General features: G+C 40.3%; 2 protein-coding genes, 2 non-coding genes and 4 pseudogenes across 4 annotated transcripts; 4 read left to right on the top strand and 4 right to left on the bottom strand.

Annotated features, from left to right (window-relative positions):
- Positions 1–13,151: 13,151 nt before the first annotated feature.
- Positions 13,152–13,573, top strand: LOC127689616 (bcl-2-related protein A1-like; annotated as a pseudogene).
- A 19,039-nt stretch (positions 13,574–32,612) lies between these two features.
- LOC127689676 (zinc finger protein ZFP2-like) lies at positions 32,613–72,090 on the bottom strand. Its single transcript, XM_052189331.1, is given in 6 exon segments — positions 32,613–33,539; positions 33,541–33,767; positions 33,770–34,177; positions 36,490–36,582; positions 36,774–36,900; positions 71,944–72,090. Coding segments are annotated over 6 exon segments (1,929 nt in total).
- A 1,382-nt stretch (positions 72,091–73,472) lies between these two features.
- On the top strand, positions 73,473–73,544 carry LOC127690288 (small nucleolar RNA SNORD50). Its single transcript, XR_007979017.1, has one exon. It is a non-coding gene; the product is annotated as a small nucleolar RNA SNORD50 (small nucleolar RNA).
- Positions 73,545–82,878: 9,334 nt separating this feature from the next.
- Positions 82,879–88,870, bottom strand: LOC127688313 (tripartite motif-containing protein 43C-like). The gene is made up of 6 exons (XM_052186821.1): positions 88,463–88,870; positions 87,799–87,894; positions 86,825–87,058; positions 85,769–85,791; positions 84,990–85,081; positions 82,879–83,366 (listed from the first exon to the last, which is right to left on the bottom strand). The coding sequence occupies exons 1-6, from the start codon at positions 88,868–88,870 to the stop codon at positions 82,879–82,881; spliced, it is 1,341 nt and encodes a 446-aa protein (XP_052042781.1).
- A 2,456-nt stretch (positions 88,871–91,326) lies between these two features.
- Positions 91,327–103,107, bottom strand: LOC127689675 (protein LLP homolog; annotated as a pseudogene).
- LOC127690324 (small nucleolar RNA SNORD50) lies at positions 97,660–97,731 on the top strand. The gene has a single exon (XR_007979051.1). It is a non-coding gene; the product is annotated as a small nucleolar RNA SNORD50 (small nucleolar RNA).
- Positions 103,108–127,779: 24,672 nt separating the features above from the next.
- LOC127689674 (protein LLP homolog) lies at positions 127,780–130,462 on the top strand (annotated as a pseudogene).
- A 7,308-nt stretch (positions 130,463–137,770) lies between these two features.
- On the bottom strand, positions 137,771–137,834 carry LOC127690332 (uncharacterized; annotated as a pseudogene).
- Positions 137,835–144,179: the final 6,345 nt, after the last annotated feature.

The raw sequence follows: 144,179 nt of genomic DNA, 5'->3' as shown, positions 1-144,179 counted from the left end.
GATATGACAAAGGAAGGGGATTTCCTTTGGATGTTATCCTTCGCTAGATAGATAAATGTCTCCCAATGGCTTTATGTGTAACTGTAATGGCAAGAGCAGAAATATTCTAAATAAAACAACTTATTTCTTTCCCTTTGCTTATCAGATCACTAAAATAATGGTTCCCTAAAAATTGGAATTTTCGTTGGAATATCATGGCAGGAAAAAGCAAATATCTAAGGTCCTTAATCTAGCCAGAGGCAAACTCTATTTTGTGAGATTTACTCTCCATCTCACCCTGTCTCAAAAAAACAAAACAAAAAAAGGTAAAGAAAAGAAAAGAAAAAAAGAAAATTCTTGGGACAAGTATTAGAATGTGGTGAAGTTACAGGACGGTATAAATCAAGGGGGAATTCATTCTTTTTTAAACATGAGATGAGTGCTAAACTATTTTGCTAATCAAAATATCTCAGTAGAGAGGATAAAAAAGTAAGGATTTGTTGTCTTTTGTTGTGAGCATAGGAATAAGAAGGGAATTCTAAGGAAACTCCTACACAGCCATACAGAATTCCAATTCCAGGTGCAGTTCAGTTCTATCCACCAATAGAAGAGAGTAGGGGGCTTGGACGGAGAAAACACTGTCAACTTACTTGCCCAGCACATTGCATCTCTCATCTTGATGTTCTACAGTGAGCAGTGTTTTTTTCACGGTTGTTCTATCTCTCAAGATTTTTCTCAGTAGAGGCAAAGCTTATTCCTCCAATAGCACTGAATTTGAATCTTTTGTATTTGATTTGATCTGGTTACTCAGCAATGACAAAAGAATGTACTGGAAGCACTCTGAGATGTTTCGTCACCTAAATATGAGATGGAGCACTGAATCTAGGACAAGTAGACCTCTAGGAATCTCGCCAGCAATCTCTTCTCCTTTATGCACATGGACTTCATTTAATTTTGAATACTTATTTATTATTTTTGTTTTCTGCATATGAATGGTTTTGCTGTATATATGTATGTGTACTATGTGTGTTCCATATGCCTGTGGAGGCAAAAAAGGGGGGTGCCAGATCTCTGGAACTGATTTTTAGGGATTCCTATAAGGCACCACACTGATACTGGGAACTAAACTAGGGTCTTCTGTAAGAAGAGCAAATGCTCTTAACCATGGAGCCCTCTCCCTAGCCCAGACTTTATTCAGTTTTACCAGCTTCACAGACAGAAACACAGGCACTAACAGCTCTTGATCATTATTCTGGTACTTCCAAGATGGAGAAGACTGATTATTTCTGTTTTATTTCTTAGTATACTTTATGTTGGGACAATATAGAAAGAAAAATGTTATTTCACTCATGATTCTAATAGCTAGAATGTCTACATAGCATTGTGCTGGCTAATATCCTAGGAAGAGTGCTCTTCTAACACATTCACAGAAAATCAGAAAAGGTACCAAGCATGTGGAAAAGGCGTACAAGTCCAGGGCAGGTATGTCCATTTCTAATTACACAATCCAACAGGAGTTAACTTACTCCTGCCATATCATGCCTACTCCTTTTCTATAGTATTAATCCATTTCGGAGGTAGAATCTCTCATGTTTTAACTACTTGCCATAGGCTCTCAATACTGCCGTACTGGAGACCGAGCTTCCATCCCATAGATCCTGAGAACAACTCATATACAAATATTGAACAGAGATTCTCATAGGGTCATATCCACCATATATGGCCTGGCTACTTATAAACACATAATTGTGGAGGTTTTGTGGCATACCTGGATTTTCCAGGATACAGCTGACAGGAGGTTAGCTTATGCTACTATCCTCTTCAACAGACATTGACTGAGGTAGTATCTGTCTTTGTGCCTGAAGTGGGTTTCCTGCATGCAGCAAAGTGTTGGGTCCTGCTTATGTATCCAGTCTGTTAGTCTATGTCTTTTTTATTGGAAAGTTGAGTCCATTGATATTTAGAGAAATTAAGGAGAAGTGATTGTTGCTTCCTATTACTTTTGTTATTAGAAGTGGAGTTATGTTTGTGTGTCTCTCTTTTTATTTTGTTAAAATATGATTAATTTCTTGGTTTTTCTAGTGTGCAGCTTCCCTCCTTTTGTTGATGTTTTCCATTCATTATCCTTTGGAGGGCTGGATTTGTGGAAAGATATTGTGCAAATTATTTATTGTGGAATACCTTGGTATCTCCATCTATGGTAATTGAGAGTTTTGCTGGGTATAGTAGCCTGGGTTGGCATTTGTGTTCCCTTAGGGCCTATATGATACCTGCCCACAATCTTCTGACTTTCATAGTCTCTGGCCAGAAGTCTGGTGTAATTCTGATAAGTCTTCCTTTATATGTTACTTGACATTTTCCCATACTGCTTTTAATATTCTTTCCTTTTTTATAGCACATTTGGTGTTTTAATTATTATGTGACAGGAGGAATGTCTTTTCTGGTCCAAACTATTTGGAGTTCTGTAGGCTTCTTTTATGTTCACGAGCATCTCTTTCTTTAGGTTAGGAAAGTTTTCTTCTATAATTTTGTTGAAAACATTTACTGGCACTTTAAGTTGGAAATCTTCACTCTCTTCTATACCTATAATCCTTAGGTTTGGTCTTCTTATTTTGTCCTGGATTTCCTGGATGTTCTGTTAGGTGCTTTTTGCACTTTTCATATTCTCTGACTGTTGTTTCAGTGTTGTTCGTGGTATCTTCTGCATCTGAGATTCTCTCTTCTATCTCTTGTATTCTGTTGTTAATACTTATATCCATGACTCCTGACCTCTTTTCTAGGTTGTCTATGTCCAGAGTTGTTTCCCTGTGTGATTTCTTTATTGTTTCTATCTCCATTTTTAGATCCTGGATGGTTTTTTTCAGTTCCTTCACCTATTTTGCTGTGCTTTCCTGTACTTTTTAAGGGCTTCTCCCTGTTACTTGTGATCTCCTATATTCCATTAAGTGAGTTAGTTATGTCCTTTTTGAAGCCCTCTATCAGCATCATGAGCTGTGATTTTAAATCCAAATATAGCTACAGAGCAATAGTGATAAAAATCTCTACATGGTATTAGTACAGGGAGAGGCAGGTAGAGCAATGGAATAGAATTGAAGACCCAGAAATGAACCCTCACACCTTTGGTCACTTGATCTTTGACAAAGAATCTAACAGCATTCAGTGGAAAAAAGACTGCATTTTTAACAAGTGGTCAACTGGCAGTCAACATGTAGAAGGATGCATATTGACCCATTCTTATCTCCCTGTATAAAGCACAAGTCCAAGTGGATTTAGGACCTCCACATAAAACCAGATACATTGAAACTAAAGAAAAGAAACTGGGGGAAGAGCCTTGAACACATGGGCACAGGGGAAATTTTCCTCAACAGAACACCAATATAGCTTATGCTCTAAGATGAAGAATTGACAAATGGGACCTCATAAAATTACAAAGTTTCTGTAAGGGAAAGGACGCTGTCAATAGGACAAAACAGCAACCAACAAATTGGGAGAAGATCTTTAACAACACTATATCTGAAAGAGGTCTAATATACAATATATACAAAGAACTCAATAACTCCAGAGAGCCAAATAACGCTACTTTAAATATGGGGTACAGAGCTAAACCAAGAATTTTCACCTGAGGAATATCGAATGGATGAGAAGCACCTTAAGAAATGCTCAACATCATTAATCTTTAGGGAAATGCAAGTCTAAACAACCCTGAGATTTTGCCTCCCACCAGTCAGAATGGCTAAGATCAAAAACTCAGGAGACAGCAGGTGCTTGCGAACATGTGGACAAAGAGGAACAATCCTCCACTGCTGGTGGGATTGCAACCTGGTACAACCACTCGGGAAATCAGTCTGGCGGTTTCTCAGAAAACTGGGCATGATCTACCAGAAGACCCCATTATACCCCTCCAGGGCATATACCCAGAGGATTCCTCAGCATGTAATAAGGACACATGCTCCACTGTGTTCATAGCAACCTTATTTATAATAGCCAGAAGCTAGAAAGAATCCAGATGTCCCTCAGTGGAGGAGTGGATACAAAAAATGTGGTATAGTTACACTATGGAATGCTACTCAGCTATTAAAAACAATGACTTCATGAAATTCTTAGGCAAATGAGTGAAACTGGAAAATATCATCCTGAGTCAGGTAACCCAATCACAAAAGACCACACATGGTATGCCCTCACTGATAAGTGGATATTAGTCCAGAATCTCCAAATACCCAAAACACAATGCACATATCAAACGATGCCCAAGAAGAAGGAAGGAGAGGCCCCAGGTCCTAGAAAGTCATGATGCAGCAATGTAGGGGAATACCAGGACAGAGAAGTGGGAGGGATTGATTGGAGAACAGGGGGAGGGAAGAAGGCTTATGGGACTTTTGGGAAAGGGGGAACCAGGAAAGGGGAAATCATTTGAAATGTAAATAATGAATATATCTAATTTTTTTTAATTTATTGATATATTTATTTACATTTCAAATGATTTCCCCTTTTCTGGACCCCCACTCCCCGAAAGTCCCATCAGTCCCCTTTCCTCCCCCTGTTTTCCCACCCAACCCTTCCCACTTCCCCCTTCTGATTTTGTTCTATATGGCTTCACTGAGTCTTTCCAGAACGAGGGGCCACTCCTCCATTCTTCTTGTACCTCATTTGATGTGTAGATTATGTTTTGGGTATTCCAGTTTTCTAGGTTAATATCCACTTATTAGTGAGTGCATACCATGATTCATCTTTTGAGTCTGGGTTACCTCACTTAGTATGATGTTCTCTAGCTCCATCCATTTGCCTAAGAATTTCATGAATTCATTGTTTCTAATGGCTGAATAGTACTCCATTGTGTATATATACCACATTTTTTGCATCCACTCTTCTGTTGAGGGATACCTGGATTCTTTCCAACTTCTGGCAATTATAAATAGGGCTGCTATAAACATAGTAGAACATGTATCCTTATTACATGCTGGGGAATCGTTTGGGTATATGCCCAGGAGTGGTATAGCAGGATCTTCTGGAAGTGAGGTGCCCAGTTTTCGGAGGAACCGCCAGACTGATTTCCAGAGTGGTTGTACCAATTTGCAACCCCACCAGCAGTGGAGGAGTGTTCCTCTTTCTCCACATCCTCGCCAACACCTGCTGTCTCCTGAATTTTTTTTTATTCGATATATTTTTTATTTACATTTCAAATCATTTCCCCTTTTCTAGCCCCCCCCTCCCTGAAAGTCCCGCAAGCCCCCTTCTCTCCCCCTGTCCTCCCACCAACCCCTTCCCACTTCCATGTTCTGGTTTTGCCAAATAGTGTTTCACTGAGTCTTTCCAGAACAAGGGGCCACTCCTCCTTTCTTCTTGTACCTCATTTGATGTGCGGATTATGTTTTGGGTATTCCAGTTTTCTAGGTTAATATCCACTTATTAGTTAATGCATACCATGATTCACCTTTTGAGTCAGGGTTACCTCATTTAGTATGATGTTCTCTAGCTCCATCCATTTGCCTAAGAATTTCATGAATTCATTGTTTCTAATGGCTGAATAGTACTCCATTGTGTAGATATACCACATTTTTTGCATCCACTCTTCTGTTGAGGGATACCTGGGCTCTTTCCAGCATCTGGCAATTATAAATAGGGCTGCTATGAACATAGTAGAGCATGTATCCTTATTACATGGTGGGGAATCCTCTGGGTATATGCCGAGGAGTGGTATAGCAGGATCTTCTGGAAGTGAGGTGCCCAGTTTTCAGAGGAACCAACAGACTGAATTCCAGAGTGGTTGTGCAACCCCACCAGCAGTGGAGGAGTGTTCCTCTTTCTCCACACCCTCTCCAAAACCTGCTGTCTCCTGAATTTTTAATCTTAGCCATTCTGACTGGTATAAGGTGAAATCTCAGGGTTGTTTTGATTTGCATTTCCCTAATGACTAATGAAGTTGGGCACTTTTTAAGATGTTTCTCCGCCATCCGAAGTTCTTCAGGTGAGAATTCTTTGTTTAATTCTGTACCCCATTTTTTAATAGGGTTGTTTGGTTTTCTGGAGTCTAACTTCTTGAGTTCTTTATATATATTGGATATTAGCCCTCTATCTGATGTAGGATTTGTGAAGATCTTTTCCCAATTTTTTGGTTGCCGATTTGTCGTTTTGATGGTGTCCTTTGCCTTACAGAAACTTTGAAATTTTATGAGGTCCCATTTGTCAATTATTGATCTTAGAGCATATGCTATTGGTGTTCTGCTCAGAAACTTTCTCCCTGTACCGATGTCCTCAAGGGTCTTCCCGAGTTTCTTTTCTATTAGCTTCAGAGTATCTGGCTTTATGTAGAGGTCCTTGATCCATTTGGATTTGAGCTTAGTACAAGGAGACAAGGATGGATCAATTCGCATTCTTCTGCATGCTGACCTCCAATTGAACCAACACCATTTGTTGAAAAGGCTATCTTTTTTCCATTGGATGTTTTCAGCCCCTTTGTCGAGGTTCAAGTGCTCATAGGTGTGTGGATTCATTTCTGGATCTTCAATCCTATTCCATTGATCTGCCTGCCTGTCACTGTACCAATACCATGCAGTTTTTAACACTATTGCTCTGTAGTATTGCTTGAGGTAAGGGATACTGATTCCCCCAGAATTTCTTTTGTTGCTGAGAATAGTTTTAGCTATCCTGGTTTTTTTGTTATTCCAGATGTATTTGAGAATTTCTCTTTCTAACTCTGTGAAGAATTGAGTTGGGATTTTGATGGCTTTTGCATTGAATCTGTATATTGCTTTTGGCAAAATGGCCATTTTAACTATATTGATCCTGCCGATCCATGAGCATGGGAGGTTTTCCCATTTTTTGAGGTCTTCTTCCATTTCCTTCTTCAGGGTCTTGAAGTTCTTGTCATACAGATCTTTCACATGTTTGGTAAGAGTCACCCCAAGATACTTTATACTGTTTGTGGCTATTGTGAAGGGGGTATTTCCCTAATTTCTTTCTCAGCCTGCTTACCCTTTGAGTATAGGAAGGACACTGATTTGCTTGAGTTGATTTTATAACCTGCCACTTTGCTGAAGTTGTTTATCAGCTGTAGGAGTTCTCTAGTGGAGATTTTTGGGTCACTTAGGTAGACTAACATGTCATCTGAAAATAATGATAGTTTGACTTCTTCCTTTCCAATTTGTATCCCTTTGACCTCCTTATGTTGTCGAATTGCCCGAGCTAGTACCTCAAGTACAATGTTGAAAAGATAAGGAGAAAGGGGGCAGCCCTCTCTAGTCCCTGATTTTAGTGGGATTGCTTCAAGTTTCTCTCCATTTAGTTTGATGCTGGCTACCGGTTTGCTGTATATTGCTTTTACTATGTTATGTATTGGCCTTGAATTCCTGTTCTTTCCAAGACTTGAAGCATGAAAGGATGCTGAATTTTGTCAAATGCTTTTTTTAGCATCCAATGAAATGACCATGTGGTTTTTTTCTTTGAGTTTGTTTATGTAGTGGATTGCATTGATGGATTTCCGTATATTGGAACAACCCTGCATCCCTGGGATAAAGCCTACTTGATCATGATGGATGATCATTTTGATGTGTTCTTGGATTCGGTTGGCAAGAATTTTATTGAGTATTTTTGCATCGATGTTCATAAGGGAGATTGGTCTGAAGTTTTCTTTCTTTGTTGAATCTTTGTGTGGTTTTGTTATCAGCATAATTGTGACTTCGTAGAAGGAATTGGGTAGGGTTCCTTCTGTTTCTATTTTGTGGAATAGTTTGAAGAGTACTGGTGTTAGGTCTTCTTTGAAGGTCTGATAGAATTCTGCACTGAAACCATCTGGTCCTGTGCTTTTTTTGGTTGGAAGGCTTTCTATGATTCCTTCTATTTCTTTAGGGGTTATGGGACTGTTTAGATGATCTATTTGGTCCTGATTTAATTTTGGTACTTGGTATCTGTCTAGAAAATTGTCCATTTCCTCCAGATTCTCCAGTTGTGTTGAGTATAGGCTTTTGTAGTAGGATCTGATGATTTTTTGGATTTCCTCAGTTTCTGTTGTAATATCTCCCTTTTCATTTCTAATTTTGTTAATTTGGATACTTTCTCTGTGCCCTTTGGTCAGTCTGGCTAAGGGTTTATCTATCTTGCTGATTTTCTCAAAGAACCAGCTCCTGGACTCGTTGAATCTTTGTATGATTCTCTTTGTTTCCACTTGATTGATTTCACCCCTGAGTTTGATGATTTCCTGTCTTCTACTCCTCCTGGGTAAAATAGCTTCTTTTTGTTCCAGGGCTTTCAGGTGTGTCATTAAGCTGCTAGTATATGCTCTCTCCATTTTCTTTTTGGAGGCACTCAGGGCTATGAGTTTTCCTCTTAGCACTGCTTTCATTGTGTCCCAAAGATTTGGATATTTTGTGCCTTCATTTTCATTAAATTCTAAAAAGTCTCTGATTTCTTTCTTTATTTCTTCTTTGACCAAGGTTTCATTGAGTAGAGTATTCTTCAGCCTCCATGTATATGTGGGCATTCTGTTGTTTTTGTTGCTATTGAAAACCACTCTTACACCATAGTGATCTGATAAAAGGCATGGGATTAGTTCGATCTTCTTGTATTTGTTGAGGTCTTTCTTGTGAACAATTATATGGTCGATTTTGGAGAAGGTACCATGAGGTGCTGAGAAAAAGTTATATTCTTTTGCTTTGGGGTGAAATGTTCTATAAATATCAGTCAAATCCAATTGGTCCAAAGCTTCAATTACTTTTACTATGTCCCTGTTTAGTTTCTGTTTTCCTGATCGGTCCATTGAAGAGAGTGGAGTGTTGAAGTCCCCCACAATTATTGTGTTAGGTGCAATGTGTGCTTTGAGCTTTAGTAAAATTTCTTTTACGAATGAGGGTGCCCTTGTATTTGGAGCATAGATGTTCAGAATTGAAAGTTCTTCTTGGTGGATTTTTCCTTTGACCAGCAAGAAGTGTCCCTCAGTGTCTCTTTTGATGACCTTAGGTTGAAAGTCAATTTTATCTGATATTAGAATGGATATGCCAGCTCGTTTCCGGAGACCATTGGCTTGTAAAATTGTCTTCCAGCCTTTTACTCTAAGGTAGTTTTTGTCTTTGACATTTAGGTGTGTTTCTTGTATGCAGCAAAACGTAGGGTCCTGTTTCCTTATCCAGTCTGTTATTCTATGTCTTTTTATTGGGGAATTGAGTCCATTGATGTTAAGAGATATTAAGGAATAGAGATTATTACTTCCTGTCATTTTTGATGTTATTTTTATATTTGAGTGATTATCTTCTTTTGGGTTTGATGAAGGAAGGTTACTATCTTACTTTTTCCAGGGTGTAGTTTCCCTCCTTGTATTGGAGTTTTCCTCCTATTATTCTTTGTAGAGCTGGGTTTGTGGAAAGATATTGTGTAAATTTGGTTTTGTCATGGCATGTCTTGTTTTCTCCATCTATTGTGATTGAGAATTTTGCTGGGTATAGTAGTCTTGGCTGACATTTGTGTTCTCTTAGAGTCTGCATGAGATCTGCTCAGGATCTTCTAGCTTTCATGGTCTCTGGTGAGAAGTCTGGTGTGATTCTGATAGGTCTTCCTTTATATGGTACTTGGCCTTTTTCTCTTACTGCCTTTAATATTCTTTCTTTGTTTAGTGCATTTGGGGTTTTAATTATTATGTGGCGAGAGGTATTTCTGCTCAGATCCAGTCTTTTTGGAGTTCTGTAGGCTCCTTGTATATTCACAGGCATCTCTCTCTTTAAGTTGGGAAAGTTTTCTTCTATAATTTTGTTAAAGATATTTGCTGGCCCTTCAGTTGTAAATCTTCACTCTCATCTATACCTATAATCCTTAGGTTTGGTCTTCTCATTGTATCCTGGATTTCCTGGATGTTCTGGGATACAAGCTTTTAGCATTTTGCATTTTCTTTGACTGTTGAGTCAATGGTTTCTATGGTATCTTCGGCTTCTGAAATTCTTTCTTCCATCTCTTGTATTCTATTGTTTATATTTGCATCTATGGCCCCTGATTTCTTCTCAAGGTTTTCTATCTCCAAAGTTGTCTCTATTTGTGATTTCTTAGTTGTTTCTACTTCTGTTTTTAGATCCAGGATGGTTTTACTCAGCTCCATCATTTGTTTGTTTGTGTTTTCCTGTAATTTTTTAAGAGATTTTTGTGTTTCCTCTTTCATGACGTCTGCCTGTTGACTCAAGTTCTCCTGCATTTCTTTTTTTTTTTTTTTATTTCTTCTTTATTGGCTTCTATCTCCTGCATTTCTTTAAGTGATTTTTCTGTTTCCATTATATGGGTTTCTAGCTTATTCATGTTCCCCTGTATTTCTTTAAGAGGTTCGTTTATGTCCTTTTTGTGTTCTTCTAGCAGCATCATGATCAGTGATTTTTAAATCCAAATCTTGTTTCTCTAGTGTGTTGGCATAACCAGGACTTGCTGATGTTGGAGAGTTTGGTTCAGATGCTGCCATATTGCCTAGATTTCTGTTAGTAGTGTTCCTGCGTTTGCCCTTTGCCATCTTGTTCTCTGGAGTTAGTTGGTCTTGTCCCTGGCTGGTGTTTGGGCCTCCTGAGGGGCTCTGGGGCTATTACTGCAACACTATATGGCTGGGTTTCCCCTGTAGCTGATTGCTGATGTGCTGTCTTCCTCTTGGGTGCCCTTGCAGCTCTAGTGTGCTTTGCCCCAGATTGTTTCTGTGAACCAGATGGAGCCTGTTTGCACATTCAGGGAGTGCTGATGGTGTATGCTGCCAGAACATTTTCTGCCTGCTGATCACTCTGCTGGGCAGCTGATCTCCCAACAGGATTGGTGCACACAAGGCTAGACTGGCTGCTCAGGCCCTGGGTCCAGGTAAAAGCCTGGGAGGCCAAGGTCTGAGCAAAGGTCCCCTCGGGCTATGACTATTAATTGGGTCTGTCAGGTGGCCAGGTTGGCGGGTGTGCACTTGCGATCCCTGAAAGTGCTGGGAGAGTCTTCTGGGCTAACAACCTCCTAGGCGGGTTGACACACAGATGGCCCATCAAGCTGCCCAGTTCTTGGGGTCAGTCCAGGGCCTGTTGGGGCCTAGACCACCGCCTTGTTAGCCTCAGACTATGCCTGTTACACGCTTTGCCTGCTAGAGCTCTCTGGCAACCTATAGGCAAAATGGCAGCGTACACTGGCACGGGCAAAAAAACCTCCTGGCTGGGTTGGCACCCTGATGGCCCCCCGAACATCCCAGGGCCTGGGTGCAGGCAAACGCCCATCGGGCTTAGACCCCCGAGATGTTGGCCTCGGGTTATGTTTGTGTACCTCAGTCTGTTCGATCTCTCTGGAGTCCGAAACGAAGATGGAGGCGAGTCTCTCGTGACTGGTGGGAGGCAGAGTTCTGATGTGGCTTCTGTGCGGTGAAAGGCACCGTAATTCCGCAGGTGCTTGCAGCCTGGCTGGCCAGCGATGGTCAGTGGTCATGGGCCCTGTGTCGCCTTGGTTCCACTGCTAATGGCCCTTCGGCTGGACCAGCCACTGCTGCACTGCCGCCACCGCCTCCTAATTTTTTAAAAAAGAAAGAAAGTTACTTACCTTGTGCTGAAGTTTGCATCACTCTGGATACAGGATGCAGTTCAGTCTTGGAGTTCTTTCTGTTCTTTTGTGTTCTACTTCTGTTGCCTCCTCTTGTTCAGAATACAAAAGAGACCAAACTGTTTAGAGTCCCTTCAGCCAAATCCTAGACATGAAGAAACAAATAGCAGTTAGCACTATTGAATCCTGTCAAAATATCAGGGCCATGAGAAACACACACACACACACACACACACACACACACACAATATTTTAAACCTTGAGTATTGCGAGGGTGGCTTACTATAGGCATAGATAACTGAACATAGGAGTATATTTACAAGTGCAAAGAAATACACAAGGATTTATACATTAATAAAAGCTTGATAGCAAAAAATATTAATTCATTATTGAGGCAGCACAAATTGTTCTTGTTCTCATGGTGGTCACAAGCAGTTCCTTCAGTCTTGGTTGGGCTCTCATGCTTCTTTAATAAAAGCCTCTGGATAAAATAACCACAAAGAAAGGCTTGGCCAGGCCACAGTTGTTTTCATTCTGTATTTGTGCTGCTGACATTGACCCCAGGCAAGTATGCTACGAGAAATTCCAGACCCTAGGCAAAAGGACTTCTAAAATATGGAAACATTGGCAATTCTTCCTCCATCACCTCTATCTCTTCAGTCAGCGTGTCCCACTTAATTCACAGTGGACACAACTCAGAGCTTCAGAACTATTGTGTGGCCTCAGTCTCGGACCATCATAGTTTGTTCAGGAAGTATCCAACCTATTCTAATTATTTCACACAGTAAAACCTTGGACTATGTATAATATATTATAGTTTTTTTCTGGACTGAAATCTATTTGTAAGTTTTTATGTGTTGGTGGTGGTGGTATAGATATCTCTCTGTCTCTCTATCTCTCTACCTCTGTATCTATCATCTATCTATCTATCTATCTATCTATCTATCTATCTATCTATCTGTCTACCTATTTACCTACCTACCTACCTACCTATCTAGTATACAACACAGTCCTGATACATTATTTTTTTAGTGTGCAATTATAGACTGATATAATAAACATATTGTTTTCAGTTTCTACATATTATAATGGACCTGCTCAGAGTGTATTGATGTAGGGTCTATTTTATACAAATTTCTACATATCAACTTAGGCAAGAATAAGTAGTCATAGTGGGTGATATTTTCCATGTCTTCAGACATGTTTCTTGGTCAACTACTTGCTTCCTATCCACATTGCTGCCCTAGAACTTTTGCACTTTATTGATACATAATCATCCTTTTTTAATGGTACCATGTATGTGGGATTTTTCTTTTTCTCTTTCATCTAGCCTAAAAATATAATTATTTGGAAACTCTACAAAATATAATATGTAAAGCCACAATATTTTTAAAGTTTACACTATAGGAAATGTTATCATCTAAAACCTAACCTCTCTCTTCTTCAAAACTCTCTTAATCTCTGTTATAAGTTATGATGTGTATCTTAGTTAACATTTATATTGTGACAAAAGTCTATGACCAAAAATCAGGTTGTCGAGGAGAGGAAAGGATTTATTTGGATTATACTGATATATTTCTCTGTCCTCCCCTGACAGGTCATATCTTTGCAGTCCTCCTCGGCCTCTAGGTGGACAGCTTCAGTTAGCTCTGCCAGGGAAGATGACAGCCTATGAGTTCATGTATATCCACTCCCTGGCTGAGAACTATCTTCAGTATGTCCTGCAGGCACCTGCCTTTGAATCGGTTCCAAGCAAAACATCCAGAGTGCTACAGAGTTGCTTTCTCCATTCAGAAGGAAGTTGAAAAGAAGCTGAAGCCATTCTTGGATAACTTTCACGTGGAATCCATAGATACTGCCAGAATAATATTCAACCAAGTGATGGAAAAAGAATTTGAAGATGGCATCATTAACTGGGGAAGGATTTTAAGTATATTTGCCTTTGGGGGTGTTCTCCTCAAAAAACTTCCACAATAACAGATGTCCCTGGATATAGGTGCTTACAAACAAGTTTCCAGTTTTGTGGCAGAATTCATAATGAATAACACAGGAGAATGGATATGGCAGAATGGAGGCTGGGTATGTGTGATGACATATATATTATTTATATATATAAAATGAAGAATAGGAATGTAAAGTTTCCTTATTAATTAAAACAACAAAATAACAATCAAAGGATTCCAGTCTGTATGCCTTATTTTGAGATGCTCTTAATTAAAATTAAACAAAACAAAAATCCCCTGGGTCATTTCCAGTGGCCCCTACTGGAAATGTTTTCTTAAAGATTTTAAAATTAAGATTTATACATTTATTTTATGTATGTGAGCACACAGTAGCTGACTTCAGACACACCAGAAAAGGGTATCAGACTCTATTACAGATTGTTGTGAGCCAGCATGTGGTTGCTGAGATTTTAACTTAGGACCCCTGGAAGAGCAGTCAGTGCTCTTAACTTCTGACCTATTTCTCTAGCCTGTTCCCCCTTTTTTTTTTATAGTCAGAGAACATTTGTTTCTCCAACTTTAATTCTTGCTGTGAGGTCTGGGCTTGAGAACAGTATCATTTTTTTAAACAATATCTTCAGTATCAGCAGTGTGGATCCCCATATGCCTGCCTTTTCTAGGGTTATTTTTATGACAATCGAGAAATACTACAGAAAGAGCTGGTATTAAATATTGTCATATGTACTTTATCACGTTGTAATAGTCAACCATTTTACATTCATTACTTAAACGCCAACTTTTTCCATTTTCTTAGAACGCTATCAAGTGTGGCTAACCAGACTCCCTCACAGTCCTTTGTTACTAGGGATCAAATCTAGAGCCTAATGTGGTCTGAGCATATATGTTCGATCAGTGCATTGTACCCTTAGGTTAGTCTTTCTGGGAAATACTTTACAAATTGGTATCTGGGCTATATATGGAAGTGCTTGTTCTAGAACATAAAAAGGAAGATAAGAGGACCAAAACTTCAAGGCCATCTTCAACTACATAGTAAGTGAGCAGAAAGCCACCTCTGGGCACATGAAGGACTCTTTCATCTCCCCTACTCAGATAACACATATATTTATGCTATAACTGCTTTTATCAACCCAGGGCACTTAAAATAACATTTTAAATAATATTTTATGGCCCGAAGAAGTACATCAATTGTGGAGTCCCTGTATTGTGTGAGCAAGATCTCTAATTCAACCTCTAACACCATAAATACAAATTAAAAGAGTTCTGACTCTGTTTTGTTGTATGTACATGCTGTTGAAGAGCTTGTCTCTTCCAGCTGTAGTATATTTATTTGAGTTACTTCCTGACCTTTCCCTGAGTGTAGGCATGTTTTCTAGAGTGGATATTTGTAGAGTTATTTGCTCATGGTGTATATCCATTTTGAAATTACTGGAGTTTTCTCTTCCATGGTTGTTTTACTAAACTATAAACCTGCTATAAACATGGTAAGAGTGCCCAGCATTCCCCTGGTGCAAGGAGATAAACATGAGTCCTAGTAATCTATCACATTTCTCCACTTTGTTACACTACATACATGTACTTAGATAGTTTGTGTTAATTCATTTCCCCTTGGTTACTAGTACAGCTTCTCTTCATGTTGAGCATATATTCATATTTATTAATTCTTAGAATTGCCTGTTTATATTTTTTGCCCAGTTTTCAATGGCTTTATTAACTTATAAGAAGTCTGAAAATTTTAATATGTGACAGATTTTTTTAGTTCATTTCTTATCTTCTAAAATTGTTTATGCCTTCATTAATTACAAGTATTTAAAAGTTCTGTGCAATCAACTGTATTGAACACTGGCTGTTCCATTTCTGTTTTGTTATAAGTCTGCTTGCTTAGTGCTGTCTTACTGTATGTAATTTAGTCCTTCTTTTCAATGACTCTTCTTTCTAACTTGGCCTGATTTGAGTCTAGCTAAAACATGTCAGATACTATGTTTCTCCTGGTTGACTCTAGGAGGGGCTCAGAAAAGTTTCTGCTGCACTATGTACGACTTACATGAAGACAAATGTCTTCTAGCCCAGAGGCCATAAATGAGCCTATGGCAAAGACCCTCACAAGCTCTATAGTTTTACACTATGTTCCCATTGTATAGCCCAACATGAGAAAGACACAGAATATTTGCTACTCAAAAATCTAACTCCTAACTAACATATTGTGTGAATTATCTGGGAGTCACAGAGATATTAGCATATATATAGTAGGTAAACTCTACTTAATAGGGGTATATAAGAATCTCTCTCTCTCTCTCTCTCTCTCTCTCTCTCTCTCTCTCTCTCACACACACACACACACACACACACACACACACACACCATTCAAGAATCTCCTATGCAGGTTCTCAGATCTCTTCTTTTACAGCTGGGAGTTTATGTTGTCATGAGAGAAGAGGTGTTTGGAAGTGGAATTGTAAACATTTCTGATAAACTTGAAGATTTACATGGAAAATATTTCTGATAAAATTGAAGAAATATATAGAAAAACGTGTTAAAATTAAAGATTATCATGAAAATTATACAGATAAAATGATAGGCATGAAGATAATTCTAAGTTGATTGAAGTTGGAATTATAAACATTTTCAGATAAAATTGAAGATTTACCAGAAAATATTTCTGGTAAAATTCAAGAAATATATAGACAAACATGTTAAAATTGACTATTTCATGGAAAATTGTACATACTAAATGTTAGATATAAAAAGTCTTTCTGCACAGTACCCCATCTCCAGGCAGTGCAGGAGGCCAGCTGTGCACCCAGAGGCTAGCTGGGAGGAGGCAGCTTGCACTGGTGAGTCCCACCCTGCAGAGCAGAGGATCCAGTCCTGAGGCCTCTGGCAGGAGCCTTATTTTTTTATGATTGAAAATAAAATTTTCTTGTCATCTGCAAATAGTGATAATTTGACTTCTTCCATTCCAATTTGTATCCCCTTGACATCCTTATGTTGTCTAATTCCTCTAGTTAGAACTTCAAGTACTATATTGAAAAGATATGGAGAGAGAGGACATCCTTGTCTAGTCCCTGATTTTAGTGGGATTGCTTCAAGTTTCTCTCCATTTAGTTTGATGTTTGATACCGGTTTGGTGTATATTGCTTTAATGATGTTTAGGTATGGGCTTTGAATTCCTGTTCTTTCTGAGACTTTTAGCATGAAAGGATGATGAATTTTGTCAAGTGCTTTTTCTGCATCTAATGAGATGATCATATGGTTTTTTTCTTTGAGTTTGTTTATGTAGTGGATAGCTGTAGGGAGCTGCTTGCCCGTTAACTGTCGTTAACTGTCGTTAACTATTAACAAGTCCTTATTTGGGTGGAGCCTGTTGAGTCTTGCGCCTTCCACATGGATACAACCTATCAGCAATGCCCACATGGCTAAGCCTGATTGGCTGGCTATTAGTATTTAAGGGCTGGGCTGATTCTCTCGGGGTCAGAAGGAGAAGAAGGAGAAGAAGTACAAGGGTCCTGAGTAAACTGCTTGAAGAAGATCTTCCTGTGTTGCATCATTCCTTGCCGGCGAGGGTGGACGCAACAACTGGTGCCGAAACCCAGGACAAGAAACTCTCCTCGTTCGTGGGGTTTGAAGATCAGAACTTCTCGCAGTCAGGGTAGCGCGATGGTAAGTTCCCGGTTAAATGGGACAATAAAGTTCTCGGTGAGAGACAATAAAGTTCCCAGGCAAGGTGGGACAAAAGGGACCGTTAAAAACGGACAGCTTGTTCCTTTCTGTAAACAAAGAGGGAGGGAAAAGTTTGCGGAAGGCAAACCGAAAGTGAAAGTAAAGTCCGTGGAGGTTTAAGTTCGCAGATTAGCAAACTAGTGAAAAGTAAAGAGTTACAATTTATGGACCCTGCTCTGATAACAGTGTCCTACATTTTTTTCTGCTTTCTTTTTGTAAAAGGACTTAGAGCCTTAATTTTGAAAATGGGGACCTCACAGTCTCATCCAATTTTTCTGGCTCTTCAGGAGCTGCTTTTATCAAAGAATTTAAAGATCAAGAAATCGACCTTAGAGAGATTTCTTAATGAATGTAATACCGTGGCACCCTGGTTCGCTGTTTATGGCAGCCTAACAGTCACCTGCTGGGATAGGTTAGGGAAGGATCTGGACTTAGCCTGGGATCAGGGCACACTCAAAGGAGGAGTAAAACCTATTTGGAAGCTTGTTAGGGGCTGTTTAGAAGATAAAAAATGCTGTAAGGCCATAAAGGATGGACAAACTGCTTTAGAAATCTTACAAGAGGAATGGATGAAAGCGTGCAGAGAGTTACGAGGGCCGCTGACTAATGCAGGTCTTGCTGCGGCTGTGGTGCAATTAACACAGAATAGGAAGCCACAGTCAGGGGCTTGCTTCAGGTGTGGAAAGCTGGGCCATCTTAAAAAACAATGTCTGGAAAGAGGACGCACAGGCACAGGTGAAATTCATTGGCATTATTTACTTTAAATTTTTTGAATCTGGATAATGATGGTTTGGCTGCAGCTGATTGGCACCAATGCCCTAATAATACCTTGAAGGGTTATGTTAAATGGAAGGATGTGCTTACTGGATTATGGCATGGCCCTGATCCAGTGTTGGCGTGGGAGAGAGGTTCTGTTTGTGTGTTTCCTCAGACTCAACAAGATCCACTGTGGGTGCCTGAGCGGCTGACCAGACGCTGCAATAAAAATGAAGATCCTCCTGCTGTTACTGATTCTCGGCAAGACATTGATGCTGGTATAGATGGAGCCAAGATGGGCGATCTTGTCGGTGTTCCCGAGACCCATGCCGATACGCCATGATACTAAGCTGTTTCCTTGTCTTTTAGTTCTAACAAGTCTCTTGATATACCTTATTCACCTTTAAAGAGGAGGGAGTGTAAATGAAAACTATGCCCTTGCCATTCTTTTGATAGTACTTTCAATTGTTTGCCTGTGGTGCATCTGCAGGATGAGGTGTATCCAACAAAGACAGGTTGCAATGATGGTACAGGCATTCACAGCCATTGAAGCTGGACAGTCCTCCTAGGCCTGGCTGGCAGCTATGAAGGCCTAATAAGATGCTTTCCACGCTCAGGATGCGAGGCTAAGCACTGCACTCAGGGGCCCATGATTGGAGAGCCCTTGAGGGGAGCATGTTTGACTGCACACGGGTTGGTACCCCAGAACCCGTCTCTGAGCAAAAGGTACCGGATGGGTTTGATGAAATCCACTGGGCTGATGGCTCAGAGGGGCGTCGAAACAAGGTCCATGAGTCCACCCGATGGGCAAATGGTATATCAGAGGTCAAACCTCTACTCTCGCCTGAATGCGTGTTTAAAAAGAAAAAGGAGGAACTGTAGGGAGCTGCTTGCCCATTAACTGTCCTTAACTGTCGTTAACTGTCGTTAACTGTTAACAAGTCCTTATTTGGGTGGAGCCTGTTGAGTTGCGCCTTCCACGTGGATACAACCTATCAGCAATGCCCACATGGCTAAGCCTGATTGGCTGGCTATTAGTATTTAAGGGCTGGGCTGATTCTCTTGGGGTCAGAAGGAGAAGAAGTACAAGGGTCCTGAGTAAACTGCTTGAAGAAGATCTTCCTGTGTTGCGTCATTCCTTGCCGGCGAGGGTGGACGCGACAGATAGCATTGATGCATTTCCTTATATTGAACAGATGACATGATAGTCTACTTAAGTGACCCGATAATCTCCACCAGAGAACTCCTACAGTTGATAAACGACTTCAACAAAGTGGCTGGTTATAAAATCAACTCAAGCAAATCAGTTGCCTTCCTATACTCAAAGGATAAGCAGGTTGAGAAAGAAGTTAGGGAAATGACACCCTTCACAATAGCCACAAACAATATAAAGTATCTTGGTGTGACTCTAACCAAACAAGTGAAAGATCTATACGACAAGAACTTCAGGTCTCTGAAGAAGGAAATCAACGACCTCAGAAAATAGAAAAATCTGCCATGCTCATGGATCGACAGGATTAATATAGTTAAAATGGCCATCTTGCCAAAAGCGATCTACAGATTCAATGCAATCCCCATCAAAATCCCAACTCAATTCTTCACAGAGTTAGAAAAAGCAATTCTCAAATTCATTTAGAATAACAAAAAACCCAGGATAGCTAAAACTATATTCACAACAAAAGAAATTCTGGGGGAATCAGTTTCCCTGACTTCAAGCAATACTACAAAGCAATAGTGTTAAAAACTGCATGGTGGTGGCACAGTGACAGAGAAGTAGACCAGTGGAATAGAATTGAAGATCCAGAAATGAATCCACACACCTAATGGTTACTTGATTTTCGACAAAGGTGCCAAAAACATCCACTGGAAAAAAGATAGCCTTTTCAACAAATGGTGCTGGTTCAATAGGATGTCAGCATACAGAAGAATGTGAATTGATCCATTCTTATCTCCAAGTACTAAACTTCACTCCAAGTGGATCAAGGACCTCCATGTAAAACCAGACACACTGAACCTAATAGAAAAAAAACTGGGGAAGACCACTGAGGACACGGGCACAGGGGAAAAGTTCCTGAACAGATCAACAATAGCTTATGCTCTAAGATCAAGAATTGACAAATGGGACCTCATAAAATTACAAAGTTTCTGTAAGGCAAAGGACGCTGTTAAAAGAATAAAATGGCAACCATCAAAGTGGGAAAGGAAATTCACCAACCCTACATCTGATAGAGGGATAATATCCAATATATACAAAGAACTCAAGAAGTTAGACCCCAGGGAACCAAATAACACTATTAAAAATGGGGTACAGATCTAAATAAAGAATTTTCACCTGTAGAAATTCAGATGGCTGAGAGGCACCTTAGGAAGTGCTCAACTTCATTAGTCATTAGGGAAATGCAAATCAAAACAACCCTGAGATTTCACCTTACACCAGTCAGAATGGCTAAGGTCAAAAACTCAGGAGACAGCAGGTGTTGGTAAGGATGTGGAGAAAGAGGAACACTCCTCCACTGCTGGTGGGGCTGTAAGATGGTACAACCACTTTGGAAATCAGTCTGGTGGTTCCTCAGAAAACTGGACATGACACTTCCGGAAGACCCTGCTATACCTCTCCTGGGCATATACCCAAAGGATTCCCTGGCATGCAATAAAGACACATGCTCCATTATGTTCATAGCAGCCCTATTTGTAGTAGCCAGAAGCTGGAAAGAACCCAGATGCCCCTCAAAGGAGGAATGGATACAGAAAATGTGGTATATTTACACAATGGAACATTGCTCAGAAATTAGAAACAATGAATTCACAAAATTTTTAGGCAAATGGTTTGATCAGGAAAATATCATCCTAAGTGAAGTAACCCAATCACAAAAGAGTACACATGGAATGCAATCTTTGATAAGTGGATATTAATTAGCCCAGAAGCTCTGAATACCCACGGCACAAATCGCATAACAAATGACTCCCATGAAGAAGTATGGAGAGGGTCCTGATCCTGGAAAAGACTGATCTAGCATTGGAGGGGAATATAAGGATAGAGAAAAAGGAGGGGGGTGATTGGAGAATGGATGGAGAGACGAAGGATTATGGGACATATGGGGAGGAGGATCTGGGTAAGGAGAAATCATTTGGAATGTAAACAAAGAATATAGAAAATAAAAATATTAAAAAAAAGAAAAAATTTTCTCATAAAGTGGGGTTTAACATTAACAGCTCTGCATTGTTGGGTTAGATGCGCTGCAGACAATAAATTCCTTTAATATATAGACACAATCCATTATTTCTCTGACTCTAGAGAACCTTGACCAATACAGAAGTTGGTACTGGGGAGTAGGGCATTATTGCGATAGGCTTTTTCAATTTTTTATTTGGAGAAATGTTGACCTGGTGATTTTGGATGTGGAAAGCAGTGAAGTGCTTTAAGTTGGGCTTAGTGAACCATTCTAGTAGGAATATGGAAGACATTGCTGCTGAGGTTGATTTGAACTCTGGGAGAAGGATTTCAGTATGAGGCCTAGAAGCTGCTCTTGTGATATTTAGCGAATAAGTGTGGCTGCCTTTTGCCCTAGTCTTAAGAATCTGCCTGAGGGTAGGTTGAAGAGATTCATATTAATTGCTTTGACAAAGGAAGTATCAAAAATACCCAGCATAGACTTTGTTCCCTGGTTAAGTCTCATGAAGAACATTTTGAACAAGCACAGCAAGCATAGAAAGGAAAAATATAAAATGAATTATTCAAGTTTTAAAGGGGCACCAGCTGGCCAGTGGTGGTGCACACCTTTAATCCCAGCACTTGGGAGGCAGAGGTAGGTACATTTCTGAGTTAGAGGCCAGCCTGGTTTACAGAGTGAGTTCTAAGATAACCAAAGCTGTACAGAGAAACTCTGTCTCAAAGAAAAAAGGGGGTGGTGTGGTGAAATGGAGCTTGATTGTGAGTTCAAGGGTATTACATTGTGATATTCAAGGGTGATCTTGGGGCAAGATCCCTCCCCACTAAGTTTAGATCCAGGCATGGTGATATATGCCTTTAATCCCCACATTAAGAAGACAGAGCCACATAGTTCTCAGAGATCAATCTACAGTGCAATTTCCAGTACAGGGAAGTTTAGGCAGGGAAGAAGGTAGAAAACAGAAAGCTCGTGATAATGAAATAGAACAAGGGGGCCATGCCCCATCTCCTGCAAGCAGAAGAACTCGGCAGCTTCTGCCCCTTAGATCTGGCTTTAGAGTCAGATATAGAAGGGACTACTGGGATAATAGATGTTGGTTAGCTGGAGTTAAGAAATTAGCAGTAATTAAGAAAAGACCAGCATCACTGTGGTGAAATCTTCTGGAAAGTGTTTTCTGAGAGCAGAAAGAAGTTGTGTTCCAGAGATAGCCAAGGCTGTACCTGGTACTGCAGCTGGACTTGGTAGTGTGCAATAACCCAGGTATTACAGAATTTGAAGGTATGAAGGAGGTGTGGAGAGAAGCTGAGGCTTGGTACTGTTAGAGGCCAGAAAAGGCCATTGGTGACGGTGCAGGCTCAGTAGCAATTGATGGCCCAGGATTGAAGGGATAATGCAAAGAAGTTGAGGCTGGGCTCCATGAAGGGAGCCTCTGAAAGGCTATTGGTGAAGCCTAATTGTGGTGGAAGACCCATCCTATTGGAGATACCAGTACCATGGGATGACCCCACCAAGGACAGCAGCAGCAATGGAGTGGAGTGGAGTCAACCTACAGTGCTACATAGGGCAGAGCTGGAGATGGGACCCAAGCCCTTTGGAGGAGCCCCGAAGATCATGTGTAGATCTCAGACATTGAAACAAGAATCTGTGAAGTTGCCTTGGATACACCAAGATGTATCCAAGATGTCAGAACCTTGAGGTACCTGCCAAGGAAAGTGGTTAACACAGAGTAGAACCAGCTCAAGACAATGAAGTTTGTTGCTGCTGATTATCAGATCTGCCAAGAGCAGTCAACAACGATGAAAGGAATTGGAGATGTGAAGAGTGCTTTGATATGAAACATGGAGATGTGAAGTTTTGAGGGTGTTCAGCTGGTTTTCTGTCTTGCTTTGGCCCAGTATTTGTAACTTTATATGGGATTATATAGTTAAGAGACTGCATAAATCTCAGAAGAGACTTTGAACTTTTTAAGATTGTCACAACTGTTACAGACTGGAGACTTTTGAAGTAGGATTAAATGTATTTTGCATTATACTATGGCTTGGTATGGGCTCTATAGACTCATGTGTTTGAACAAGCCTATGTGATGGTTTGAATATGACTAACCCAGGGGGTAGCACTATTGGGATCTGCTGTTTTGTTAGAATAGATGTGGCCTTATTGGAGGAAGTGTGTCCCTGTTGGGTTGGGCTTTGAGACCCTCCTTCTAGCCATGTGGGAGCCAGTGTGCTCTTGGCTTCCTTTGGATGAAGATGTGTAGAACCCTCAGCTCCTCCAGAGATATGTCTGCCTGGAAGCTATCTGCTTGATAATGGACTGAACCTTTAACTTGTAATCCAGCCCCAATTAAATGTTGTACCTATAAGAGTTGTCTTAAGTCATGGTGTCTCTTCACAGCAATGGAAACCCTAACCAAGGCACTAAGCATATGGTTTTTTGTTTTAGTTTGTTTGTTTTGCTTTTTGTTTTGTATTTTTTTTTTAAGATAGGGTCTCACCATGTAGCCTTGGCTGGGCTGAAACTCACCTCGTATATAGATGTCTCAGGCCTCAAAATCATAGAAATAAGCCTTCTGTTGTCTCTCTGTGTTGTCTTCACATCCAGCTTAATTATATCTTTTTGAAGGACACAATGTGTGACAACTACTACATCAATTCTGGGTGTTTTTTTTTTGTTGTTGTTGTTGTTTGTTTGTTTTTTGAGACAGGGTTTCTCTGTGTAGCCCTGGCTGTCCTAGAACTCACTCTGTAGACCAGGCTGGCCTTAAATGCAGAAATCCACCTGCCCCTGCCTCCCAAGTGCTGGGATTAAAGGTTTGTGCAACCACCGCCCGACAAAGATTTATTTATTTTATTATATGTAAGTATACTGTGGCTGTCCTCAAACACTCCAGAAGAAGGTGTCAGATCCCATTACAAATCATTATGAGCCATCATGTGGATGCTGGGATTTGAACTCAGGACCTTTGGAAGAGCAGTCGGTGCTCTTAACCACTGAACCACCTCAACAGCCCAATTCTGGTCTTATTAATCAAGTATATGAGTAATGTCCCCCATGTTAAAACCATCATTAGTTATGTTTTCTGTTACTAACACCAAACATACCCCAAGTGATGTCATGAGGGTGGAGCTGGAGTCCCAAAAGTGAGCACTCTTAAAGCTAGGTCCAGTGCATCACAAGAATTATTGTCAGGCTTAGAAGAACGTCCAGTCCTGTGGTTGTCAGAACCATGGAGGTGAGGGAACAAAGGATTAATAAGTGACTGAAGCCCAGAAAGTCCCATTTAAGACTGATCTTAAAGCAGGATCCTCTTTTTGTCTCAGTAGTTCACCCCACATCGATATATGGGCACTATACTGATTAAACTCACTGGATTTGAATATATAAATAATTTAGGAAGGATGACAAGAATTTGGGAGGGAGGCTGGAGGAGATGTGATGTTAGGGTGGGCCTTCTAAGAAATGAGCAAGGAAAAGTTGGGGGAAGGAAATACGGAACTGGAAGAGATAGAGATTTCAAAGACTAACAGTGTCAAGTAACCTGGACCCTTGGGGGTTCCCAGAGACTGAACCATCAACCAAATAACATACATGGGCTCTACCAAGCCCCCACCCCACCCCCTGCCCACATATATTGTAAATGTTCAGCTTGGTCTTAATGTGGGTCCCCAAACACCTGTAGCAGGGCCTGTCCCTGAATCTGTTACCTAACTGAGGATTCTGTTCCTCTAACTGGTCTGCCTTCTCTGGCTTCATTGGGTGAGGATGTGCCTAGCCCTGTAGTGACTTGATGTGCCAGGGCAGGAGATAGCCAAGGGAAGGCCTCCACCTCTTAGAAGATAAGCTGAAGGGGTATGGAAGGAGGGAATGTTTGAGGGAGACTGGAAGGAGGGGGAATTGATTTGGATGTAAAGTGAAGAAAATATTTTAAAAGGAAATGAAAGAAAACAAGTCTTCCATAAACAAAGCTAGGTACATGCCCACCGAGAGTACATATATTGACCATTCTGAAGACTTCTTCACGATTTGAGAACCTCAGTAGAAATGTCAGGCTTACACATCCCAGAACTGTAACATGAAGTGTTTTGCTGTTTCCTTCCTGGCAAGTGTTTCTGGCTCTAGTGCTTTCAAAGGTTCTAACAAAATATAGTTTGCTTATTTGTTTGTTTGTTCCCCGTGAGACAATTCTTAAAATTGCATTCTCCTAAAATCATACATTTTTTTAAATCTACATTTCAAACACTGCCCCTCCTCCCAGTCCCCTACACAAAGTCCCACCCTATCCCATCCTCCTTCCCCTTCTCCTCTGAGATGGTGAGACCATCCTGGGTATTCCCCAATACTGGAATATCAAATCTCTGCAGGGTTAGATGAATCCTCTCCTACTGCAGCCAGAAAAGGCAGTCCTGTTAGGGACCAGATTCTACTGACAGTCTTCAGGGACAACCAACCCTCCCATCTCCAGTTGTTAGGGGACCCACATGGAGACTGTGCTACACATCTGTTACCCATGTGACAGGGCCTCAAAGCAGTCTGTGTATGCTCTTTGATTGGTGTCTCAGTTTATGAGAACTTCCAGGGGTCCAGGTTTGTTGTCTCTGTTGGTCTCTGTGAAGTTCCTATCCTATTTAGTGCCTTTAGTCCTTCAGCTAGCTATTCCATAAGATTCCCAACCTCCTTCCATTTTTTCTCCTCTCTGTATCTATATGTTTCAGTCAGCTGCTGGGTATAGCATCTCAGAGGACAGTTATGCTAGGCTTCTATCTGCAAGCATAATAGTGTATCATTAATAGTGTCAGTAAATGTTGCTTGTCTATGGGATGGGTTTCAAGTTGAGCAGGTTGTTGGTTGGCCATTCCTTCAGTCTCTGATCCACCTTTGTCCCTGCATTTTTTTTAGATAGGACAAACTGATGGGTCAAAAGTTTTGTGTATGTGGTGGTGTTGGGTGGCGTGTGTGTGTGTGTGTGTGTGTGTGTGTGTTGTTGTCCTCATCCCTCTACTGAGGATCCTGCATGGCTCCTCGAGGTGGCCTCTTCTGGTTTAATGACCCCACTGATAGACATCTAGGCCAAGGTCACCTGCATTGACTCCTGGGAGCCCTCCCCATCCCAAATCTCTGGCACTTCCTAAAGATTTCCCCACCACCTTACCACCCTTTTTCATTTTGATTTTGATAATTTGGGTGTTTTCTCTGTGTCTGTCAGCTAATCTGAATAAGAGTTTGCAATCTCACTGATTTTCTCAAAGAACTAAAGAATTGCTCCCTTTGTTTCTATTTTATTGATTTCAGTCTTCAGTTTATTTCATACCATGTACTACCTTTTAAGTGTGATTTCTTCTTTTCATTCTAGAGCTTTTAGGTGTGCTATTAAGTTGCTACTATAAGATTTTTCTCTAGGGTTTCTCTGTATAGCCTTGACTGTCCTGGAATTGGATCTGCAGACCAGGCTTGCCCTTGAGCTCAGAGACCCACCTGCCTCCCAAGTGATGGAATTAAAGGTGTGAGACTACACCACTGGGCTTCTCTCTAGTTGTTTTTTTTTTTTTTTTTTTTTTTTTTTTTTTTTTTTTGTGGACACTTGGTGCTGTGACCATGCCCTTTAGAACTTCCCCCTTTATCAAGTCCCATAATCTTGGGTATGATGTATATTCATTTCTAGTCAATTCTATGGAGTATTTAATTTCTTTACTTCTGTCTTCATGCAGTAGTAAATTGTACAGTTTCCATGTGTTTGTGAGATTTCTGTTGTTACTTTTGTTGTTGATATGAAGCTTTATTCTGTGATGGCCTCATAGCATACACTGAGTTATTTCAATTTTCCTGTATCTGTTGAAACTGACTTTGTGTCCAAGAATGTGGTCAATTTTTGAGCAGGTTCCATGAGGTTCAGAGAATGTGTATTTGTTTGTGTTTGGGAAAAAATGTTTAAATGAACACTAGCACACAATGGGCCAAGTTTTACTTAGTACACGGGCCTTTGAAAGAAATTTTCACATTAAATGCCACTGGATGTCAATATTATTTAAGTACGAAACACAAAACCTAGGGAAAATTATAGTTTATAAAAGCACATGTAAAATTTTGGTTTTATTTATCTTTAAGTAGTTTCATATGGTGTTTGATTGGTTGCTTGTTGTGTTCTGTGTTTTTTTTTTTTTTTTTTTTTTAGGGTTTGTTTGTTTGTTTTTGAAAACAGTCTCTCTTTTATGTAGCTCCTGCTGTCCAGGAATCAGTTATGTAAAGTGGGCTTAAATTAACACATTTACTTGCCTCTGGCTCCAAAGTCCTGGGATAAAAGGTGTGTACTACAATGCTCAACCAATATTTGTTTTTATTACCAAAATCTTAAGTAAAACACCCCTCCTAAGGTTTTAAATGCACATAGTGACAACCATGTAATGAAAATAAAGCAGCTTTAGAGAAATTGGAAGGCAGAGGCATGTAGAGCTCTCAGTTGTAGTACAGCCTGGTTGACAAAGTGAATTAAAGATCAGCCAGGGCTACACAGAGAAACCCTATCTCAGAGAGAGAGAGAGAGAGAGAGAGAGAGAGAGAGAGAGAGAGAGAGAGAGAGAGAGAGAGAGAGAGAGAGAGAGAGAGAGAGGTTAGAAAGGAAGTAAAAGAAAGGAGAGATAGAAAGGAAGAAAGGAAACAAAGAATCAAAGAAACAAAGACACAAAGAAACATACAGGAAGGAAGGAAGGAAAAGAAAGAAAAGAAGAATGTGCTTTCATGGAAATGTACAACTCTGGCTCATTACTTGGAAGAGATTTGTGAATTAATTCGAACAGCTGGCCACTGTCATTTCTAGATGGCTTCTCAGAGAGGATGGTCTAGATGAATTTTTGAAGATCAGGTCTTCATTGTTCTAGATCAGTTGCTTTCTTTACCTAGGTGTAATGGGTCCACAGATGACACCCACAACTGAGTGTGCGCCAATAATTCAGCCTGCTAAGCTGACTGACCTGGTAATACCCCTTTGTCTTTATATTATATATAAACTTATTATTTATATTTATATTTATATTATATATAAAATTATAATTTATATTATATATAAATTTAATATATATATATATTAAATATATATATCAGATATTGAACTCTGGGCATTGGATTCAGTTTTGGTAAGAGCAAAAGGGAGAAGAAAATGTACATTTTTGACAATATCCTGAGTTGTTTAGGGGTTCCTATAGAACCCCCTTGGACAACAACTGAATTAGAAGAAAGCCATTCTCAGTGCTGGAAGCTTCAGCTGGTGACAAGAGATGTCCAGTTGAGGCTGCCTCCCCATTATTTAGGAGTCCATTCATTTAGATCACTTCATATATGTATATACAAAAGGAAGCTTTTCCTGTATTAGGTTCCCATGCTATGATTCAAATAGCCCTTAATTTTAGCTGTCTCTCCCGATATTCTCAGTTTTCCCTGTCCTCCTGTCCCTTCTCTACTTGATCTTCTCATTCAAGCCCTATCATGCATTCATCTATAACTACCTATTACAAGTTCCTTTTCCTTGAAGTGACTAAGTATCTGTCCCCTTACTCTATATGTAACTGCTGAGTTCATACAGATTATACCTCATGTTTACAAGGGGCTTATAACCACTTATAAATTAGCAGCTAAAATCCACCTCCAAATGGAAAAAAATGCTATGTGTGCCTTTCTGTGTCTGGATTACCTCAATTTAACTTTATAGTTCATTGTATTTGCCTGCAAGTACTTTTTCCATTAATTAATGTATTCACTTTACATCCCTATCATGGTCCCTAGTCCTGATCCTCCTCTCAGAGAGTCCCTCTCCCTCTCCCTCCCCCTCCCCCCATCTCTCTCTCTCTCTCTCTCTCTCTCTCTCTCTCTCTCTCTCTCTCTCTCTCTCTCTGTCTCTCTCTCTCTCACTCTTTCTCTTTCTGAGGCCAGGCAAAGCACCCAGTTGGAGAAATGGATTCCACAGACAGGCTAGAGATTTAGGAACAGCCCCAGCTCCAGTTGTTGGAGGCCCCAAATGGAGACTGAGCTGCATATATGCTGGGGGCCTCTGTCCAGCCTGTGTAAGCCCTTTGCTTGGTGGCTCATTTCTGAGAGCACCTCAATGGTCCAGGTTAGATGACTCTTGGTTTTCCTGTGGAGTTCCTATCCCAGTCAGGGCCTTCCATCCTTCCCCTCCCGCAACTCTTCAATAAGAGTCCCCAAGCTCTGTCCAGTGTTTGGCTCTGTGTCCCTGCATCTCTTTAAGTCAGCTACTGTGTGGAGCCTCTCAGAGGACAGTTATGCTAGGCTCCTGTCTGTAGGCATAATAGAGTGTAATTGGTAGTGTTTGCCCATAGGATGGGTCTCAAGTTGGGCTGGTTACTGGTAGACCATGCCCTCAATTTCTGCTCCATCTTTGGCCCTCTTTTTTTAGGCCAAACTTTGGGTCAAAAGTATGTAGGTGAATTGGTGTCCTTATCCCTCTACTGGAGGTCTTATTTTGGTACAGGAGGCAGCCTCTTCAGTCTCTCTCCTATATATTCCCAATGCTATGAATCTCAGCTAAGGTTACCCACAGTGATTCCTGAGAGCCTCCCCCATCCCAGGTCTCTGGCATGTCCTAGAGATGCTCCCACCCCCATCCTAGCCAGCTGCAGATTTCTATTCAAGATCCTGAATCTCTCTCTCTTGTCTCTCCCATACCTGATCCTGAACCATTTCCTTCACTGTCCCCTCTCTCAGCCAGTTCTCCTGTCCCTCTGCCTCCTATGACTATTTTATCTTCCCCTTCTAAATGGAATTCAAGCATCTTTGCTTGGGCCTTCCTTCTTGTTTTGCTTTTTTGTGTCTATGGAGTATATCATATGTTTATTGTGAAAATTCCTTTCAAAAGGTTCATAGGCTAAGTTAAACTTCGCCAATTGTGTGGTAAAAGTTGAAAGTGAGTGAATTACTATATCATGGTGGGGAAACCAAGGTTGTAAGAAGAACAAAAGAAAATGCCACAGAAGAGAGTACTGCTAATCTTGGGGTTACTCCCAAAATTTTGTATTTTTTTAAAATTTATGTATTTTAAATGAGTACACTATAGCTGTCTTTAGACACACCAGAAGAGGGCATCCAATCTCATTACAGATGATTGTGAGCTACCATGTGGTTGCTGTGGAACTCAGGACCTCTGGAAGAGCAGTCAGTGCTCTTAAGCACTAAGCCATCTCTCCAGCCCTTGTATTATTTTTAATGCAGCATAGAGCATGTTTTTGTCTTTCTGCACTTAGCTTGGTCCACTTATGACCCTCTAATGTGTTGTAAAACAGCCAAGAAGACCCACAGAAGAAGCTAAAATGATGAAACTACTTGATCTTGGATTTTCAACCTAAAAAAGAAAATGCCATCACAGATCCTCACAGACTACTATCAGCCCATGGGTTTATGTCTAATAAATACTCAAATATTTGTTGTTAAAGTTATATTTAACATTGCCTGTATCTATATATATATAATGCATGAGTTGGTATGTCTCTATATATTATAATTTTGTATAAAACTGGAAATACTATAAAAACATTTAACATCTATTTTTTTCAATGAGATACATTCACATGATAAAAAGCATTCCCCAAAATGATTCCTTGTGGTTTTTCCCACATTTGATTTTTCTACAATTAACTGGGGAATCAAGGGAGGCTTCTCTTCTGTAGGAATGTGCTGATAAAGGGCTAATCACTCAAATCTGAAAGATTCTCTGTATTCATAAAATGAATTACCAATAATGACCTCTTGGTAATATAATGAAAACAGATCACATTTGGGAAGACTAAACATTACACATTTATTTCTCACTAACAGACCAGATACATGGCACAGAGATAAAGGTTAAAGACCTGTTTTCATCAAACAATTCTTAGCTGGGCAGTGATGGTGCACATCTGTAATCCCAGCACTCTGGGAGGCAAAGGCAGGTGTATTTCTGAGTTCGAGCCCAGCCTGGTGTACAGAGTGAGCTTCAGGACAGCCAGGGCTATACAGAGAAACCTGTAAAAAACAAAACAAAAAAACAAAAAACAAAACAAACAAACAAACAAACAAAACCCAAACAATTGTTAACTTACAGTAACTTTCTCCTACCAAATTTTACAAAGATGTCCTTAGGGTCATGACATAACAAAGAAACTGAAAACCACTACCTGCTATCTTTCAGGCTGCGGAGTCTAGTACTACTCACCACTTGCGTTCAGAGTCTCCCAGCAGAGAGCATTTAATTTGTGATGGCCACAACCAAAAGCTGAAAGTTGCAACCTATTTCCAGAGATAAGAAAATAGTCTCTGGAGCACATGTAATTATTCTGCTACCCAGTATTATTTCTTTGTATACATTTTGTGATGTGTGTTAATGATTGGTTTCTTTTGTTGGTGTTGGTTTTTAATATTTTTAGCTTATACACTTTACATCTCACTCACCACCCCCCTCCAGGTCACCTCCTCCTACAATCCTTCCTCCATCACCTCATCCTGTTCTCCTCTGGGAGTGGGTGGGAGACCCCTGGGTATACCTCCCCAAACCCTGGCACTTCAAGTCTCTGCACAGCTAGGCACTTCCCTTCCCACTGAGGCCAGACAAGGCAGTCCAGTTAGGAGAACATATCCCGAGTATAGGCAACAGGTTTGGGATAGCCCCTGCTCCAGGTATTCAGGACCCACATGAAGACCAAGCTGCTCATCTGCTACATATGGCGGGGAGGCCTAGGTCCAGCCTGTGTATGTTCTTTGGTTGATGGTTCAGACTCTGAGGACCACAAGGGTACAGGTTAGTTGACTCTGTTAGTCTTCCTGTGGAGTTCCTATCCCCTTCTGCCCCATAATCATCCCTCCTCTTCTTCTATAAGAGTCCCCAAGCTCCATCCACTGTTTGACTATGGGTGTCTGTCTCTGTCTGAGTCAGTTGCTCAGTGGAACCTCTCAGAGGACAACTTGCTCCTGTCTGCAAACATAAGAGTATCATCAATAATGTTAGGGATTAGTGCTTGCCATGTAGCATAGCATCTGGACCGCCTATCCATACTAATGAGGTATCTCAATAACCTTAACTTTCAGCCAATGACCTTCCCTTCCTGGATATTCTTACATTGTTCCCAAACATTACATAATCCTTTCTTCACCCAGAATAAAACCTATGTGCTCACATCTACCCCCAACAAAGCAATACAAACAAGCTAAGATCATCTCAGAGAGCTTCTTCGTTAATGATCACCTCAGGGAAGGTCTTCACCTAAAAGGAGACATAACACTAAAACTCCTGAAGAAGACCTCTCTCCTTCTGTCCCTCTATCACTAGCTCCAAACCAGACTAAGTTCCTTCCTCTCCTGTACTATTTTCACTCTTCCAGCCTGACAAGCAACAGTGTCTGACACCCCAAGAGGAACCCAGACTGCAAATCCCTGTCCTTGACTTCACCTTGTCTTCTACAAGCCAGTGTACTGGCTGCTGTGCACCTCCACATGAGAGGCAGAACATGGACCACATCCATATCCATTCCTAACATAGCTTCCCATGTCGGTGAGTTCTCTGATGCCTGCTTAGGTTTGATTTCTGTGAAAAGGTTTTTCTACACACATTACATCCATAAGGTTTCTCCCCAGAATGAATCAACTCATGTACAATGAGGGATGATTTGTAGCCAAACATTTTTCCACACTGAATGCATTCATAGGGCTTTTCACCTGTGTGGATTCTGTGATGCTTACGGAGGACTAACTTCCACTGAAACGTTTTCCCACATTTATTATATTCATAGGGCTTTTCACCTGTTTGAATTATCTGGTGCTTGTTGAGATATGACTTGTTTTGAAATGCTTTCCCACACTCTTTACACTCATATGGTTTCTCACCTGTGTGAACCTTCTGGTGAGTTTTGAGGTATGACTTATTTTGAAAGGCTTTTCCACATTCTTTACATTCATGTAATTTCTCACTGTTGTGGATCCTCTGATGCCTTCTGAGGTCTGACTTCTGGTAAAAGGCTTTTCCACACTCACTGCACATATAGGGCTTCTCGCCATTGTGAGTTCTATGATGCACGTTGAAGTATAACCTGTTATGGAAGGTTTTCCCACATTTCTCATACTCATATGGTTTATCACTCTTGTGAGTTCCCTGGTGCATTCTGAGGTATGACTTCTTTAGAAAGGCTCTTCCACATTCTTTATACTCATATGGTTTCTCCCCAGTATGAGTTCTCTGGTACCACTTATGTTGGAAGGCTTTACCACACTCACAACATTCAAAGTGTTTCTCTCCAGTGTGAGTTCTCTCATGTACAATGAGAGCTGACTTTTGTCTGAAGGTTTTATCACATTCACTACATCCATAGGGCTTTTCTCCTGTGTGAATTCTCTGATGAATAGTAAGGGAAGATTTAGTGCTAAAAGGTTTCTCACACTGGATACATACATGGTCTTTCTTTCTGGTTATGTGTCCTCTGATATACTATAAGGTCTAATTCACTAGTAAAGGTTTTCCTACTTTCAAGGTATTTACAAGATTTTCTCACTGAGTTTGTTGCTTGGTGTTTAGTGAGGTTACACTTCTTACTGAAAGTTGCCTTCCCTATCTTAGTCATGGCATCTGACTGAACAGAAACTTGCTCACACTCATTATGCTTGCAAGAAGTCAGTCCCATTTGAAGTCTCTTGGAGTAACTTTTTTCAATAATTTTCCATCCTTTGTATCTTTCCCTTCTCCGATATATTCAAATTCCTGCTGTCTAGTTAGAATCTTGGAATACTGACCCAACTGCACAGGACATCTGATGGATTTCCCTGCTACATAACAGCCATTATATTGCTCTCCAGCACACAATCCATGAGGCTCCAAAGAGAGATGTGTATTCAGATATCCACTCAACTCCTCAGGCTTCACTCCTGAACAGTTTCTATTACTTACAACAAAACTTGAAATATTCATGGAGTATAAATAAAAAGTGTTTTCTAATCCCTCTGCTTCCTCAGTTGCTTTATTTTGGCCGTTGGAGGTAACTTGCCACAAATGTCTTTCTCGACTCTTCTGGTTAGTCTCAATTATGCCACCCACACTGCAGAAGACTAAAAATACAAACAAACAAACAAACAAACAAAAGAACTTTCTATAAATTATTTTTAAGAATTTCTAATGGAATTTTCATGTTTATGAAAAAAACAATTTCTAGCCTACTAGTACATACTGTTATTAAAATCAGAGTAAGTATTAGCTTATAAACTTTAGCTTACTCCTCTAATTTAACATACTGAAATACACTGGTAAGTTTCCTAGTATTAATGTATTAGTAAAGTATTGTTTCATTTTATTTTTTTGAAGAAGTATTTTGTTAAAATATCCATCAATTGCTGGGTATAGTTTTCTACTCAGAGAATGGTTACATTTTTTACAGGTTCTAGTCACATATATACTTTAATATATGATAGTGATGACCTTTTCTTTCTGTCATTTTCTTTATTCTGGTCTAAAAGAGGCAATAATTTCTAGGACATCCTCTTTGCAGATTCTGAGCAAACTCTGATAGGCTACTTCCTAGCCTGAAGCTTCCATTATGGCCACGAATTTGCATCTTGTATGCTTAGAGTTATTACAAATGACAACAGACTGTGAATATTTCAAACCTGAAATTTCTTCCTTTCTACTTCCACCCAAAACATTCCAGTTTGAGGGCTCAATTGAACAACATGTCCTGCTCTTTTCTGAACCAAAATAAATACAAGGAAACTCCTGTTTACCATTCTGGAAAAACATGTATGCTGTACATCTTCTCTAAAATATGTGGCTACTTGTGATAATGATGAGCCCTAACATTTGCCTCCAAAGTGGTGATGCATGCACCAGCATCTAGTTATTCATCAATTCTAAAGGATGTTGGCACGTTTCAGAGACTTGACTTCTCTAAGTTTCATAAAAATTGGCTTCTACAATTCCTCATTATCTTTGTTGCTTTAGAATGATAGAAGAAAAATTAAACAAGTGCTACATTGAAATTTCAACCCTCATCCAAAAAAAAAGAAAGAAAGAAAGAAAGAAAGAAAGAAAGAAAGAAAGAAAGAAAGAAAGAAAGAAAGAAAAAAAGAAGAAGCTTGAGTTCTTCAACTTGAAAACTTATCTTTTGGGCTGGAGAGATAGCTCAGTACTTACGAGCACTGACTGCTTTTCTGAAGGTCCTGAGTGCAAATCCCAGAAACCACAAGGTGGCTCACAACTATCTGTAATGAGATCCGATGCCCTCTTCTAGGCTGTCTGAAGACAGTTACAGTGTACTTACATATAATAAATAAATAAAATTTTAAAAGGAAAAAAAAACTGGGAAGCAGAAGCAGGTGAATTTCTGAGTTCAATGCCAGCCTGATCTACAGAGTGAATTCTAGGATAGCCAAGGCTATACAAAGAAACCCTGCCTCCAAAAAAAAAAAAAAAAAAAGAAAGAAAGAAAGAAAGAAAGAAAGAAAGAAAGAAAGAAAAGAAGAAAAGAAAGAAAAAAGAATGAAAGAAAGAGAAATAAAGAAAGAAAAAAGAAAAAACTAGTCTCACTTCTCTTTGCAACAAAAAAGCTCTTGATTCTTTCTCAACTGGAAATGCCCCATCCTATGGGTTCTTCTTATGATTTCTTACATCATAGCTCACAGCCTAACTTCTAAATCTGTTTCTGTATTATCTCATCAACTTCATAAGTGAAATACTCTATGACTTTAAACACCATCTGTTACTCACTATACTCTGGTTCAACATTACATATACTTGTTTGTGATTCCTCAGTACAAATAAACTTATTTGTCTTTGTTGAAATTAATTCCATGAAGTAAGGACATTAATTTTATATTTTTTTTGTTTGTTTTGTTTTTTGAGACAGGGTTTCTCTGTGTAGCGCTGGCTGTCCTGGAACTCACTTTGTACACCACGCTGGACTCGAACTCAGAAATCCACCTGCCTCTGCCTCCTGAGTACTGGGATTAAAGGTGTGTGCCACTACCGCCTAGCTATTTTTACATTTTTATTTTATATAAAATATATATAAGAACTAGCACTTGAAATCTGCCTCATTAGACTGTGCTAAAACAAAAACAAGCACATGAAATATGTCTGAAAACAAAATCCCCATGAGCCTGGAGTGCAAGAGGCAAGTGAAGCTATGAAAAAGAAAAAGTACCAGAAAAAAACATCAAATTACAGAAGTTAAGAGAGATGGGGGGCTGGGGGAGGGTCTAAAATATTTCATTAAATTGAAGTGCACGAATATATGCAAGAGAACTCTCCTTGCAGACTATATAACAAACATGTTTCAGCCCTCAGATACAGAACTGGGGGATAAACTGATGATATGGCCAACCTTTGTTATACACAGTCTCCCACTTCACATGGACCAACAACCAACCTGGCAGACTCTTGTTTGCAGGTTCTTCTGCTGTCCTTGGCCCCTCTCCCTGTTCCAATTTGAAGATCAACTCAGGTTTAGGGATGCATTGCCCTGTTAATAGGAAATAATGTAGGACTTGGAAAAATTCTGATAATAAGAAAGAGAAAACCAGGTTTTAAGATCTAGGCAACAAAAGTGCAAATGTGGACCTTTCACTAGAGAACAGTGAATAATCATACAAGGCCTTGAACCTTAGCCCTCAACCTTACAAATGCAGGGAAGGTGCTTGCTCTGAGACTTACCCAGTGACAGCCGGCTACTATACATCTCCAGCATCACACTCCTGTACAGCATCTTCTGAGCATTGTTGAGATTTTGCCACTTCTCCCAGGTGAACTTCACAGTGACATCCTCAAATGACACCAACTCCTGTAACAGCACATTTCTCCTCAATCAATTTACTCTAAGCTTGTAAAAAGGAACATGAAGACTAGCTTCTCTTAAGGGGTAGAAGGCTCTCATGTGTATTTTTCATTATAATATACCTTGTTTATATAGTATAAGAAAGTAAAAAAAAAAACCTGATGTTATTGATTAATGTACTACCTCATAATATTAAAATTAAAACTTTTACTGGTGGTGTAAGAGAACCCAGACTACTCAGGTAACCAGGCCTTAATCAAATAGGACTGCAGGTGAACATAAACATACCCATGCCTCACGCTACCTCCTAGGAGTTGGAAGGAGCCTGACTAATGTCCTGATGTATGCGTTGTGCTATATAATTCCCATTCTCTTGCATAAATGAATTGTCTTTAATGTAAATATCATCTGTGAATTAATACAGTGGCTGTATTTCTTTACTTCATGCTATTTCTCAATAATCACTCAGAAAAATAAGTATTTCTTTAAATCTGCACCTTAATAGCTGATGTCTCACTATTCTCTATTCTGTCCAGCCATTGGGTGATCATCATTTATTGTCGGGCAGAGAATAAATGGTAAGAATTGTTTACAGAAACTTAATACAGGACATCCTTAGTATAAGCATTTTTATGCTGTGTCATGATTGAAACAAGGGCAAAGAAATTTGCATTTGAAGGGAAACTTTACACAGTGTAAGTCTACATTTCCCCCTTTTGTCTAATAGAAGACTCTTTTCTTATAATAATAAACAACACACAGCAGTAACAATTATGAAACAATTATAAAAAATATTAGGTAAGAGTTACATTGAAAAAGTCTGGTCTATTTGCATTCAGAAACTCATAAAGTATGTTATTTCATACCTTACATGGTGATAAAGACTTAAATAGCCCAAGAAATTATCAGCTGAGGATGAAAAAGAGTTGGTTTTGACACAGAAGAAACTATAGAATACACAGCTAGATCATTACCCAAAGATCACCTGCATCCCAGCTATTGTCCCTTCTACTCATTCTCCCACAGGAATTCTTACGCAAAGGGAAGATTTTAACCTTAGAATAGATATTTTTAACACAAACAGAGTAAAAAAATTAAAAACCTATACAGAAAAGGTTTCTGAATTGATTCTAAAGGGAAAAGTGTGACTTTGTCAACTCTCTGGAATGGATCCACCTGAGATTGTGGCACCTTTTACCAATGCTGAGATTGCCTCACAATGGGCACAAGATGAACTTTGGCAAAGAGTCTGAAGTAATTTTTAGAAGAAATTAACAACAAATACCCAAAAGGCAAGTGGCTTCAATTTGTAAAAAGAACTAATTGGATTTTCCCTTGTATAATAAAAAGAATTCCAATTTCTGGAGCACTTACATTTTACGCTGATGCAAATAAATCAGGAAAGGCAGGATATAAGTCAGAAGATATAAGTAAGGTGGTTAAAAATCCTTATGAATCAGGATAAAATCAGGATCATATGAAATACTTATGGCATAATTAGATTTTTCAAGAATCTCTTAATATAGTAACTAACTCTAAATATGCATAAAGTGTTTTTTTCCATATAGAAACTGCTGAACTTATTCAGGATGATTCCAAATTGACTTCTTGTTTATTCAACAAGTGGACTGATTCTGCCATTATGTGTTTATTAGAAGTTATGACAATTATGGGAATACCTATACAAATTAAAACTGACAATGCTCCAGCGTATGTCACTAGTAAAAATTTTAAAACTTTACATATTAATAAATAAAGCATATTACAGGTATACCAACAATCCTACAGAACAAATAGTCATTGAAAGTTCCAACTGTACTTTAAAAGAAATGCTTAATAAACAGGACTATCAAAGAACCCAAAGATAGATTACAAAATGCTTTATTAGCTTAAAATTTCTTAAATGCTAATAAACAAAAAACAATAGCCATGGAAGCCACCAGATTATATAAAAAAACTGAATTATATCAGCCTGTTTATTTCAAAGATATATTAACTTCAAAATAGAGAGCATGAAATGTGTTACTCTGGGGAAGGAACTTTGCATATGTTCATACAGGAAAAGAAAAATTATGGATTTCATCCAAACCGATAAAATAATCAGATTTGATAGAGGAAGACACCATGGAGATCTTGACTACAGATAGGAAAAAGGAAATCAAAAAGACCAAACAGAATCTGTAACATGATTTCCTGATCCCTCTACATGGATCAGCCTTGACACTGGGAAGACAAAAAAATGTCTCTAACAAGAACTTCACCTAGTCATACCAATGGATCTTACTGACTACAGAGTCTTCAAGATCTATCATTCTATCCTTTCATATAGCATGAATGAAGATTTATATTGCAGTTTGGATATATGATCAAACTAGCTCATAAACCTGCTCAAACAAGAAATAAAAAATCATCTTTAACTGATCTGTGCATGTTGGACATTCCACATATTATATTAATATAGAAATATATATTACCTCTAAAAGTTTTATGTTCACAGAAAAAAAACAACCCAGAACACAGTCCTGACAAGATTCACCCTCAAGGATGCTGAGATGCTGAGACTTGCTATTCCACCTCCCTGCCTGATCCTACCTCAACTACATAGAAGCTGGTTTCCTCTAAAGACTTGCATCTGGGACAGCTTCATAACAGCTATCTCACTTGGTCCAGCCTTTCAGACGATTCCACCTGGGACTTCATTTAAGCCTGCACTTTCTCAGCATACAGAGACTGGACAACAACTGCTACAGCTAGCTTCTTTAAGACTAACCACTTTTTTAAATTGTCTCAGGCCCCCAAAACAAAATCTATATCTAAAATCAACTGGAAACAATTATAAGCAAACTTCACCCCATTCCCAAAAGTGGGGTAAAGGAACTTTCATCATTCAATAGCTGTCAGAGGTTTGTTGTCTTTTAAAGGGGGATGGTTACAAATAATTGTGGTCTTGGATAGGGAGGGAACAAAATAGGAAGGTTAGATTCAGGGATTTCTTTTTCCTTTCCTTTTCACTTTCTTTCTTTCTTGGGTAAGGGAAAGGGGGTTGAAAAAAAGGGGGGGTAGAGAAGCATTATAAGAAGTTAGGTATAGCCGGGCAGTGGTGGCATATGCCTTTAATCTCAGCACTTGGGAGGCAGAGGCAGGTGGATTTCTGAGTTCTAGGACAGCCTGGTCTACAGAGTGAGTTCCAGGACAGCCAGGGCTATACAGAAAAACCCTGTCTTAAAAAGAAAAGAAGAAGAAGAAGGAGGAGGAGGAGGAGGAGGAGGAGGAGGAGGAGGAGGTTGCGGTGGGGGTAGTAGTAATAGTAGTTATTGTTGTTAGATATATAAGGGTAGATTATTGAATCTACTCTTAAGCCAAACAACATTTATAGTCATAATCTGACATTGGTACAGGATTGTGTATATTGATACAAAAATAAGTTTATTTTTGATACATTGGCATGGGTTATTTTATTCTGATATAAATTTAAGGATACTTTGATACCCACATTGTATATATGTTCTTAATGTTTATTTGAGGTATTGTACTTATATAATTCTTAAAGATGCAGTGCAAAAGTTCTAGTCCTTTTGAAAGGACTGCTATTACAAACTGTTAGGGATGATTAAAAACTGCAAGTTACAAACTTTTAGGGATGGTTACGATAGTCAGACTCATGGTCATATTAAATACTAGTCTTGTTAATACAATAAAGTGTTTTCAAGGTATTTTCAGATAGTAAATAGCTAAGAATAAACAGTGTTAGACAATTCAGATATATTATAAGTGGATAGCTGGTCTTCAAAAACCTCAGAGATCTATAGCATATGCCATATAAAATTATTGCATTATTAAAAGATCTCTGGACTATAAGGCAAGTCAGCTCCTGAAAGTCCCCCATTTGACGTCACGTATGATGATGAGCGTCTATAAGCTCCATGTGGAGGTCACTCAATTGTGTCAAGCTACCCACTGGGCAAAGAAAATGCCCACACTTCAACTACAGGCAAATGCTGTCCAGAAAGGACAAAGGGACACAGAAAAGCCAACTGTCAAGCTCTACCAAGACCGAGTAAGCCAAGTCCTTCATAATTTCTGCTTCACATAAGTCTGTTAGATTCTCTGGGCCAAAGGCTGAAGATGGATGCTCCAAAGTTATAGAAACATTACTGGGGAGTGTTCAGGCATCCAACTGTCTCTGTCATTTCTCTAATTTTGGGGAAGCTATGTCCTTGCCCTTCCTGTATACTCAGTTAAATTTTTATTCCTTCTCAGGTCTCTGATGGGGTGAAAACTACAGAGTCTCACATTTAAGCTTGAGATATTTAGGATTTGAGAAGATGTAGGTCTAAAAGGATGTTTTTGGTTGGTAATGCAAATTAGGATAAAATTTGAGTTAGGCACAAAACTCTGAATACACCAAGATAGGACAGATAATTCCTAGGATGAAAATTTTTTTTTCCTTAATTGCCAAATACTGTGGACTGAACATTATGAAAGCAAATCCTACCAAACAGTTTCCAAAATTGTCTCATAATTGTTATAATTGTATTCAGTTTATATTTTAAAGGAAAAGATCCTCTTATTGGACTAAAATGGGGAATTGTAGAGAGAATATCTTGTGTATTGTATGGATGTATCGCCTGTCAATTAAAAAGCTTACAGTCAGTCGGGCGGTGGTGGCGCATGCCTGTAATCCCAGCACTCTGGGAGGCAGAGGCAGGCGGATTTCTGAGTTCGAGACCAGCCTGGTCCACAGAGTGAGTTCCAGGACAGCCAGGACTGCACAGAGAAACCCTGTTTTGGAAAAAAGAAAGAAAGAAAAAAAGAAAGAAAGAAAAGTTTACGGTCTATGGCTTAGGCAGAAAATAGGAAGTTGGACACCGAGGAGGCAGAAGGAATTCTGGGATAGAGACAGATGATAAGATTGGCCTGAGAAGATGTGAGGAGATGGATGCATGGTACCTGAGCACAGGTAACCAGCCAGGTGGCAGAATGTATGTTAAAAAATTGGGTTATCTAAATTATGATCTAGTCAGAGTTGACCCTAGCTATATGGCCAAGGTATTTTGAGTCTGAGTCTTATTTCTGGGAGCATAGGGGCTGGGAAGAACCCAGATAAAACATCTACACTCTTTCCCAAAGGAAGAGTGACCCTTAACAGAGGCCTGAATGAAGGGAAACAAAGTGGGGAGGAAGAGAGAGTGTGTTGGGTGGAGAGGCATATATGTAGAGGCAGGGGGAAGGAAGAGGGGGATGGTTTGGGGTTCTTAGAGGAGGGGGATATCAAGAAAGGTTTTACCATTGGCAATGTAAATGAAGACGATATTCAATTTAAAAAAAAGATGAAAAAAAAAAAGAAAGAGTGACCCTTGTCATTAAGTCATATATGCCCCACTCTTGTACCTCAGTTATGCAAATTAGGATGAATGTTTACCAAACCTGCTTCCTACATGAATTCCCCTTCCCTCAGAAGCCTTTGAAAGAATAACCTTTGCTTAATCTGGCATAGTGCAACTCTCTTTCAAAATCCTGCCTCAGCCACACAAACAACCACACACCAGAGTTATAGTCCTATACACTGCAGAGAGAAGCTCTGTGTACTGTATGGACACACCACCTCTCAATAAAAAAAAGCTGTCTGGTCAATGAGCTGAGGCAGAAAATAGGTGGGAGTTCCAGTAGGGAGACAGAACTCTGAGATAGAATCTGGCAGGGATGAGATATGACCCAGACTCTGAAGAGACAGACACACAACACTGAGAAGAGGTAACCAGCCATGAGGCTCTCATAGAATAGAATAAATGGGTTAATTAAGTGTACTGGCTGGAGCTAAGAAATTATCAGTGATTAAGAAGAGACCAACATCACTGAAGTGAAATCTTTTCTGAGAGCACAGAGAGTGTGTTCCAGAGAGAGCCACAGTTGTATTTTGTGCTGTGGCTGTACTTGGTACTGTGTAAGAGTCACCCAGGTGGTACTGGTTTTGAAGGCATGAAGGGGTCCTGAAGAGCAGCTGAGGCTTGGCACTGTGAGAGGCTGCAGAAGGCCATTGGTGAAGGTGCAACCTCAGTTGCAATTGATGGCCCAGAACTGAAAGGGGTCATGCATAGGAGTTGAGGCTTGGCACCATGAAGAGAGGAGAGGCTATTGGTGAAGCCTAGCTATAGCGGAAGACAGAGTTACATTGGAGTTGCCAGTGCCATGTGATGACCAAGAACAGCAGCAGCAGTGGAGTACAGATAGCTGGAGCCTAGAAGACAAGATGTGTGCTACAAAGGGCAGAGATGGAGAAGTGACCCAAGCCCTTGGAGGAGCCCGGAAGATTGTATTGAACCACTGGAGTTTGAGGTACGGGGCCCACTAGTGCTTCCCCACTTGTTGTTCTATTGCAGTACACTCAATAAAGCATTCTAAAGGGCAAATGCATTCATTCAGAGCCCAGCAGACCTTCCCTGTGCTGGCCACCAACACAGAGTCAGCACTAAAGTAATGGGAAAGGAACCCAATCATCCAGATTGGCCCCTGTACTGTTTTAGCATATGATAATGCATCGGTAGGTAGTGTGCAATAATGCAATCTCTGTCATGAAAATGTCAGCAGATCCGGTTAATCACAGCACAGGTTTAATCAAAGGGGCCTGTATCACCAGGCCCTGCGGTTCTATGGAATTCAGTGAATTAGTCTAAGGCTTGGACCAGGTGTCAATTCCCTAGCAGGACCCAATGCCTCCTGGTCTCTTAATTAATGGTCTTCCTCCACGTGAGTGGGATGGAATTCCTACTGTTGCACACCCTCTTCAGAACATGAAACCTCCCTACTTTATTCCAGGAAAATGTTCCTAGAACAATACAAGGATCTTCTGCGATAACCTCTTATCTCTGGTAACCAGACAGTTTCGAAAACTAAACAAAACCTAAGACAGTGGTTTTCAACCTTCCTACTGCTGCAACTCTAATACAGTTCCTCATGCTGTGGTGACCCTCAACCATAAAACTATTTTCGTTGCTGTTTCATTAGTAATGTTGCTAAATTATGAATCCTAATGTAACTTCTGATATGCAGGATATCTATCTGATATTCGAACCCTGTGAAAGGGTCATTTGACAGTACTGACCCTCCCCCAACCCTTTCAGGTTGAGAACCCACAGGATGAGAACCACTGTTCTAATTGTTCAAACCTTAAGTGCCAAAAACATCATTTAATAAAGAGACAGAAAAAATTGACAAATACAATTCCCAATACACATAAGGGTACAGTCACTACGTGAGAATTTCTCTAGGAATTTCAGGCCAATTCATTAGGATAACAAACACCCTCTTTCTTACAGATGTGTGGGTCACAGCCCTCCCCCACAGGCTCCAGCATTGTGGTATCAACTTAACAATATTCCCAGGCTCGATGTTTGGGATTTCTGGGTCATGCTAGTGAAAATTCCCAGTTTTGTAGTTCGGTCTCAGATTTATGGACTTTCTCCACCCCAACTCCCCCCCCCCCAAAATCGGATGCTAAGCAGGTAACAAGATTCTTCACTAGTAAGAGCTGGAGTGTGAGCTCACATTGGAGGCTTCCCGGTCCTGACAATCCACAGACACGAACCGCCCTCACCCCCAAGTCACCATCTTGGACTCTCACCTCCTTGGCAGAGCTTGTAATGGCCCGTTTGGACAGTTGGGATCACAGATCCAAAAACTCCTAGGGCAGTCTTCGGATAAAGCGACCATCAAAGCCCTGTTCAGGCCGACTGTTTCAACTGGGAACGATGGATCTCATAGTCACCTTCCTTCCCTTGAGCCGCTGCAGCCTGCCTGCAGTCTGAACTGCGACTCAGTCCCTCCTAAAAGACCCACCTGTTTCTGATTCCACTGAGGTAGAGGGCAAGGTCCCACTTCCAAAGATTCCACGACCACTCTCCTCTTTTCGTTTTTCCCACCCGCCTTCAGAAACCTTGCACGAAACTCTTAGTCTGGGCAAAGGCGTCAGCATAGAGCCAGGATGCGACTTTCTATGCAGAAGTTGCCAAGAGAGCTCAGGACAGAGATGCCCAACAGCCAAATGTCAAAGCTGTTTATGTGAACCTGTGGGGGAGGGCCTTGTACGTTAGGGACTACATTACCCATGAGTCTCTGGGAAACTATGGTAAGAAGAAAAGGACATTTTCCCCCAGATCCATTATCAGGAATTATCAGGAATAATGGACTTCAGGGTTCAGAACAGATGCCTATGTAATAACCGCGTGGTGAAATTCCTTCACCTTTCTCTCATGTGAACCACCAAGTGTCCCAAAGTAGTATAGAACCTGAGAAGGAGCTCCAGTGTGCTCATACTAGAATCAGACCAAATATCTATCTCTGTGGGAGACATGGAGCCATAGAAAATCGATGTGATATCTGTTGCAGGGAAGTCACCAGAGAAGACTACTCAGACATGAGTTTAAGCTAATAAAAATCCTTATTATCCAGACTGCAACTACCTTTGGTGTTCAGGATCCCAGAGAAACCCCACAAAATCAGGTCCTGACTGATAAACTTCAGATAAGAACAATTAGCTAGAAGGCAGAACCACAGAAGCCAAAAGGAAAGGTTAGTACATTTAGATACTTTCTGGTGTAACTATGGACTTTGACAGATTAGGCTTTTGTTATATGCTTGACAGATGGTGCTGTCTACATGCTGAGTTTTACAGCCTGAATAGTATTTCTGTCCAGGAGTCTGTTATGCTAAGGTCTCAGAGCACACTAAGGTCTGGGGCTCTCTTCTGGCTGTACAGAGCACCGCTGTAAGCTGAATGCTACCTGTTTCCCAAAGCCTGTGAACCATTTACATCACCAGTGTATCGTCAAATTGAGCATTCTGGTTACAGCACACATTAATTTTCAAGTTCATTTTGAAATAGAACCAACCAATTTGGACCTCCATTGTAATAGGAGAAGACCACCAAAAACTCTGTGGATTGGCAAGAGGCAAAAGTTATGTTGCACGTTGCCAATAATGCTAAAAATTTTTGAAAAATTTTTGGAATAATTGGAATTTCAAATGAAAACAAATTACTTACTAAAATTGAAATCATTTTTTAAATCTTCAAAAATAAACAAATACAAACAATGTGGTGGCACATGCCTTTAATTCTGACACTCCAGAGGCAGAAACAGGTGTTTGAGGCCAGCCTGGTGAACAGAGTGAATGCCAGGGCACCCAGAAATAAACAGAAAAACCCCTGCCTCAAAAGGTGGGGGGGGGGGAGTGCAGTAGGGAGGGGTGGGAGACATAGGAGTAAAAAAAAATCTAAATAAATTTAAACAGTCCCTGACCAGAGTTGATGATACATTACACATTACTAAGATGAATTTTTCAACATAAACTAAATATTCACTATAATCTCAATGAAAATGTTTCTGTTCATAGAGCGAAAGAAATAAGGGCCTCACACAGGGATCTGCTTGTCTTCAACCTCCCAAGTACTGGTATTCATCTTAATAATGTGTAATGTATCATCAACTCTGGTCAGGGACTGTTTAAATTTATTTAGATTTTGTTTGACTCTGATGTCTCCCACCCCCTCCCTACTGCACCACAAGGCCTCGTTCTTAGTAACTTACTCCTAACAAATAAAGTAATGAAGTGTCATTTTGAGGACTGTCTTATAAAGAAACTGTACCTTTGGCTCATATTTGTGCATTCTTTCTTCCTCTTCTTTTATCATTTGGCTTGAAGGAAACCAGATGCCATTTGCAGGTTGGGCTGTAGAGGGAGCCATGGAAAGGATCTTGGAAACCAAGATACAGCTCAAGTGGAGCGTGAGATGACTGTAGCCTTGAATATGATGTTAATAAAAAGCCAATTAAGTTTTATTTTTATCTGTTTGCTTGAGACAGGGTCTCTCTACATAGCCCTGTCTATCCTAGAACTCACTGTATGCATCAAACAGGTTTTACCTCACAGAGATCTGCCAACCTCTGCCTCCTGAATGTTGGATTAAAGGTGTGTACCACCATGCTCTGCAGGTAACTGAACTGTAAGTTAAAGAAGCTCTCGAATTAATGGCATAAAAAATAATAATTTGAATTTTGTATAATATTTTAAAAGTCCTTTTATAGCCAGGCATGACTAGCAGACCTCTGAGTTCAAGGCCAGCCTGATATACACAGTGAGTTCTAGGACCACTCAGAGCTGCACAGAGAAATCCTATTCCGAAAAAACTAATAAATGAATATCCTCTTATGATACTAATAAATTTTCATGAACAGAACTCCCCTGCTGTCAGATAATTGTCTATTGAACTCCAAGTTCAGCCGAGCATTGGTGGTACACGCCTGTATTCTCAGCCCTTGGGGACGCAAAGGCAGGCAGATTTCTGAGTTCAAGGCCAGCTTGGTCTACAGAGTGAGTTCCAGGACAGCTGGGGGCTATACAGAGAAACACTGTCTCAAAAAAACCAAATCCAAAAAACAAAAACAAACAAAACAAAACAAAACAAAAAAAGAACTCCAAGTTCATTCTGTGGGTCCAAACTGCATTTCTATGATCATTCCTCTGGAATTCACTTTAGAGAATGAGGCAGGGGTGCCCTCTTGTGACAAACTCATTGTACATATTTGTCTCCATATAGTTTTCAGTAGCATGTGAAAACATCTGATCTCAAATCACTTCACAAAGATGAAATTTCCTGCATTAGTAAACCAATCTGTATCAGAACTTTTAAGTAAAGAAAGGGTCAAAGTCCCAGAGGGCTTGCTAGCATTAACGAATGGTATGAATAATTCACACTAATAGGTTTCTCCTTAATTATGCTGATAGCTCTAACAACATCTGAGTGAATACAGCTTGATCACCACTTAAATGGGTAGTAAAGATGCTCCTTTCCTACTCTGAATACAGACAGATTCCCAGGACAAGAAACCTTCCACCAAGGAAGTCCCCTGAGCTGTGTGTGCTTCTCTGTGTTTCTACCCTGATGGTCTCACTGGAGGAGGTGTTTGAGTTTCAAAGGTCAGTGAGTTACACTCTGAAGTATTATGTCAATTACACATATGTTAAACAATTAGTAACTGAGGCAAGAGAGCAGGCTTAGTGGTTAAGAACACTGGCTTCCCTCACCAAAGACCTGGGGCTCAGTTGTCATAATGCACATGGCACAACCAGCCATCCTCAACTCCAGTCCCAGGGGACCCAAGGTCATCTTCTGACGTCTGCAGGCAAAACGCTCATATTGTACACAAATATGCATACATGCAAAACAATTACACACATTAAATTAATGAGATGAACTTGTCTAAAGTTTTAAAATAAAGCCACTTGGTAGTAATACATAGCACTCAGAAAACAGGGATAGGCTGATCTCTGAATTTAATGCCAACCTGGTTTATAGAGCAAATTCCAGGATACCCAGGCTACACAGAGAAACCTAGTCTCAAAAAAAAAATAATAATAAAAGATAAAGAAATTTGCATCTAGGTAAAAGAAGAATAGGTTGTATATATTGAAATGACTTCAGAAAAGATAACTGGAAGGAAAAAACACTTTTTTGAAACTGAACATAAACAAGGAATATATGAAAAACAGAAATGTCCAGTCGTGGCATACCAGGGACCAGCCTCTGCATGGGAAGGGGTTCTAAGGGAAGGGGTGTGTCTGGGAGCGTCTCAACGAACAACTCCAAGTCAAATTGTGGATCCAAGCTGACTTCCTATGTTCTGCTGAGATGGCTTTCTATACTGCTCTCTCTCTCTCTCTCTCTCTCTCTCTCTCTCTCTCTCTCTCTCTCTCTCTCTCTCTCTCATTTTTCAAGACAGGGTTTCTCTGTGTTGCCCTGGCTGTACTGGAACTCACTCCAGGCTGGCCTCGAACTCAGAAATCCGCCTGCTTCTGCCTCCCAAGTGCTGGGATTAAAGGAGTGCACCACCACTGCCTGTCGCTTCTCCCCCTTCCTGTACATTCCCTTTGTTCATTTTTTTAACTGTAGTTTTAATGTTATTTTTAGTGTATTGGCTTTTTAAAGCTTTCATTATGTTGTTTGTTTGTGTTTTTTTTTATTCACCTTTTCTTTTGGTTACCTGTGTCTGGTTCCCCTCCACCCCCATTTTTTAAAGAGAAAGGAGGCTTACTTTGACTGATAATTTGATGACACAGCCCATTTGTAATAGCAAAACATAGAGATGAGCAATTTTGAATATTCCAGTCGGCGTATGAGACTTCTTGCTAACATCTGTGCAGATCAGAAAGTATACAAAAAGAAATGCCAATGCTAGTGGAGTTCTTTGGGTCACTTAGGTAGACGATCATGTCGTCTGCAAATAATGATAGTTTGACTTCTTCCTTTCCAATTTGTATCCCTTTGACCTCCTTATGTTGTCGAATTGGCCGAGATAGTACCTCAAGTACAATATTGAAAAGATAAGGAGAAAGGGGGCAGCCTTGTCTGGTCCCTGATTTCAGTGGGATTGCTTCAAGTTTCTCTCCATTTAGTTTGATGCTGGCTACCGGTTTGCTGTATATTGCTTTTACTATGTTTAGGTTATAAAATCAACTCAAGCAAATCAGTGGCCTTCCTATACTCAAAGGATAAGCAGGCTGAGAAAGAAATTAGGGAAATGACCCCCTTCACAATAGCCACAAACAGTATAAAGTATCTTGGGGTGACTCTTACCAAACATGTGAAAGATCTGTATGACAAGAACTTCAAGACTCTGAAGAAGGAAATGGAAGAAGACCTCAAAAAATGGGAAAACCTCCCATGCTCATGGATCGGTAGAATCAATATAGTTAAAATGGCCATTTTGCCTAAAGCACTATACAGATTCAATGCAATACCCATCAAAATCCCAACGCAATTCTTCACAGAGTTAGAAAGAGCAATTATCAAATTCATCTGGAACAACAAAAAACCCAGGATAGCTAAAACTATTCTCAGCAACAAAAGAAAATCTGGGGGAATCAGTATCCCTGACCTCAAGCAATACTACAGAGCAATAGTGTTAAAAACTGCATGGTATTGGTACAGTGACAGGCAGGAGGATCAATGGAACAGGATTGAAGATCCAGAAATGAACCCACACACCTATGGCCACTTGATCCTCGACAAAGAGGCTGAAAACATCCAATGGAAAAAAGATAGCCTTTTCAACAAATGGTGCTGGTTCAACTGGAGGTCAGCATGCAGAAGAATGATAATTGATCCATCCTTGTCTCCTTGTACTAAGCTCAAATCCAAATGGATCAAGGACCTCCACATAAAGCCAGATAATCTGAAGCTAATAGAAAAGAAACTGGGAAAGACCCTTGAGGACATCGGTACAGGGAGAAAGTTTCTGAACAGAACACCAATAGCGTATGCTCTAAGAGCAAGAATTGACAAATGGGACCTCATAAAATTACAAAGTTTCTGTAAGGCAAAGGACACCATCAAGAGGACAAATCGGCAACCAACAAATTGGGAAAAGATCTTCACCAATCCTACATCAGATAGAGGGCTAATATCCAATATATATAAAGAACTCAAGAAGTTAGACTCCAGAAAACCAAACAACCCTATTAAAAAATGGGGTACAGAGTTAAACAAAGAATTCTCACCTGAAGAACTTCGGATGGCGGAGAAGCATCTTAAAAAATGCTCAACTTCATTAGTCATTAGGGAAATGCAAATCAAAACAACCCTAAGATTTCATCTTACACCAGTCAGAATGGCTAAGATTAAAAATTCAGGAGACAGCAGGTGTTGGAGAGGGTGTGGAGAAAGAGGAACACTCCTCCACTGCTGGTGGGGTTGCAAATTGATACAACCACTCTGGAAATCAGTCTGGCGGTTCCTCCGAAAACTGGGCACCTCACTTCCAGAAGATCCTGCTATACCACTCCTCGGCATATACCCAGAAGACTCCCCACCATGTAATAAGGATACATGTTCTACTATGTTCATAGCAGCCCTATTTGTAATTGCCAGATGCTGGAAAGAACCCAGGTATCCCTCAACAGAAGAGTGGATGCAAAAAATGTGGTATATCTACACAATGGAGTACTATTCAGCCATTAGAAACAATGAATTCATGAAATTCTAAGGCAAATGGATGGAGCTAGAGAATATCATACTAAGTGAGGTAACCCAGACTCAAAAGGTGAATCATGGTATGCACTCACTAATAAGTGGATATTAACCTAGAAAACTGGAATACCCAAAACATAATCCACACATCAAATGAGGTACAAGAAGAAAGGAGGAGTGGCCCCTGGTTCTGGAAAGACTCATTGAAACAGTATTCAGCAAAACCAGAACGGGGAAGTGGGAAGGGGTGTGTGGGAGGACAGGGGAAGAGAAGGGGGCTTGCGGGACTTTCTGGGAGTGGGGGGGCTAGAAAAGGGGAAATCATTTGAAATGTAAATAAATTATATCGAATAATAAAAAAAATTCACTTTGCTTTTAATATAATATTTCTATTAAAAAAAAAAGAAAAGCCAATGCTTTTCTGGCTTTCTCTTTACACCATCTTACTCAGTGTGGATCCTCTGACCATAAAGAGTTGCCACACACAGTCATCTCCTGTCTTCACACCTCAGTGAAAACCCTTTCAGACATGTCCTGAAGTGTATCTACCAGAAGACTCAAAATCCATTTGAAATGACAGTACAGATTAACCATCACAGGCCTACCCCTTGTCTGCCCCACACCCAAATCCATCACTTTTAAATCAAGCATCGCTTGGATGGAGGTGCCCTGCATGAATGCACAATGCTGCTACCTGAAGACACATGGAAACGTCTCTGGGGTTAGAGAGATGGGTGCAGTTATGAACGCTGAATCCTCTTCCAAAGGAACCCTCAATTCCAATCACTTATGTGGTGGTTTATAACAGTTTGTAATCCCAGTTCAAGGGGCATCCAACACCCTCTTCTGACCTCCACAGACACTGGCATATGTGTGCTGTATAGACATAAAAACAGGAAAAACACTCATTTATATAAATAAAAATGAAATAATCTTTAAAAATAACTTTACAATTTTTCATATATATGTAAAATATGAAAGTACAAAGTCAACTGTGATAGGGGAAGAAGTTTTAACAAAGGGAAGGGAGTGAATCTAAAGAGAATGGAGAACATATGACATGAAAGCTGAATGGGAGACTTTATTTGGGGGGGGTTCGGTGGGTGGGTGCACACTCATGCATGTGCAGACATACATGTTCTGTGGTACATCTATGGAGACCAGAGGGTGATTTTTGGATTTTATTTTTGCCTTCCACCTTGTTAAGGTAACGTGTCTTGTTTCTGATGTGGCTAGCTCCAGGCTAGCTAGCCTCTTTCCTGTCATCACTTCCAAGATCTCAGCAGGAGTGCAGGGGATATATGAATTTTTTGCAAGAGTTCAGAGACAGATCCAAAACCTCCGCCTGATAAGCACTTTGATCTGCTAAGATATTTCCCTAGCCCCAGAATTGTAGACCATTTGGGAAATAGAAAGTCCAATGAAAGAAGAAAGGCCGCAGCAGTGTGAGGAAGGACAGTGGGAGATGCAAAAGAAAACAAAACAAAAACATAAAAACAAAATCACAGTGAAAGACATTTCTTTGTATGTCAACAGAAAGCACAATTTAAAATAATAGCAAAAGAGTATCCAAAACCAAAATTAAACCTGGAAATTATCTCTACTACCTGTGCAATAAGATTAAGATTATACTAAAGAAGTTTGTTGTATGGTCAGTGCCCCAGGCTGTCTAGTACATAGACGCACAGCTCTGGTCACATAAGTGTTGTCACTCTGCTCCTAAGTGAGCCCACTTCCTGATTCATTATTATTGAGCTTGCCAAAACTTCTCTTCTTAAATGAGGCCAAAAACACACTAAAGATTGTACATGAAGTAAATTACTACACAGGTTTTGTTGTTTTGATCAATACTTTGAACTTTTTTTTTTTTTTTGAGATGTGATCTTGCAAAGCATTTGGGGTTGATCTGGAATCTGGAATTCACCACGCAGATGCCCTTGAACGAGCTCTCTGAATGCCCTGTTCCACTCCCCACCCTCACCCCAGGACTGAGATTACAAGTGGGAGCCAGCACACATTGCTGACTGTGCTGACTTTCTGAAGACTGCCTACGATGGAAGTTTGTCAGGAACGACCATTGTAAAAATATCGCTTATGATATAAATATGAGGTGGGTTTCCATTGGAGACCTTCCTATTCCTCGCTTTTACTTAATAAATCTATGTTTGCTCTGCTCAAAGAGGTAGGAAGGAGAGAAGAAAGATGGGGAAATGCTGAGCCGGTAAATACAAACGAGAAAACACAGAGCAATGGGGGGAGGGGATAAAATTAGTTACACTAGGGCTATAACTAAAGCAAAATTTTGAAATAGTGGAAATTTCACCACTTTATGTTGAAAGAGAGAGATTCGGTCTTTGCCACATTTGGTTCAGCTTCACAAATAGCTTCAGGACTATAAATCATTCATCGCTACAAGTTTGATTTCAGAATCCAGATCCTGGTACGTTTCAGAATTGTGAAAGCAAGATCACAATGTTATCCCTCAGAATTTTTCTAGGTTAGAAAAGCACAAATCTGCTTATAACTTCTTCCTCAGATGAATATGGATAAAATGAAATGAGATTAAGGTAATTGGTTGATTGGTTTGTTTAAGTAGAGCTTCACTGTGCAGCCGAGGTGGCCTTGAACTCAATCCTCCTGCATCAGCTTTCCTAGAGCTGAGATTTGACACTCAAACATCTTTCAGGTTCTAGGAATCAGAATACCAGGAATTCTGCTGTAAGACTGCCTCTCCTAGAAATGACTGCATAAACAAGACTGGTACAATGGCAATACCAGTAGACATTATGATGGTTTGAAGGAGACTGACCCCTATAAGATCATGTTTGGTCCCCAAATTAATGAACTATAAAGGAAGGGTTAGGAGGTGTGGCCTTGTCATAGGAGGCATGTCACTAGGGGTGGGCTTTGACCTCTTGTAGCTGCCAGCAGCCACATGTAAACCGGGTTACCTGTTGAGAGAATTTTGAGGTTACAGGGACAGGGGAGACGACAAGTGATTTGAGTCAAGGCGGGGATTCCGGTCAAGACTGGTTTTAATAATTTTAAGACAGGTTAAATAGTCTTTTGGGGGATCGACCAACCCCCCACCAGTCTGTGGCTTCAGAGGCGGTCCTGTGAATTCTCTGGCTCCAGGTCTCAGCGGGTCGTCTGCCTTCGGGCTGGCGACTCAGGTAAACACCGGCTTGGGGGCGGTGTCAATAGCCGTGGTGCGGAGCCTATTGTTCACAGAACAAAGGCCGGAGGTAGCTATCGGAAGAGTTGGGTGACTTGCCAGCCAGTTTAGTTGCGGGGGGGGGGGGGGGGGGAGGAGACAATTCCCCCTTAATTATTAATTTTAAACAACTCAGTGGAAATAATTAAGTTCATCCAATGGATGACGGGCATTTATCAGTGAGTGAAAGCAGAGACCCTAGCCCCCTTAAGCGTTACGGACATCTTTTTCAGGGGGGGGGGGGGGTTAGACCGCCTTTTATTTTTCCAGGACAGTCTTTCGATGTCAAACCCTCATGCAGCTGGGTGTGCTTTTCAGGGAAACTCGGAGCCAGGAATTTTTTCCCTTTCCCTTGCAGTGCCTCGCCTCGCACCTCAACTGATGCCCATGTTTGTTGTAATAACAAACACGCATGATTCCGAGTACCATGCAGCCTCATCTCCGAGGAATTCCACTGGCAGAGTAAATTCTCTGCGGCTAAGCGCTGGCTGGCAGTAAAGGCTACCCATCCTCAACCTAGGGCCATCGCTGAAGGAATTTCGTCTTCTGAGTGTTATCTGCTTGAAATATAAAAGGAGATTAAGAGAACACCTGTCTGGTTAGTCTTGGGAGCTCAAACCGGTTTTTGTTTAAGTGAAATTCAGTGGCCTCAGGCAAGAGGCCTGGCTTGCAACTTAATTTGCAAGAACACAAAGGAACTATACCTCCCCAAGTAACTGGGAGGTGGCTTGAAAACAGCCTTTGAATTAATTATACTTACCAACAGTTTTGGGGGTGGAATCCACTTGTCTTACCAATCTCTCTGGCAACCAACGCGCTCCGTCTTCCTCCTGTGAGAAAATGCAAACCGCACCTCTTCCCCATATTAAAACGGGGTCTGGGCCTTTCCATGAATTATTTAAAGGATCCCGCCACTTAACCATGGCGTAGGAATTGGAAGTAGCTGGATGCCAGTGTCTGTCTGCAGAGGACTGACCTTTAGCATCCGTTTGGAGAAAATTTAAAACGAATAAAACAAAGGCAAGATGTGATTTTGGAGACCGAGGAGGATATAAATTTCCCTTCTTAGTTTTAATAAGCCAATTTTTAAGTGTGCGATGGGCACGCTCCACGATTCCTTGTCCCATTGGATTTTAAGGAATTCCAGTTTTAAGTTTTATATTAAATTCCTTACAGAATGAGATAAAGTTCTTACCAGTGTAGGCTGGTCCATTGTCTGTCTTAATGACCTTAGGTACCCCCATGGTATTAAAGGCTTGTAAACAATGATCAATTACATTTCTAGAGGCTTCTCCCGTATGCAGGGAAGCAAAAATAAATCCTGAGCACGTATCAATGCAAACATGTATAAATTTTAATTTCCCAAATTCTGCATAGTGAGTTACATCCATTTGCCAAATTTGATTGGGCACAAGGCCACGTGGGTTAACCCCTAAATGGGGCACTGGTGCTAAAGTGAGCAATTAGGGCATTGCTTTACGATCATTCTAGCTTGCTCTTTTGTGATCTTATGGCGGAGTCTCAACGTATGACTCGAAAGATGAAATTTATCATGATCACGTTTTGCCAATTCTATGGGTGTAAGTGCCAAGGCTTGGCCAATTAGCGCCTTGTCAATGCACTCATTACCCTGAGCCAGAGGTCCAGGGAGACCCGAGTGAGATCTGATGTGTCCTATATAAAAAGGATTTTTTCTAGCAAGAATGATACCTTGCAATTGTGAAAACAAGGATCCAGCTGGCGTATTAAAATTAAACGTGCCACAGGTTTCTAATTGCGGTATAGAAAATGCAACATAAGCACTGTCAGTAAAGAGATTAAACATACTATTTACAGTTTGAAAAACACACAGCACTGCTGTAAGCTCTGATAACTGAGTGGATAACCCAGGCGTTTCTACGACCACCTGCTGATTGTTAACATGATATCCGGCTTTTCCTTTTGACGAACCATCTGTGAAAACTAGGAGTGCATTCTGCAACGGCCGTAGAGATGTCATTTTAGGAAATACAACCTCATGCATATTTAAAAACTTTATTAACTTGTCTTGAGGATAATGATTGTCTATACACCCTTTAAAACCAATCTGCGCTAGCAGCCAATCTGTGCTATGCTGTTTTAGCCATTCATCCTGATTTACACTGTAAGGTTGTATAATAAAGTCCGGCTCCTTACCAAAATAAGTCAGTGCCTGCTTTCTACCAAGCATAATTACTTGGGCCACTGCCTCAAAATATGGCAAAATATTATGCCTAGAAGACACCCTCAAATGAATCCACATCAGAGGAGCCTTTTGCCATAATAAACCTGTAGGCGAATGAGTCGTATTAAAAATTAGCAGATGCAGAGGTAAGGAATAATCTATATAGGTAACAAATTGATTTTCAATAGCTTTCTCCACTGTCTGTAAAGCCAAAAGTCCTTCTGAAGTTAATACCCTAGGAGATGTCGGATCAGCATCCCCTTTAAGAATATCAAATAAAGGTTGCAATTCTCCTGTTGTAAGTTTTAAATACGGCCGAAGCCAATTAATGTCACCCAATAACTTCTGAAAATCATTTAAAGTTTTCAAATTGTCCCTGCGGATAATTATCTTCTGGGAAAAAATTGACTGGTCTGTAAGTTTAAAACCCAGATAATTATATGGCTTCTGGATCTGAACCTTTTCTGAAGCTATCTGCAGCCCTTTAGCGACCAAGGCTTGCTGCAAATCTCTAAAACATAAAAGCAAGGTCTGAGGATTTTTTCCTGCAATTAGAAAATCATCTGTGACATGGATAAAGTAAATATCTGGCCATTTCTGTCTCACAGGTTGAATGGCCTGTGCTACGAATTTCTGGCATAAGGCCGGGCTGTTAGCCATACCCTGGGGAAGCACTGTCCACTCATACCTGTGCATAGGCTCTGTAAAGTTAATAGAAGGAACACTGAAAGCGAACCTTTTGCAATCTTCAGGGTGCAAAGGAATGGTAAAGAAACAATCTTTTAAATCTATGACTATTTTATGAAACCCTTTTGGGATAGCCACGGGGGATGGAAGACCCGCTTGTAAGGTTCCCATGGGCAACATTGTTTCATTTACCTTTCTTAAATCCTGTAACAATCTCCATTTGCCGGACTTCTTTTTAATTACGAATATTGGCGTGTTCCATGGAGACAATGACTCTATTAAATGTCCCGCCTCTAACTGTTCCTGCACCAGCAGAGAGGCGGCCTCCAATTTCTCCTTAGATAAAGGCCACTGAACAACCCACACAGGATTGTCACTAAGCCATTGAATTTTATCAGCGTGGGGTGCAGGAAAGATAGTGGCCATTACCGAAAATGCCCCAGACTTCTAGAGTTAGGGTTTCCCTGGGGGTTTTTAAACTTTCTAGTGCCTTGTCCTTCATTTCCAAGCCCCTGAGCAGGTACGGATTCCTCCGACACTGTCTTTTGCTTAGAGGCGATTTCATTAGGATTACACAAAATTAAATTCATCTGAGATAGAAGTTCTCTACCCCAGAGGGTAGTCGGCAAGTTCTGCATCACTAAAGGCCGAATTTGTCCTGAATTTTCCTCTGCATCTTTCCAAGTTAAAAGTCTCGCGCTCTGTTTGGGGTTGTTTGCGTAACCAATACCCTGCAGATGCATTAGGGTCTCTGTCAATGGCCAATTACTCGGCCAGTCCTGTCCCTTAATAATTGTAACATCAGCTCCCGTATCTATTAATCCTTCAAAACTCTTTCCTTCAATAGTCAATTTAAGGTTAGGTCTTTTATTTGTAATAGACTGAACCCAAAACACTCCGGAGGAGCCAAAGCCTTCCTCCCCTCTTTTATCTTTAATGAATTTGGAAGGCAGTGGATGTAAAGGAACCAAAACTAGCTGAGCAATTCTTTGATTAGCCGGTATAGTTATGACACCATGAAGGGAAGCAGCCATAATTTTAATTTCTCCCTCATTGTCACTGTCTATGACTCCTGGATAAATCTGCAGTCCCTTTACAGTAGAACTGCTTCGTCCTAACAGCAATCCCCAAGTGCCTTCGGGTAATGGTCCGAAGACTCCCGTGGGTAAAACCGGAACACCCATCTCTGGCACTAGTACGGCCTGGCACACACAACAGAGGTCCAGTCCTGCACTTCCTGGTGTAGCTCTGGCGAGGTCAAAGATGGATTTCCTTGGCTTGGCAGCAGCTGTGCCCCACAGACAGTCTGTCTTAGATGCAACGGGGCCTGGGGCTGGCCCCTCCCCTCGTTTCCCGACACGGGTCTACCTTGGAAATTATTTTTTGACCTGCATCCCTTTACCCAATGATTTCCTTTTCTACACTTATGGCATGTTCCTGGTGGACCACCTGATTGCCCGTTTATACTAGGCTTATTATCAGGACAATCACTTTTAAAATGACTCAGACTACCACATTTAAAACACCTTCTATTCCCTCGTCTCTGTGAAAGAATCTCCTGGATCGTGGTTCCCTGCAGCACTGCCGCCATAGCTAAACCCTGATTATAGGAGGGACCGATTTCAGAACAAAGACGGATGTAACCAGCTAGGTCTGTCTTTCCCCTCTGGGGTCTAATGGCCTCCCGGCAGGCCGCATTAGCATTCTCATAGGCTAGTTGAGTAACCAGCGGATTCTCTACCTGAGAATTTCCAAAAATTCTATTAGCCGTTTTTAGCAATCGGTCTACGAAATCTTGAAAGAGTTCGTCGGGAGCCTGTTTCACAGCTGTTAGATTTCCACTAAGATCTCCCTTAGCTGATAACAGATTCCAAGCACGGTGGGAGGCCACCGCAATCTGCACATACACTTCGATGGGAAACCCAATCTGGTTATTATTTCCTTCATATAGGCCTTCCCCCAGTAACATCTCCGCAATCCATTCTGGATGGCCTACTTGAGTGTTAGTGGCGGCGGTTCTTTTGCTAGCCTCACGCCATTCAGAACTCCAAAGCAAGAAATCTCCCCCCGACAATGTAGCTTTGCACAGCGTTTTCCAATCCTGTGGAGTTAGATTCGACTCTATCACAGTATCCAATAACGCCTGTGTAAAGGGAGCTGTCGGGCTGTACTGGGCTACGACTAGCTTTAATTCTTTTATCACCTTAAATTCCAAGGTCTGATATTGTCTAATCACATTGTCCTGGTCTTCTATCTCAAGGACTGGAAAAGCTAAGATTTCTGACGTATCCTGCCCCTCCCCGCGGGCCTGGTTTATAACTCTTTCTAATGGGGACTGGCGGGTCTCCGAGTTATTGTTCTCTCTAGTATTAGAGACCCTTTTTAGCTCCTGTAATTCATTAGTCAATTTCTGCAATTTAATTTCAAACTCTAACTTTTGTAATTGCATGCCCTTCTGGATCTCGGCCTCTGCCATCAAAGTCACAGGCGGAGCAGATGGCGCTACGGGGGGCCAATTTTCTCCATGAACTTCGGTCGCTCCTTTCTCGGGATGAGCTATTTTTTTTCTTACAATAGGCTCATCCGAACTGTCTCTGTGTTTACGAGACTTAGGTTGTGGAGAATCTTCTATTACAGGGATCCTCTCTACAAGGCCTTTTACTTGAAAATCCTCACTTTCTTGAATAACACCTAATTCTTCCAAACCTCCTTCGTCTATGATGTCTTTAATCAGAGTCCAGAGGCAGAGAGTGATATTGTCTGCCTTGGCTGCCTTTAGCGAGTTACCAATTCTCAGCCAAGTTCTCTCATTTAACGTTCGTTTTTCTTGGAACCAAGGACAACAGGAATATATCTGGTCCAAGAAATCCTCCAATCTTTCTTCATCAAACCCTATCCCTTTCGCCTGAAGCAACTCTTGAATGTTGCGTGCGCAATTTTCGCACGAACTTTCTTGTCCCATTTTCCCTATCTTTTCAACCCAAGCAGCCACTGTGCCGGGCTAACACAGTTTGCTTGAAAAACCGTATCCCTTCTGCACTCACAACGATAGACACAATTTTTCACTAGCGCTAGTTTTGACCTCTATGTTGCTTACCGTGCAGATACCATTCCTTTTCACCTTTCTTGCGAAGCTTCGCTGGATAGGGTTACCTCAGGAAATTCTCCCGTACCAGGTTTTCCCACGTTCAGGCACCAATTATGTAGCTGCCAGCAGCCACATGTAAACCGGGTTACCTGTTGAGAGAATTTTGAGGTTACAGGGACAGGGGAGATGACAAGAGATTTGAGTCAAGGCGGGGATTCCGGTCAAGACTGGTTTTAATAATTTTAAGACAGGTTAAATAGTCTTTTGGGGGATCGACTAACCCCCCACAAGTCTGTGGCTTCAGAGGCGGTCCTGTGAATTCTCTGGCTCCAGGTCTCAGCGGGTCGTCTGCCTTCGGGCTGGCGACTCAGGTAAACACCGGCTTGGGGGCGGTGTCAATAGCCGAGGTGCGGAGCCTATTGTTCACAGAACAAAGGCCAGAGGTAGCTATCAGAAGTGTTGGGTGACTTGCCAGCCAGCTTAGTTGTGGGGGGGAAGGGGGGGAGGAGACAACCTCTCCAAAGGCCTAGCCAGGCCCCAGCCCAGTCTTGCTCCCTCTTCTTCTCCCCTATTCTCCCCTATTCTCCCCTGTCCTCCCTTCCTCTCCTTTCCCCTCCCCTCTGCTTCCTCTCAGCCTGCTGCCTGTGGATCAGGATTTAAAGCTTTCAGTCACTGCTCTCCACTACAGATGCTGGCCTGATGATCATGGACTGTAAGCAAGACCCCAATCACATGCTTTCTTTACAAGAGTTGCCTTGGTCATGGTGTCTCTTCACAGAACTGCTCATACCAAAGCAGGGAAATATGTCACAGACAACTAATGACAGCCAAGAGAGATGATTAGTCCATCCCAGGACTGAGGCCCTGATTGGTTATCCAGTACAATGTGGTCAGTCCTGTAGCCACATATATACAACAAAAAACAACAGATTGCCATCTACATGTTGTGCATTTATATAAGTGTGTGTATGTGTGTCTGAGTCTGTGTGAGTGTGTATGTGCATGCACATGTGTAACAATAATAATCAAAGAAAAAAGTCACTCAATTTGAGATTGAGGTGTCAGACATGGAGAAGTTATAAGGAAGGAACCTGTGTTGGGCTAAGGGAGGAAAGGGAAGGGAAACGTGGTTTAATTATAGTTTAATTTAAAAGGCACTAAAAAAAATTAAAAGAGCCGTTTGAAAAAATAAAACTTGAAATAATCTTTCAGTTATAAGTTCCTAATAATACATAGGAAGGTCAAAAGGTCATTATTCCGACTTAGGTTTGCTTTCATCCACTTTCACAAACACCCAAGTCTCTACCCTTCCTTGGGCAGCAAGTGTTTAGTCATAGTTCAGTGTGGTCCTCCCACTCTTTGTCCATTCTTCCTCCTGGACTCCATTCCACCAGGCCACACTCTTGCTTTCCAGATGTCTGTTTTGGCTTTCATTATTTCTTTTGTCTTGGCCCATATTATTCCTTGCTTTTTGAAATCAGCTGCCTTTGCAAAATACAATATTTCTAAGCTGTATCCAGGATGGAATTACTCTTTGTAATTGATACCTACCTTCTGAGAAGAAAAGAACATTTCTCAAATTTTGTAGATGCTTAGGCAATTTTTCTCTGAAGTTTAACAGACTTAAGAACTGTTCTAGGAAAGTCGAGTTAGGTAAGAGGGAATAGGAATCCAACCAATAAGTTAATTGGATAAACACAATTTCCATGAAAATACAAAGTAGAAACCAACCTAGACTGAAGAAAAAACTGAAGCCCATGAATATGGGGTGTGGGGCTGCTTCAAGAAGACTGTTAACCCTAAGGTACATGTTATGAAGGCCTGGGTTTGATTTCCAACACACACACACACACACACACACACACACACACACCCTGCCAAAGACATCACCAACACCAAAGCCAACTCAGCTTGGGGAATAAAAAAGCAGGAGTAGCAACTTGTTTTGTTTCTTTCTTTTTTGCTTTTTGGTTGGTTGGTTTTTTTGGTGGTGTTTTTGTTTGATCATTTATTTTTGTTTTGTTTTGTTTTGTTTTAGGGGTTTTGTTTTTTGTTTTGTTTTCTGTTTTTTTGTTTTTTTAAGACATGGCTGTCCTAGAACTCAGTCTGTAGACCAAGATCCTTGAACTCACAGAGGTCTGCCTTCCTTGGCCATCTGAGTCCTGGGTTTAAAGGCATACACCATCCAGCAGCAACTTCTTTTCTTTTCTTTTCTTTTCTTTTCTTTTCTTTTCTTTTCTTTTCTTTTCTTTTCTTTTCTTTTCTTTTCTTTTCTTTTCTTTTCTTTTCTTTTCTTTTCTTTCTTTTCTTTCTTTTCTTTTCATTTTTTTTTTTTTTTGGTTTTTTGGATTTGTTTTTTTTTTTTTTGGAGACAGGGTTTCTCTGTATAGCTCTGGCTTTCCTGGAGCTCACTCTGTAGACCAGGCTAGCCTCGAACTCAGAAATCTGCCTGCCTCTGCCTCCCAGGGTGCTGGGATTACAGGTGTGTGCCACCACCATTCGGCAGCAACTCGTTTTCAAGGGGAAGATAATGGACACTTGGCTTCATGTAGAAGGAAAGGAGGGTCACACGTAACTAGCCATTGACTTTTAGGATTTTTGAATGAAAGCTTTGCCACACCTTAAAAATAAGATAATAGGCTCTGACTGTTTTAGCTAAAGATGTTCCTCAGCACTACAAATTACGGCGGAGAAAGCTTATTTTCAGTACTTAGTATTAGCGAACTAGTGTAGTCCAGGACATCTACCAGACTCTGAAAGAGCTGAGAAAAGTAAAGAGCCACTGCTGGAGTTGCTGTTTATAGGTGGAGTATGAGAAACTTAAGCTTAACCCTAACTAGTTTACAAATAAATAAGACTCAGACTATGGTTATTTGGCTTTGACAATTACTGGGGGTGGGGAGGGGGTCACTGTCAATCTACTCTTCTAACTGCTAGCCTGGCTACCTCCCCAGAAGTGTATCCCAAATATTTGCAGTTTCTCCTGTCCATGTGCTCACGGTTCCTCTCCCCTCATGGGGGCTTCCTCCTCCTCCCTTGTTCCTCCTCTTTTGCCCCTCATCTCTCCCTGCTCCAACCAAGTCACTCCAAACTCACCTACCTCTAATCCCTCCTGTAATTGGCTGCAGCCAATTTTATTTAACCAATATCTTTAAATCAAGAACAAAGTTTACACAAAGAAAGCTATAAACATGAGATGTCACTCCTAGGCCTAAATCTTCAAGTATAGAATTTGCATTATAATACATAGCAATATACCAAACCTCAACAATCAAATGGATGCCCATGGCCAGCTCAGGTTGCCAGGGCCCTGTGACCTGACAAGGAAGGTCACGCAGGATGATGGAGTCTCATGGCCCAGGATGCAGATTACATCCTGGATACACCTGGGGACCCTGTCAGAAGTCCAGACTTGGTGGGAAAGAGGAGAGGAAGAGTCCACAGAGAGGAGGAGTCAATTATGTGTGTAATTTCACTTTTCAAAGCCTCATATATGTGACCAACAAATTGTTTATTCTGAGCTACTTCACAGGGCCATGGAAAGGATTAAGTAACACCATGCCTGCAAAATTCTATGCAGGACTGAGCCATGGAGACCAAGCCTGGTAAACAAAACACACCCACTGTCACTCACAGACCTCTGACAGCATGAAAACCTAGAGGCTCTGGCATTTGATGGGATGTGAACCCTCCGTCTTCAGCACCCATGCCCCAGGAGCTGGGGCCAAAGCCAGAGTGCCCTACCTGAGTGAGACTGTATATGGCAGCCTAGTAGGTGCCTGGTCTACCCACCAGGCTTTAATCCACCATGGGTGAAGCATTTTAACAGAACTAGAGGCATCACCAGAACATCAACGATCTCTCTGACCACTGCAGACTTTAAGACCCAGCCAGGAACCATTAGGCTACTGAGGAAGAGTTAGTACAGTTTCATCAGCCACACCTGCTTGCAAAGTAAGGTGTGGCTGCTTGACAGAGGACGACAGAGATGTATCTTGGGTAGCCAAGGGATGCTGTCAAGTCTCATGCACTCCCTTCTGGACACCAGTCAGCAACCCCTAAGGATGTTTACTCTCTCGACTCCAGTGAAAACCGACAACCAAACATTCTTCCAGCCAGGCCTTCCACACAGATCCTGGGGCTTGGCTGGTTCTCAGAGGTTGTCTAACTAACCCTAGTTTTTTAGTCAGCTTGACAGAAGCTAAAATCATCTGGGAATAGAGACCTTAACTGACAAAATGCTTCCCTCAGATTGGCCTCTCTCTCTCTCTCTCTCTCTCTCTCTCTCTCTCTCTCTCTCTCTCTCTCTCTCAATTTATTTTCTTTATGTGAGTACATTGTGGTTCTTCTGGGACACACCAGAGGAAGGCATCAGATCCTATTACAAATGGTTGTGAGCCACCATGTGGTTGCTGGAAATTGAACTTAGGACCTCTGGAAGAGCAGCCGGTGCTCTTAACCTCTGAGTCATGTCTCCAGCTGCCCCCCCTCCCCAGTCTGCATTTTTCTATGCCCTCAGTTTGACCAGTTTTTGTGCATGGAGTATATTTTTACATCATACATTACATAGAACTGAACAATCCTGAGCCCTTGCTAGCTCAGTGTATAAGTTCATTTTATGCTTCCTTTTCTATGGTCCTTTGTCCTGGGTCTGCAACGTGAAGGACAAATGGATACACTTTCCGTTTCCAAGCTGTTGCTACACTTTTCATTCCATAGTCTATTAGTATTAATCATCAGCTGCATGACTAGCTCATATATGAGACCCATATCTACAAATATTACCAGACAGTTGCTATTGAAACTAGCCCATACACACACTGTTGTTATAGAACTTTTGGCCCATAGGACAGAATGCACAAGACTGGTTTCAATCAGAAGTTGGTCATCCTTAGTGTTTCAGTTAGGGCTGTTGCTGCTGTGATGGAATATGATAGCAAACACAATGTGGAGAGGGAAGGGTTTATCTGCCTTGTGCTTCCACATCACTGTTATCATTGATGAAAGTCAAGGAAGGAACTCGGCAGGATCCTGAAGCAGAAGGTGATCCAGAGGCCACGGAAGATTGCTGCTTACTTATTTACTTACTGAAAAATGCTTACCTTGCTTTTTTATAGAACCCAGAATAATTAGCACAGGGGTGTCTACACCCACAATGGGCTGGGACATCCCTCATCAGTCATCAATTAAGAAAATCCCCAACAATCTGGCCTACAGCCTAGTCTCGAGAATAATGCTTCTAAATCAAGGTTCCCTCATCCCAGATAGCTTCTATCAAGTTGCCATAAAACTAGCCAGCTCACTTAGGTAAGATAGAGCCTTAAACTCCATTACACTTGAGGTCTGAAGATCTGTCTGGAAACCAAGCCAAAACATCAGCTAAAATATCTTTGAAGTTTGAGTGCCATGAAGTCAAAATAAATAAAAGAAAGAAAGAAAGAAAGAAAGAAAGAAAGAAAGAAAGAAAGAAAGAAAGAAAGAAAGAAAGAAAGAAAGAAAGAAAGTGCCCCTGGTAGGTTGTTAGACCCCTTCATCAAGATAACTATTTGTTAATAAAATTGATTAATTTCTTAGGCCCTAGTCAGACTATATCTTGGAAGCAGAATTGTATGTAGTAGTGAAGATTTGCTAAGATTGTTTTATTAATACAATGAGTGAGTCCCATATGCTAAGTGACAGCATTGGATTTAAGGTCATATAGATCTTTAAGGTCACAATGGTTTGGTGCTCTAGTTTTCAAAAACACCCAATAGCAGGCAGATTTTCCTTTGGTATATCTGGTATACCAAAAGATGGTATATCTGGTAGCCATCTCAGATCATTTATGTACTAATGTATTATGTACAGACATTGTGATGTATTCTCTTGCTATTAATTCAAATTCCTTTGAGTAAAAGTTTTGGTGGCTTTATAACTGAGAAGGTAAACTTAAAGAGAAGGAAAGATTTATTTGGGCTCATAGATTCTGAGTCCAGAGTTTCTGATCCATGGTCTCTGGCTTAATTGCCTTGGGCCTAAACTGAACAGTACCCAGATAGTGTAACATGTGGTAAAAGAGACTGCTCACCTCAGGGCAGCTAGGAAACAGAGAGAAACAGAAACTATAGGCACGGGATCTAGCCTGCAAAGGTTCACTGCTAGTGACTTTCTTCCTACTTAGATTCCACCTCTTGAAAGTCCATTCAGCTTTAAATGGGATAACTCATCACTAAGGTTAAGATTTTCACCTCAATAGCACCAATAGCAGCGAGCCAGTACCTCAACACATAAACCTGTGTAGAGAGGTTCCATATTCAAACCCTGACAGACCTTCATCATGTGTAGCTAGCTAACCTTGAATTTGTAATCCTCTTTTGTTTGTTTTGTTTTGGGACGGGGTCTCTATGTAGTCCTGGCTCTCCTGGAACACCATATGGAGACCGGGCTGAGATCCTCCCGTCGTCTCAGCCTTCTGAGTACTAGGATTAAAGCAGTGTGCTACCACGCTCAGCATTTGCAATCCTCTTGTCTCAGACTTCCAAGTGCATCACACCTGGTGTCAATCTTAGTCTGACAGGCTCCATTAGCAGAGCCTGTGTTGTTCCATATTTTATGACCTTTGGTGCTTATAAAAATGGCCATGTTTGGGGCAATATTGACTAATGTGGCCAAAAGAATACCCACACAGAACACACATTATCCACACTATCTAAACTGGCTTAGTAACCCGGGATCTTCTTTCTTAATTATTGATACTTCTAAGGACAAGAATTTTGTCCTTGGACAAGGAGGTACCACCCTGAAATTCGTAGACTGATAAGACTGTGTGTCTTCTATGCTGGGATAATTCTGGTTTTGCGCTAAACTGTTAATTGAGTAACAACAGGGGTAGCAGTCTCATTATGCAGTCCACTCTAAGAATTATAGATGTCAAGGTTACCAAGAAAGCAGTGGCTCTCGTGGCTCACTACTTTCCCCACATAAAGAGATAAAGATGGGCTGGAGAGATGTCTGAGCGGTGTTAAGAGCCCTGACTATTCTTCCAAAGGTCCGGAGTTCAAATCCCAGCAACCACATGGTGGCTCACAGCCATCTGTAATGAGATCTGACTCCCTTTTCTGGTGTGTCTGAAGACAGCTACAAGTGAACTTACATATAATAATAAATAAATCTTTTTTTTTTAAAGATAAGATTAGTTAAACAGTGAGTATTTTCCCGCGTGGCCAGCTTGTCTTGCCTTACAGTGGCCTCAAAGTGGTGGTCCCATGGTTATGGCCATGGGAGCTCTTTTCACTTGACTAGGGATGGAGGCAGTGTTCAGACACTAGAGGATATACATTCTTTTGTGTTTATTCCTCTCTCATACATTACATCCCCATCCCTCCATTCCTCCTAGATGGCCCCCTCCATTTTCCCTTCATAAAAGAGTAGGCCCAGAAATAACCAAATACAACATAACACCATAAATAAGGCTAGGCACAATCCCTCATATGAAGACTGGGTCAGGCAACCTCATAGGAGGAAAAGGGTCCCAAGAGCAGGCACAAGGGTCAGAGACACCTCCCCCAACTCCCACTGGGAGGAATGCCACAAGAACACCAAGCTACACAATATGTATGTAGAGGGTCTTGTGGAGACCTATGCAGGCTACCTGATGGCCACTCCAATTCCTGTGAGCTCCTAGGAGCCCTGCTTAGTTGATTCTGTGGACCATGTTGTCCTGATGTCCTTAACCCCTATTCCTTCTAAAATCCTTCTTCTTCTTCTTCCTCAGGGACACCCTCCCAGACCCCACCTCCAATTGTTTGGCTGTGGGTCTCTAGCAGATGAACATTCTTGTAGCCAAATAGAGAAGTTCTCATAAACTCTGGGGAGGGAAAAAACAACTATTGCCAAAGACAGTGGTATTCCAAGCACAGGCTGTGCAGGTGTCGTGACTCCATGAAAAAAAAGAAAATGGTCTAATCTACAACAAAGCACACAGTTTCATAGTCATGTGATGGTGGGCAGGCTGCATATGACTTCCTCTGTCAACACCCGCCTCCTCTTCTGTTTTAGCAGATGCCATGCTCATATTCTGATCAAAGACTTCACTTCTATTCTGTGAAGGAGCTCTTGTCTTTTCAAAGATTTGGCTCCTGGAATTCTACCACTTTCCTGCATCCTAAGGCCACACAATGTCTATGTCTAATACCACCCACTTCTATCTGAAAACACTCCTTTCCTTACACTCCTCACTACCTGCTAATCCACATCTGCCTTCACACCTTCAGATGAACAGCCATCGCTGCTCTGCTACAATGGGATGCCAACAATGGCCAACCCCAATGGTTGCTTCCACTATCAAACTCAGAGTCTTAGAAGCATTCAGTCCAGTTGGCTGATTTCTCACTGAAACACTTCAATTCTGGGATACCACATTCTCCAATTTTCCCCTCTAGGTGTTTCCTTGGTGAGCTTTTCATCCTCCACTGGAACTTTCCAGTCTCCAGTGTTCCGGGGCCCCTGGGCTGCACCTTCTCCTGTTCTCTATATGATTTCCTGGTGACCTCACTCCTTTCATGCTTCAAGTTACTTTCTTATGCCAGTGGCACTCAAGCCCTAACCCCACTCCTGAGCTTGAGACTCATGGATCAATATCCACAAAGATGAGACTTTTTTTTGAGTTCATAAATTTACTCTTTTTGTTTTTGTTTTTAATTCTCATAGGATTGGCAGCTGCGTGCCTTTTTATGAAGCCTCACTTTTACTAGGTAGTTCAGACCAGAGGGGGTGGGAAGTATGGGATCACTCTAGTGACACAATAGTATTCTTGAATATTTAAGATTATTTTTCTGCTTTGAAATAAATGAATTGTGTGTATTATACTTAGCTTGGTGTATATATTTTCCTGTGGTTTTTCTGAAAGCTGCAATTGTGCCATTGATCTTACACATTTATTATGTAACCACTTCTTATAAGTACTATGTTTTCCAAGGTCAGCTACTACAAGACATCTGCACATACTGTGGCACTAATCCCAGGCCACTGTAATTGTAATAGCCCTTAAAGTCCTTAACCAGTCAGTCCACTAGCCTTTCTATGGTCCAGACCTTTCTCTTGGAGTCCAGTTAACAATTCTGATCCCTTACTGGGCAAATGTAGCCAAATGTTGCCTCTAAAATTTAACAAAAGGGAAGGTGGCTCAGCTGTTAAAAGCAACTAACTGGGCCTGGTGAGATGGCTCAGAAGTTACAAGCACTGACTACTCTTCCCAAGGTCCTGAGTTCAAATCGCAGCAACCACAGGGTGGCTCACAACTATCTATGATGAGATCTGTCGCCCTCTCCTGGTGTGTCTGAAGACAGCTACAGTGTACTTACATATAACAATAAATAAATCTTTTAAAAAAACCTTATTAAAAAAAAGCAGCTACCTGCTCTTCTACAGGACTTGTATTCAGTTTCCATCCCCCACCGAGGAGCTCACAACCACCCGTTACTCCAGTTGCAGGGATTCTGACACCCTCTTCTGGCCTCCACAAGCACTGCACATGCATGGTACAAAAGAAAAACCACTTCACCCTCTTGTGCTTGATCTCAATTTTCTGTGAGGCACTGGGCCTGACATTCTCTTCCCTGCCAGGGTCCACTTTGCCTCTTTCCTGTTCCCACTGTTCACCATCAGTGCTTACCATGATGTCACTAACAACATGCTCTGATGACATGGTTATGAGGCTGGAGTCTCAGTAATTTTGAGATATTATTCCCGGCAGTGGTGGCACACACCTTTAATCCCAGCACTTGGGATGCAGAGGCAGGCAGATTTCTGAGTTCGAGGCCAGCCTGTCCTACAGAGTGAGTTCCAGGACAGCCAGGACTACACAGAGAAACCCTGACTCAAAAAACCAAAAATAAAAAAAAATTGAGATGCTATTAGTTAACTCAGATCTCCATTCATCCTTTTCATTTTTAAAGCAAGATGCAGTAATTTGGATATTCAGTGTCTTGCAAAACTCTATGTGTGAGAGGGTTGGTCTCCTGTTGGCAATACTGAAAGATGGCTGTATTTTTCCATTTCTATGACAAAGTACCCAAGGGAAACAACTTAAGGAAGCATTTATTTTAGCTCCTGCTTTGAGAATATAATCTACCAATTAGGAAAAAGGGTGATGGAAAAAATGGCTCCAAGACTGGCAGCAGGAGTGTGAAGCCCTTGGTCACATGTCCTTCACAGTCAGGAATGAACACTGCTACCCAATTAGCTTTCCCCTTTTTTCAGTTTTTAGTCTGTCTGAGTCCCCCTCTCCTCAGGGGTTGATGCCATCTATGTTCACCATGATCTTCTCTACCTGTTCAACTTCTCTGGAAACATCCACGCAGTTACACCTATATCTCTCACATATACACCCATATCTATATCCCATATTTATATCATTCTATGTCCTACCAAGTTGACAATGAACATTTGCCAGCCCATGGTAGAAACTTTAAGAAGCAGCTGACCAGGCCTTCAGGTCAGTGGAGGTGTACTTTTAGAGACTTCTGGGGCTCTGGTTTCTTTATCTTCTATTTCATTTCCTAGCCCTGAGATGAATACTTTTACTCTGTTGCACATTTCCAACATAATCCCCAGCCTTACCATAGGCCCGGCAGAATGCAGTAACCAGTAATGCACTAGAGATTTCAAACCATGACCAAAAATGATTCTTTTCTCTTTACAAAGGTTGATTACCTAAATAAGTGGTTCTCACCCTTCCTAATTCTGCAGACTTTTAATGCAGTTCCTCATGTTGTGGTGATCCTCCAACCATCAAATTATTTTCACTGCTAATTCATAATTTTGCTAGTTGTAAGTTATAATGTAAATGTTTTTGCAGATATAGGTTTGTCAATGGGATCTCAACTCACAAGTTGAAAACCACTGATCTAAATTCTCTTGTTATTGTGATGAAAGCTAACACAGAAGATTTAAACGACAGGGCTTGAGAGATGGCTCAGCAGTTAAGAGCACTGACTGCTTTTCCAGAGGTCCTGAATTCAATTTCCAGCAACCACAGAGTGGCTCACAACCCTCTGTAATGGGATCTAGTGTCCTCTTCTGGTGTGTCTGAAGACATCTACAGTTTACTTTATTGTGTTTATTTACTTATTTATTTATGATGAAATAAATAAGCCTTTTTAAAAAAGATTAAAAATCTAGGCAGTGGTGGTGCACACTTGTAATCCCAGCACTCTGGGAGGGAGAGGCAGACAGATTTCTGAGTTTGAGGCCAGCCTGGTCTACAGAGTTCCAGGACAGTCAGGGCTATACAGAGAAACCCTGTCTCCAAAGAACCAAATCCAAAAAAATACCAAAAAAAAAAAAATGAAATTAAAAAGATGTACAAAAATCATTTTGAAGATGACATTTATCTAGTAGCCTTAAAAGCCTAATACTGTGGCTGTGGATATGGCTCAGTAAAGCATTTGCTTTGCAAGCCCAGGGACCCGAGATGGATTCACTCCCAGAACCACATAAAAAAGTTGTTCGCTGTGGCACATGGTTATAGTTTCAGAGCTGGTAGCTGGAGACAGGAGGATCTCCTAGACTCAGCCAGGCTAGCCTCATTTGTGAGCTCCAGATCAGTAACAGACCCTTTCTCAAAGGAAAAAAAAAGGCGTTCGTGGGACAACACTTAAGGCTGTCCTTCATCCTCCACATACTTGTGCATACATGAGCAGGGCTGCTTAGTTTCATCTGCATAGTTCTGTCCTCCAAGGTCCCTTCAGAGGTGCCCCTGCCATCTGGGCTAGAGTTAGGGTGAGGTCAAGGCCACTTCCAGCTGACAACAATCTGTGCTAACCAACTAGGCTGGAAGTTGGAGGAGACCTCACCCCCAACTGCTGTTGTTCCTTTGAATTCTGGCGCCACTCCCACTCCACATCAAGCTTAGTGGGTCGCCAGACTCGGAATAGACAGGTGGTGTGGAACCTGTGGTAGTGCACACAGAACAGGACAGGCATGTGGCAGTCGCTCACCATGCCCAAGAATGCCCTGGAGGAAAAGACCACTGAGCACACCTCCAGGCATTGCTCCATGTATTCTTCTGTCCAATCAGTGCTAGAGGGAGGGGCATCCTCCATTTCCCTCAACTGAAGGTATAATGGGAGCTGTTTGGAAAGCTGAGCATTCCTTCTTTTCTGTAGGTGTGTAGTTTAAGTGCTTGGATGACCACCCGAAATGTGGGCATGCAGAGTGAATTTAGAGGCTCCGGGTCTGTGGAGCAAGGTACCCATGTAAACTTCCTAGGGAAAATGTGCAGCAGCAAAAGGGATTTCTGGATTGGAGCCTAGGCCCTGTGGAGATTGGGACTGTACAGCCTGGTTGAAGGCTGCTTGCTTTATGGTTCCTTGGTCCCACCGTGGGTGGGTTCTTACACAGCAGGGTTTGCAGAAAAATATGCTAGGCCTTTTGTGCTGTTCAGAAGGTACTGGTGACACCCAAGAGAAACCCGATTATATGCACATGAGTCCTCTCACCTGAACAATGGCGACATCATTCCTCCCATGGTCAAAACAGTTGCAAAATGATGCCAAGGAAAGGGCAATATAGCTTAGTTTTCTAATTGAAGTATTAGAGCAATAGGAAGAGGTGTGTGATGCTTAGAATTTGTTTCTTTTCATTAGATGGAGGGGAGCCCATAGCATCCAAGAGACTTCGTAACAGAAAGTAACTTGATTAAAACCTGAGTCTTTTCAAAGGTGTGTAAGTAACCTAGGTTTATATTTTGTCAGCATACATTTTTACTGTTCTGAAATAGAATCAGCTTCCCTTAAGTGTATTCTGAAATAGTTCGGGCAAACCAAAGTCAACCAAGTACTCTTGCCTTTTTTAATTTGGAATGACTGTAGTGAATTCATTGGGTACAAATTAAAGTTGTGGGACGTACCTGGTCTGAACAGTGATGAACTATATCCAGAAGTTGATGACCTCAAGATAAATACAGCTTCTGATAGAAAACTTTTGTGCTTACGTGAAGTGGTCTTATTTACTGTTTTTATGCAGTTCATATTAATAATGTGTCACAGTACTTCTTTCTTTCTGCCAGCAGAGATTGCTGACCCATTGGGATGTCTGTGGTCTGTAAAGATCCTAGAACAGGAGTGCATGTGAGTGCTGCTCTGTTTTTTTTTTTTTTTTTTCTGCTGAACATTTTTTTAAGATGTATTTATTATTATGTGTAAGTACACTGAAGATGTCTTCAGCCCCACTAGAAGAAGGGATCATCAGATCTGTGTAAGGATGGCTGTGAGTCACCATGTGCTTGCTGGTGTTTGAACTCAGGACCTTTGAAAGAACAGTTGGTGCTCTTCCCTGCTGAGCCTTCTTTCCAGCCCTGTTCTGAACTTAATGAAGTTGGTCTAGTCTATGATAATCCTATCCTGAACCTGAATTCCTGTTGAAAAACCACAACTATGGATCAGGCTTCTGAGATGGACCATTACAAAGGTCTGTTATGTTCTGTTTTAATTTTGGCAGTAATGTAATGCCTGTGTTTCTTTGTTTTTTTTATTTTTAGGGCCAGTGACACAAGATTTGAGAATGAAAACTAGATGTGATAAACATCCAGAAAAGGCAGAGACAAGAAGAAAATGCACTGTATTAGTACTGGGATATTTGAGATGGGGTCTCCAGGGCCCTGGATTTCCCTGTTAATCTGTCTAGTGATCAGGACAGCATTTGGTATGGCCTGCAGAGTTGATTCTTGTACATGATTTGTGTGGGCTGTATGTAAATGGATTGTTTTGCCAATCCATTGACAGTGCTCTGTTCTGTGAAGGTTGTGATAAGCTGACACAGCTGTACAGACTGAGCAGAGTGAACACAATCATGACCTTAAAGCAGCAGGTCACCATCTCAGTGATTGTAAACTTGATCATGAGCTATTTCCTTAGGCATCCCACAGTGGATACTTGGGAGTGCTGCAATAAACATCCAGTTGTAAATATTTCTTCAATTCAGTTTGTGTCAGAAGATTAACCAGAGTGCCTTGGTACATGTTCCACTTCCATGGTTATTGAGTTTTCAGAGTAAGTGCATTAGGTGCACTAGTGTCAGTGTCCTAACTAGCCCAATTGTGCACATGATGAGGTTTCCCTGTGACAATTGTCAAACAGTGACTTGATCACATTTATCCAGCCCTCCCTACCCATTTCTTAATTTTGAGACAGGGTTTCTCTTTGACTGATTGGTCTTTATTCCACCTGTCTCTGCTTCCCAACTGCTAAGACTAAATGGGCTTTAATTTCTAATTTCTTAACTGCTGCATACTTCCATTTTCGTTTGTGCTAATTGACAAGGGTTGAACTTAATTTTTTTTTCTTGGCAACATTCTCTCAAAATTGTCCTGATACTCAACTATAGAGATGGCCTCACTTTAAAGAAAAAGCTACCATGCCTACCCTTAGAATTGGCGGACTTCAATTTTTTTGTTACCTATATAAAGTAGTGTCACTGGTTATGGATAAATTCTTATAGTATGCTGTTGCTTTGTGATAACACTTTTCATGACAGTTCTCAGTATCCCTGGCTATCTGAACTCTGAACTTGGCTGATCTTGAACTCAATCCTTCTGCCTCCCAAACTCTTGGATTAAAAGCATGTCAGCCTACCCCTCTAACTAGTTTATCATTAAAGTCAAAGTCTTAAAGTGATTTTTCATACTAAGCAGGAGGAATCTAGGGTTGGGTTTTTTTTTTCCCCTATACATGTTAAGTTTTCCTAATAGCATTGGTGAAAACTTGCTACATTTGAAAAATGAGTTGTCTGTGCATACAAAGTTCTTGTAGTCAGGTAGCTTATTTTTTAGGATGTCAGAATTCCATTTGATACTGTGCTTTTTTTTATTTTTCCTTGTTCCTATGTTCTGTTTTGCTGTATCACATGTTATTTATTGTGCCTCCTTTTTATTTATATGAAGAGATATGAATTTCCCTTTTTTCTCTTTATTTTGGGTTTTTTGAGACAGGGTTTTTCTGTGTGGCCCTGGCTGTCCTGGAACTCACTCTGTAGACCAGAATCAGGAAATACATGCTGGACAGTGGTGGCACACGCCTTTAATCCCAGCACTCTGAGTGGCAGAGGCAGGCTGACCTCTGAGTTCGAGGGAAGCCTGGTCTACAGAGTGAGTTCAAGGACAGCCAGGGCTATACAGGGAAGCCTTGTCTTGAAAAAAACAAATCCAAAAAACATATATATATATATATATATATATATATATATATATATATATATATATACAGGAATAGAAAACACAAGTGAAGATTTTCTTGTTGGTTGATTACTTTGGAAGAGTGTCTCACTGTTTAGACCTGGAGCTCCCTCAGACCAAGCAGGTCTTAGGATTTTATGGCAATCCTGCCTCCCAACTGTAGATTACAGGTAGGTGTCACCAAGCTAGCCAGAGAATCCTTCCTATTAAAGGATTAAATAAATGGACTCCAAACCAGTTGAACTTCAGGAAACATACAGCTAGCCTTAAGGGACTGCATGAATAAACCATGGTATGGTTTCAGATGTATTTGTGATACAATGGGATCATGGTATTAATTGGATGGGAAGAAATGGAATGCAAGATAAGGCTGAATGCTAAGTACATTGTAGTTTCTGAGTAGATGGGCTCAAATCGCAATGGTTGTCAGTGAGAAACTGTGATGATAATTTGATGTGTTTATTGTGCATTGAAAGAGAGACATGGTCAGTTTTTATAGGTTGGGGATTAGGGGTGTTATGTTTATGTGTGCAATTGCCCTTTTTTTTTCTTTTTTTTTATTCGATATATTTTTTATTTACATTTCACATGATATGCCCTTTTCTAGCCCCCCAACTCCCCGAAAGTCCCGTAAGCCCCCTTCTCTTTCCCTGTCCTCCCTCCCACCCCTTCCCACTTCCCTGTTCTGGTTTTGCCGAATACTGTTTCACTGAGTCTTTCCAGAACCAGGGGCCACTCCTCCTTTCTTCTTGTATCTCATTTGATGTGTGGATAATGTTTTGAGTATTCCAGGTTTCTAGGTTAATAACCACTTATTAGTGAGTGCATACCATGATTCACCTTTTGAGCCTGGGTTATCTCACTTAGTATGATGTTCTCTAGCTCCATCCATTTGCCTAAGAATTTCATGAATTCATTGTTTCTAATGGCTGAATAGTACTCCATTGTGTAGATATACCACATTTTTTGCATCCACTCTTCTGTTGAGGGATACCTGGGTTCTTTCCAGCATCTGGCAATTATAAATAGGGCTGCTATGAACATAGTAGAGCATGTATCCTTATTACATGGTAGGGAATCCTCTGGATATATGCCCAGGAGTGGTATAGCAGGATCTTCTGGAAGTGAGGTGCCCAGTTTTCGGAGGAAGCGCCAGACTGCTTTCCAGAGTGGTTGTACCAATTTGCAACCCCACCAGCAGTGGAGGAGTGTTCCTCTTTCTCCACACCCTCTCCAACACCTGCTGTCTCCTGAATTTTTAATCTTAGCCATTCTGACTGGTGTAAAATGAAATCTTAGGGTTGTTTTGATTTGCATTTCCCTAATGACTAATGAAGTTGAGCATTTTTTAAGATGCTTCTCCGCCATCCGAAGTTCTTCAGGTGAGAATTCTTTGTTTAACTCTGTACCCCATTTTTTAATAGGGTTGTTTGGTTTTCTGGAGTCTAACTTCTTGAGTTCTTTATATATATTGGATATTAGCCCTCTATCTGATGTAGGATTGGTGAAGATCTTTTCCCAATTTGTTGGTTGCCAATCTGTCCTCTTGATGGTGTCCTTTGCTTTACAGAAACTCTGTAACCTTATGAGGTCCCATTTGTCAATTCTTGCTCTTAGAGCATACGCTATTGGTGTTCTGTTCAGAAACTTTCTTCCTGTACTGATGTCCTCAAGGGTCTTCCCCAGTTTCTTTTCTATTAGCTTCAGAGTGTCTGGCTTTATGTGGAGGTCCTTGATCCATTTGGAGTTGAGCTTAGTACAAGGAGACAAGGATGGATCAATTCCCATTCTTCTGCATGCTGACCAAAAGCAATATACAGATTCAATGCAATACCCATCAAAATCCCAACTCAATTCTTCACAGAGTTAGAAAGAGCAATTATCAAATTCATCTGGAACAACAAAAAACCCAGGATAGCTAAAACTATTCTCAGCAACAAAAGAAAATCTGGGGGAATCAGTATCCCTGACCTCAAGCAATACTACAGAGCAATAGTGTTAAAAACTGCATGGTATTGGTACAGTGACAGGCAGGAGGATCAATGGAACAGGATTGAAGATCCAGAAATGAACCCACACACCTATGGCCACTTGATCCTCGACAAAGAGGCTGAAAACATCCAATGGAAAAAAGATAGCCTTTTCAACAAATGGTGCAATTGCCGTTTTAGGCCAGAAGGGGGTGCTGAATCTCATGCTAGAGTTCAGCTGATGTGAGGGAGTTGGATACTGTACTTGGGTCCTGAAATCAGTAAGCACATTTGACCACTGAGCCATCCTTATTATTGACCTGAACAAGAGACAAGTTCACACAAGGTATCGGTTTAGTGGGAAGTAAAATTAGTTTCGAGTAAATTTACTAACTCAAACCTATTAATACACACTGGATGACATTTTTGACTAAACCTTTTAATTACAGATTCTGACTGAATAATTCTTTTTGTTAATAAACGGCTTATACTAGTTATCATCCATGACCTCTAGCTTGTTAAGGAACTTACCTGAGAGCTCAATAGAGACTCAAGTCTTAAAAAAACTGGGGTGGGGTCTGGGGCTGGAGACATGGCTGCAGTTCAAAGAACCTGGACATTGACAGTGCACACCTTTAATCCAGGTACTCCTGGTTCCAGCCTCGTACAGTCCCTCACCCTAACACCACTCTCTGCCTCTTAGAGAGTGGAGATTGCCCCATCCCCAGAATCCCAGTGATGGCTCAGCAGTTAATAGCATTGACAGTTCTGCAAAAAGTCATGTGATCAATTCCCAGTAACCACAAAGAGGCTCACAGCCATCTATAATGCAATCTGATGGCCTCTTCTGGCATGCAGGTGCACACTCTGATTGAGAAATATATTTAGTTAGTTTTCTTTTGTTTGAATCAGGGTCTCAATATGAAGCTCTCTCTGGCTGTCCTGGAACTTAAGTTTGTAGGCCAGGCTGGCCTTGAACCACAGATTGTCCTGCCTCTGACTCCAGACTGCTGGGAATGAAGGTGAATGTCTCCTTCTTAATTAATGGCTTCTCGGCATCACTCCTCAGGAGGTTTTTTCCTGAGTAATATAAGGAAACAAGCTGAGCTGGGTGCTGGTGGCAGGCAGTTCTCTATGAGCTGAGGACAACCAGGGCTACACAGATAAACCCTTTATTAGGAAAGAGAAAACCTTTATATATTTATGTGCACACACATAAATATAAAAATGCAAAAGTCAAGACTCTTTGGGGACTATTTCTGTTATTACTAGAGGAAGCAGACCCCTGCCTCTCAGGTTGAGTAGTAGAAACCCAATAGGAACTCAAAGAAAAAAACCACATGGTCATTTCATTGGATGCTGAAAAAGCATTTGACAAAATTCAGCATCCTTTCACGCTTAAAGTCTTGGAAAGAACAGGAATTCAAGGCCCATACCTAAATATAGTAAAAGCAATATACAGCAAACCGGTAGCCAGCATCAAACTAAATGGAGAGAAACTTGAAGCAATCCCACAAAAATCAGGGACTAGACAGGGCTGCCCCTTTCTCCTTATCTTTTCACTATTGTACTTGAAGTAATAGCTCGGGCAGTTTAACAACATAAGAAGGTCAAAGTGATACAAATTGGAAAGGAAGAAGTCAAACTATCATTATTTGCAGATGACATGATAGTCTACCTAAGTGACCCAAAAAAACTCCACTAGAGAATTCCTACAGCTGATAAACAACTTCAGCAAAGTGGCAGGTTATAAAATCAACTCAAACAAATCAGTGGCCTTCCTATACTCAAAGGATAAGCAGGCTGAGAAAGAAATTAGGGAAATGACCCCCTTCACAATAGCCACAAACCGTATAAAGTACCTTGAGGTGACTCTTACCAAACATGTAAAAGATCTGTATGACAAGAACTTCAAGACTCTGAAGAAGGAAATGGAAGAAGACCTCAAAAAAATGGGAAAACCTCCCATGCTCATGGATCGGCAGGATCAATATAGTTAAAATGGCTATTTTGCCAAAAGCAATATACAGATTCAATGCAATACCCATCAAAATCCCAACTCAATTCTTCACAGAGTTAGAAAGCGCAATTCTCAAATTCATCTGGAATAACAAAAATCCCAGGATAGCTAAAACTATTCTCAGCAACAAATGAAAGCCTGGGGGAATCAGTATCCCTGACCTCAAGCAATACTACAGAGTAATAGTGTTAAAACTGCATGGTATTGGTACAGTGACAGGCAGGAGGATCAATGGAACAGGATTGAAGATCCAGAAATGAACCCACACACTTCTGGCCACTTGGTCCTCGACAAAGAGGCTGAAAGCATCCAATGGAAAAAAGATAGCCTTTTCAACAAATGGTGCTGGTTCAAATGGAGGTCAGCATGCAGAAGAATTCAAATTGATCCATCCTTGTCTCCGTGTACTAAGCTCAAATCCAAATGGATCATGGACCTCCACATAAAACCAGACACTCTGAAGCTAATAGAAAAGAAACTGGGGAAGACCCTTGAGAACATCGGTATAGGGAGAAAGTTTCTGAACAGAACACCAATAGCATATGCTCTAAGATCAAGAATTGACAAATAGGACCTCATAAAATTACAAAGTTTCTGTAAGGCAAAGGACACCATCAAAAGGACAAATCGGCAACCAACAAATTGGGAAAAGATCTTCACCAACCCTACATCAAATAGAGGGTTAATATCCAATATATATAAAGAACTCAAGAAGTTAGACTCCAGAAAATCAAACAACTCTATTATAAAATGGGGTACAGAGTTAAACAAAGAATTCTCAAATGAAGAACTTCGGAGAAACACCTTATAAAATGCTCAACTTCATTACTCGTTAGGGAAATGCAAATCAAAACAACCCTGAGATTTCACCTTACACCAGTCAGAATGGCTAAGATTAAAAATTCAGGAGACAGCAGGTGTTGGAGAGGATGTGGAGAAAGAGGAACACTCCTCTGCTGCTGGTGGGGTTGCAAATTGGTACAACCACTCTGGAAATCAGTCTGGCAGTTCCTCCGAAAACTGGGCACCTCACTTCCAGAAGATCCTGCTATACCACTCCTGGGCATATACACAAAAGATTCCCCAGCATGTAATAAGGATACATGTTCCACTATGTTCATAGCAGCCCTATTTATAATTGCCAGAAGTTGGAAAGGACCCAGGTATCCCTCAATAGAAGAGTGGATGCAAAAAATGTGGTATATATACACAATGGAGTACTATTCAGCCATTAGACACAATGAATTCATGAAATTCCTAGGCAAATGGATGGAGCTGCAGAATATCATACTAAGTGAGGTAACCCAGACTCAAAAGATGAATCATGGTATGCACTCACTAATAAGTGAATATTAACCTAGAAAACTGGAATACCCAAAACATAATCCACACATCAAATGAGGTACAAGAAGAAAGGAAGAGTGGCTCCTTGTTCTGAAAAGACTCAGTGAATCAGTATAGAGCAAAATCAGAACAGGGAAGTGGGAAGGGTTTGGTGGGAAAACAGGGGGAGGGAAGGGGACTGATGGGACTTTCGGGGAGTGGGGGTCCAGAAAAGGGGATATCATTTGAAATGTAAATAAATATATCAATAAATTAAAAAAAAAAAGAATTAGTCAGTGGCTGACAATCTTTTGATAAAAAGATTGTTGAGATAATCTCTTGTGCACTGTGTATGAAGCATCACCTGTCTCAGCAACTTGTAAACATCTTCTCCTTCACCTTCCGATTTATTTAACAAAGAGCTGGAAGGCCTATTGCAAAGCAGGAGGGGAAAGGCGGGATTTCCAGGCAGAGCTAGGTACTCTGGGAAAGAGTCTGAGTCGGGAGAAAAAGCAAGTGTGGCACTCAGGAGGTAACGAGCCAAGGTGCAGACGTACATTAGTATAAAGGGCCAATTGATGTAAAAGAGCTGTTGGGGACAAGCTTAAGCTAAGGCTGAGCTTTCAGAGTTCATAAAAGGTCCCTGTGTCATTACTCCGCGGCTGGTGGGTCTGAGACAGTGTCCATACCATGATAGAAAAAGTGAAAAGCATGTGACCAGTCGTTTCACTGGTTCACAAGCTCTCTCGGACTCACCCAAGTCTTCTAAGATTTGTCTCCTTCTGTTCCTCACTTCCCGGCGGATCTGCCGCAGGGTGTAGATATCATAGTTGAGTCTTTTCCACTCCTGTAAAGAGATAAAAATTAGAGTGCACTCACACCCTCTGGCCTAACACCCCTACCATATCTCTGCACTGTGCCTTGCCTGAGCCTGTGGCTCTGCTCTTCACTAAGATAACACACTCTGAAGAGAAGAGAAGGTGTGGTTGATGCAGAGGTGACAGGAGTGTCATCAGCTGCCACTGCTGGAGGAAAAAAAAAAAAGAAGTGGAACTTAGATTATTCTTTTAGGACCAGCATGAGAAAGACAGAGGGAATCATGCTGGCTAACCAAAGGGAAGGCAAAAATTTGAGAATTGATTTGTGAAAATCTAGGATGGTGAAAGAAAGTGACCTTGGATGGACATTACAATCTACTTCTCTCAGTGTTCTCAGGTACACAGGACACTCTTGAAAACGACCAGTGAGAGGTTTCTAGAAGAGGATTGCAGTTCTTGAATATCAGAAAATATTTGTGTGCTCTTAGAGACTGGAAGAATATTCAAAGCTGTTTTATGTTGGGGACAATTAACTAACATTTTTTCAAGTGTATCCTCAACATAAAACAGCTATAAAATAATAGAATTGAAAGAAAAGGGGGAAACTAACTTTCATTTTTTCCAGGAAAAAAAAATCCCTTCTCTCTGAATAATGAAAGCCTCGGTTTTTGTTCTATCACAAATGGTAAATAATTATTTTTGTTTAGATCAAATAGGGATTCATGCTTTTATTGATCAACAAATCTGCTTAAAACATATCTTTGTGTCTCTGCTAGACACAACTAAATTAGGATAACACAGACACATAATATTTTAATAGTGCTGGAATCCCACTTTGTATCCTGAGCACAATTAAAAGTTCTAGTTCTACAGTAGATCCATGATTCTAATTAGTATTTCTCAGAAATACATAAAAACAAAAAGACAAAAAACTATAACCACTGTGAAAATAAGTGTTCTGGGAGGAACATATAGACCACGGATGAGAAGCAAGCAGTCACCCGTGTTTTACATTTAATATCATTGTAATATTTGACTGAGTTGGGATTTTACTGCTGTCAACAAACACCATGACCAAGGCAAATGTTAAAACTGACAACTTTTAATTGGGGCTGGCTTACAGGTTCAGAGATTCAGTCCATTATCATCAAAATGGGAGCACGGCAACATCTAGGCAGGCATGGTACAGGCAGAGCTAAGGATTCTACGTCTTCATCTGAAGGCTGCTAGTTGAAGACTGGCTTTCATGCAGCTGAGATAAGGTTCTTAAAGCCCACACCCGCAGTGAGACACATACTCCAATATGATCACACCTTCTAATAGTGCCACTCCCTGGGCTAAGCATATACAAACCATCACAATATTTAATCACAATAAAGAGAGGACACATTGCCATAGAAAAGCATACTGGATACAGCTTCCTATGATCATGTGTAGACAGTACAGTAGTAAGGCCTGACAGTGCAATGGAAAGTTCCAGGACAGTAGCTGTATATGAGGGAACTCTTGGCTACATCCAGGAAACTCACACATCCACCCTCACAATCAAGGAACACGCCAACCTGGCCAGTTGGTTTCTCTATGTGGTGATGAAATGTTGGGCAAGTAGTGAGGAGGCTGTATTGATCATCGTCCTTCAAACATACAAGAAGAAATGCACCTTCAGATCCAATCTCAAAGTTTCTCAACCAGACATTGTTACAGACCCCTACAGCCCATTGCTCATGGTCCTTCAAATCCAGATCCCAGTAATGTTTTCCAGTGGTGAAGCTCTCTGCTCCCCAGGAAGCACGATAGGATCCAGGCACAGCCAGAACTGGGTTTTCATTGTAAGGTCTAGAGGTGAATCTTCTCACATCAAAAAGTAGGCTTGGGTTGCAGTTGAATATGATTAAATTTTGAAAGAAAATTTTCACTGTGGGAAGAGACATTTTAGTTAAAACGAATACTCATATTTGTCAGGAGAGAGAGAGAGAGAGAGAGAGAGAGAGAGAGAGAGAGAGACAGACAGACAGACAGACAGACAGAGACAGAGAGACAGATACTTAGAGATTTCCTGGGTTTTAAAAATAGAAAGTCTAAGACTGGAAGGGTAGTTATAATCCAGATAAATCAAAGTCAAGAGTTTTCCCAAAGAAACAGAATGAGCACATAATGAAAACTTTTTTGAAAATCTTTAGAAGCTGCAGAGGTGGAAACCACAGCAAATAACAGCACAGTTCTGTCAGGGGCTTTAGTTACACCAGGCAAACAACCGTGCACAATGCAATGAGGACCACCACCCCCCCAAAGGCTCACCCCCTGAGTCTCCATGAAATGTTATTCCTAAGTACTAGGTCTTGATTGCTTTCATCTTATGGTTTTGATTTTAATCCCACTATGAAGATTTGTATCAAAGATAAATCTATGCATGCATTAGAAGTTGTTCCCTAGTAGCAATTTTCTGCATTTAACTAAACCATGGTCCTCTGACAATTTTTCCTTGAGATGTTACAATCCATATTTTGATCTCCAAGTGTGATTCAGACTGCCCCATGTTGTATCAACTTATTTTACTTTTTATTTTTATTGCCTGTGATATATGGCTTTGTCTGTTTGGGTTCTTTTTTAATGATCATTTTTGTAGTTTCTTTGAGATAGGATTTCTTGCTATATACCCTTGACTGGCATGGAACTCACTATGTCAATCTATTTAGTCTCAAACTCTTGGGCAATCCTCCTGATGCCATGTTTTTCATATTGGGGTTACAAGTGGGCGCCACTGTATCTTGTGAATTTTAATCTATGGAGTATAATTCACTTTCAGATGTTTCTTATATTGTCAATCTACTATCGAAGTATTTTAAACATATTCATTTTTTAGATACATTCTTTATTTACATTTCAAATGATTTCCCATTTCCTGGTTCCCCCCTCCCTGAAAGTCCCATATTCTTTTAAACTTAGTTTTAGAAACATGTTTTTTAAAGGATGAGATAGATTCCCGGGCTGTTTTATATTTTCTTGTTCTGAGAACTTCTGTGTACATGTTGTGAATGTTGCAATAAATGTTATATGTAAACTCTAAAAAAAATTCAACTGATAGGTGAGCATGGTTTCACATGACTTTAATTAAAGCATTTTGGAGCCAGAGGCACGTGGATCTCTGTGAGTCCCAGACCAGCCTAGTTTACAGAGCTAGTCCCAGGTTAGCCAGGGAAACAAAGAGAAATAATGTCTCCATAATAAAAAATATCAATTGCTAAAATATTTTATAGAAAACATAGAAATATTTTGATAGCTTAATATATATTAAACTGTACTGAATTAATCATTCTGTGTGTCTCATTGGACAAATACTATATTTATCAGCCTGAATGACGTACATCATTAAATTGGTATTCATTAATCTTTGTTTGTAAAATGACTGTGTGCCTAAATATGATTACAATGTGGCTTAACTAGACATATCTTTTTAGGGAATTAAAATATTCATTGTACAAAGGTTATCTCCCTGCTGAACGGCACCTCTGGTCATTATATCAGTGCTGACACTCACCTTGGAAGTAGTTGAACCTTACAGTCAACCCAGTATTGGGTTGGGCACTGAGTTTTGGTTTCATACTCTGTGTCAGCTGCACTGACTCACTCCTGCAAGGAGAAGACATTGATGAGCCTGTGCTACAGATATCACCCCAGTGATGAGGAGAAATCTTCAGGCAGAGCTGAAAACCTTTGTCATACAAACAAAGGTATGTATTAAAATCTTTGTCATACAAACTGACAACTGAAGTTCAATCTCAGAAACCCATGGTGTAAGGAGAGGAAAGACTCCTGAGAGTGCTCCTGTGTCTTGCACACATGTGCACTCACATAGGTATTCCTAACAAATCAAATCAATAAAAGGAAACACTTACCTGAACATTTTTCACACAGAACATTTTCTTATATTAAAGAAAACCCATGGTCAGGAGACAGGGTGGCTTCCTCTTAGATGCTCTCTCTCAAGCCCTTCCTGTTATCAACCACTTTCCCATGCTTCCAGCCCCTTTCTTCTACTACCAGGAAAGTACAGCCCATGGGCCTCAATGATTAGGATTTGAAAATGACAAATTTTAGCTCAAGCCCATTACATACACTGCTTCACTCATAGGGAGAAAGAAAAGACACTGTCTGGTGAAGGCAAACAGGCTTCATATCCATGAAAACAATCCCAAACCCATCATCCATAACTAAGTATTTTCTGTATAAAGTGTATTTGTACATTGCTAAGAGAGCTTGTTCATCTTTGTGACATAGTTCAGGGTTATCCTGTCTTACACTGAGGATTAAACTCACCTTCTGAACAAGTCATCCAAATCCTGCAAACAAATTAAGAGAAGCTTAGATATCTGAAGGAACAGCCCAGAATGTGGATCTATATATACATAAAGATTTTTTTAGAGATTTATTTATTCATTTTATGTATATGAGTACACTCATGCTCCCTAAAGACACACCAGAAGAGGGCATCGGATCCTATTACAAATGGTTGTAAACCACCATGTGGCTGCTGGGAATTAAACTCGGGACTGCTGGAAGAGCAGAAAGTGCTCTTAACTGCTCAGTCAACTTCCAGTACATTAAGTTTTATATCATTATATAAATATATATGTAAATTTTATTATCTTTATATAACTGTCAGTCATTGCTACACCAATTCACCCTGCAAATGTATTTTCATGCCCCAGAGTCCATTGTGGACTTGCACAATGGAATGAATTCTTAATGAAATCAGGCTGTGAGAATATTTGGGAAGCATATGGGTAGGAATTATATACTACTTTGTAAGATGCAACTGTCTGCAAAGAGGACATTCTTTGATCTTGAACAAAAAGCATAGAATACTTTCATGAAGGGTACTTCAAAATTGTGGCCTAGCCCCTACATGTTGGCTCATATCTGCAGTTTTAGAATTTTGGGTTTAGGGCTCATGAATCCTGTGAATACGAGGCCATTGTACACCACAAAAGAAGAGCATATATCAAATCCCCCACCTCCCAAAGAAATATCAAAAACACAGCTTTCAAACATAACAAACTTATGGTAGACTACTTTAAAACTGTACTAGCATCCAAGTAGAGGTAAAATGGTGTGTTTGGTAACAAGAATCACTTAATTTGGGGTTTCAAAGACACAAGCTACAAACACAAATAAATGAGATATTCCATATGGAATCTGCTGACACAATGTCAACAAGCTTGCTCTTTTTAGGATATTACACAAATTATCTCTCCAGATTTTTCTTAAAACCTGATAATAAGTACAGGGGATATAGAAAGGGATCTCAGATGTAAAAGTCATAGGTGTGGGCCTCAAATAATCAATCTGTTTCAAGCACTCTTCCATGCTTACCTGCAACAGCAACACCTCAAATGGTTTCTGGGACATGGCCTTCAGCTCCTGATACATTTCTATTAGTTGACTCCTCTTGTGGACCATCATGGCTTCACTTTTCCTGAGCTCCTCTAAAATAATATTGCTTTGATTTTTCATACACTCTATATATTGATTCACTTCTTCATGGACGGGAGGATACAGTCTGCTATACTCTTTCTTGATCATTTCCCCCCGTAGGGCCACGTAGTGCTGAAGGAAAAGGGACATCCTAGATCACATCTGGAGAGTATTTGGTCCTTTCCATTGAATTCTTCTATGTTTAAAATTCACCTACAGGATCCCATCAGGGTGCTGCACATGCTGATTTACTGTCCCCACTTTTCAGAAAGTGTAAGTCATTTGATTTTATACATTTCTTCATTATTATTAGAAGAAGCAAACAAATCCATTCTTTTTTCCCTTACCATTTTCTTCTGTTAAATGAGATTCTGAGATATCTGGAAAAAAGGTTTGGACTAATAATATGTTCACTCAAAAATGCAACTTTGGGCCAGGCAGTGGTAGCACATGCCTTTAATGCCAGCACTTGGGAGGCAAAGGCAGGCAGAGTTCTGAGTTTGAGGCCATCCTGGTTTACAGACTAAGTTCCAGGACTGCCAGAGCTACACGGGGAAAGCCTGTCTCAAAAAAACAAAAAAAGAAAACAAAAAGAAAGGAAAAGAAAAAATGCAACTTTGCATATACATAGCAACCAAAATTCCAAGTGGAGTCATAGAGTCTGGTGTACTCTGCTGAACACTCAGAAATTCGCCCATTAATGTCAAACTTTTCTACCAGATGGCTAGGTGTTTCTGTGTTCAAAATTGGATTTTGCCTTTACAAATTTAAGGTAAATATAAAAAGATTTCCTAGCATCACATCCCATGTATAATCCTCAAATTGCAAGATATCTGCCTCTGGTTCACTTTACACATCAGTCTCATACCCACCAACCACTGAAAGATTGTTCTCCTCTCTGCATTTAGATTCTTCTGCTGTTCTTGGATCTTCTTCAATAAAGATGCCATTTGCTTTTCAAGTTTCAGCTGTAATAAATAAATAAATGTCATCCTTACATAAATAATGAGTTACCTGGCAGACAAACTCTAGCACTGAACACAATTACTTTAGAGAGGTTAGAAGAAAGATCACAGTGCTGTTTCTTTTTATTTTTATTAAATATGGAACTTTAGATTTCAGCCCATAGAATTACAAAATACAACCACCATGAGCTCAAGTGAAGTGATGGGCTGTAATTGACAACTGTCTGGATAATTAACATCCAACCCGGATCCCGGTTCTAAGCCGCTCATTCCAATGTACTTTTGGAATTTTAGTCTTATGTCATTTTCACTTTTTAAAGATGTAAATTTACCATGATTATAATTTTCAGTGACGTGAATATAATGAATCGTGAACCTAGAAATGATATTTATATTTATGCACCTCTCAAAGAATGTTTACATTTTATAGTCATTCCTCATTCCCTGCTTAAAATGTGACAAGATTTGGAGTACAGTGGATTCCTCAGAATCAGGACACGCATCTCCCTGTGGTCTGCTAAGCCTCCTTCTCTCAAGCTCTCAGCCTTTTTTTTTCAGAAATATTACTTACCATTTGCATACAAGCACGCGCTCCAATAGTGCAGTGTGTGTGACCTCTGTGATCCTGGGAGTCAGAACACAATTGGCAGAGGAGGGCCCTGCTCTCACCACAGAATGTCGTCTTTCTCTCCTTATGGGTCATGCACTTGTGCTCCTCAGAAATCAAATACTTCATGAGCCTGTTTTCTCTCACAGTGGATACCAGAATCTTCATAGTGTTGTTATTAATGAATGTCCAATGGGATGGTTGCCTACATATAGGGCAGAGGTCAGGGATTCCAACGTCTTCCAAAGAAAAGATGAGACAGGCCTTGCAGAAGGTATGGCCACACCTTAAGAAGACTGGATCCATAAAGATGCCCTGGCAAATGAAGCAGGTGAGTATTTCTTGGGGGGGTTGTGAATTGTCTGACTCCATTTTTCTGAGGGGAAAAAAGGAGAATTATTATTATTGGATCAGAGAGGAGTAGCAAGGGACTAGACAAAATGTGATTCAACTTATGATTAAATTCTGAATATGGCAATACAGACATATTATTTTTGCCCAAGAACTTTTCCCTACATATTGACTGATGTGACACCATTCTAGATCTAACATCTACATTCCTCCTGAAGGCTTCAGCCCACATTGGTATGTTTTTAAAGGCCAGAGACATTCCTCTCCAATGTTGTAGAGAAAATAATACCATACGGAGGAGTAATCCAAGTCCTTCTGCTCCATAGGCCGGCCTTTCACTGCAGGCATGTGCGTAAAACAGCTCCTGCATTTGTTGTCTATCCAAGAAAATACACACCACTTCATGCCTTCTCTACTAAATACTTTTGTTTGGTATCTGACTCTTACTTTCTTATTATTTAGATTCTACTGCCTCAACCCTTAGTTCTTCATGGGAAATATCACTCACTTCTTTCTGCTGCAAAATGCCTAAAATAAGAATTTATGCTGTCTCCTACTTCAAGGATATCAAGGTGGGGAATAAATGGTGGCAGGAGCTCAAGGCAGCTGTTCTCATGACTTCCAAAATCAGGAAGCAAACAGCAAAGGAAAGCTTGCTCCTCAGCTCCTCTTCCCCCTTTTTCTTCATTGGAGCCCTCAACCCATGGGCTGGAGGAATGATCTCACCAACATTTAGTGTGGTTCTTCCCAATTGAATGAATCTAATCCAATAGATTTTCAAAAATATATCAGGTCATTTCTATAGCAAACCTGCTCCCCTCAGGTTGAACACAAGGGGAATTCTTTTTTAAGATTATTTATATTTTGTATATGTTAGTACACTGTCATTGTCGTCAGACACACCAGAAGAGGGCTTCGGATCCCGATTAAAGATGGTTGTGGCTGCTGGGAATTGAACTCAGGACTTCTGGAAGATCAGTCAGTGCTCCTAACTACTGAGCCATCTCTCCAGCCAACGGCAATTCTTTGTAGATACTTGTTTACTTCCTCATTTCTAAGTGAGGCTTGGTTATCTAACCAACAGGTACACATTTCCAATCTCTTTTAACTTTCACATATAGAAATAATCTCAGGCCCAGCAGTGGTGATGCATACCTTTAATCCCAGCACTTGGGAGGGAGAGGCAGGCAGATTTGAGTTCAAGGTCAGCCTTGTCTACAGATTAAGTTCCAGGATACCCAGGGCTATCTACATAGAGAAATCCTGTCTCAAAAAAAAAAGAACAAAATAAAAGAAAAGAAAGAAAAGTAAAGAAAGAAAAGTGAAAAAGAAAAGGAAGAAAGAAATAAAAGAAAGAAAGAATCTCAGTTTGATTGCAACAAATTTTGTCAAAATAATTAAGCTACTACAGTTGGACATACAGGGAATCAAATGGGTTTAGCTGGAGGTTTGGTGTATTTCCAATTCCACTATTAATATTATCAACAATTGGATTAGCAAAAACTTTGGGACTTTAATGCTGCCTTCTTTAATTTAGTTAATGGTTATGTTTTCCTTTGGCATTTTTTTTTTTTTTTTGTACATTAGACATTTCACTACAAAACAAGAACACAAAGATAACCCAGATGAAATACAGAAATGAAAAATTGCACCAGATTTTAACCAGAATGTACTCTTATGAATAAGAGAGTGGTTAGTTTTCTCTACTTTAATTACATGTAACCTTCTAATCTAACATACCCAACACTAGCAGGAATAGCCAATTCTACCATGATCGTACACTTAAGTACCCATTTATACTGTGAGATCTTCCCTCCTGTAATTTATTTTATTTTATTTTTGGGGGTTTTTTGGATTTGGTTTTTTTCGAGACAGGGTTTCTCTGTATAGCCCTGGCTATCCAGGAACTCACTCTGTAGACCAGGCTTGCCTTGAACTCAAATCTGCCTGCCTCTGCCTCCCAAGTGCTGGGATTAAAAGTTTGCACCACCAACGCCCGGCTCCTCCTGTAATTTGTAACAGAAGAACAAAGATAAGTCTTTTGCTGAAAATTGAGTTTTTATTTCTATACTTTCCTAGATATCTTTAAATTCCAATGTCCTTAAACTATTCAGGGCATTTGTTAAGCATAAAATGCTCTTGAAATATTTAAAATTTAGACAAAGCACAAAATTGAAAAGTATCATGAAACTATCTTTCAATATAATACATCAGATCAACTAAAATGTGCATAATGATAAATTTAAAATTATCTATAACCTTAAGCCACATTATATCCCAAGAAAGAAATCCAAAGGCAAACTGAATCAAGTTTTGCTGAATAGCAAAATATAACTTCTAAGCAAATACCTGTTTTTATTCAGTTAAAAATAGAGACTATGAAGGAATTTTCTCTTGCAAATTGTGCACTTACCCAAGCAATTATCCCCGTGCTCAGCAATGCTTGGTAGCAATACAATACTGGCTCAGTTCTGAGATCAGATCCTCAGAGCACAGGGGTCTAGCAGTGTCTGGACCTGAAGGTTGAAAGCACACTGTGGTCTGATCTGAAATAGAATGAATCTGGTGGGTCATAGGACTGTGCTTAGAGTCTCAAAAGGCCACTCCCACTTCCGCCCATGGTCCTTTTACTGATGCTTCCAATGGGTGAGCTTCTCTAAGTGGGATTATCTAAATGGATTGGAAGATTGAACTAACACCTTGACCAATCTCCACAAGCAAATCTCCCCCAAGGGATTTCCTGAATCACTGTATAGTTTAGTGTGGTAGCTCACACCTTTACCCAGAGTTCACGGAATTAGAATGCTGAACCAGGAGGATTTCTAGTTAAAGGCTTTCCTAGAATGTGCAGTGAGAAATTTTCTAAAGAAAAATATTAGTAATTTTACAACACTGTTTTACTGTAACTACATATTATGCAATGTGCTTATACTTTGATACTTTGATTTTCATCAATGGTGACATCATTAATCTCTCATTCTAACAAATATCAACATGAACATCTTTTTAGTTCTTTGGAGGATTTTTACAACTTCTTTTGCTCATATTGATCTCAACTGCTACCTCTTCCAAGTCTACCCCATTTACTAACTCGACGTTCTGTTCTAAAAGGTGGAAAATGCATGAATCTCCATCTGTCTACCTTTGACTGCGTATAGTGACAGTAGACTTCAAAGATGCCTAGCTCCCAATCTGTTGAGTTCACATTAACCAAACAGTTGTGTGTTAATGTTGTAGATGTGAAATAACTAGGAACCTTCCACATCTCAATCAGGCTTTTGCATGCTTTGCATCTGGATGGTTTATTTTTTAATATGTTCTTAGTTAAAATAAAATTCCATAGTTTTTCATCTCTCTTCCTTTCTTACAGGTCCTTCACAGACGTGGTTACCAGAGCTTCAGCTAGAATTTTAGGTAGATTCTCAAAGTTCAAAATGTCATGGTTTGGGTAGTTTTTTTCCTCCTCAAATGATTTAGTCAAGAGGGGAAAAATCCTCACAAGAAAAATTCTAGCCACTTGAGTTATACTTAATTCCAGATGTAGTCAAATTACTATCAAGAACAGTCATCACAAGGGCTGAGCACTTTGTATTGGGTGATCAGTTAGAAAGGTTATCCCTGATACAGGCTAATTCTTTGTCTAGGTGTCAGAGCTAAAGTCTTCACCTCAGCAGCCAAAGAGCAGAGAAGCAGAATGCCTGCCCTCACTCACTCCTTTCTTTTATTCCTGTGTGCCTAATCTATTGGATGGATGCTCACAGGATGGCTATTCCCTCTTGTTCTCTGAAAGGCCCTCATAGACATACCCAAGGGAATAGCCTGTTGATTTCCTAGGCATTTCTTTTTTTTCCTTGAAAATAAATTTTTCTCATGAAGCAGGTTTCCCATTTACAGCTGCCCATTATTGGGTTTGATGCACTGCAGACAACAAATTCCTTTAATATGTAGAGACATTCCATAATTGCTCTAACTCTAGAGAATCGTGACTGATACAGAAGTTGGTACTGGGGCCTAGAGTATTACTGTGATAAGCGTTTTCATGTTTTTGTTTGGAAGAATGTTGATTTGATGACTTTGGTTGTGGAAAGCAGTGAAGTGCTTTAAGTTGGGCTTAGTGAACCATTCTAGTAGGAATATGGAAGACATTGGTGCTGAAGGTGATTTGAACTGTGGGAAAAGAATGTCAGTATGAGGCCTAGAAGCTGTTCTTGTCGTATTTAGTGGGAAAATGGTGCCTGCCTTTTGCCCTAGGCTTTTATCTTCCCTAGTTTTAAGAGTCTGCCTGAGGGTAGGTTGAAGAGACTCAGATTAATTGCATTGACACGTCTCTTGTCAATTGCATGGAAGTCTCAAAAATGCCCAGCATGGACTTTGTTCTCTAATTAAGTCTCATGAAGAGTGATTTGAACAAGTATAGAAAGCTTTGAAAGAAAAAATATAAAATGTTTTATTCAAGTATTAAAGGGGGCGCCAGCTGGCCAGTGGTGGTGCACGCCTTTAATCCCAGCACTTGGAAAGCAGAGGCAGGCGAATTTCTAAATTTGGGGCCAGCCTGGTCTACAGACTTAGTTCAAGGACATCCAGGAATATACTGAGGAACTCAGTCTAGAAAAAAAAAACAACCTAGAAACAGACAACAACAAAAACAAAACAACAAAATGGGTTGCACTAGGAAGCGAAATGGAGCTTGATCGTGATTTCTAGGCTATTACATTAAATAAAGGGAATGGTGATCTTGGAGCAAGATTCCCCCCCCAGCTAAATTTAGATGCAGGCATGGTGATTCACGCCTTCAATCTCCACATTAAGGACACAGAGCCATGCAGATCTCAGAGATAAATGTACAGAACAAGCCGGCGGAGGTGACACACGCCTGTAATCCCAGCACTCTGGGAGGCAGAGGTAGGCAGATTTCTGAGTTCGAGGCCAGCCTGGTCTACAGAGTGAGTTCCAGGACACCCAGAGCTATACAGAGAAACCCTGTCTCAAAAAAAAAAAAAAAAAACAAAATCCCCCCCCCCCCAAATATGTACAGAACAAGTTCCAGTACAGACAAGTTTAGGCAGTGAAGCAGGTGGCAAACGGAAAGCTAGTGATAATGAAATAGAACAAGGGGGCCATGCCCCATATCCTTCATGCAGCAGAACTCAGCAGCTTCTGTCACTTAGACCTGGCTTTAGAGTCAGAAATAGAAGGGACTATTGGGGTAATTGATGCTGGTTAGCTGGAGCTACGAAATTAGAGGGGATTAAAAAAAGGCCAGCATCACTGAGGTGAAATCTTCTAGGAAGTGTTTTCTCAGAGTACAAAGAAGTTGTGTTCCAGAGATAGCTAAGGCTGTACCTGGTACTGCAGCTGGAACTGATAGTGTGAAATCACCCAGGTGTTACAGAATTTGAAGGTCTGCAGGAGTTGTGGAGTAAGCTGAGGCTTGCACATCCCTGACTTATAACATAAATTGCTTGCTGTTTCCTTCCACACAAGTGTTTGGCTCTAGTGGTTTCAAAAGTTATAACAATATATTGTTCATTTAATTGTTTGCTTGTTCCCTTAGAAACAGTTCTTAATATTGCATTTTCTGAAAAACAGACATCTTTGTTAAAGATTTATTTTTTTTATTATATGCAAATATACTGTAGCTGTCTTTAGATACCCCAAAAGAGGGCATCAGATCTCATTACTAATGATTGTGAGCCACCATGTGGTTACTGGGATTTGAACTCAGGACCTCCTTCTGCTCCTGCCATATTGTCATAGGCACACAAATGTACACATGGCCTAAGGTGTCTGTGTAATGCCTATTCACAAAATATGGTGACCTTCCTGAAGCACCATTCTGACTCTGATTACTAACTGGAAATAGGAAATGAGATCGTTTTTTTTGAATCAGAAAGAAATTTATTGTCCTATTTATTATAGACTGAAAAGAAACCTATGAAAATGGAGAAGCTCTAGAAAACTCTTTGCCTCCTTTGTGTTTTTATTTTTTTTATTTTTTTATTTAATTATTTTTTATTCGATATAATTTTTTATTTACATTTCAAATGATTTCCCCTTTTCTAGCCCCCCACTCCCCGAAAGTCCCGTAAGCCCCCTTCTCTTCCCCTGTCCTCCCACCCATCCCTTCCCACTTCCCCGTTCTGGTTTTGCCGAATACTGCTTCACTGAGTCTTTCCAGAACAAGGGGCCACTCCTCCTTTCTTCTTGTACCTCATTTGATGTGTGGATTATATTTTGGGTATTCAAGTTTTCTAGGTTAATATCCACTTATTAGTGAGTGCATACCACGATTCCTTATCTAAATTCTCTTGTTATTGTGATGAGTGTTAACACAGAAGATTTAAGCTACAGGTTTAGAGAGATGGCTCAGCAGTTAAGAGCACTGACTGCTTTTCCAGAGGTCCTGAGTTCAATTAACAGCAACCACACAGTTGCTCTCAACCATCTTGTAATGAGATCTAGTGCCCTCTTCTGGTGTGTCTGAAGACAGATACAGTGTACTTTATTGTGTTTATTTATTTACTTATTTATTTATGATGAAATAAATGAATCTTTTTTAAAAAAGATTAAAAAGACATACCAAAATCATTTAGAAAATGACATTCATCTAGTAACCTTAAAAACCTAATTCTGAGCCAGGAATGGTGGCTCACGCCTGTAATCCTAGCACTTGGGAGGCAGAGACAGGCAGATTTCTGAGTTCAAGGCCAATCTGGTCTATTGAGTGACTTCCAGGACAGCCAGGACTACACAGAGAAACCCTGTCCCAAAACAACAACAATAACAACAAACCAAAAAAAAACCCCCAAAAACAAAACAAGACAAAACAAAAAAACCTAATAATGTGACTGTGTATATGGCTCAGTAAAGCATTTTCTTTGCAAGCCCATGTACCCAAGATTGATTCACTCCCAGAACCACATAAAAAAAAAAAGATGTTCGTTGTGGCACATGGTTATAGTTTCAGAGCTGGGAGCTGGAGGATCTCCTTGTGCTCAGCCAGTCTAGCCTCATTTGTGAGCTCCAGATCAATAAAAGACCCTTTCTCAAAGGAAAAAAAATGGTGTTCGTGGGACAACACTTAAGGCTGTCCTTCATCCTCCACATACATGTGCATACATGAGCAGGGCTGCTTGGTTTCACCTGCATAGTTCTGTCCTCCAAGGTCCCTTCAGAGGTGCCCCTGCCATCTGGGCTACAGTTAGGGTGACGTCAAGGCCACTCCCAGCTGCCAACCATGTGTGCCAACCAACTAGGCTGGAAGTCGGAGGAGACCTCACCTCCAACTGCTGTTGTTCCTTTGAATTCTGGCACCACTCCCACTCCACATCAAGTTCAGTGGGTCTCCAGACTTGGAATAGACAGGTGGTGCGGAGCCTGTGGTAGTGCACACAGAACAGGATAGGCACTTGGCAGGTGCTCACCATGCCCTGGAATGCCCTGGAAGAAAAGACCACTGAGAACAGCTCCAGACAGTGCTCCAGGAAAGGCCACGCCCCATGTGTTCTTCCGTCCAATCGGTGCTAGAGGGAGGGGCATCCTCCATTTCCCTCAACTGAAGGTATAATGGGAGCTGCTTGGAAAGCTAAGCATTCCTTCTTTTCTGTAGGTGTGTGGTTTAAGTGCCCGGATGGCCAACCAAAATGTGGACATGCAAAGTGAATTTAGAGGCTCCGGGTCTGTGGAGCAGGGTACCCATGTAAACTTCCTAGGGGAAATGTGCAGCAGCAAAAGGGATTTCTGGATTGGAGCCTAGGTCCTGGGGAGATTGGGACTGGACAGCCTGGTTGAAGGCTGCTTGCTTTCTGGTTCCTTGGTCTCACCTTGGGTGGGTTCTTATACAGCAGGGTTTGCAGAAAAATATGCTAGGCCTCTTGTGCTATTCAGAAGGTAATGGTGACACCCAAGAGAAACACAAATCCTCTCACCTGAACAATGGTGACACCATTCCTCATATGGTCAAAACAGCTGCAAAACGATGCCAAGTTAAGGGCAATATAGCTTAGTTTTCTACTTGAAGTATTAGAGCAATAGGAAGTGGAGTGTGCTGCTTAGAATTTCTTTTCCTTAGGTGGAGGGGAGCCCATAGCATCCAAGAGAATTTGTAACAGAAAGTAACTTGATTAAAACCTGACTCTTTTGAAAGGTGTGTAAGAAACCTAGATTTATATTTTTGTCAGCATACGTTTTTACCATTGTGAATTAGCATCAGCTTCCTGTAAATGTTTTCTGAAATAGTGCTGGTAAACTAAAGCCAACCAACTACCCTTGCTTTTTCAATTTGGAATGACTGTAGTGAATGCATAGGGTACAAATTAAAGTTGTGGGACGTACCTGGTCTGAACAGTGATGAACTATATCCAGAAGTTGATGACCTGAAGACAAATACAGCTTCTGAGAGAAGAACATTGTGCTTTAGTGAAGTGGTCTTGTTTACTCTTTCTATGCAGTTCATATTAATAGTGTGTCACTGTACTTCTTTCTTTCTGCCAGCAGGGAATGCCAACCCATTGGGATGTCTGTAGCCTGTAAAGATCCTAGAGCAGGAGTGCATGTGAGTGCTTCTCTGGTTTGTTTTCTGCTGAACTTTTTTTTGGTTTGTTTTAAAGACTTATTTATTTTTATGTGTAAGTACACTGAAGCTGTCTTCAGAAGCACCGGAAGAAGGCATCATGAGATATGTGTAAGCATGGCTGTGAGTCACCATGTGCTTGCTGGTGTTTGAACTCAGGACCTTTGGAAGAACAGTTGGTGCTCTTCCCCGCTGAGCCATCTTTCCAGCCCTGTGTTGAACTTAATGAAGTTGGTCTAGTCTATGATAATCCTATCATGAACCTGAATTCCTTTTGAAAAACCACAACTATGGATCTGACTTCTGAGATGGACCATTACAAAGGTCTGTTGTGTTCTGTTTTAATTTTGGCAGCTATGTAATGCCTGTGTTTCTTTGTTTTTTTATTTTTAGGGCCAGTGACACAAGATTTGAGAATGAAAACTAGATGTGATAAACATCCAGAAAAGGCAGAGACAAGAAGAAAATGCACAGTATTAGTACTGGGATGTTTGAGATGGGGTCTCCATGGCCCTGGCTGTCCCTGTTAATCTGTCTAGTGATCAGGACAGCATCTGGTATGGCCTGAAGAGTTGATTCTTGTACATTTTTTGTGGGCTATATGTAAATGGATTGTTTTGCCAATCCATTGAGGGTGGTCTGTTCTGTGAAGGTTGTGGTGAGCTGACACAGCTGTACAGACTGAGCAGAGTGAATGCAATCATGAACTTAAAGCAGCAGGTCACCATCTCAGTGATTGTAAACTTGATTGTGAGCTATTTCCTTAGGCATCCCACAGTGGATATTTGAGAGTGCTGCAATAAACATCCAGTTGCAAATATTTCTTCAATTCAGTATGTGTCAGAAGATTAACCAGAGTGCCCTGGTACATGTTCCACTTCCATGGTTATTGAGTTTTCAGAGCTAATGATCTTTGACTGATTGGTCTTTATTCCACCTGTCTCTGCTTCCCAAGCGGTAAGAATAAGTGGGCTTTAATTTCTAAATTCTTAACTGCTGCATACTTCCATTTTCCTTTGTGGTAATTGACAAGGGTTGAACTTGATTTTTTTATTGGCAACAGTATCTCAAAATTGTCCTGATACTCAACTATAGAGATGGCCTCAGTTTAAAGAAAAAGCCACCATGCCTACCCTTAGAATACTATAAAATTGGTAGGCTTCAATTTTTTGTTACCTATATAAAGTAGTGTCACTGGTTATGGATAAATTCTTCTGGTATGCCGTTGCTTTGTGGTAACACTTTTCATGACAGTTCTCAGTATCCCTGGCTATCTGAACTCTGAACTTGGCTGATCTTGAACTCAATCCTCCTGCCTCCCCAACTCTTGGATTAAAAGCATATCAGTCCACCCCTCTACCTAGCTTATTATTAAAGTCAAGGTCTTAAAATGATTTTTCACACTAAGCAGCAGGAATCTAGTTTGTGTTGTTTTTTTCCCCCTATATATGTTAAGTTTTCCTGGTAGCATTGGTGAAAACTTGCTACATTTGAAAAATGAGTTTTCCTGTGGATACAAAGTTCTTTGTGGATTCTCTACGTTAGGTGCAGCTGAATGTTTAGTCAGGTAGCTTATTTTTCAGGATGTCAGAATTCTGTTTGATACTGTTTTTTTTTTTTTTTTTTATTTTTCCTTGTTCCTACATTCTGTTTTGCTATATCACATGTTATTTGTTGTGCCTCCTTTTTATTTATTTGAAGAAATATGAATTTCCCTTTTTTTCTCTTTATTTTGGGTTTTTCGAGACAGAGTTTTTCTGTGTAACCCTGGCTGTCCTGGAACTCACTCTGTAGACCAGGCTCAGGAAATTCATGCTGGGCAGTGGTGGTGCAAGCCTTTAATCCCAGCACTCTGGGAGGCAGAGGCAGGTGGATTTCTGAGTTTGAGGCCAGCCTGGTCTACAGAGTGAGTTCTAAGATAGCCAGATGTATACAGGGAAAACCTGTCTTGAAAAAACCAAATCCAAAAAAACCTATATATATACAGGATGCTGAATAAAATCAAAAGCAACCTTATAGAAATAGAAAACACAAGTGAAGATTTTCTATGTTGGTTGATTACTTTAGAAGAGTGCATCACTGTTTAGACCTGGAGCTCCTTCACACCAAACTGGTCTTAGGAATTTTTGGCAATCCTGCCTCCTACCTGTAGATTACAGGTAGGTGTCACCAAGCTAGCCAGAGAATCCTTCCTATTAAAGGATTAAACAAATGGAGGCCAAACCAGTTGAACTTTAGGAAACATACAGCTAGCCTTAAGGAACTGCATGAATAAAGCATGGTATGTATTTGTGATACAATGGGATCTTGGTATTAATGGGATGGGAAGAAATGGAATGCAAGATAAGGCTGAATGCTAAGTGCATTGTAGTTTCTGAGTAGATGGGTTCAAATTGCAATGGTTTTCAGTAAGAAACTGTGATGATAATTTGATGTGTTTATTGTACATTGAAAGAGAAACATGGTCAGTTTTTATAGGTTGGGGATTAGGGGGTGTTATGTTTACGTGTGTAATTGCACTTTTAGGACAGAAGGGGGTGCTGAATCTCATGCTAGAGTTCAGATGCTGTGAGGGAGCTGGGTCCTGAACTTGGGTCCTGAAATCAGTAAGCACATTTGACCATTGAGCCATCCTTATTATTGACCTGAACAAGAGGCAAGTCCAAACAAGGCATCGTTTTAGTGGGAAGTAAAATTAGTTTCCATTAAATTTAATAACTCAAACCTTTTAATACACACTGGATGACATTTTTGACTAAACCTTTTAATTACAGATTCTGACTGAATAATTCTTTTTGTTAATAAAGGGCTTATACTAGTTATCATCCCTGACATCTAGCTCGTTAAGAAACCTACCTGAGAGCTCAATAGAGACTCAAGTCTTAAAAAAACTGGGGTGTGGGTCTGCGGCTGGAGAGATGACTGCAGTTCAAAGAACCTGGGTGTTGACAGTACACACCTTTAATCCAGGCACTCCTGGTTCCAGCCTCGCAGTCCCTCACCCTAAAACCACTCTCCACCGCTTAGAGAGTGGAGATTCCCCCATCCCCAGAATCCCAGAGATGGCTCAGCAGTTAATAGCACTGACAGTTCTGCAAAAAGTCATGTGATCAATTCCCAGCAACCACAAAGAGGCTCACAGCCATCTATAGTGCAATCTGATGGCCTCTTTGGGCATGCAGGTGCACACTCTGATTGAGAAATATATTTAGATAGTTTTCTTTTGTTTGAATCAGGGTCTCAATATGAAGCTCTCTGGAACTTAAGTTTGTAGGCCTGGCTGGCCTTGAACCACAGATTGCCCTGCCTCTGACTCCAGACTGCTGGGAATGAAGGTGAATTAATGGCTTCTCGGCATAACTCCTCAGGAGGTCTGCCTGGGTAATATAAGGGAACAAGCTGAGCTGGGTGCTGGTGGCAGGCAGTTCTCTGTGAGCTGAGGACAACCAGGGCTACACAGATAAACCCTTTCTTAGGAAAGAGAAAACCTTTATATATTTATGCACACACACATAAATATAAAAATGCAAAAGGAAAGACTGCTTTGGGACTATTTCTGTTATTACTAGAGGAAGCAGACCCGTGCCTCTCAGGTTGAGTAGTAGAAACCCAAAAGGAATCAAAGACTTAAGTGTAAGACTTTCAAATATGAAGTCAATTTTCTGAACTAAAAGGTTACTACTTACTATTTGGCACAGGAGGATAAAGTGTTCCTAATAGCCTATCACAAACTGAAGGTCTGGGACTGGACAGATGACTCTTCTTTAAAAAGAGTGTTATTATTCTTGAGGACCTGAGTTCAAATCTCAACACTAATCTGTACTCTGGCTCCAACTTGAAGGGGGGGACCAACACCTCTGATTTCTATAGGCACCTGCACTCACACATTGCACAGGGGCACAGACATGCCTAAAAACAACATCTTAAAAACAAACTGAAGCCCAGACTGGATAACTGCACCTGCTCCAATAAAGAAACATCAACTGGTAAAGGGCCTTCCTGTCAAGCCTGACTGAGTGGAGTCCCACAAACCACACTGTGAAGGAGAAACCAACCTGTCCTCTTGCATTCATGTGTATTAATGGTACAGCTTGATAGACAAACAAAACAAGTAAAATTAATGATAGGGAAAAAAGTGGGTTATTTACAACAAACTAAATAGTCCAATTATAAAATGGAATACACATGTAACCAGAGAATTCTCAAAGGAGGAATTACAAATGGCTGAGAAACACTTACATGTTCAAAATCCTCAGTCATCAGGGAAATGCAAATCAAAACTCCTCTGAGATTCCATCTTATATCTGTCAATGGTTAAGATCAATAACATCAGTGACAGCTCATGCTGGAGAGTAGGGGAACAATCTGCAATGTCTGCAGCTGTAAAAACTTATAAAAGAATTATGGAAATCAATATAGTTCCTCAGGAAACTGGGAACTGATCTCTCAAGTCCCAGCTATACCTCTATTAGGCCTATACCCAAAGGGCACACTATACTATCACAGAAACACTTGCTCAGGTATGTTCAAAGTGGCTTTATTCATAATAACCCCAAACGGGAAACAACAATAAATTTTTCTCAAATTAAGAATGGATAAATTAAATGTGGTATTTTTATTCCCATGCAAAATATTATTTATTATTAAGTATTAAAAATAAACACTTCAAATAAGTACTACTTGTAAGATCCACTGATGTCCTTTTTAAGACTATTTTAGTTATTAGTTATTTTTTTAGTTATTTAGTTATTAACTTGTGCATACAAATATGGGTCCCAGTGAAGGCCACAAGAGGGCACATCCCAGGGAGCTAGTTTTGAGCCACCCAACAAGGAACAGAGGTTGAGTCATCCTCAGGTCCTTGATACGCAATTTTTGAATGTGACAGCATAATAGCTTTCTGCCAAAACTTTGTTGATATGAGCATGTTTTGGCATTGAGTATAATGGACATTTGTAAAATCAAATAAGTATAACCACACTAATGCTCACGATACCCAGCATCATGGTTGCTGTATCCAATCACAACCTCAGCATAACACTCTTTCATCACCTAAGATATTTTATTTACATTTCTAAGAAAAATGAGTTATTTTGGTTGTGATTTACATAACTAAGTCCAAACTGAAAACAAATAGCTTCTGTTTTTTGTTTGTTTGCTTGTTTATTTGAGTCAGGGTTTCTCTGTGTAAAAGATCTCTGGGTATCTTGGAATTGCTCTGTAGCCCAAACTGGCCACAAACTCAGAGATCCACCTGCCTCTGCCTTGAGTGCTGCGATTAAAGTGGTGCACCACCATGCCTGGCTCTCTTTCCATTCTTTAAGGGCCATGTTCTTCACAACCTTTGCTCTGCCTTTCCCCTGTTTCTTTTCTCTCTTGGCCTTCAGTCTTTTTCTTTCCCTCTGGTTCATTTACCCTGGGTACTGGACATGTTGGTCTAGAGTCTTTCTGTTTCTCTTAATTTCAGTTTCCATTTCATGTTATCCTTTTCATCATCCACGTCACGTTGTACTTTCTCCTGGCAATGTTTGGGTACCACCATAGTTTCTATTTCAATGAGGTTCATTAAAGCATCACCATCAACTCTGAGAATACTTTTAAGTCTGTTGAGCTCCCTTGATGAATTATTCTTTCTTTTCTCAGCAAGGATCTTCCTTTTCAACTTACTCCGCAACATTTTACCCATGATTTACTGAAGAAACACCACTGCTCACCAAGCTTATGACACCAACCGGAAGCACAGACACTTCCAGCTGTAAATTTGGTACTTTTATACTATGGAATATTACACAGCTATTTTTTAAAATGGCATCATGAAATTTGCAGGAAAATAGATGGAATTAGTGAAAAACACCCAGAATGAGGTAACAGAGACCCAGGAAGACTAACCTGGTATACATTCAATTATAAGTGGATATTAATTGTTAAGTAAATGATAATCATGCTGCAGTCCACCAACTCAGAGAGGCTAATTAACAAGGAGGGCTCTACCAGGGCCAAATGTATATCATTGACATGGAGGAAGTAGGATACATTTGAAGGTAGACTAGGGTAGGGAGGGATGGGAACAGAAGGAATCAAGTTCTCAAGGAGGAATGGAGAGAGAGTATGGGAAAGGCAACTGGAAATAGTTGACTTTTGAAGCTGATGTAGAAATCTAGTGAAATGGAAAATCCCTGAAATGTACAAAGGTGACCCTAAAGACCATTCTCAGCAATGGAGGATATAGAGCCTGGACCAGCCATATTCTATAACCAGGCAACTTACAGTGGTGGGATTGCAACATGAACCCAGTTACAGTCCTTAGACCTACAATCTATCCTACCTGAAAGATGTGCCGGGGGTGGGGGGCAATGGAGAAGAACTTTTGGGAGTGGTCAAATTGTGAGTGGTCTAATTCAAACTCCACAACAAGAGAGGGAGCTATGCCTGACACTACCTGGATAATCAAGAACTGGAGTCTGGATAGCCAAGGACCTAGGGTAGGAAAAATAAATCAATGAAATAATTTCTAGTGGTGCTATGTTATACTCATAGATTGGGGCCTAATTCAATAATCATCAGAGACACTTTCCCTAGAAGCTGATGAAAGTCAGTGTAAGACTCATAGCCATATATTAGTTGGAGAAGGAACACAAATTGGAGTACTCCATTAGGTCTTTGTCCTCAGAGCTCAAGGAATCCTATGGCTGCGAGGGAGGAAGATTTTATTTTTTGAGACAGTGTTTCTCTGTGTAGCCCCGGCTGTCCTTGAACTCACTCTGTAGACCAGGCTGGACTTGAACTCAGAAATCTGCCTGCCTCTTTCTCCCAAGAGCTGGGCTTAAAGGTGTGCACCACCCCTGCTCGGCAAGGGGTAGGGGAGGAAGAATAATAAGAGTCAGAGGAGTCGAGGACACTAGGATAATACAGCCCACAGAATCAACTAAGCAGAGACTGAAGCAGCAATCCTGGGGCATTGGTCTGTGCTTTGGGTCCTCTGCATGTTATGGTTTTTAGCTTGTGGCTTTGTAGGACTCCTAACAGTGGATAGAGATCTGACTCTTTTGTCTGCTTTTGGGACCCATTTCCTGCTACAGAGCTGCCTTGCCCAGTCTTGGACTGGGAAAAATGGAAGAAGGAGAGGCTATGATCAGGTTGTATTGTATTTAAGAATAAATTTTAAAATATATATATACATGAGTTTTGTTTTTCACCTTATTACATATGAATTCAAACGATGACAACAGTAATTAAATAAGAAAGGATCTATATTCTATATTTCATTAAAAGTGGTCAAGATGAAGGCCTTTTGCCCAACCCAAAAGTGCATTTGAGGAGCTTGGAAAAGGAGATAAGCCACTGAGTTGCTATGACTGTTCTACTGTTTTGTTTTGTTTTTTTTAAGATTTATTTATTATTATATGTAAGTACATAGTCCCTGTCTTCAGACACACCAGAAGAGGGCATCAGATCTTATTACAGATGGTTGTGAGCCACCATGTGCTTGCTGGTATTTGAACTCAGGACCTTAGGAAGAGCAGTGCACTTAACCACTGTGTATTTTAGAACTTTTATTAATTTAAGGCAATTTGTTATATTGTATAATCACCCATGAACCCTCCTTCAACTCCATCTTTCTCGGTGTAGCTACTTTGAAGCAGATGTTCTGGTGCTCTGGCACTTATGATGTATCTACCTCTTCTCCAAAGTTTCCTGAGTGTTAGATATGAGATGTTGTATTGTAGATGTATCAAAAGTGATGTTTTATGACTGGAATGTAATCTTTCAGGAAATTGGGGAATTCAGAGTTTCTCAAGAATTCTGTGCCAGGTGGTGGTGGCACAGGCCTTTAATCCCAGCACTTGGGACACAGAGACAGTCGGATTTCTGCGTTCAAGGCCAGCCTGGTCTACAGAGTGAGTTCCAGGACAGCCAGGGCTACACAGAGAAACCCTGCCTCAAATAACAAAACAAAACAAAACAAAACAAAACAAAAAAAAAAAAAAGAATTCAGTACATGATTTAAATGCAACCCCAACATTTTCTCTATTTTTCTAATAGAAATGGATGCATTAGAAACATAAAATACCTCATCATCCCCTTTGAAATGAATGTTTCTATGTGTTGAGATCTTATTGAACTGCATGATTGTTGATTACTCTTCTCAGATACCTGGTGCAGGCCAAGTAGTCATCACTTTTGAATGTCAGAAAACAATTGTGTGTTCTCAGACTGGAAGAATACTCGATATTTAAAGCTGTTTTATGTTGGGGTCAATGAACATCTTTCAAGTGTGTCCCCAACATAAACAGCTATAAAATAATGGAAATGAAAGAAGAGGCGGAAATGCACTTTTGTTTCTTTATAGAAAAAAATCCCTTCTCTTTGAATGATGAGAGTATGGTTCATTCACAGATGGTAAATAATTATATTTGTTTAGATCAAATAGGGATTGAAGCTTTTATTCATCAACAAATCTGCCTACAGTACATCTCTGTACTGCCTGATACCACTAAGTTAGAATCACATAGATACATAATATTTCAATAGTTCTGGAATCCCACTTTGTATACTGAGCACACTTAAAAGTGCTAATTCTAAGCTGTGTGGTTGTGGCACATGCCTGTAATCCCAGCACTCTGGGAGGCAGAGGCAGGTGGATTTTTGAGTTCGAGGCCAGCCTGGTCTACAGAGTGAGCTCCAGGAATGCCAGGACTATCCAGAGAAACCCTGTCTGGAATAAAAAGCAACTCAAAAAAAAAAAAAAAAACAAAAAACAAAAAAACAAAAAACAAAAAACAAAAAAACATAAAACAAAACAAAAAAGTAAAAGTTCAAATTCTACAGTAGATTCTAGATGCTAATTAGCAATTCTTACAAATATGTAAAAACAAATGAAAAGCACTAAACACTGTGAAAGTAATTGTTCTGGGAGGAGCATGTGGACCACAAATACAAAGCAAGCAGTCACCCATCTTTTACATTTATTATCATTGTAATATTTGTCTTAGTTAGGGTTTTACTGCTGTCAACAGACCTCATGAACAAGGCAAGTCTTAAAAAGGACAATATTTAAATGGGGCTGGCTTACAGGTTCAGAGGTTTGATCCATTATCATCAAAGTGGGAGCATGGCAACACCTAGGCAGGCCTGGTGCAGGCAGAACTGTGGATTCTTTTTTGTTGTTGTTGTTGGTTTATCGAGACAGAGTTTTTGCTGTGTAGCCCTCGCTGTCCTGGGAGAGCTGAGGATTCTACATCTTCATCTGAAGGCTGCTAGTGGAAGACTGGCTTCCAGTGAGCTAGGATGAGGGTCTCAAAGCCCATAACCACAGTGACACACATATTCCAACATGGCCACACCTTCTAATAATGCCACTCCCTGGGCCAAGCATATACAAACCATCACAATATTTAATCACAATAAATAGTTCTTCAAATCCAGCTCCCAGTGATGTTTTCCATTGGTAAAGCTCTCTGCTCCCCAGGAAGCACGACAGGATCCAGGCACAGCCAGAACTGGATGTTCACTTCGAGGATTAGAGGTGAATCTTCTGACATCAAAAACTATGCTTGGGTAGTAGTTGTATATGATTAAATTTTGAAAGAAAAATTTCACTGTAGGAAGAGACAGAATTTTAGTTAAGCCAGGCAGCGATGGCACACTCCTTTATTACTAGCACTTGGGATGCAGAGGCTGTGGATTTCTGAGTTCGAGGACAGCCTGGTCTACAGAGTGACTTCAAGGACAGCCAGGACCACACAGAGAGAAACCCTGTCTCAAAAAACCCCAGAAAGACAAACAAACAAACAAAAAACAGAACCAACATCAAAAAAAGAAAGAAATTTTAGTTAAAACAGATATTTACATTCATCAGGTGAGAGAGAGAAGCCCCTAGAGATTTCCTGTGTTTTAAAAATAGAAAGTCTAACACTGAAAGGTTAGCTATAGCCCAGGTAAATCAAAGTCAAGAAGGTCCCCAAAGAAACAGAATGAGCACATAATGAAAACTGCTTTGAAAATCTGGAGAAGCTGCAGAGGTGGAAACCACAGCACAGAACAGCACAGTTCTGTCAGGGGCTTTAGTTACACAAGGCAAACTAGCTGTATGCAATGCAATGAGGACCCCGAAGGCTGTGTACCCGAGTCTCCATGAAAAGTTATTCCTAAGTACTAGGTCATGATTGCTTTCATCTTACGGTTTTGATTTTCATCTCACTATGCAGATTTGTAAGATAAATCTAAGTAAGCATTAGAAGTTGCACCCTAGTAGCAATTGTCTGCATTTAATTAAACCCTGGTTGCTCTGATATTCTTTCCCTGTGATGTTACAATCCATATTTCGATCTCCAAGTGTGATTCAGACTGCCCCATGTCTTATCAACTTGTTTTATTTTTATTGCCTGTGATATATGACTTTGTCTGTTTGGGTTTTGTGTGTGTGTGTGCATGTGTAATCATTTCTGTAGATTCTTTGAGATAGGATTTCCTGATATATTCACTTGATTGGCATGGAACTCATTATTTCAATCTATCTGGCCTCAAACTCTTGGGCAATCCTCCTGATGCCATGTTTTTAATACTGGGACTACAAATTGTTGCCAGTATAACTTGTGAATTTTTAATCAATGGTGTATAATACACTTTAAAAATTCAACTGATAGCTGAGCATGGTTTCACGTGTCTTTAATTAAAGCATTCTGGAGCCAGAGGAAGGTGGATCTCTGTGAGTCTCAGCCCAGCATGGTTTACAGAGCTAGTCCCAGAATAACCAGGGATACAAAGACAAATAATGTCTGTAAAATAAAAAAAAAAATCAATTGCTAAAATATTTAATAGAAAACATACAAATATTTCAATGGCTTTATATATATTAAACAGTCTTAATTAATCATTCTGTGTGTCTCAAGGAACAAATGATACTATATTTTCAGCCTGAATCATGTACATCCTTAAATTGGTATTCATTAATCTTTGTTTGTGAAAAAACCATCTGCCTAAATATGATTACAATGTGGCTTAGCTAGACATATATTTTTAGGGAATTGAAATATTCTTTGGAGCTGGACGGTGGTGGCACACACCTGTAATCCCAGCACTCTGGTAGGCAGAGGCAGGCGGATTTCTGAGTTCGAGGCCAGCCTGGTCTACAGAGTGAGTTCCAGGACAGCCAAGGCTATAAAGAGAAACCCTGTCTCGAAAAAACAACAACAAAATATTCATTGTACAAAGGTCATCTCACTATTGAAGGGCACCTCTGGTCATTATATCAGTGCTGACACTCACCTTGGAAGCAGTTGAACCTTGCAGTCAGCCCAGTATTAGGATGGGCACTGAGTTTTGGTTTCATTCCCTGTGTCAGCTGTGCTAACTCACTCCTGCAAGGAGAAGACATTGATAGGCATGTGCTACAGATATCACCCCAGGGATGAGGGGGAAATATTCACTCAGTGCTAAGTATTAAAACCCTTGTCACATAACCTGACAACTGAAGTTCAATCTCAGAAACCCGTGGTGTAAGGAGAGGACAGACTCCTGAGAGTGGTCCTGTGTCCTGCACACATGTGCACCCACACAGAACATTTTCTTATATTAAAGAATGCCCATGTTCAGGAGACAGGGTGGCTTCCTCTTAGATGCTCTCTCTCAAGCCCTTCCTGTTACCAACCTCTTTCTCATGCTTCCAGACCCTTTCTTCTACTACCAGGAAAGTGCAGCCCATGAGCCTCAATGGTTAGGATTTGAAAATGACAAATTTTAGCTCAAGCCCATTACATACACTGCTTCAGTCATAGGGAGAAAGAAAAGACTGTCTGGTAACGCCAAACAGGCATCATATCCATGAACACAATCCCAAACACATCATCCATAAACAACTAAGTATTTTCTATATAAAGTGTGTCTGTACATTGCTAAGAGAGCATTTTCAGCTTTGTACCATAGTTCAGGGTATCCTGGCTTACACTGAGGATTAAACTCACCTACTCAACAAGTCATCCAAATCCTGCAAACAAACAAGAGAAGCTTAGATATCTGAAGGAACACACTACTATGTGGATCTATACATACATAAAGTTTTTTTAGAGATTTATTTATTCTATTTATGTATATGAGTACACTCTGGCTCCCTTCAGAGCCACCAGAAGAGGGTATCAGATCCCATTACAGATGGTTGTGAGCCACCATGTGGCTGCTGGGAGTTGAACTCAGGACTGTTGGAAGAGCAGTCAGTGCTTTTAACCATTGAACCATCTCTACAGTCCATAAAGTTTTATATATAAAGGTAATTTCCAGTCATCACTACACCTATTCATCCTGCAAAAGTATTTTCATGTCCCAGGGTAAGGCCAATGACATGGGATGAATTCTTAATGAAAGCAGGCTGTGAGACTATTTGACAAGCATATGGGTAGGAGTTATACACTGCTTTGTAACACACAACTGTCTGCAAAGAGAACTTTCTTTGATCTTGTACACAAAGCATATGAAACTTTCATTATGGGTAATTCAAAACTGAGGCCTAAGCCCTACATGGTGTCTCATATCTTTAACTCTAGAATTTTGGGTTTAGGTCTCAGGAATCCTGTGAATCCGAGGCCATTGTTCACCAATAAAGAAGAACAAATATCAAATCCCCCACCTCCCAAAGAAATCTCTAAAACACAGCTTTCAAACAGAACAAACTTAAGGTACACTACTTTAAAACTGAACTAGCATCCAAGTAGAGGTAAAATGGAGTGTTTGGTATCAAGAATCACTTATTTTGGTTTCAAAGAAGCGAAGCAAGCTATGAACACAAAAAATGAGATATTCAATGGGGAATCTACTGACACAATGTCAGCAAGCTTGCTCTTTTTAGGTTATTGCAAAAATTGTCTCTCCAGTTTTTTCTTAAAACCTGATAAGTAGAGGGGATATAGAAAGGGATCTCAGATGTAACAGTCATAGGTGTGGGCCTCAGATAATAAAGCTGTTTCAAGCCCTCTTCCATGCTTACCTGCAGCAGCACCACCTCATATGGCTTCTGGGACATCGCCTTCAGCTTCTGATACAATTCTATTAGTTGACTCCTATTGTGGACCATCATGGCTTCACTTTTCTTGAACTCCTCTAAAATAGTGTTGCTTTGATTTTTCATACACTCCATATATTGATTCTCTCCTTCTTCGAGGGGTGGATGTAGTTTGCTATACTCTGTTCTGACCATTCCCACTCCCCCCGCCCCCATAGGGCCACATAGTGCTGAAGGAAAAAGGACATCCTAGATCACATCTGGAGAGTATTTGATCCTCTCCACTGAGTTCTTCTATGTTTAAATTCACCTACAGGATCCCATCAGGGTGCTGTACACGCTGATTTACTCTCCCCACTTTTCAGAAAATGTAAATCATTTGATTTTATACATTTCTTCATTATTATTAGAGGAAGCAAACAAATCCATCCTTTTTTCTATTACCATTTTCATCTTTTTTTTTTTTTTTTTTTTTTTTTTTTTTTTTTTTTTTTGGTTTTTCGAGACAGGGTTTTTCTGTATAGTCCTGGATGTTCTGAAACTCTCTCTGTAGACCAGGCTGGCCTTGAACTCAGAAATCCACCTGCCTCTGCCTCCCAAGTGCTGGGATTACAGGTTTGTGCCACCACGTCCGGCTCCCATTTTCGTCTATTAATTGAGACTCTGAGATATCTGGGAAAAAAAGGTTTTGATAGTTACAATATTCACTCAAAAAAGCAACAGAGGAAAAAGTAGGCAGATTTGTGAGTTTGAGGGCAGCCTAGTTTACAGAGTAAGTTCCAGGACTGCCAGGGTTAAACAGAAAAATCCTGTCTCAAAAACCAAAAAAGAAAAAAAAAGGAACGTTGTACATACATTGTAACCGAAATTCCAAGTGGAGCCATAGAGTCTAATATACTCTGCTAAACACTCAGAAATTTGCCTATTAATATCAAACTTTTCCCTTTTTAAAAAAGATTTAATATCAAAATTTTCTGCCACATAGCCAGGCCCTTCTGTGTTCAAAATTGGATTTTGCCTTTAAGAATTTAAGGTTAACAAAAGAATTTCCTAGCATCACTTCACATGTATGATCCTCAAATTGTGAATGACCAGCTTTGCAAGATATCTGCATCTGGTTGACTTTACAGATCACTCTCATACCCACCAACCACTGAAAGATTGTTCTCCTCTCTGCATTTAGAGTCTCCTGCTGTTCGTGGATCCTCTTCAATAAAGATGCCATTTTCTTTTCAAGTTTCATCTGTAATAAATAAATAAAAGTAAATAATTATATAAGTAAATAAATGAATATCATCCTTACATAAATAATGTAATTTACCTGATGACAAACTCTAGCACTGAACACAATTAATTTATGGAGGGTAGAAGAAGAATCACAGTGCTATTTATATTTTATTTTAATAACTATGGATCTTTAGATTTCAGACTATAGAATTACAAAACACAACCACCCTGTGCTCAAGTAAAGTGATGGACTGAAAATGATGATTGTCTGGATAATTAGCATCCGACTGGGATCCCCAGATGCTTCTAACCACCTCATTCCAATGTACTTTTGGGATTTTAGTCTCATGTCAGTTTTTAAAGCAGTTTTTAAAGATGTAAATTTATGATTATACTTTTCAATAACATGAACATAATGAATCATGAAACTAGAAATGGCATTTATACTTCTGCACCTGTCACGGAATGTTTGTATTTTATCGCCATTCCTCATTCTTTGTTTAAAAACTGGCAAAATTTGGAGCACAGTGGATTCCTCAGAATCAGGACAAGCCTCTCCACATGGTCTGCTAAGCCTCCCTCTCTCAAGCTCTCATTTTTTTTCAGAAATATCACTAACCATTTGCGTACAAACATGCAGTACAATGATGCAGTATCTCTGACCTCTGTGATTCTGGGAGTCAGAAGACAATTGACAGAAGACGACCCTGCTATCACCAGAGAATGTTGTCTTTCTCTCCTTGTGGATCATGCACTTTTGATCCCGAGAATGCAAATACTTCATGAGCCTGTTTTTTTTCTCATAGCAGATACCAGGTAACAGATAGTGATGTTATTTCTGAATGTCCCATCAGATGGTTGCCTACATATAGGGCAGAGGTCAGGGATTCCAACGTCTTCTGAAGCAAGGATGAGACAGGCCTTGCAGAAGGTATGGCCACACCTTAAGGAGACTGGAACCATAAAGATGCCCTGGCAAATGAAGCAGGTGAGTGTTTCCTGGAGGGTTTGCAAAATGTCTGACTCCATTTTTCTGAGGGGGAAAAAGTAGAATTATTATTATTGGACCAGGTGAGAGCAAGAGACTAGACAAAGTATAATTCAACTTGAGGTAAAATTCTGATTATGGCAAAAAATACAGACTAATTTTCTTGGCCCAAGAACTTTTCCCTACATATTGCCTGATGTGACACCATTCTAGATATACCATCTACATTCATCCTGAAGACTTCAGCCCACATTGGTAGTTTTCAAATGCCAGAGTCATTCCTCTCCAATGTTATAGAGAAAAAAAAATACCACATGGAGGAGTGATCCAAGTCCATCTGCTCCACAAGCTAGCCTTTCACTGCACGCATGTGAGTAAACAGCTCCTTTGTTTATTTTCTATCCAAGAAAATACACACTACTTCATGCCTTTTCTACTAAATATTTTTGTTTGGTATCTGACTTTTACTTTCTTATTATTCAGATTCCACTGCCCCAACCCTTAAATCTTCATGGGAAATATCACTCACTTCTCTTCTTTCTGCTACAAAATGCCTAAAAGAATTAGTATGCTGTCTTCTACTTCAAGGATATCATGGTGAGGAAGAAATGGTTGCAGGAGCTCAAGGCAGCTGCTCTCCTGACTTCCAAAATCAGGAAGCAAAGAGTAAAGGAAAGCTTGCTCCTCACCTCCCCCTTCCCCCTTTTTCTTCATTGGAGCCCTCAACCCATGGGCTGGAGGAATGATCTCACCAACATTTAGTGTGGTTCTTCCCAACTGAATGAATCTAATGCAATACATTTTCAAAAATATATCAGGTCATTTCTTTCTTTCTTTTTTCCCCCCAAGACAGGGTTTCTCTGTGTAGCCTTGACTGTCCTGGAACTCACTCTGTAGACCAGTCTGGCCTTGAACTCAGAAATCTGCCTGCCTCTGCCTCCCAAGTGCTGGGATTACAGGCATGTGCCACCAAGCCCTGCTTATCAGCTCTTTCTAAAGCAATCCTGCTCCCCTCAAGTTGAACACAAGGGGAATTCTTTTTTTTTTAAGATTTAATTATTTTTTATATGTTAGTGTACTGTCACTGTCTTCAGACACACCAGGAGAGGGCATTGGATCCCCATTAGAGATGGTTGTGGTTGCTGGGAATTGAACTTAGAACTTCTGGAAGAGCAGTTGGTGCTCTCACCTGCTGAGCCATGCCATTAGCCCAGGGGCAATACTTTGTAGACATTTGTTTACTTCCCCAAAACACAACTCCAGCCTAGAGTTTGCAGGAAGAAATCTTAAGGTATAAATGAAGCACCCATGTCTATGTGAGACTTGGTTATCTAACTAACAGGTATGTATTTCCCATCTTTTTTCACATTTACATGGAGAAATAATCTCAGCCCAGCAGTGGTGGTGCATCCTTTAACTCCCAGGCAGCACTTTTGAGGCAGAGGCAGGCAGATATTTGAATTCAAGGTCAGCCTGGTATACAGATTCAGTTCCAGGACAGCCAAGGATATACAGAGAAATTGTGTCTTGAGAAACCCAAAAAGAAAAAAGAATAGAAAAGAAAGAAAAGGGAGAAGAAAACAAAAGAAAAGAAAAGGAAAGAAGGAAAGAAAGAAAGAAAGAAAGAAAGAAAGAAAGAAAGAAAGAAGAAAGAAAGAAAGAAAGAAAGAAAGAAAGAAAGAAAGAAAGAAAGAAAGAGAGAAAGAAAGAAAGAGAGAAAGAAAGAAAGAAAAAGAAAATCACAGTTTGAGGCAAGTTTTGTCAAAATAATTAAGCTTCTGCAGTTGGACACAGATGGAATCAAATGGCTTTAGCTGATGGTTCTTGTTTTACAAATTCCAATACTAATATTGTCAACAATTAGATTAGCAAAAACATTTGGACTTTAATGCTGCCTTCCTTAATTTATTAATGGTCATGTTTTCCTTTCGTTTTTTTTTTTTTTTTGCTGTTGTTGTTGTTGTTGTTGTTGTTGTTTTGTTTTGTTTTTTGTACATTAGACATTTTACTACAAAACAAGAACACAGAGATAACCCAGATTAAACACAAAAGAAAAATGGCATCAGATTTTAACCAGAATGTACTCTTATGAATAAGGGAGTGGTTAGTTTTCTATTCTTTAACTACATGTAACCTTCCAATCTAGCATTCCCAACTCTATCAGGAATAGCCAATTCCATCACCATGGTACACGTAAGTACCCATTTATATTGTGAAATTTTCCCTCCTATAATTTACAAGAGAAGAAATATTAAAATTCTTTTGCTGATAATTGAGTTTTTACTTCTATACTTTTCTATATATATTTAAATTCCTACGTCTTTAAACTATGTCATGTTAAGCATAGAATGCTCTTGAAATATTTTAGAGGCATTTTTGGTGGCTCACACTTGTAATCCCAGCACTTGGGAGGCAGAGGCAGGTGGATTCCTGAGTTCGAGGCCTACCTGGTCTACAGAGTGAGTTCAGGACAGACAGGACTACACAGAAAAACCCTGACTCAAAACAAAACAAAACAAAACAAAACAAAACAAAACAAAAAAAGAAAAAGAAACATTTAGAATTTAGACAACACAAAAAATTGAAAAGTATAATGAAACTATCTCTCAATACAAAATTGAAAGGTATCATGAAACTATCAATACAATACATCAGATCAATTCAAATGTGCATAATGATAAATTTAAAATTATCTATAACCTGAACCACCATTATATACCAAGAAAGAAATCCAAATGCAAATTGAGTCAAGTTTTGCTGAGTGACAACATACAACTTCTAAGCAAACACCTGTTTGTATTTAGCTAAAAATAGGGACTATGAAGGAATTTTCTCTTGTAAATTGTGCACTTACCCAAGCAATTATCCCTGAGCTCATCAATGCTTGGTAGCAAGACAATACTAGCTCAGTTCTGAGATCAGATCCTCAGAGCACAGGGGTCTAGCAGTGTCTGGACCTGAAGGTTGAAAACACTCTGTGTCTGATCTGAAGTAGAATGAACCTGGTGGGCTCTAGGACTGTGTTTCCACTCCCACTTCCTCCCATGGTGACTTTTGCTAGTGCTTCCAATGGGTGAGCTTCTCTAAGTGGGATTATCTAAATGGATGGAAGGTTGAACTAACACATTGGCCAATCTCCACAAGCAAGTCTCTCCCAAGAAATTTCCTGAGTCACTGTTTAGCTGGGTGTGGTAGCTCACACCTTTACCCAGAGTCCAAGGAATCAGAATGCTGAAGCAGGAAGATTTTTAGTTCAAGACCTGCCTAAAATATACAGCGAGAATTTTTCTAAGAAACATAGTAATTTTACAACATTGTTTTACTGTAACTACATATTGTGCAATGTGTTCATACTTTGCTTTTCATAGTTTTACAGGTGGTGGTGCCATTAATCTCTGATTCTAACAATTATCAACATGAATATATTTTCAGTTCTTTGGGGATGTGTTACAATTTCTTTTGTTCATATTAATCTCAACTGCTACTTCTTCTAAGTCTACCCCATTTACTAAAAGGGGGGAAAATGCACGAATCTCCCTCTATTTACTTTTGACTGTGTATCGTGTCATTAGACTTCAAAGATACCTACCTCCCCATCTGTTGAGTTCACATTAACCAGACAGTTGTGTGTTAATGTTGTAGATGTGAAATAACTAGGAACCTTCCACATCTCAGTCAGGTTTTTGCTTCCTTTACACCTGGAATGTCTATTTTTTTTAATATTTTCTTAGTTAAAATAAAATGCCATAATTTTTCCTCTCCCTTCCTTTCTTACAGGTCCTTCATAGAGGTGGCTACCAGAGCTTTGGCTAGGATTTTAGGTAGATTCTCAAAGCTCAAAATGTCAGGGTTTGGGTAGTTTTTTCCTCCTCAAATGATTCAGTCAAGAGGGGAAAAAATCCTCACAAGAAAAATTCCAGCCACTTGAGTTATTCTTAATTCCAGGTGTAGTCAAATAATTACCAAGAACAGCCATCACAGAGGCTGACCACTTTGTATTGGGTGATCAGTTAGAAAGCTTATCCCTGATACAAGCTGATTCTTTGTCTAGGTGTCAGAAGTAAGGTCTTCACCTCAGCAGCCAAAGGGCAGGGTAGCAGAATGCCTGCCCTTACTTACTGTTTTCTTTTATTCCTGTGTGCCTAATCTATTGGATGGATGCTCACAGGATGGCTCTTCCCTCTTGTTCTCTGAAAGGCCCTCATAGACATATTCAAGGGAATATAGCCTGTTGATTTACTAGGCATTTCTTTTTTATCATTGAAAATAAATTTTTCAGCTGGGCGCTGGTTGCCCATGCCTGTAATCCCAGCACTCTGGGAGGCAGAGGCAAGTGGATTTCTGACTTTAAGGCCAGTCTGGTCTACAGAGTGAGTTCCAGGACAGCCAGGACTATACAGAGAAATCTTGTAAAAAAAAAAACAAACAATTTTTTTTTTCTCATGAAGTGAGGCTTCCCAGTCACAGCTGCCCATTATTGGGTTAGATGTACTGTAGAGAACAAATTTCTTTAATATATAGAGACATTCCATAATTTCTCGAACTCTAGAGAATCCTGACTGATACAGGAGTTGGTACTGGGGACTAGGGTATTACTGTGGTAGGCTTTTTCATGTTTTTGGAGGAACGTTGATTTGGTGACTTTGGATGTGGAAAGCAGTGAAGTGCTTTAAGTTCGGTTTAATGAACCATTCTAACAGGAATTTGAAGACATTGGTGCTGAGGGTTTTGAACTGTGAGAGAAGGATCTCAGTATGAGGGGTAGAATGAGGGGTAGAGGCTACTCATGTGATGTTACGTGAAAGAAAAAAATGTGCCTGCCTTTTGCCCTAGGGCTTTTCTGATTGATTTTGGTTTGTTTTGGGTTTTTTTTTTTGGGGGGGGGGCTTTTTTGCCCCAGTTTTAAGAGTTTGCCCGAGGATAGGTTGAAGAGACTCAGATTAATTTCTTTGACAAAGGAAGTCTCACTGGGCAGTGTTGCCCCAGCACCCCATACCTGGGAAGGTGACACACATCACTCTTGAGAAACAGTCTTGGTGCAATAGCATGAGGATTTCTTTTATTCCAAGGCTCAGGGGTCCACAGCCATACACCACATTTGGGTAGAGGACTGTGGAACCCCGTGCAACTGAAATCAGGGGTAATTGATTGGTGAAAATCACAAGACAAGCATGGGGGACACAATTCAAAAGGCAAGGGGTGGAGGACAAAACATGCATGGAATGGGGAAGTACAGAATGAGGAAGTCAGGCAATAGTTTATGCCTAGGAAAGGTTAGAGATTATCTGGAGCAAACATCCTTGGCACATTATATACTTAAACGTTGGAACTAGAACGGGGTGGGCTAACTTTCTCAAGCTGAAAGCAGAAAAAACAAGTTATTCTGTGATGGGCTAGTTGTTTAGGGGTCTACAAACATTGAGTTGAGGTTTCTCAATCCTAGCACTTGGGAGGGAGAGGCAGGAGGATTTCTAAGTTTGAAGCCAGTCTGGTCTACAAAGTAAGTTCCAGGGCAGCCAAGACTCTACAGAGAAACCCTGTCTCAAAAAAAAAAACAAACAAACAAACAAAAAAGACCCCCAAAAACAAAAGACAAAGGAAGTCTCTAAAATACCCAGAATAGACTTTGTTCTCTGTTTAAGTCTCATTAAGAGTGTTTTGAACAAGTATAGCAAGCTTTGAATGAAAAAATATAAAACGTATTATTCAAGTATTAAAGAGGCACTGAGAGACCCCAACTCAATACTACAAAAGCCTATACTCAACACAACTGGAGAATCTGGAGGAAAAGGACAATTTCCTAGACAGATACCACATATCAAAATTAAATCAGGACCAAATAGGTCATCTAAACAGTCCCATAACCCCTAATAAAAGAGAAGGGGTCATAGAAAGTTTTCCAACCAAAAAAAGCACAAGACCAGACGGTTTCAGTGCAGAATTCTATCAGACCTTCAAAAAAGACTTAGCACCAATGCTCTTCAAACTATTCAACAAAATAGAAACAGAAGGAACACTACCCAACTCCATCTACAAAACCACACTTATGCTGATACCAAAACCACACAAAAATCCAACAAAGAAAGAGAACTTCAGACCATTAGCTAAATTAAGGAAGGCAGCATTAAAGTACCAATATTTTTGCTAATCTGATTTTTGATAATATTAGTATTGCAGTTTGAAATATACAGAACACCAGCTAAAGCCATTTGATTCCATCTGTGTCTAACTGCAAAGCTTAATTATTTTGACAAAATTTGCCTCAATCAAACAAATTCTTTCTTTGTTTCTTTCTTTGTTTCTTTCTTTGTTTCTTTCTTTGTTTCTTTCTTTCTTTCTTTCTTTCTTTCTTTCTTTCTTTCTTTCTTTCTTTCTTTCTTTCTTTCTTTCTTTCTTCTGCCTTTCTTTCCTTCCTTCCTTTGTTCTTTTATTTCTTTCTTTCCATCTTTATTTCTTTTATTTACTTTTTTTCTTATTTGGCTTTTCAAGACAGGGTTTCTCTGTGTAGCCCTGGCTGTCCTGGAACTCAATCTGTTGACCAGGATGGTCTTGAACTCTGAAATCCACATGTCTCTACCCCTGCCTCACAAGTGCTGGGATTAAAGGCATGCACCACCACTGCTGGGTCTGAGATTATTTCTACATGTAAAAGTTAAGAGATGGTAAATGTGTACCTGTTGGTTAGATAACCAAGTCTCACATACACATGAGTGTTTCATTTATGCCTCAAGATTTCTTCTTGAGGCATAAATTTCTTCCCACAAACTCAAGGCAGGAATTGTATTTTGGGGAGATAAACAAGAGTCTGCAAAGTATTCCCCCTGTCTTGGAGGCATGGCTCAGCAGTTAAGAGCACTGACTGCTCTTCCAGAAGTCCTCAGTTCAATTCCCAGGAACCACAACCATCTGTAATGGGGATCCAATGCCCTCTTCTGGTGTGTCTGAAGACAGTGACAATGTACTAACATACATAAAAAATAAAATAAATCTTAAAAAAAAGAATTCCCCTTGTGTTCTACTTGAGGGGAGCATGATTGCTATAGAAATGACCTGATATATTTGTGAAAATCTATTTGATTAGATTCATTCAGTTGGCAAGAGCCACACTAAATGTTGGTGAGATCCTCCAGCCCATGGGTTGAGGGCTCCAATGAAGAAAAAGGTGGAAGAGGAGCTGAGGAGCAAGCTTTCCTTTGCTCTTTGCTTCCTGATTTTGGAAGTCATGAGAACAGCTGCCTTGAGCTCCTGCCATGATTTCTTCCCCACTGTGATATCCTTGAAGTAGGAGAGAGCATAAATTCTTTACTTTTAGGCATTTTGTAGCCGAAAGAAGAGAAGTGAGTGATATTTCCCATGAAGATTTAAGGGTTGGGGCAGTAAAATCTGAATAATAAGAAAGTAAAAGTCAGATACCAAACACAAATATTTAGTAAAGAAGGTATGAAATAGTGTGCATTTTATTGAATAGACAACAGATGAAGGAGCTGTTTACTCACGTGCCTGCAGTGAAGGAGTGGCCTATGGAGCAGAAGGACTTGGATCACTCCTCAGTATGGTATATCTTTCTCTATAACAATAAAGAGGAATGTCTCTGGCCTTGAAAAACATACCAATTTGGGCTGAAGTCTTCAGTAGGAATGTAGATGGTAGATCTAGAATGGTGTCGGGCAATATGTAGGGAAAAGTTCTTGGGCAAAGAAAAAAATAAAAAAGTCTTTATTGCCATAATCAGAATTTAATCACAAGTTGAATCAAATTTTGTCTAGTCTGTTACTCCTCTCTGGTCCAATAATAATAATTCTAATTTTTTCCCCTCAGAAAAATGGAGTCAGACATTTTGAAACCTCCCCAGGAATCACTCATCTGTATCGTACTAATAAGCTTGGTCCTAAGATTGTCCAGTTCTTGCCAAATAAGGAAGTGGGAAGTTTTCTAAAGACAAAATAAACTATTATATTATTCTGATTCTGTCTCCATTGCTCCACTGCTGACTGCAGTAACTAACAATATAAACCAGTAGGTGTTTGTTGAATTTATTTAAATTTTTATGTGGAATGTTGAAGGGAACAAATAAAATTATAAACAGAGAAAGAAAAGGGGGGGAAAAAAGCTTTATGGTCTAGAGAGATGACTCAGCGGTTAAGAGCACTGACTGCTCTTCCAGCAGTCCTGAGTTCAATTTCCAGCAACCACATGGTGGCTCACTACTGTCTGTAATGGGATCTGATGCCCTCTTCTGGTGTGTCTGAAAGGAGCAAGCTTATACTCAATACATAAAATGAATAAATAAGTCTCTAAAATAAATCTTTATGTATATATAGAAATACATTGTAGGCTGTTTCTTCAGATATCTTCCCTTGTTTTGTTTGCAGGATTTGGATGACTTGTTCAGAAGGTGAGTTTAATCCTCAGTGTAAACCAGGATGCTATGAACTATCATTCAAAGCTGGACAAGCCTTCTTAGCAATTTACAGATATACTTTACATAGAAAATATTTAATTGTTTATGGATGATGACTTTGGGATTGTTTTCATGGATATGAAGCCTGTTTGCCTTCACCAGACAGTGTCTTTTCTTTTTCCCTATGAATGAAGCAGTGTATATAATGGGCTTGAGGTAAAATTTGTTGTTTTCAAATCCTAATCATTGAGGCCCATGGGCTGTACTTTCCTGGTAGTAGAAGAAAGGGCCTGGAAGCACAGGGAAGAGGTTGGTAACAGGAAGGGCTTGAGAAAGAACATCTAAGAGGAAACCATCCTGTCTCTTGACCATGGGGTTTCTTTAATACCAGAAAATGTTCTGTGTGAAAAAATGTTCAGGTAAGTGTTTCCTTTTATCAATTTGATTTGTTAGGAATACCTATGTGAGTGCACATGTATGTGGGACACAGGAGCACTCTCAGGAGCCTGTCCTCTCCCTTCACCATTGGTTCCTGAGATTGAACTTCACTTGTCAGGTTGTATGACAAGGGTTTTAATATTTGGCTCCTACTGAAGATTTTTCCTCATCACTGGGGTGATATCTGTAGTACATGCCAATCAATGTCTTCTCCTTGCAGGAGTGAGTAGTGGGGCTGACACAGGGTATGAAACCAAAACTCAGTGCCCATCCCAATACTGGGCTGACTACAAAGTTCAACAACTTCCAAGGTGAGTATCAGCACTGATATAATGTCCAGTGGTGCCCTTGAACTGTGAGATAACCTTTGTACAATGAATATTTTAATTCCCTAAACATACATGTTTAGTTAATCCACATCATATTTAGGCAGACAGTCATTTTACAAGCAAAGATTAATGAATACCAATTTAATGATGTACATGATTCTGGTTGAAAATATAGTTTCATATGTTCCTTGAGACACAAAGAATGATTAATTCAGGACAGTTTAATATATATTAAGCCATTAAAATATTTGTATATTTGATTAAATTTTTAGCAATTTATTCTTTTTTTATTTTGGAGACATTATTTCTCTTTGTATCCCTGGCTATCATGGGACCAGCTCTATACACCAGGCTGGGCTCAGACTCACAGAGATCCACCTGCCTCTGGCTCTGGAATGCATTAACTAATGACATGCAAAACCATGCTCAGCTATCAGTTGAATTCTTAAAGTGTATTATACTCCATAGATTAAAAATTCGCAAGATATTGTGGCACCCACTTGTAACCCCAATATTAAAAACATGGCATCAGGAGGACTGCCAAAGTGTTTGAGGCCAGATAGAGTGACATAGTGAGTTCCATGGTAGTCAAGAGTATATTGCAAGAAATCCTATCTCAAAAAACTACAGAAATGATCACAAAAAAGTCATATATCACATGCAATAAAAATAAAACAAAGCCTGGGGGGTAGTGGCACATGCCTGTAATCCCAGCACTCTGGGAGGCAGAGGCAGGCAGATTTCTGAGATCAAGGCCAGCCTGGTCTATAGAGTGATTTCCAGGACTGCCAGGGCTATACAGAGAAACCCTTTCTCGAAAAAATCCAAAATCCAAAAAACCAATAATAATAATGGTAATAATAATAACAACAACAACAAGTTGAAAAGACATGGGGCAGTCTGAATCACACTGGGAGATCAAAATATGGATTGTAACATCACAGGGAAAGAATATGAGAGCAACCAGGGTTTAGTTAAATGCAGAAAATTGCTACTAGGGAATAACTTCTAATGCATGCTTGGATTTATCTTTGGTACAAATCTGCATAGTGGGATGAAAATCCAAACAATAAGATGAAAGCAACCCTGACTTATGACTTAGGAATAACTTTTCATGGAGACTCAGGGGTACAGCCTTCAGGGGATCCTCGTTGCATTGCACACAGCTTGTTTGCCTGGTGTAACTAAAGCCCCTGACAGAACTGTGCTGTGGCTTCCACCTCTGCAGCTTCTCCAGATTTTTTAAAAAAAGTTTTCCTTATGTGCTCATTCTGTTTCTTTGGGGTAACTCTTGACTTTTATTTATCTGGATTATACCTACCCTTCCAGTCTTAGACTATCTATTTTTAAAACCCAGAAAATCTCTAGGGGTCCCTCTCTCTCTCAACTGACAAATGTAAATATTTGTTTTAATGAAAATGTTGTCTCTTAACACAGTGAAAACTTTTTTTCAAAATTTAGTCCTGTTCAACTGCCAGCCAAGACATGTTTTTGATTTCAGAAGTCAACCTCTAGACCTCGCAATGAAAGTCCATTTCTAGCTGTACCGGGATCCTATCGTGCTTCCTGGGGATCAGAGAGCTTCATCACTAGAAAACATTACTGGGAGCTGGATTTGAAGGACCATGAGCAATGGGCTGTAGGGGTCTGTGACAATGTCTGGTTGAGACACTTTGAGATTGGATCTGAAGGTGCATTTCTTCCTGTGTTTTTGAAGGACAGTGATCATTATAGTCTCCTCAAGACCTGCCCAACATTTCACCACTATATATAGAAACCAGATGGCCAGGTTGGAGTGTTCATTGATTTTGAGGGTGGATGTGTGAGTTTCCTGGATGTAGCTAAGAGTTCCCTCATAGAGCTACTTCCCTGTAACATTCCATTATACTGTCAGGCCTTGCTACTGTACTGTCTACACATGGTCATAGGGATCTGTATCTAGTATGCTAGTGGTTTTCTATGATAATGTGTCCTCTCTTTATTGTGATTAAATATTGTGATGATTTGTATATGCTTGGCCCAGGGAGTGGCACTATTAGAAGGTGTGACCATGTTGGAGTATGAGTGTCACTGAGTGTGTGGGCTTTAAGACCATCATCCTAGCTTTATGGAAGCCAGTCTTCTACTAGCAGCCTTCAGATGAAGATGTAGAATCCTCATCTCTCCCTGTATTATGACTGCCTAGATGTTGACATGGTCCCAACTTGATGATTAGAGATTGAAGCTCTGAACCTGTAAGCCAGCCCCAATTAAATATTGTCCCTTTTAAGATTTGCCTTGGTCATGGGGTCTGTTAACAGCAGTCAAACCCTAACTTAAACAAATATTACAATGACATTACATGTAAAAGATGGGTGACTGCTTTCTTCTTATCTGTGGTCCATATGTTCCTCCCAGAATACTTAGTTTCACAGTGGGTACTGCTTTTCCTTTTTTACATATTTGTAAGAATTATTAATTAGAATCTAGGATCTACTATAGAATTAGAAATTTTAAGTGTGCTCAGGATACAAAGTAGGATTCCAAGACTATTAAAATATTATATATCTATGTGATTCTAACTTAATGATGTCAAGCAGAGGCACAGAGATGTACTGTAGGCTGTTTTGTTGATCAATAAAAGCTTGAATCCCTATTTGATCTAAACAAATATAAATGTTTACCATCTGTGATTGATAAAACCATGCTTTCATCATTCAGAGAGAAGGGATTATTTTTTCTAGAAAAAAAAACAAGTTTCCCCCTCTTCTTTCACTTTCATTATTTTATAGCTGTTTTATTTTGGGGACACACTTGAAAAACGTTAATTAATGGTCCCCAACATGAAACAGCTTTAAATATCAAATAATCTTCCAGTCTGAGAACACACAATTGTTTTCTGACATTCAAAAGCTGCAATCCTTTTCTGGAAACCTCTCATTGGTGGTTTGCTAGAGTGTCCTATGCACTTGAGAACACTGAGAGAAGTAGACTGTAATGTCCATCCAAGGACACTTACTTTCATCGTCCTAGACTTTCAGAAATGAATTCTCAAATTTTTGCCTTCCATTTGGTTAGCCAGTATGGTTCCCCCTGTCTTTCTCATGTTGTTCCTAAAGGCTTAATATTACACCTCTTAATATCCCAACATATGGATAATTTACTGCATTGACCATTTCTTTGTCCACATATGGTTTGACTTGTGTGATACCAAGGCTCTGACCTGAATTTTACTCCAAGGACTATACAGAGACCTGAGAAATTAGGGTGTCTCTTTAGGAATCTTCTTGCAAATATTATTTTAGAAAAGACTAGGCTAATTAAGAACACAGTAGACATAAGAAATGCCGCATGTTGACTACTTGGCCAGCACCAGTTATTTGAGAACAATAATCAACAATAGTGCAGTTCAATAAGATCTCAAAATACAGAGACATTAAGCTCAAAGAGGATGAGGTGTTATGTGTGGAATTTTTTTGGAGGGAGGTTTTTGAGACAGGGTTTCTCTGTAAAGCCCTGGCCCTGGAACTTACTTTGTAGATCAGGCTGGCCTGGAACTCAAAAATCTGCCTGCCTCTACATCCCAAGTGCTGAGATTAAAGGCCTGTGACAGCACTGCCTGTCTGTGTTTTGTGTTTCTAATGTGCTCATTTCTATTAGAAAAATCAAAAGCAAATGTTAGTGTTGCATTTATATAATGTACAGAGTTCTGGAGAATCTCTAAATCCCCAAATTTCCTGAAAGCATTTTTCTAGCCATAAAACATCAGTTTTGATATATCAACAATACAACATCTCCTATCTAACACTCATCTAACACTCAGGAAACTTTGCAGAAGAGGCAGATACATCATACCAGCCAAATCACCAGAACATCTCCTCAAATTAGGCACACAAAGGAAGAGGGAGTAGAAAAGTTCATGGGTGAATAATCAATGTATGAAGTTGCCATAAATTAATAAAGGAGGGAAAGTAAAAATCACAGTAGAATAGTCAACAGCAACTCAGTGACTTATCTCCTGTTCCAAGCTCCTCAAATGCACTTTTGGTGTGGGCAAAAGGCCTTAATCTTGGCCACATTTAGAGCATTATAAAGTATAGATCCTTTCTTATTTAACTATTGTGGTCTTTTGAATTCATATGTAATAAGGTAAAATACAAAACTCATATATATATATACATTTTAAAATTTATTCTTAAATACAATACAGCCAGATCATATCCTCTTCTTCCATTTTTCCCAGTCCAAGGCTGGGCAAGGGAGAACTATAGGAGGAAATGGGTCTTAAGAGCAGACAAAAGAGTCAGATCTCTGTGCACTGTTAGGAGTCCTACAAAGCCACAACCTAAAAACCATAAAAAGCAGAGGACCTAAGCACAGATCAATGCCCCAGGATTGCTGCTTCAGTCTCTACGAACTCCCAGGATCCCTATTTAGTTGATTCTGTGTGCTGTATTATCCTAATGCCCTTGACTCCTCTGGCTCTTATAATTCTTCCTCCCCAACTTGCATAGGATTCCTTGAGCTCCAAGTTGAGAGACCTAATGGAGTACTCCAATTTGGGCTCTCTCTCTACCTACTGTATGACTCTGAGTCTTTACATTGGCTCTTATCAGCTTCTAGGAATAGTGTCTCTGATGATTATTGAACTAGGGTCCAATCTATGAGTATAGCAGAATAGCACTAGGAATCATTTCATTGACTTATTTTTCCTACCCTAGGTCCTTGGCTACCCAGACGCCAGTTGTGGGCTTCGAGTTAAACCAGTCATGATTTGGCCACTCCCAAAAGTTCTTCTCCATTGCCCCAGCACATCTTTCAGGCCAGACACATTCTAGGTTGCCAGGAGCCATTCTCACAGAGACCTCAAAAACACCCTCCTCTCAGCCATTTCCAGCTTGCTTTCTCTAGGCTGACTTTAATAGGAAATGTACTAGTTTAAAGATTAGCCGAGTAAGCTAGATGGTCAGTACATACAGAGCTCACCCGAGTGGGCTCTAATAAATGAAACTCACCTGTGGTTAGGTTACCATAGCAACTCCTTTCCACTTCACCTCCTCATGATAGAAATATGATGCCAAGTTCCTACTGCAACTGCCAAATCTTTGCTGAGATCCTGAGAGACAATTCTGAGAAACTGTTCCTGAGATATGATGCCAGCCCCTTGAGATTGTTCCCTGAATACAATGACTTCCCCCTTCACCCCTCCCCAAACCTGCTTGCTTGCCTTTATAAGGCCTTGTGTGAAAATTAAAGTTTGACAGCTTGATCGGGATTCAGACTTGCTGTCTGCCTCTTTGTGTTTCTTGCCCCCCCACCTCACCCCCTTCCTAGGTAGCTCCAGGAACACTGTTGACTGTCCTGCGGGTCGGGACAGTAGGTCTAAGGACTATAGCTGGGTCATGTTACAATCCTGCCACTGTAAGTAGCCTGGTTATGGAATATGGCTGGTCCAGGCTCTATATCCTCCATTGATAAGAATGGTCTTTAGGGTCACCTTTGTAGATTCCAGGGAATTTCAATTTCACTAGATGTCTACATCAGCTCCAAATGTCATCCATTTCCAGTTGTCTCTCTCATACTTTCCCGCCATTCCTCCTTGAGATCTTGATCACTCCTGTTCCCATCCTTACCTGCCATAGTCTCCCCTCAAACGTATCCTAATTCCCCCTTGTCAGTGACATACCTTTGTCCCTGGAAGAGTCCTCTTTGCTAATTAGCCTCTCTGGGTTGGTGGACTGCAGCATGATTATCAGTTACTTAAGAGCTAATATCCATTTATAATTGATTGTATACCGTGCTAGTTTTTCTGGGTCTGTGTTACCTCATTCAGGGTGTTTTTCTCTAATTCCATCTCTTTTTTTACAAATTTCATGATGTCATTTTTAAAAATAGGTGTGTAATATTCCATAGTATAAAAGTAACACATTTATGGAGGGAAGTGTCTGCGCTTCTTGTTGGTGTGTTACTCATGGTGAGCAGTGGTGTTTCTCAAGTAAAGCATGGGTAAAAGGTGGCAGAGTAAGTGGAAATGAAGATGCTTGCTGAGAAGAGAAAGAAAAATGTGCCAAGGGAGCTCAACAGACTTAAAAGTATTCTTCGAGTTGATGGTGATGCTTTAATGAAAGTCATTGAAGAAATTTAAATTGTGGTGGTGCCCAAATATTGCCAGGAGAAAGTGCAGTGTGACATGGATGATGAAAAGAATGACATGAAAATGGGAACTGAAATTAAGAGGAAGAGAAAGACTCTGGATCTGCATGGACAGTAACCATTGTGGATGAACCAGAGGCTAAGAAAAAGACTGAAGGCCAAGAGAGAATAGAAACAGGAGAAATGCAGAACAAAGGTCGCGAAGGGTCTGGCCTATAGACCCTTAATGTCTGGAAACGTTGCCAGACATGGTGGTGCACGCCTTTAATCCATGAACTCGAGGCAGAGGCAGGTGGACCTCTGAGTTCAAGGACTACCTGGTCTACAGAGCAACTTCAAGACATTCCGGGCTCTTTTATACAGACAAACCCCGTCTGAAAAAAAAAAAAAAAAAACAAGCAAGCAAACAAACAAACAACAACAACAACAACAACAAAAAAAACCCAGAAGCTATTTGTTTTCTGTTTGGACTTAGTTATGTAAGTCACAACCAAAATAACTCATTTGTGTTAGAAATGTGAATAAAATATCTATGGTAATGGAAGAATATTATGCTGAGGTTGTGATTGGATACAGCAGCCTAGACACTGAGTATTGTGAGCAGTAGTGTGGTTATACTTATTTGATCCTACAAATGGTCATTATACTCAGTGCCTAAACATGCTCATATCAACAAAATTTGGGAAGAAAGCTATTATGTTGTCACATTCAAAAACAGGGTATCAAGGGCCTGAGGAAGACTCAACTTCTGTTTCTTGCTGGATGGCTCAAAACCAGCTCCCTCCCAAGAGGGGATATGCCTGCTTGTGTCCTTCACTGGCACCCACATTAATATATACAAGTTTCTTCTAATAACTAAATAACACAAAAATAACTAATACCTAAAATATTCTTTAAAAGGACATCAGTAATCGTACAAGTGATACTTATTTGAAGTGTTTATTTTTCAGTAATTCCTAATAAATGATAATTTGCATGGAAATAAAAGTACGACATTTAATTTATTCATTCTTCATTTGAGGGAAATTTAATGTTGTTTCCAGTTTTGGGCTATTATGAATAAAGCCACGTTGAATTATGTGAGCAAGTGTTTTTATGATAGTATAGTGTACCCTTTGGGTAAATGCCCATTAGTGGTATAGCTGCGTCTTGAGAGATCAGTTCCCAGTTTTCTGAGGAACTATATTGATTTCCATAAAGTTTGTACAAGTTATTACAATTTCCAGAGATAGTGGTTTGTTCCCCTAATAACCAGCATGAGCTGTCACTCATGTTGTTGATCTTAACCACTGACAGGTATAGGATGGAATCTCAAAGGTGTTTTGATTTGAATTTCCCTGATGACTGAGGATTTTGAACATTAAAGTGTTTCTCAGACATTTATAATTCCTCCATTGAGAATTCTCTGGTTACATGTGTATTCTATTTTATAATTGGACTATTTAGTTGGTTGATGACTAGATTCTTAAGTTTTTCATATATTTTAGATATTAGCCCTCTACTGAATGTTGAGTTGGTAAAAATCTTTTTCTATTCTAAAGGCTGCCATTTTATCCTATTGATGCTGTACTTTTCTATACACATGCTTTTCAGTTTCGTGAAGGCCCATTAGTTAATCATTGTTTGTAGTGCCTGTTCTACTGGTTTTATGTTTAAGAAGTTGTTTCCTGTGCCAATGAGTTCAAGCCTTTCCCCCACTTTCTCTTCTATCAGGTACACTGTATTTTGTTTTATATTGAGGTCTTCAATCCACTTGGTCTTGAGTTTTACATAGGGAAATAGATATGCATCAATTTGCATTCCTCTACAGCTTCAGATCGAAATAGATCAGCACTATTTGTTGAAGGTGTTTTCTTTTCACCATTGTGAATTTCTGCCTTTTATATCAAAAATCAGGATTCAATGTGTGTGTGGATTTCTTACTGTGTCTTTGATTTGATTCCACTGATCAATCTGTTTTTAATGTCAATACCATGAGTGTTTTTTCCCATTCATTAATTAATTGATAATTAACTTTATGTCCCAACTGCATCTTCCCCTCCTTCTTATCCTCCCAGTCTCTCCTCACTTCCCCTTCTACTATCCCTCATCCCCTTCTTCTCAGAAAAGAAGACTCCCATGGATATTAACCCTCATTGGCATATCACATTGCAGTAAGACTAGGCACATCTTCTTCTACTGGGGCTAGACAAGGCAGCCCAATTAGGAGGCGGGTAGCTCAGGACAGGCAACAAAGTCACTGACATCCCCTGCACAGGCATGATCCCTATGAACACCAAGCTGCATATCTGTTACATATGTGCAGAGGACCTAAGTCCAGCCCATCAATGTTCTCTGTTCAGTGGTTCTGGTCAGTTGATTCTGTAGGTTTTCTTGTAGTGTCCTTGACTTCTTGGCTCTCTCAATCCTTCCTCCCTGTCTTACACAGAATTCCTCAAGGTCTACCTAATGTTTCACTGTGGGTCTCTGCATCTGTTTCCAGATGACAGTTATGCTAGGCACCGATCTGCAAGTATGGCCAAATATGATTAATAGTGTCAGTGGGCTTTCCCTCATGTCATGAGTCTCAAGTATGTTCAGTATTTCTTTGGCCTCTCCATCAATTTCTGCTTCATCTTTACTCTTGAACATCTTGTAGGAAGGACAAATTGTGGGTTGAAGGTTGTTTGGCTGTTTTGGTGTTCTCAGCCTGCACTGTAAGTCTTTTCTGGTAGAAGGAGGTGGCGTTTCTAGGCTCCATATCTTCCATTGCTAGGAGTCTTAGGTACAGATACCTTCAAAGATTCCTGGAGTTTCCACTGTCCTAGGTTTCTACCTCTTCCCAGAGATGCTTCTACCTCCCCACAACTACTTCCAGTCCCCTCTCCCAGTTCTGTTTTCCTCTATCATCCTCATAATTGATCTCTCCTGTTCCCTTCCCTAAACATTCCCCAACCCAATCCCTCCTTCCAAGCACCTCTATGTCTATTTTAAGTCCCCTTCTCAGTGAGATTCAAGCATCACTCCTTGGGACCTGGCAGGAGCCAGCAGGTCAGTCAGTGTGGGAGTCACCACTGGGGGAGTGGGGAGGATTTTAGGAAAGGCAGCAAGAAGTTTCCAGAAACAGAGGCCTGGGAAGGCTGTTGGTGAATACCATGCCAGCAGCAAGTGTATTTCCTCAGTGTCTTTTAAAGGCAAGCAACACCAAGCATGACCATTTCCAAGAAGATAAACAGTGACCATAAATCATTATGTGGGAGATTTATGGTACACAGTATCTATGTTTGAGTAAGGCTGTTTCCATCAGACTAGGACAGTCTCTCCATGACATATGCCTAAGCAGAGGAACTTGGAGAGCATAACACATCTTAATCAAAAACAAAGACAGGTGTCGGCAGACTCATTCATGATTAATCACAAGCAAAGTTAACTCCAAAAGTGTTCCTCACAGGTCTCCTTGATACTTAGCTTCATTATGTCTGTAGATTGGAGAATGGTTATCCTCTACTTTGTGGCTTATATACACTTATAAGTGAATATATACCATGTTTTTCTTTCTGGGTCTGGGTTACCTCTCCGAGGATGATCTTTTCTTCCTTTCTTCTTTTCTTCCTTTCTTCCTTTCTTCCTTTCTTCCTTCCTTCCTTCCTTCCTTCCTTCCTTTCTTCCTTTTTTCCCACTCTTTCTTTCTATTTTTCTTTGTTTGTTTGCTTTGGTTTTTAGCTTTGTTTTTTGTTTTTTGTTTTTTGTTTTTTTTTTGAGGCAGGGTTTCTCTGTATAGGTCTGGCTGTCCTGGAACTCACTCTGTAGACCAGGCTGGCCTCAAACTCAGAAATCCACCTTCCCCTGCCTCCCAGAGTGCTGGGATTACAGGTTTGTGTCACCACTGCCCGTCAGGATGATCTTTTCTAGATTCATCAATTTGCCTACATATTTAATGGTGTCATTGTTTTTAATATTTGAGTAATATTCCTTTTTGTAAATGTCCTGGCTGGTTTTGTGTGTCAACTTGACACAGGCTGGAGTTATCACAGAGAAAGCAGTTTCAGTTGAGGAAGTGCCTCCATGAGATCCAGCTGTGGGGCATTTTCTCAATTAGTGATCAAGGGTGGGAGGGCCCCTTGTGGGTGGTACTATCCCTGGGCTGGTACTCTTGGGTTCTATAAGAGGGCAGGCCAAGCAAGCCAGAGGAAGCAAGCCAGTAAGAAACATCCCTCCATGGCCTCTGCATCACCTCCTGCTTCCTGACCTGCTTGAGTTTCAGCCCTGACATCCTTTAGTGATGGATTGCAACCCTTTCCTCCCCACCTTGCTTCTTGGTCATGATGTTTGTGCAGGAATAGAAACCCTGTCTAAGACAAATTGGTGCCAGCATAGTGGGGTATTCCTGTGACAACCTGACCATGCTTTGGGGAGGACTGTGCAAGGACTTTGGAACTTTGAGCTAGAGAAGCTGTGGAAAGTTGTGTAGGAGCTTGGAAGAAAATGTTACATACAGTGCAGAAGATGAAGGCCTGACTTGTGAAATTTCAGAGGGAAGATTAAAGACTCTTAAAGTGACCATGTTTTGATTGTGAAGATTCTGTGGTTTTTGTTATCTGGGGTTGAAGAATCAGCTGTAAGTAACAAGATACCAGAACCACTAAAGCAAACCTTTGTGTTACTGAGACTATTGATGCTGGTTACCTGGAGCTAAGAAATTAGCAGTGATTAAGAAGAGACCAGCATCACTGAGATGAAATAATCTTGAAAGTGTTTTCTGAGAGCGCAGAGAGTGTGTTCCAGAGATAGCCACAGTTGTATTTGTGCTGTGGCTGGACTTGGTACTGTGTATGAGTCACCTAGACAGTACTGGTTTTGAAGGCATGAAGGGGTCATGAAGTGCAGCTGAGGATCTTGGCACAGTGAGAGGCCACGGAAGGCCATTGGTGAAGGTGCAGCCTCAGTTGCAATTGATGGCCCAGGACTTGAAGGGGACATGTATAGGAGCAGAGGCTTGTCACCATGAAGAGAGCCTATGAGAGGCTATTGGTGAAGCCTAATTACAGTGGAAGATAGCAGCGTTTTGGAGATGCCAGTACCATGCAATGACCACCAAGAACAGCAGCAGCAGTGGAGTACAGGCAGCTGGAGCCTAGCAGACAAGCTGTGTGCTACAAAGGGCAGAGCTGGAGAAGTGACCCAAACCATTGGAGGAACCCAGAAAATCGTGAGTTGGATCCCAGCCATTGAATCATTGGGGTTTGAGTTTTGCTTTTGGTTGTGACTGTGCCCTGATATGTTTCCCTCTTGAAGGTAGAAAGCATTTTAGTGGATCCCAGAGTTGAGAGACTTTGAATCTTTAAAAGACTTTGAATTTTAAAGATATTGGACATTTTGAAGTGGTTGAACTTTTAATGTGTAAAGACTGTGGGACTTTTAAAATAATTTAGATTTTGGGGATGAGTAAGAAAGGGTTGAGGCTTAACAGTGATGTGTTTGTGTGTCAAGTTGACAAGGGGTCAATTGTACTGGCTGGTTTTGTGTGTCAACTTGACACAGGCTGGAGTTATCACAGAGAAAGGAGTTTCAGTTGGGGAAGTGCCTCCATAAGATCCAGCTGCGGGGCATTTTCTCAATTAGTGATATCCAGCTGCGGGGCATTTTCTCAATTAGTGATCAAGGGTGGGAGGGCCCCTTGTGGGTGGTACTATCCCTGGTCTGGTACTCTTGGGTTCTATAAGAGGGCAGGCCAAGCAAGCCAGAGGAAGCAAGCCAGTAAGAAACATCCCTCCAGGGCTTCTGCATCAGCTCCTGCTTCCTGACCTGCTTGAGTTCCAGTCTTGACTTCCTTTAGTGATAAACTGCAATGTGAAAGTGTAAGCTAAATAAACGCTTTCCTCTCCAACTTGCTTCTTGGTCATGATGTTTGTGCAGGAATAAAAACCCTGACTAAGACAGTAAACGTACCACATTTTCTTTATCCATTTTTTGGTTGTTTTCTGTTTCTGCTTATTATGAATAAAGCTACTAAGAACATAGTTGAGCAGGTGTCCTTATGGTATGATAGAGCATCTTTTTTTTTTTTTTTTTTTTTTTTTTTTTTTTTTTTTTTTGGCTTTTGAGACAGGGTTTCTTTGTGTAGCCCTGGCTGTCCTGGAACTCACTCTGTAGACCAGCCTGGCCTGGAACCTTGAAATCCACCTGCCTCTGCCTCCCAAGTGCTTGGATTAAATGTTAGAGCATCTTATTGTTGTATACCCAGGAGTGGTATACCTGGGCCTTGAGATAGTTCTATTTCCACTTTTCTGAGAAACTACCAAATTGATTTCCAAAGCATCTGCACAAGTTTGCATTCCCACCAGCAATGGAGGAGTGTTCTCTTTGCTCCACATCTTTTCCAGGATGAACTGTAACTTAGCATTTTTTTTCTCAGCCATTTTGATGAATGTGAAGGTGAAATCTGAGTCAATTTGATTTGTCCTTACCTGATAACTAAGGATGTACATTTCCTTAAGTGCTTCTCAGACATTTAAGATTCATCTGTTGAGAATACTGTTTGGGTCTGAACACCATATTTTTGTAAATTTAATTTTATTTATTTAATTATTCCCTTTACATCCCACTTACTGCTTCCCTCCAGGTCACCCCATCTTAAATCGTTCCTCCATCCCCTGTCACTTTTTCTCTGAGCAGGGGAGGGCGATCTCTAAAGGTACCCCTTAAACTGGCACAAATTGAGAGGCTATGGGCTTCCTCTCTCACTGAGGTCTCTCTTCTATCCTTCCTTTCCTTTAAATCAACCTTCTATTTTCTCCAACATATTTTTGTTTGGTGTGTCTATCGAGCTGTGCCATGTTATACACATGGAGGACAGAGGACAGGTTGGTTTCTCCTTTACAGTATGGTCCATGGGGTGTCTAGTCAGGCTTGACCTCAAGGCCCTTTACCAGTTGATCTTTCTTATTTTGGAACACGTCCAGTTATCCAGTTGGGGCTTCAGTTTGTTTTTAAGATTTTGTTTTTATGTATGTCTGAGCACCTGTGCACTGTGTGAGTGCAGGCACCCACAGAAGTCAGAGGTGTGGGATTACCTTTTAAGTTGGAGTTACAGGTAGTTGTGACCTGTCTGACTAGATAGCTGTTGAGATTTTAACTCAGGTCCTCAAGAACAATAATTCTCTCTCTTATTCAGAGTCATCTGTCCAGTCCCAGACCTTCAGTTTGTGATAAGCTTTTAGGAACACTTTCTTCTGTTGTGTCCAATGATAAGCAGCATCTTTTTTTAGTTCAGATGAGTAGCTTCATTAAAGTCTTACACTTAAGATTTTGATTCTTTTGGAGCTTCTATCACTCGACCTCAGAGCAAGGAATCTGCTTCCTCTAGTGATAACAGAAACAGTCCCCAAAAGTTTTTCTTTTTGTATTTTTATATTTATTTGTGAGCGTATGCAGATAGATACCATGCTAGGAATATGGAGATCAGAGGGCATCTTGGGTTGGGGAAGCAGGTCCTCAAGTTTGGTGTTAAGTGTCCTTACTCATTGAAATATCTTGCTAGACCAGGAATGTACAAATTTTGTTTGTTTGTTTGTTTGTTGTTTTATGGGTTTTTTTTTGTTTGTTTTTTCAAGACGTGCTTTCTGTGTATAGCTCTGGCTGTCCTGCAACTCAGTCTGTAGACCAGGCTCACCTTGAACTCAGACATCCACCTACCTCTGCCTCCCAAGTGCTGGGATTAAAGGTGTGTTCCACCACTGCCCAATGTAATGTACAGTCGTCATGTTAAGATTTTCAAATAATTCTTTTGAAAGCTATTTCTCAAGGGGGTTATATTTTACCTAAGGGCTCCCTTCTTAGTTAGGGTTTCCATCGCTGTAATAAACACCAAGACCAAAAGTAACTTGGGGAAGAAAGGGTTTATTTCAACTCTCAGGACTCAGGCCACACTCCATCACTCAGGAAAATCAGGGAAGAACTCAAGGAAAGAGCTGAAGCAGAAGCCATGGAGGAATGGCTCCATGGGAGAAAGGTGCCCAGTGGCTTGCTCAGTTTTCTGTTTTCCTAATAAAGTGTTTCTTTGTTTGTCCTCAGCTCGCAGAGAACTGCTGGACACCAGCACCCAGCACAGCTTGTTTCCTTATACTACTCAGTCTCACCTTCCCAGGAGTGATGCTGAGCAACCATTAATTAACAAAGTGCTCTAGACTTGCCCATAGGATAGGCCAATTCTATGTATGTGTTTTCTCAATTGGGAATCCTTCTTCCAAGCTGGGTGTGGAGGCACTCACCTTCAACCCCAGCACTCTGGAGCAGGGGCTGGGCAATCTGTGGTTCAAGGCCAGCTTGGCCTACAAACTTCAGCTCCAGGAAAGCCAAAGCTACACCCTGACTCAAATAAAACAAAGCAAACTAAATATATTTCTCAATCAGCATGTGCACCTGCATGACAGAAGAGGCCAACAGCTCACTTTATAGATGGCTCTGAGACTATTTGTGGTTGCTGGGGCTTCAACTCATGACCTCTTGAAGAACAGCCTGTGCTAATAACTGCTGAGCCATCCCTGGGATACTGGGGATGGGGGAATCTCCACTCTCTCAGAGGAGGTACGTGGTGTTAGGGGGAGGGACAGTGTGAGCCTGGAACCAGGAGTGCCTGGATTAAAGGTGTGCACTGTCAACACCCAGGTTCTTTGAATTGCAGTCATTTCTCCAGCCCCAGACCCCAGCTTTTTTTTTTAAGGCTTGAGTCTCTACTGAGATCTCAGGTAAGTTCCTTAACAAGCTACAGGCCCCAGGTGATAAATAGTATTAGCCCTTTATTAACAAAAAGAATTATTCAGTCAGAATCTCTAAATTGGGAGGCTTAGCCAAAAATCTCATCCAGTGTATATTAAAAGGTTTGAGTTAGTAAATTTAATGGAAAATAAGTTTACTCCCCACTAAAACAATGCCTTGTTTGAACTTGTCTCTTGTTCAGGTCAGTGATGGGGATGGCTCAGTGGTCAAATGTGCTAACTGCTTTCAGGATCCAAGTTCATTACCTAGCTCCCTCACAGCAGCTGAACTCTAGCATGAGATCCAATATGCCACTCTGGCACAAAAGGGCAATTGCACACATAAACATAACACCCCTAATCCCCACCCTGTAAAACCTGACCATGTTCCTCCTTCAATGCATAATGAACACATCAAATTCTCATCACAGCATCTTACTGAAAATGCAATACAATTTGAACACATCTGCTCAGAAACTACAATGTATGTAGCATTCAGCCTTATCTGGCATTCCATTTTTCCCATCCCATTAATACCAAGATCCCATTGTATCACAAATACATCTGAAACCATACCATGCTTTATTCATGCAGTACCTTAAGCCTAGCTTTATGTTTTCTAAAGTTCAACTGGTTTGGACTCCATTTGCTTAATTCTTTAATAGGAAGCATTCTCTGGCTAGCTTGGTGACACTTATCTGTAATCTACAGTTGGGAGGCAGGATTGCCATAAATTCCTAAGGCCAGCTTGGTCCGAGTGAGCTCACCACAACCTTCACAGAACAGGATGTAAATGGAAAAACAATCCATTTACATACAGCCCACAAGAATGTACAAGAATCAACTCTGCAGGACATGCCAGATGATGTCCTGATAACTAGACAGATTAACAGGGACAGCCAGGGCCATGGAGACCCTATCTCAAACATCCCAGTACTAATACTGTGCATTTTCTTCTTGTCTCTGCATTTTCTGGATGTTTACCACATCTAGTTTGCATTCTTAAGTCTTGTTGTCACTGGCTCTAAAAATAAAAAACAAAGAAACATAGGTATTAAATTACTGTCAAAATTAAGCAGAACACAACATTCCATTGTAATGGTCCATCTCAAAAGCCAGATCCATAACTGTGGTTTTTCAACAGGTTTGGGATAGGTTCATCCTAGACTAAACCAATTTCATTAAGTTCAGCACAAGGCAGGAAAGATGGCTCAGAGGGCAAGAGCACCAACTGCTCTTCCAAAGGTCCTGAGTTCAAACACCAGCAACCACATGGTGACTCACAGCCATCCTTACTCCTGATCTAGGATCTTTACAGGCCAAGGGCATCTCAATGGGATCCTTCTGTCTCCAGCTCCCAGCTCTGAAACTATAAGCATGTGCCACAACGAACACTTTAATTTGGTTCTGGGAATGAATCTATCTCGGGTCCCTGGGCTTGCAAAGCACATGCTTTACTGAGCCATATCCACAGCCAGCCTAAATTTTTAAGGTTATTAGATGAATGTCATTTTCAACATGATTTTTGTGTATTTTTTAAATCTTTTTAAAGAAGACTTATTTATTTCATCATAAATAAATAAGTAAATAAATAAACACAATAAAGTACACTGTAGCTGTCTTCAGACACACCAGAAGAGGTCACTAGCTTTCATTACAGATGGTTGTCAGCCACTTTGTAGTTGCTGGAAATTGAACTTAGAACCTCTGGAAAAGCAGTCAGTGCTCTTAACTGCTGAGCTGCCTTACCAGCTGTAGTGGCTATTCCTGGTTGTCAACTTGACTATATCTGGAATGAACTACAATCTAGAATTGGAAGGCTCATCTGTGATCCTAATCTGGAGGCTCAGAGATATAAGTTTCTGTCCTGGATCTTGTCATGGAGATCTTGAAGCATAGTGGCTATGAATTCCAGAAGATTAAGACAAGGAGATCTCTGAGTTCAAGATCATCTGTGATTAAAGGCACAGGGATACATGCCTTTAATCTGGGCCACGACCTCTGCTGGAGACCCACTCTCCTTTAATCTGGGCCACACCTCTGCTGGAGACCTACAGCCTTTAATCTGGGCTACACCCTCTGCTGGAGATCTAGATAAGAACATTGGAAGAAGGAAGATCTACTCACTCTTCCTTGCCTGCTTGCCTCGTGAGAATGAGCAACTGCTAGATCCTTGGACTTCCATCCACAGCTGCTGCTGACCATTGTTGGGGAGATGGACTATAGACTAAGTCATCGACAAGTTCCCTAACTATATAAAGACTGCCCATATGTTCTGTGACTCTAGAGAACCCAAACTAATACACCAGCCCTGTCGTCTAAATCGTCTGTGTTAGGTTTCATCAAAATAGCAAGAAAATTTAGATCAGTGGTTTTCAACTTTTGAATTGAGACCCCATTGACAAACCTATATCTACAAAAATATTTACATTATGCCACTTATAACCAACAAAAATATGAATTAGCAATGCAAATAATTTTATGACTAGAGGATCACCACAACATGAAGAATTTTATTAAAAGGCTGCAGATTAGGAAGGGTGAGAAACACTGATTTAGATAATCAACATTTTTAAAGAGAAAAGATCATTTTGGGTCATGATATGAAGGCTTTAGTGCATGACTGGTTACTGCATTGAGAGGCAAGTGCAAGGATATAAGCAACAGAAACCAAAGCTATTTGGCATTATCCAAACCCAGCTATCCCATCACAGTGAACCTTGAACACCACAGCACACCAGAAAAGCAAGATTCTCATTTAAAGTCACATTTCATGATGATGATAGAGGACTTTAAGATAGACTTGAATAACTAAAGAATAACTCCATTCAAGAAATAAAAGAGAACACAGGTGAAAAGCTAGAAGCACTTAAAGAGGAAACACAAAAATTTCTTAATGAATTACAAGAAAACACAGCAAAACAGGTGAAGGAATTGTACAAAACCATGCATGATCTATAAATGGAAATAGAAAAAATAAAGAAATAACAAAGGGAGACAACTCTGGAATTTAAGATGTACTTGAATAACTCCATTCAAGAAATAAAGGAGAATATGGGTGAAAAGCTAGAAGCTCTTAAAGAGGAACCCCAAAATTCCCTTAATGAATTATAGGAAAGCCCAACAAAACAGGTGAAGGAATTGAACAAAACCATGCAGGATCTATAAATGGAAATAGAAACAATAAAGAAATAACAAAGGGAGACAACTCTGGAGATAGAAAACCTAAGAAAGAGATCAGGAGTCATAGATGCAAGCATCACCAGCAGAATAGAAGAGATGGAAGAAAGAATCTCAAGTTTAGAAGATAGTATAGAAAACATTGACACAACAGTCAAAAAATGCAAAATGCAAATTGCTCCTAACCTGAAACATCCAGAAAATCCAGGACACAATGAGAAGACCAAACCTAAGTATAACAGGTATAGAAGAGTTAAGATTCCCAAATTAAAGGACCAGTAAATATCTTCAACAAAATTATAGAAGAAAACTTATCTGACTTAAAGAAAGAGATGCCCAAAAATATACAAGAACTCCAAATAGTTTGTACTAGAAAAGAAATTCCTCTCATCACATAATAGTCAAAACACAAAATGCACAAAACAAAGAAAGAATATTAAAACCAGTAAGAGAAAAAGGTCAAGTAACATATAAAGGCAGAACTATCAGAATGACAGCAGACTTCTCATCAGAGACCATGAAAGCTACAAGATCCTGGGTCAATCTCATGGAAACTCCAAGTGAACACAATTGTCATCCAAGACTACCTCAGCAAAACTCTCAATCACCATAGATGGAGAAGCCAAGACATTCCATGACAAAAACAAACTTACACAATATCTTTCCACAAATCCAGCCCTACAAAGGATAATAGGGGGAAAACATCAATACAAGGAGGGAAAATATACCCTGGAAAAAGCAAGGTATAGTTTCTTTCATCAAATCCAAAAGAAGATAACCATGCAAATATAAAAGTAACATCAAAAATGACAGGAAGCAATAATTACTAGTCCTCAATATCTCTTAATATCAATTGACTCAATTTCCCCAATAAAAAGATATAGGCCAACAGACTGGATAAGGAAATAGGACCCTACATTTTTCTGCATACAGGAAATACACCTCAGTGTCAAAGAAAAAAAAAAAAACGACCTTTCAGTAAAAGGCTGGAAGACAATTTTTTTGGTTTTTTTCTTTTTTTTTTATTTGATATATTTTTATTTACATTTCAAATGATTTCCCCTTTTCTAGACCCCCACTCCCCGAAAGTCCCATCAGCCCCCTTCCCTCCCCCTGTTTTCCCTCCCACATCTCTGTTCTGGTTTTGCCCTAAACTGCTTCACTGAGTCTTTCCAGGACAAGGGGACACTCCTCCATGCTTCTTGTACCTCATTTTATGTGTATATTATGTTTTGGGTATTCCTGTTTTCTAGGTTAATATCCACTTATTAGTGAGTGCATACCATGATTTATCCTTTGAGTCTGGGTTACCTCACTTAGTATGATGTTCTCCAGCTCCATCCATTTGCCTAAGAATTTCATGAATTCATTGTTTCTAATGGCTGAATAGTACTCCACTGCATATATATATATATATATATATATATATATATATATATATATATATATATATATCACACATTTTGCATCCACTCTTCTGTTGAGGGATACCTGGGTCCTTTCCGGCTTCTGGCAATTATAAATAGGGCTGCTATGAACATAGTGGAACATGTATCCTTATTACATGCTGGGGAATCTTCTGGGTATATGCCCAGGATTGGTATAGCAGGATCTTCTGGAAATGAGGTGCCCAGATTTCGGTGGAACTGCCAGACTGATTTCCAGAGTGGTTGTACCAATATGCAACCCCACCAGCAGTGAAGGAGTGTTTCTCTTTCTCCACTACCTTGCCAACATCTGCTGTCTCCTGAATTTTTAATCTTAGTCATTCTGACTGGTGTAAGGTGAAATCTCAGGGTTGTTTTGATTTGCATTTCCACAATGGTTAATGAAGTAGAGCATTTTTTAAGATGCTCCGCCACCCAAAGTTCTTCAGGTGAAAATTCTTTGTTTAACTCTATACTCCATTTTGTAATAGGTTTATTTGGTTTTCTGGAGTCTAACTTTTTGAGTTCTTTATATATATTGGATATTATCCATCTATCTGATGTAGGGTTGGTGAAGATCTTTTCCCAAATTGTTGGTTGCAGATTTGTCCTTTTGATGGTGTCCTTTGCCTTACAGAAACTTTGTAATTTTATGAGGTCCCATTTGTCAATTCTTGATCTTAGAGCATACGCTATTGGTGATCTCCTCAGAAACATTCCCCCTGTATCCATGTCCTCAAGGGTCTTCCCCAGTTTCTTTTCTATTAGCTTTAGAGTTTCTGGCATTATGTGGAGGTCCTTGATCCATTTGGAGTTGAGCTTAGTACAAGGAGACAAGGATGGATCAATTCCCATTCTTCTGCATGCTGACTTCCAGTTGAACCAGCACCATTTGTTGAAAATGCTATCTTTTTTTTTCCATTGGATGTTTTCAGTGCCTTTGTTGAGGATCAAGTGGCCATAGGTGTGTGGGTTCTTTCTGGATCGTCAATCCTGTTCCATTTATCTGCCTGCCTGTCACTGTACGAATAACATGCAGTTTTTCACACTATTGCTCTGTAGTATTGCTTGAGGTCAGGAATACTGATACCCCTAGAATTTCTTTTATTGTTGAGAATAGTTTTAGCTATCCTGGGTTATTTCTTATTCCAGATGAATTTGAGGATGGCTCTTTCTAACTCTGTGAAGAATTGAGTTGGGATTTTGATGGGTATTGTGTTGAATCTGTATATTGCTTTTGGCAAAATGGCCATTTTAACTATATGAATCCTACTGATCCATGAGCATGGGAGGTTTTTCCATCTTTTGAGGTCTTCTTCCTTTTCCTTCTTCATAGTCTTGAAGTTCTTGTCATACAGATCTTTCACATGTTTGGTAAGAGTCACCCCAAGGTACTTTATACTGTTTGTGGCTATTGTAAAGGGTGTCATTTCCCTAATTTCTTTCTCAGCCTGCTTATCCTTTGAGTATAGGAAGGCTACTGATTTGCTTGAGTGATTTTATAACCTGCCACATTGCGGAAGTTGTTTATCAGCTGTAGGAGTTCTCTAATGTAGTTTTTTGGGTCACTTAGGTAGACTATCATATCATCTGCAAATAATGATAGTTTGACTTCTTCCTTTCCAATTTGTATCCCGTTGACCTCCTTATGTTGTCTAATTGCCTGAGCTAGTACCTCAAGTACAATATTGAAAAGATAAGGAGAAAGGGGCAGCCCTGTCTAGTCCCTGATTTTAGTGGGATTGCTTCAAGTTTCTCTCCATTTAGTTTTATGCTGGCTACTTGTTTGCTGTATATTGCATTTACTATGTTTAGGTATGGGCCTTGAATGCTGGAAGACAATTTTACAAGCAAATGGTCTCAGGAAACGAGCTGGAGTAGCCATTCTAATGTCAGATAAAATTGACTTTCAACCTAAAGTCATCAAAAGAGACAGGGAAGGACACTTCTTGCTGGGCAAAGGAAAAATCCACCAAGAACTCTCAATTCTGAACATCTACACTCCAAATGCAAGGACACCATCACTCACAAAAGAATCTTTACTAAATCTCAAAGGACACATTGCACGTAAAACAATAATTGTGGGTGACTTCAACACTCCACTCTCCTCAATGGACTGAGCGATCAGGAAAACAGAAACTAAACAGAGATACAGTAAAACTAAATGAAGCTTTGGGCCGATTGGATTTAACAGACCTTTATGTAACATTTCACCCTAAAGCAAAAGAATATATCTTTTTCTCAGCACCTCATAATACCTTCTCCAAAGTGAACAAGGTCTTGAGTCACAAGACCTCAACTAATATAAGAAGGTTGAACTAGTCCCATGCCTCCTATCAGATGACTATGGAGTAAGAGTGGCCTTGAATAGCAACAAATACAACAGAAAGCCCATATACACATGGAAGCTGAACAATATTCTACTTCAATGATACCTTGGCCAAAGAAGAAATAAAGAAAGAAATCAAAGACTTTTTAGAATTTAACGAAAATGAAAGCACAACATACCCAAATCTATGGGACACAATGAAAGCAGTGCTAAGAGGAAAACTCACAGCTCTGAGTACCTTCAAAAAGAAATGGGAGAGAGCATACACTAGCACCTTAAAGTGAAAGTTCTGGAACAAAAAGAAGCTAATTCACCCAGGAGTAGTAGAAGACAGGAAATCATCAAACTCAAGGCTGAAATCAGTCAAGTGGAAACAAAGAGAACCATACAAAAAATCATCAAAACCAGGAGCTGGTTCTTTGAGAAAATCACCAAGATAGATAAACTCTTAGCAAGACTAACCAAAGGGCACAGAGACAGTATCTAAATTAACAAAATTAGAAATGAAAAGCAGGAGGTTCCAGTCCTGAGGCCTCTGGCGAGAGCCTTCAGATCTCCACTTCGGGATCCAGAACAGC

Source organism: Apodemus sylvaticus, chromosome 7, assembly GCF_947179515.1.
Source record: "Apodemus sylvaticus chromosome 7, mApoSyl1.1, whole genome shotgun sequence".
Lineage (NCBI taxonomy): Eukaryota > Metazoa > Chordata > Mammalia > Rodentia > Muridae > Apodemus > Apodemus sylvaticus.
Note: the sequence above shows the minus strand (reverse complement) of the source record. Positions and strands in the feature narration are given on the sequence as shown.

Bases quoted from the DNA above. Each gene is read 5' to 3' on its own strand.
- LOC127688313 (XM_052186821.1), bottom strand. From the start codon at position 88,870: ATGGAGTCAGACAATTCACAACCCCCCCAAGAAATACTCACCTGCTTC. The intron at 87,059-87,798 runs GTGGGTATGAGA...CTTTTCCTTCAG, and splicing joins GAACAATCTTTCAGTGGTTG to CACTACGTGGCCCTACGGGG. The intron at 85,082-85,768 runs GTGAGTTTAATC...TTCTCCTTGCAG, and splicing joins TTGGATGACTTGTTCAGAAG to GAGTGAGTCAGTGCAGCTGA.